The sequence below is a fragment of the Aplidium turbinatum genome, chromosome 12 (assembly GCF_918807975.1).
Source record: "Aplidium turbinatum chromosome 12, kaAplTurb1.1, whole genome shotgun sequence".
Lineage (NCBI taxonomy): Eukaryota > Metazoa > Chordata > Ascidiacea > Aplousobranchia > Polyclinidae > Aplidium > Aplidium turbinatum.
The window spans coordinates 21,203,026-21,347,204 of NC_137483.1; the positions used below are offsets into that span (position 1 = coordinate 21,203,026).

At 36.9% G+C, this 144,179-nt stretch overlaps 3 protein-coding genes, 1 long non-coding RNA gene and 1 other non-coding gene across 6 annotated transcripts; 3 read left to right on the top strand and 2 right to left on the bottom strand.

The window, feature by feature from the left end:
• The first annotated feature begins 9,918 nt into the window (after positions 1 to 9,918).
• On the top strand, positions 9,919 to 10,021 carry LOC145781467 (U6 spliceosomal RNA). Its single transcript, XR_014290759.1, has one exon. It is a non-coding gene; the product is annotated as a U6 spliceosomal RNA (small nuclear RNA).
• Positions 10,022 to 21,315: 11,294 nt separating this feature from the next.
• Positions 21,316 to 44,530, top strand: LOC145780530 (2-Hydroxyacid oxidase 1-like). Of its 2 annotated transcripts, none has more exons than XM_082592156.1 (10): positions 21,316 to 21,667; positions 28,003 to 28,191; positions 28,691 to 28,842; positions 34,575 to 34,690; positions 36,842 to 36,981; positions 37,318 to 37,481; positions 37,869 to 37,960; positions 38,659 to 38,817; positions 39,966 to 40,035; positions 43,940 to 44,530. In XM_082592156.1, exons 2-10 carry the CDS (start codon positions 28,052 to 28,054, stop codon positions 44,014 to 44,016), a joined length of 1,110 nt encoding a protein of 369 aa, XP_082448282.1. In that variant the 5' UTR covers positions 21,316 to 21,667; positions 28,003 to 28,051; the 3' UTR covers positions 44,017 to 44,530. The 2 variants fall into 2 exon arrangements, with proteins under 2 accessions (XP_082448282.1, XP_082448283.1); XM_082592157.1 differs by having other exon boundaries at positions 21,329 to 21,667; positions 28,138 to 28,191.
• A 1,109-nt stretch (positions 44,531 to 45,639) lies between these two features.
• LOC145781417 (uncharacterized) lies at positions 45,640 to 49,234 on the bottom strand. Its single transcript, XR_014290737.1, has 2 exons — positions 49,158 to 49,234; positions 45,640 to 46,464 (listed from the first exon to the last, which is right to left on the bottom strand). It is a non-coding gene; the product is annotated as an uncharacterized LOC145781417 (long non-coding RNA).
• A 1,753-nt stretch (positions 49,235 to 50,987) lies between these two features.
• LOC145780680 (uncharacterized) lies at positions 50,988 to 52,142 on the top strand. Its single transcript, XM_082592300.1, has one exon. The coding sequence runs from the start codon at positions 50,988 to 50,990 to the stop codon at positions 52,140 to 52,142; it is 1,155 nt and encodes a 384-aa protein (XP_082448426.1).
• Positions 52,143 to 57,096: 4,954 nt separating this feature from the next.
• On the bottom strand, positions 57,097 to 95,993 carry LOC145780681 (sushi, von Willebrand factor type A, EGF and pentraxin domain-containing protein 1-like). The gene is made up of 26 exons (XM_082592301.1): positions 95,981 to 95,993; positions 95,327 to 95,469; positions 94,089 to 94,177; positions 93,773 to 93,909; positions 92,308 to 92,358; positions 91,209 to 91,395; positions 90,856 to 91,016; positions 90,479 to 90,602; positions 88,567 to 88,641; positions 87,655 to 87,692; positions 86,582 to 86,741; positions 86,277 to 86,284; positions 84,185 to 84,241; positions 83,717 to 83,857; positions 81,851 to 82,033; positions 81,085 to 81,261; positions 79,254 to 79,469; positions 77,452 to 77,640; positions 74,932 to 75,123; positions 70,588 to 70,794; positions 68,224 to 68,415; positions 63,768 to 63,938; positions 61,222 to 61,410; positions 59,062 to 59,221; positions 58,149 to 58,287; positions 57,097 to 57,267 (listed from the first exon to the last, which is right to left on the bottom strand). The coding sequence occupies exons 1-26, from the start codon at positions 95,991 to 95,993 to the stop codon at positions 57,097 to 57,099; spliced, it is 3,570 nt and encodes a 1,189-aa protein (XP_082448427.1).
• Between the last annotated feature and the right edge of the window lie 48,186 nt (positions 95,994 to 144,179).

Consider the following 144,179-nt stretch of genomic DNA (forward strand, 5'->3'; position numbering starts at 1 on the left):
ATAACCGGACAGCGCCCATGTATCCATCGCGTGACCGTAACACATGTACCCTACGTTTGACTCCTATACCCGGTCTCCCCGCAGGCAGAGCCGGATACAATTTAGGGTCTCCCACGAAGGAGAGAAGCAGTTAGCTACAAGGAAAGTTTAAATTCTCGTAAGAGACGAAGATTAGATGATATTTGGAGAGAGGGCTCAATTAATTGGTGTAAAAAGCAAGGTAGTTGGGAATATATTGTAGCCTATACTTTACCTAAGTTACTGAAGAAATGTAGTCGTTGAGCCAACGAGCAATGACCAGGCGTTGGAGCAGATTCGCCTAGCTTGGTCGGGGGGGGGGGGACTAGCAATCGAAGTGCAGACATGAACAAAATGAAAGCAAAAAAGAAAAAAATGTCTAATAGGTCCTGCATCTCCCCTAGTACAAAAAAATAGTAAAATTGAGTTTTTTGCTTATAAATATTTTTCAAGTAGTCCTAGAATAAAAAGTGTTCTTAGAGCAGATATAAACATGCCACTTCTGCAGCTTGTGATGTAACGTTCATCTTTTTATCTCCAGTGGTTTTCGATATATGACAAATTTTATGAAAATGGGCCATAGAAACGCCCAGCGCGACCGTATGACGTCATTTTTTTCAATTTTTTTTTCACTTTTGTGTTTGTAAAAGTCCACTACAAATTTTCAGAAAGTTAAGGAAAAATCCATGAACCCCACCATTTTTGGCACAGCCTATTGGAGCATTCTAATCACCCTGAGCTTCCTTAAAATCAATCGTTTAGTGTTAAACAAGAGTCAGTATCATATGGTTTTTGTCAGTCAATTGGGTGGTGCGTTGTTTTAGTCAGTTCACCACGGATTCTTTTCTTGGAAGTCACGGTGTTAGTTTAGTAACGGTTATAGCCTAATTCATTTTTTTATATTCTGAATCAGTTTAGTTAATCAATTCGTTCTATTTGTAATCAAGGCATTATTTATCTGCAACGTATTCGATCTTGAAGCTCTTTCTTTTCCTTGCAATAAACTCATACTCGCAGAAAATCTAGGTACCGGTATCATTTTCAAGATCATCCACACTAGTCACTACCAATTAAGCTGGTACGGTACCGGTAGCCTACTCGGAATGTTGCTGTAGCAATTACAGCTAGATACGGGCGAATGTTCAGACAATTCAACGTCCGCTACACATGTCTTATAAGCAATGCCTCTTATTTTCTGGTAAAGTAAGTTACTTTTCAACACAGAATCCCGGAAACTTCTTTGAATTCTTTTCAACCAGCTCTTATTCTTAATATCATTGAATCTTGCACTTAAGGCCCACAAAAGGGGGGGACAACCGGTGCCTTGCACCGGGGCCCGGTGAGTTCAAGGGGCCCGACAAAATGTCTAAATTCACGCGATAAAAAATTGATTTCAACAATTTTGCATAAAATATTGCTTTTATATTAATTCCGTATGTTGAATGGGGCCCCCTTATGGGTAGCCTAGGCTGTACCCTTTTTTAAATTACAAATTTTTCAATTTTTTGAGTTTAGGGGGGCCCGACAAAATGTTTAAATTAGCGTGCTCAGGTCGATTTCGCATAAAATATTGTTTTTTACATGAATATTAGTTTTGTATTTTGAATGGGCCCTTCATGGGTATGCCCTTTTTTAGAACAACAATACTTTCATTTTTTTTTTTGCGTTCAGGGGGCCAATAAAATGTTTAAATTTGCGTGTTAAGGTCAATTTTGCATTAAATTTTTTTAATATTTTGAAGTTGGTATTTCTTATATGAAGTTGGTATTTGTTATATTAAAGGTGGTATTTCTTAATGTCATGAACAATAGCAATGCATTCATCCTAAGTTTGCTGCCAGTGCCGGATTAACCATTAGGCAAAGTAGGCACGTGCCTACAGGCCAGTCAAAAATCCAGGCCACTCTAAAATCAGTAACAATTTAGTCTTGTTTTCATGATAATTATTTTCTAAACTATTAAGTATTTATCTTAATAGTTCTGTTTTTCCAGATGATCTAAAGGTTGCAAAAATCGTTAAAAAAGACAAATTGAAACATGTTGCCACTTCCTTTTTGATGTTTTTAAAAATTTGCATTTCCGTTGTGTAACGCAACGAAAAACGTGGCGTTGTGTGTTGTGTTAAGAAATTAGAACTAACTTTTAATAAGATTCAGAATGATGATCAGATCAGATTGAGTAGCCTATTTGGACGTAGGTAGTGCAAGATTGAGTCTCGAGTGCATTTAGGCTACTGTATAACAGATCCTAACGATTATATTTGTAATTTTCCATAGACTAGTTTTATAGTGCAATTGAAGCTGTGAGTGTGACTTGTAAACCGTTTCTTATCGGACGTTTTATGCTTCTAAGAAAAAAAATGTAAGTTTTTAATTGATTATTGATATGAACTTCCTAGCGTTTTATGTGATCATCGACCAACTGAGGAGTGCTTTACAGAAACGTATCGATGCATCGATACGTTTCTGTAAAGCACTCTTCCATAATGCTGCAGAGGTTTGGAGTTTTGACTAAGTACGACTCCATGTCTGTTAAAGACATCGATGTTGCTGTTGCAGGTCTGGTTGGTGTGTATTCAAAGGACCTGTCTTCCGACTTCCCATCAGAATTTCGTCAGTTTATGTGCTGGTATAAAGACTATAAAGAGCAAAGACGCGATGAAACAGCAGCAACAGGAAGTGCTCAGATGATGTTAAAAATGCTGCACACTACTGGTGTTTATAATGCATTTTCCAAACACTGAAGTAGCACTTAGAATGTAGGCTACTTGTTTCTAATGGCTACGAATTACTCGGGGGAACGCTCGTTTAAACAACTGAAACGAATTGAAGACGTTAAACGATCAACAATGTGTCAACAACGTCTTAGTAGGCCTACTCTGACACTTTTGTGTATTGAAAGCAATCTACTCCGTAAGATTGACCTCCAAAAACTAGTTAACGCGTTTTCAATCGCAAAAACGAGCAAAGGTGTTTTGTTTAGTTAGGCATATGGCCAAGTTTTTGCACGGTACCCTGTGTTATAATTGCAACAATGATTTGACAACACTGATAATTCTAATTTTTTAGTTGGCCACCCTGATATTCGGGCCACTTATAAAATGTGCCTACAGGCCAGCAGACCCTTAATCCGGCACTGTTTGCTGCCCTAGTCTCTGCAGATTTCAAGGTCAGAAATGGTATTGTATGTTAATGTAAAGCTGTAAGCACACATGTGCAATGCTATGTCAGCCATGTCGGATAGTAGGCTATTGCAATTTTTATCTTTGAAATGGCTGGTTTTACCCATAGACATGTGGTTTTACCCACTTGTTGCCATGGTTACAATCAGGTGTTGCCAGAGTTAGGAAGGGTTGGAGTTAGGAAAGGTTAGGGTTTTGATCTTTGCCCAGGACTAAAAAAGAATATCCAAAATACAAGTTTTTGTTTTCAACAGCTATAAACTTTTCCTCAAATTAGGGCAGAATTTCATATCTGACAACGCTATTGAAGCTATATTTACACTATGTAGTGTTTTAGCATTTTATAGCATTTTTATCTTTGTGTATAACTAGTGTGTATCTGTGAATTTAAAGTTATATTTACAATAGTGCATTGTTTGTGAAATAATTGGAGTGTTAATACTTTAACTTAATTTATTCTTTGTAAGAACGCGCACCGCAAATTTTGCTTGTGATTGGTGAGATATCACACGACATGTCGCGCTGGGGGGCCCGGCAGCAACATCTGCACCGGGGCCCAGCAGGGCTCTTGGAGGCCCTGCTTGCACTCATCCATCCCTACTCAGAACATCTTCTATTGGTGTTGTTTTCCGACAAAGAAAAATAAGTCGAATTACGTCGAATTACCATTACCCAGAACTTTTTATAACCACTTCCAGTTTGTCCCCATCCAGAGTGATATGTCTTTCGTTTTCATTCCTTGGACAACGTTTGCTTTTACAGTCTTTCATTCTTATCGACGGATATTCGGACATGATTGGGATTAACACAAAGGCAATACCAAATTAAAGATAGCCTATCAACCAGACAACAGAAGCTATTCTGGATACGTTTGTTGTTATTACAATAGGCTACTATCTCAGACTCCAATAGGCTAAAAAAAGTTACTTTTACCAACAGCTTTAGCCTATTAGGCTATTTGGTTTGGTTTTGAATCTTTATCCTCGAACTGATAAAACATTGATTGGTTATTCCTGGTAGTTTCGCATACTTGTAGAGCAGTGGTTCCCAACCTTTTTGTTGTCACGGACCCCTTTAGACAAATTATTAATTCTGCCGACCCCTACCTAAATTTTGCCTAAAACTCAATTAACATAGCCTACTATTGACTATTGCAAAGAAATTAATTTTCACACGAGTCAGTTCAATCACAGTACTATTGACTATTGTAATAATTATGCTACTCAACTGCTGTACGGTGTCATATTGCATTGCCGCTGTGACTCCTGTGGCTAATATCAGGTTAAACAATTGCTCAAATAAGAAAACGAATGGATTGTTCAAGAAATGTCAGCAGTATTTGAATATTAAGGTAACCCAAAGTGCCATGCCGAAACTTTTTCAACGTAAGAAAATTTAATGAGATGGTTGTTGCCTTTCCTGAACTAAACGACTGAACTGCGGTTGAGTTTTTGACAATGCAACACGCATGTCATCTTCAACGTCCACTGTTCAGGCGATTTCGATGTTGTTTTTATTGTAACAAGAGCTGAGAAACCTGCCTCGCAGAGGTTAAGTGGTTATGAACGGTAACAAAACAATAATCGTTTGCTTTTTGCCGGTCCGCGGTCCGCCCCTCCTTCCCCTCCCCTAGCTACGCCACTGATTGTCGGACATCTTCAGGCATTGTCTTTTTCATTGTCTAGCATTTTCAGGGGTAGTCAGGCATTCTAGATAAAGCTACTTTCAGGCATTGTTGGGCATTTCCTAGCATTGTCTAGAATTTCCAGGCATTGTCGATCATTATTGGTTTTTGACACGTTTGTCAGGCATTGTCGAACATTTTCATGCATTTTTATTCCCAGCTCTGCATGCGCAGCAGAATGATCCCTTTCTATTTTGTGTAGGTTGTAAACGTATTTACGGTATACACAAGCTCAGCAGCGTTTAAATGACCTGGCTATCATAAGTATCGACAATGCCTGACAAACCTGTCAAAACCTGGTAGCCTAATGATCGACAACCCAAGAAAACGTTCGACAGTGCCTAACAAACCTATCTACCACTGAATATTTTGTTTGAGAATTATTAAAATAAAGTTCAACCAGCCTCATGTTTAAAAAGAATATATATTTCGCTACATAATGAGCATCTTCAGTTCTGCAAACAAACAAACAAATTACTGCAATGACTGCTGCATAAAGGGAAAACTATGCTGTAAGCCTCTATAATCAAAATTAAAATGATGAGCAAAATTTCTTTAATATTTACACATTAAGAAAATTGTTTACGTCATGGGATATAAAAACCAATGTTTAAAGTGAAGAATAAAAACCAAGAATGGATTTGGCAAATCTTCTCTCGTCGGTAAATGGCAGTTCACTCTAAGAGCTATCAATAGGTAAAGTAAAGTGGTACCACTTTACTTTACTATTTAATATTTTAATATTTTACCACTGAATATGTTCGACAATGCCTGGCAAACCCGTCAACCACTAATAATGATCAACAATGCCTAGAAATTCTAGACAATGCCTGGAAATTCCCAACAATGCTTGAAAGTAGCTACTCTACAATGCCTGAAAACCCCTGAAAATGCTCGACAATCCCTGAAAATGTTCGACAATGCCTGAAAATGTTCCATAATGACTACCAAACCTGTCAAACACTGATATTGATCGACAATGCCTGGAAATCCTAGATAATGCCTGAAAGTAGCTACTCTACAATGCCTGACAACCCCTGAAAATGCTCGACAATCCCTGAAAATGTTCGACAATGCCTGAAAATGTTCCATAATGACTACCAAACCTGTCAAACACTGATATTGATCGACAATGCCTGGAAATTCCCAACAATGCCTGAAAGTAGCTACTCTACAATGCCTGACAACTCCTGAAAATGCTCGACAACCCCTGAATATAATCGATAATGCCTGAAAATGTTCGACAATGCCTCACCAGCCTGTCAATCACTGATAATGATCGACAATGCCTGGAAATCCTACACAATGCCTAGAAATTCCCAACAATGCCTGAAAGTAGTTAGCCTACTCTACAATACCTGAAACCCCTGAAAATGTTCGACAACCCTTGAAAATGCTCCACAACCCCCCAAAAAGCCGACAATGCCTGACAATGCCCGACAATGCCTACAATGCCAGACAATGGGTATTTAGAGGTAGCCTACCCTCTGTGACTGTGATTTGTTTTCAATCGCCAGAATCTCCATAAAGCAGTCCATGCGGAACGAGAATGTGACGTCATCACAAGCAATCCATACGTCAACTTGAAAACGAAGAAAGTTTTATTTAAACAAAAACCAAAAAAATATATTAAAAATAAAGTTGTTTTGCTGTGCCAAGTTTGAAGTCAATGCACACAGCCATAGCTACGCTGTTAGCCTACAAACATCGTTACGCACCACTGAGTTGCATATCTATATGTAAGATATCTATGGTATAACTAGTGTGTATCTGTGAATTTAAAGTTATATTTACAATAGTGCATTGTTTGTGAAATAATGGAGTGTTAATACTTTAACCTAATTTATTCTTTGTAAGAACGCGCACCGCAAATTTTGCTTGTGATTGGTGAGATATCACACGACATGTCGCGCTGGGGGGCCCGGCAGCAACATCTGCACCAAGGCCCAGCAGGGCTCTTAGAGGCCCTGCTTGCACTCATCCATCCCTACTCAGAACATCTTCTATTGTTGTTGTTTTCCGACAAAGAAAAATAAATTGAAATGAATAGGTAGCAGAACTTTTTAACCACTTCCAGTTTGTCCCCATCCAGAGTGATACTGCCTTTTCATGTCTTTCGTTTTCATTCCTTGGACAACGTTTGCTTTTACAGTCTTTCATTCTTATCGACGGATATTCGGACACGATTGGGATTAACACAAAGGCAATACCAAATTAAAGATAGCCTATCAACCAGACAACAGAAGCTATTCTGGATACGTTTGTTGTTATTACAATAGGCTACTATCTCAGACTCCAATAGGCTAAAAAAAGTTACTTTTACCAACAGCTTTAGCCTATTAGGCTATTTGGTTTGGTTTTGAATCTTTATCCTCGGACTGATAAAACATTGATTGGTTATTCCTGGTAGTTTCGCATACTTGTAGAGCAGTGGTTCCCAACCTTTTTGTTGTCACGGACCCCTTTAGACAAATTATTAATTCTGCCGACCCCTACCTAAATTTTGCCTAAAACTCAATTAACATAGCCTACTATTGACTATTGCAAAGAAATTAATTTTCACACGAGTCAGTTCAATCACAGTACTATTGACTATTGTAATAATTATGCTACTCAACTGCTGTACGGTGTCATATTGCATTGCCGCTGTGACTCCTGTGGCTAATATCAGGTTAAACAATTGCTCAAATAAGAAAACGAATGGATTGTTCAAGAAATGTCAGCAGTATTTGAATATTAAGGTAACCCAAAGTGCCATGCCGAAACTTTTTCAACGTAAGAAAATTTAATGAGATGGTTGTTGCCTTTCCTGAACTAAACGACTGAACTGCGGTTGAGTTTTTGACAATGCAACACGCATGTCATCTTCAACGTCCACTGTTCAGGCGATTTCGATGTTGTTTTTATTGTAACAAGAGCTGAGAAACCTGCCTCGCAGAGGTTAAGTGGTTATGAACGGTAACAAAACAATAATCGTTTGCTTTTTGCCAAGAATGGGTAAGTTTGCAGTTGTGAGCACCAAAATTCTTCCACAATTTTTTGAATGAAACTCAATGCGTAATAAGTAATAACTCTCTTGATCTCAAATCAATTAGATCAGGAGTCACCAACCTTTTTTGCATGTGGGCCACTTTGGCACCAAGCAGAGCTGTGGCGGGCCGCACTAATAAAATTTTTGGTAGGTTGACTCTTATGATAGAGCTTCGGTAGAGAGTTTGTCTTGTTGAACCATAGGCATACGAAGCCGAGCAACGTGATCAAGTTTAACACCTTCAAGTTTTTTACATTTACATAAACATAAAACTACGCAACAAATTAGGTATCAAACGTTTTCGACATCACAAGATGTCCTCTTCAGGAATAATATACATACAAATTAACTACATCTGAAAAAAATACAATGGTTAACTAAATCTATAAACAGAAAAAGACAAAAACTGCACAGTTCCACGAGAATCAAAGGCAACTGCACCAAAGGGTGTTAAACAGATCAGATGATATGGTAGAAAGGCAAGGTGCGAAAAAACTAATTTTAAAATACAGAGAGCAAGAAAGACGAGCCGCAAGCAAACAATTGTCTGTTCAAAAGTGGATTGTGACGTTTTATGTGCAAGGCTTCCAAGATCTTAGTTTGATACTCAGACCTGCCTCTAGACATGATCTCAAACTGCTTGATAGAAACGTTATTTTGGCATTCTGTACATGAAAAAATGTGATCTTTAATTGCGATTTTCTGTACAGAATTCAAATTCAGGTGTTCCCCAGCTCTAGTCGATAAATGTCTTGTTGATATACCTCATACCTTGACTCTTATGCTAGAAAAGAATGCATTTCGTACCCAGTATCCAGCGTTAGCCTACATGTTGTTCATACTTATGTTAGAATACCGCAGCAACAAAATTAATGGAACAACGCTACTGCCAGGCCAAGCTCCTTTTATAACACTTTTGACTTTTTTAACAATGCCTACTAAACGAGGCCACTTGTTTTGCGCACTTATAGCGAGGCGAGCGGTTTCATTAGAATATTCATCGCCAAGCAAGAGTGGTGTTGTCACTTCACTTCACAAAAGATATCTTGCAATTAACAATTTCAGTAAACAAGTAAATGTTTGACACATTGCAATATAGGCAACAATAGTGACCGGCAAACATATCAGCAAAAAATAGGCTCCAATAACAAGGAGAAAGAAACCAGGCACCATGAAACAAGCGCTTGTGGAAATCACTTAAAAATTGTAATTCTATCGTAATTCATGAACAGTGTTCCCTCTAAAAAAGCAATGAGTTGGTTTTTCCTCCTTTTTGTGAGAGTCTATAAAACCGTCTTTTATTATAGACAACTGTCACTTGCGATGCTTGTCAGCGTGGCAAGAATTTGTTGATTAACAACATTTTGCAATACTTGCTTCGGCAGTAGCCTACATGCAGGGTTGGAAGTAACGACTAGTTGTCACTATTCGATAGCGTTATTCGTTGCTTTCTGAATATCGAATGCTTATACCCATTCCTTTCAAAAATAAATATCGAATGCGCGTTATTCACTGCTTTTTTAAGCAAGCAACGAAATCATTATTCGTTTTTCACTAATCGATATTTAGGAGAACTGCTGAATCATTTTTTGTTGTTCACTTACTTTGTCGTCAAAACAAATTTAGCCTACGAGATTTGGTTTTCGGATTACTATCCGACCTAGTCCCCTTCCGGTTTTCGAACTTTAAAGGATTAAGGAAAGTTTTTCGGGAACACAGTTCAGAAAAACCATGCCAGTGAGAGCCGTTAACAATGTTGCAAACCTTGCGGTTTTTCCGCAAGTTTGGAATTGTTTTTTTTTCGAGTTTTGGTACCTATTTTTGAGTTTGCGGGTTGCTTGTTTTTGGGCTTTTTTTGGCCAGTCAATTTTAGTAATTGCTATTCGTTGCTTTTTTTAAATATCGATAGCGGAAAGTCATTGCTTTTTTGGGCACTATCGAATAGTGAAATAGTCATTGCTTTTTGACTAACGACTTCCAACCCTACCTACATGCTTCGGCAGTACTGTGCATGCTTCGGCAATACTAAAATTGGAACGATACAGAGAAGATTAGCATGGTCCCTGCGCAAGGAAGACACGCAGAATCGTGAAGCGTTCCATATTTCTTAAAAATATTAAATATTTTGCCGCCTACGAAGCTAAATATTTTCATAATACAATCAGAAAAAGTCTTTAAATTTATATATAATATTTTGCCAATTTTTTATAAATTGAGTTGGCACACCGATCTATTTTGCCAACAAAAACTTGCATATAGGCTAAGAGAACACTGCTCGTGAAACACAATAACGATGAAACGCACACTAGTGTTTACAATTACATGATATTTGCAAACTTAAAATAAGCAACCCTATGCTCACAGTCACAGACATATTCGAAATTCAAAAACAGACATTTTAATCAACCACTGGGACAGTGTGGCTGGACATCGCATTGGAATAGCTTTAAGCAACCCCTACCAAGAACTATAGCCTAATCTGCTTGGTCGGTCGGTGGAATCGTATGCAAAGCGAAAATATGCTTCCCGGAAAGTATTTTTTGCCTTCGTGCTCTTTAACTCCTCAAGAAAAGTATTTTTGGTTATACTTGTACGCTGATAGGCCTACCTTCCGCGGGCCGCAGCGATACAGCGTGGCGGGCCGCATGCGGCCCGCGGGCCGCCAGTTGGTGACCCCTGAATTAGATCATCTTTACTGAGATCGTCATCGCTAACGTTGTTCAAGTCAAAAAGAAAAGGATTTCGAATCCATGTTTCAACTTTGTTCGGCAGGTGTTCTAAATTAAAATAACGTTGAAATGAAATTTGCAGGGTTTCAAGTGTGCGCAAAATTTTTCTCTCATAGAGATCAAAAGAGTAGGCTACATTCTCTTTCAGTTTCATTCATTAAAATAAGATCTTCTAACATTGGAAAGTTAGCGTAATCACCTATTTCCAATCTGCGTTTCCAAACCGGCAACTTGGCTAAAAACGCTTTCAGTTTTTCAGCTGCATCAATTTTTGTCACACCTGGTTCTTGAATGCCACGATTAACGTTGTTAATATGACCGAAAATATCGGCTAAGTAGGCCATGCCGTATAGAAAATTTTTATTCCCGAGCAATTTTGAGAGGGGACTTCCTTTTGCTTTCAAAAGAGTTGATACCTCATTTTTTAGCTGCTGAAGTCGTTGTAAAACTTCTCTAGATAACCAACGTAGGCTAGCCTACCTCAGAATGATACAAAAGTACTTCGTAATCTGACCCTACTTCTTGACTGAGCGCTTTAAAAGTACAGTGGTTTACAGCTCTGCTTTTGATGAAATTAACGACTTTCACGCAATTCGTCAGAGTTTCTTTGAGACTTGCTGGTAAAATTTTTGCTGCTAAGGCAGGGGTCACCAACCTTTTTTTTCATGCGGGCCACTTTGGCACTTAGGAGAGCTGTGGCGGGCCGCACTAATAAAATTTTAGGTAGGTTGACTCTTATGCTAGAATAGAACGCATTTCGTACCCAGTATCCAGCGTTACATGTTGTTAATATTTATCTTAGAATACCGCTGCAACAAAATTAGTCGAACAACGCTACTGCCAGGCCAAGCTCCTTTTACAACACTTTTGACTTCTTTAACAATGCCTAATAAACAAGGTCACTTGTTTTGCGCACTTATAGCGAGGCGAGCGGTTTCATCAGAATATTCATCGCCAAGCAAGAGTGGTGTTGTCACTTCGCTTCACAAAAGATATCTTGCAATTAACAATTTCAGTAAACAAGGAAATGTTTGACATATCGCAATACAGGCAACAGTAGTGACCGGCAAACATATCAGCAAAAAGTAGGCTCCAATAACAGGGAGAAAGAAACCAGGCACCATGAAACAAACGCTTGTGGAAATTACCGAAAAAACGTTTCTATCGTAATTCATGAACAGTGTTCCCTCTAAAAAAGCAATGAGTTGGTTTTTCATTCTTTTTGTGAGAGTCTATAAAACCGTCTTTCCTTGATTATTAGACAAATGCCACTTGCGGTGCGTATTATAGCATGGGAAGAATTGTCGATTAACAACATTTTGCAGTGCTAAGCTAAATTTTTTCATTTTACCAGAAAAAGTCTTTAAATTTATACATAATATTTTTCAAATTTATTATAAATGGAGTTGGCACACCGATCTATTTTGCCAATAAAAACTTGCATAAAGGAACACTGCTCGTGAAACCCAATAACGTGAAACGCACACTAGTGTTTAGGGGAAGGTGGGGTTAGTTGAGTCATGTTTCAGATTTTTCCTTATAATTTTTTACCTATTGTAGATACACCTATCAAAGTCTAAGTGAAACAAAGGTAACGAAGTATGCTTGCTGCTACCCATTTATTAAAATGCTATCTCACGTTTAATTGTCATTTTTATTACCTTGAACACAGAGCACCGTTTGACTCAACCAACCCCGCATGCAGGGTTAGTTGAGTCAGTGGGTGGGGTTAGTTGAGGCGCAATGGCATTCATGAGATGCATAACTTTTTGGGGCTATTGGGCACCGTCCCCATCTGGCAGACTGGCACCTGTGATCTATACCATCAATGAACGTTTATTGTATCCAGAAGTGGGGAATAACCTAGGCTATACTTTGTACTATGGGCCACAAGAAATATTAAAAATACCAGACGGGCCACATGGCTCCTCCAAATTCGCCCGTTTCCACAAACTTTTTATAAAAAAAGAGTTTTTACAGCAACCAGTCACAAATTTTCTTCGAATTTGCGCGACTTCATGCCATTTCTCTAAAAAAAATTTAAAAAAAGGTCTTCACCGCAACCAGGCCAAATTTCTCTCGATTTCGCCCGACTTCATGTCATTTCTCTAAAAAAAAGGTCTTCATATCGCCCAGACCCAAATTTCACACGTATTATCGAAAGTGACATGAAATCTAATACTTTTCATGCTCCCACAGGCCACATTATATTGCTTTGCGAACCACATTTGGCCCGCCGGCCGTAAGTTCCCTACCCCGAAATTAATCACAAGTGGACATGTAAAAACAGCACTGTTGTCGGTGCACGCCAAATGTGCCCAACTGTTGCATTGGAAACATGTAGAACTACTACTTCCACCATAGGACAGCACGAGTTGCATCAAGTGCAGCAATAACGAATCGAGCAATTCCAAGAGTATTGATGGTGCCGATCATAGTCACCGAATCTCCTCTATCCCTAAAAACAATAGACCCAACTTGTTTCATGCCTTGTTTGTGGTTGAGTATCCCATCTTTACTTTAGAAGCATCAGCTCCAGTTTCATTTATCTTCTTCAAACATCTACGAAACGTTTCTTTGTCCACACCAACTCTTTCTGCTGCCTTTCTTAACGACATACCATCTTGCACTAACTTCAAACCAGCTTCAAAAATCTCCATAAGCCATTGTCCACGACCAGTTTTTTTTTATAATTTTTAAGACTTAATTTGAAAATATTTTAAAGCTAAACAGAAAAGTAATAATCAAATAATAGCTCATTTTGTCCAAGTAACTGAATTAATAATGCGCGTTTAGCAATAAAATTCAGAAGTAAGATTTCAGCAGACTGCAACTTGAGGTAGGGTTAGTTGAGTCACTGCCTCAACTAGTCCCGCAGCTATTGACTCAACCAACCCCAATCCTTCCTCGTGACAATTATTGAAAGTATTATCTATACGTAAAGCTTTATCAGTTTTACACAAATGCACTGTGCATAAGATAGCTATAAACTATATGAAACTTCGACGCTATCTTCGCTTACGCCTATCATAGCTTCAGCATCCTAATCAATTTTGAGCTGAAAATATTTACTTTTTAGTCCAAAAAATGGCATTTTGCTGACTGTATAACCTGTGTAACTTACACAGCTGCTAAAACAAGATGGATGCAGTTACCCATAATGCTTATTATTTCAAGCAATTAGTCTTCACGAAGTCATGCTTGGTTAGTCAGAAAACAATGGTGACTCAACCAACCCACTGACTCAACTAACCCTACCTTCCCCTACAGGACATTTACAAACTTAAAATAAGCAACCCTATGCTCACGGACATTTTCGAATTTCGAAAACAGACGTTTTAATCAACCACTGGGACAGTGTGGCTGGACATCGCATTGGAATAACTTTAAACGACCCCTACCTAAAACTACAATCTGATTGGTCGTTCGGTGGAATCGTATGCAAAGCGAAAATATGCTTCCCGGAAAGTATTTTTTGCCTTCATGCTGTTTAACTCCTCAAGAAAAGTATTTTTGGTTATACTTGTGCGCCAATACCTTCTGCGGGCCGCACATAAAAGCGTGGCGGGCCGCATGCGGCCCGCGAGTTGGTGACCCCTGTGCTAAGGCCTAGGCCTACTGGCCTAACTGTAGCCTACAAGAAGCAATGAGTAACAAACACGTGAGGAGCTTCGTTTTTTACTAAAGCAGCAAATCCGGATTTGTTCCGAGCATAGCTGGTGCTCCATCCGTGCATATAGAACAAAGTTTTTTTTTCCAAAATTCATCAAGGTAATCACGGACCCCAAATGCTTTCCAACGGACCCCCAAGGGGTCCGCGAACCCCAGGTAGGGAACCACTGTTGTAGAGGCTTTTAATTGACGCAGAGCTGGTTACCGAGATGGACAGAGTGAGATTTTCCGATCGTTGAAGTGTTGTTGCCGGGGAATTATTCCATTCACTAAATGCTGCTGAATGGAGAGCAATCCTGAATGCGTTGCTCAAGCGTACACTCCGAGAGTCGAACTTGCGCGCATGATCTTGAGCCGGGCGCGTAGCCTAGCCACTGAGCTAACGAGGCAGACGAAGCTTAGAGCTTAAAAAGAGTTTAGACTGAGAACTATCACGCATGCAAAATGACCAATGAGCAAATTGACCTAGTTGGTTTAATGTTTTGCATCATCTCCCACCATCTCCCACATCATCTTTTAATGTTTTGCATCATCTCCCACCACGTACCGCCGGCACTTGAAGTCACTGCGCAAAAAACTATCTACACGCGTCGCACTTTTGAGGCGATTGGCGGGTTCCGGCTGGGGAGCTGGTGCTAAAACTCTTCGTACAGCTACCCTAGCCCTTGTTCATTCCACCGCTGAGTACTGCGCGCCGGTCTGATGTCGTAGTTCTCACACCCACCAGATTGATACCGCCATCAACGACGCACTGCGTACTGTGACTGGATGCCTGCGTCCGACTCCAACGGACTGCCTACCCATCCTAGCAGGCATCCAACCCGCTGAGCTACGCCGTAAAGGAGCCACGATTTCTCTCGCCCGCCGCGCTTTGGACCCCGACCATCTCCTCCATGCAGCACTCAAGAGACCACCACCTATAAAGCAGCGGCTGAAATCAAGACGCCCCTTTGTACCTGCCGCACAACAACTACTTAAGAACGCAGAAGAACTTGGTTTAAGTGCGGCACACTGGACGAACCATATGTGGAACACGGAGTGGCAAAATCACACCTCCACGCTCCGTGACTTCATACCCGACGCCGATCCCCGTCCACCAGGGATGTCCCTCGCAAGGCTTGCGTGGGTCAGGCTTAACCGCCTGCGAACTGGCGTTGGCCGCTTTCGTTCGGAAATGCACAAGTGGGGCCTGGCTCCTTCATCAGAGTGCGAGTGTGGTGCCACTGAACAGACTGCAGACCATGTCATCCATCACTGCCTAATCCACCGGCCTCCACACGGTGCGCATGGTCTGAGGGTCCTGGACGACGAGACTGCTGAGTGGCTGAAGATTTCCTGCCCTCCAATCTAGCCTGAAAAGATCGCTCATACGCCATCATCATCTCCCACCAAACTGCATAAACAATAAAAATTGCAATTTTTTATAGATGGTGTTGCCATTCGAAACAAATTAATTGCGGTAACATTTCAGGCTAAATTCAACAACACATGTCATTGAACAACTCAAACGTAGTGTTATATTCTGATTAATTGGAAAATACACTTTATATTTATAAATTAGTTAATTTTGTAAGACAGAAAATGTTAAAAAGTGATGATTTATTTTATATGGCAACATTGCATCAAAAATATCTGTAATCACTAAGTGGTCATATTCAAGGGGGTAAATGACGGTCCAGAGGTATAAATTTGAGGTTGTTGGAAATGGCATATCGTGGTCCATGTTTTTAGATCATTAGAGCATGACTATTCGCCAAAACTCCCCCCTAGTTTTGGCAAGAAAATTGAAGAAGAATGCGGATGTTACTCACTAGTACTACCAGGGATTCCCTGCTCACTACATCCGCTACAAGAAGCATAGTTTTGTAAAAGTACACTATTACACAATTAACAAGGAAAAAAAAGAAACATAAGAGGTAAGAAAAAAAGTGTACGTTTTCAAAAATGGAAAATTCTTGCTTAGTCTATGATTATGTCCTAGAATTTCCAGCTAAACCTGGCAACTCTGAAACATTGCAAGGATTGCAATTTGCTAATTTTTGCGACTTTGCTGCAATTGCTGGGTTTGCGATTGCTGCAATAAAACAACTGAAGGGCCTAGCCTAGAGCAAAAACGAGATATGTCAAAAATAGCACTTTTGAGAAAATGAAGGTTAAAGTATATCGTTGTACCCTGCTCTTTTCTTGGCATTATACCAAATTTCATGGTTATGTGTCAGTCCCTAATGGTTGTTGAAGTGCGCCAGCCAGTACAGTTTATTGTTGTTTGAAAACAAGTTGTGTGTCTTTATTTTGCGCAAGAAATGACATACCACCTTTTTGCACAACAATGTATTCACATGAAAGGAGATATGTCACGCTCAAGAACAGGATTTCAAGAACAAAGGAAAGAGACAATCTCTTTCTTGCTTAAGCTGTTTTAAAAAAGTTCGTTTAAGTTGTTTGGATCTTTTACGACCATCCTATTCTTCAAATTTTTCTGCATCACGTTGTACGAGACGCTGGTAAAACCAGTGATGTTGGTGACGTACAAAAGGCATTTGCTTCTGGATATCTGCAAACTTTTTACTGGAAGTTCCATGTGAGTAGTTTTGGTGCAACCTAAGGCAATCAATGTTGAAATCAGCAATTTTTCTTTTATGCTTAATATCCAGAGATTTCCATTCTTCATCTTCAAAATCGTTTTTATAGCAAGTTGTGCTGAATTCCTTGATAAACATCGCATTGACTTTCTGAATGGAGAATTCTTCCTTACAGGTATTCTTGCTCCTTTTAAGTAGGCCCAGGGCTGGATTTCAGCCGAAGCGGTCCGGAGCGCTGCTCCGGAAGCTCGATCAAAAAATTGACTTCTCCGGAACGGCGTTCCGAAAGCTCAAATATTTTATGTCTTATTATGCTTTGCCCTGTTCGGTAAAAGTATATCTATGATTCTTGATGAGTTGACCACGTTAAATCGGGTATTCACTCTGATAATATATCTTCGTACCAGTCTTGACGGAAGCGAAACTGTGAATGTATGATTTGTCTTGTTGAGCTCGCTAGTCTTACGACGAATGGCATCTTTGATTCCCTGAAGAGCTGCCTAAAATCATATGGCATGTCTACAACATTTTTATCTTCTTGTTTGATTGGTGTTGTATGTGATGGCGCGGCTGTGATGATAGGTCGCAAAAATGGTGTAGCAAAATGGCTTCATGATTAATTTCCAGACATTCTGGTGTGGTATTGTGCAACCATAGATTGGAACTATTGGTTCGTCATGCTGTAAAATCAGTCAGTAATTTGAATCGATTTTGATCTTTTATGGACAAACGCTATAGCCTTTACCATGCTTCTCCTAACAATAGCAGGAAATTGGGTGAATGTGCAGCGGCTGTTGAAGTGCAGTTGTTGAAAATCGGAAGGGTAGGCCTACTGGACACACGTTGGGTAGCCTAGAGTTTCTGCGCAGTTAGTGCCGTCTGGAATGATTTCCCAGCACTTGTCAAATTTTTCAAAAAGGGAGCTATTAGCGACTTAAGAGATTCTCGGGAACGTGCAAAATATCAAGGATTCTTGTCGAAGATAACATCCACAGATTTCTTGTTGAACTTGGCTTTGATGTACGAATACTTGCAAGAATTATCCGAAATAGCCTAAACCTTGAACTGTAAAACAGAGCATGTAGGCTACTATTTGAGATACAGATAACAAAATTAATAATCTTGCAAAATTATTTGAAACACGAAGGAACGAACCCGAATGACATTATGGCATTGCTAAGAATGCTGAAGAAAACTTAGAGTTCAAAGGTGTAGAATTACATGTAAACAATTGCAGAAATAGCCCGCTAATCAATCCCCGCATCTTCTCCACTGTAAATCAAAAATTGTAGTTTTAACCACTTCTAGTGGTGGTTTAAAAATTCCACTTCTACTTTTTATTCCCACCCCATAGCCTATTGGCAAAGATGGTCATTTCCACCCTACCAAAGGGTGGTATTTTCCACCCAACAGAGAAGGGTGTATAATCACTTAGGAAATTCCATCCAAGATCGCTTGTTGAATTCAACAGACTTGTCATTTATTAACAGCTGAAAAATACTTGATTCAACTATTCAGTATTTGGCCAGAGGACACAGTAATGACACACGGAGCAAACGAAATCATTGAAGTGGCAAAGAGATTGTGCTTAGATGAACGCGAAGCTGCTGTGAGAGGACTTCGTGAATATACAACTACGAAAAGAAGATCCCAGAGTCTTTAAAATTTGATAACGTCACTATAATCCCTTCCAATTTCATCGAGCGAGTGTGAGCACGGATTTTCACAAATGAACTTCATACTGACATCTGACCGTGCTTTTCTACACACTGTAAACTGTTTCAAGTTTACCGTACTGTTTATACGAATGATCCGTCTTCCACTGAGAAATTTTTAACCAGCGAAGTATGTTGGATCCTGATTACGCTATGGACGTAACCCGGCAATTGAGACCGGAAGTCGCCGGAGGTTTTATGATTTTAAATACGATAAGTGTCTTAAAAATTGTAGGTTATAACTTGAAAAATCAAAAGTGGAAAAAACTAAAAACAATTTTTTTTCTTTTTTTTTTATAGGCTATAACTTGTATTTTTTTGTATTATTGTTTCACTAAAATATGAATATTTGCATTGAACAACACTATACTATCTATAAACCATGATACTTACTTTAGCAACGTTTTAGGTATATACATCAAGTGTGTTGTTTCAAAGTCTTATAAAAACATATTTCTGAATTTCTTCTACAGCACCTAGCGCATTTGGAAAGTAAAAAACTAGCGCTCCGGAAGCTAGTCTTCTGGAAATCCACCACTGAGTAGGCCTATAGTCCAAGTTGTTCAGGCAGTAGTTTAAAGTCATAAAACAGTTTGCCATGTCATAGACACGGAATTTGTTTGGATGTTTTGTGTCCTGCATGGTAGTTCTATAATGCTCTGGCAAGTACATGTGCTAATGTTTTCTTAGCTGCTTCTCAATAAGACCAAAGTCATAGAAGTTTATGTTCTGACCTCCACAGGAATCCGAACAAGCTATTAGCGTGTCACCGTGTACCTCAGCTTCTAACATAAAAGCATAGAAAGATGAGATGATCTCGTTCGACCCTCTGCCTCCTTCATTCTCTACTCAAGAGTGCATGATTTGCTCTTGACAATATCAAACTGAAGATGCTTTAAAAGCGAAATCGATATTTGATTACAAACATGAGGCTGGTACACTGTTTGTTGTGTTGAGCAACAGGACAAGACTAAAGATAAGAGACAGTCAACCGCTTTAAGTGGACAGTTTGCTGGGTGGTTCACTAAAAACAGAAAAGTCTTATTAGTCAAGAGTGCATGAATCCGTTTTCTTCCACATTACTCGAATCATCATTTTTTTGGATCAAATGAACTCCGAAGTTCCTACATCCAAAGTTGTCTCAAATAAAATGCAACAGATGTAGATATTTTTGGGAGAGGCATTGCTTGTTGTAGGTCAAAACTTATAAAAACGATTCCGGGATTGGTTCTTGCTTCCTATCTATCCTTTTTCATTTCTTCTGCTGCATTTTTCTCACGCGCTTTGTGTTGTTCCAGATCTTTTCCATCAAAGCTATCACAGGTGCTGCAGCGTAGGTATGTGATTTTGGAGATCCGAAGCCCAGATTAAATTCTGTATTGAAGTTATGCCTGTAATATCCTTCTTTAACAAACATGTCATCGTTTTCTTTCTTCGGTAACTTATCAAGGTATTCTTGGTACATCCTGGTTTTGTACATCTCTCTGGTACATCTCCCCTACTACAAAAAAATAGTAAAATTGAGTTTTTTGCTTATAAATATTATTCAAGTAGTCCTAGAATAAAAAGTGTTCTTAGAGCAGATATAAACATGCCACTTCTGCAGCTTTTGATGTAACGTTCATCTTTTTATCTCCAGTGGTTTTCGAAATATGACAATTTTTATGAAAATGGGCCTAGAAACGCCCAGCGCGACCGTGTGACATCATTAATTTCAATTTTTTTTTCCACGTTTGTGTTTGTAAAAGTCCACTACAATTTTTCAGAAAGTTAAGGAAAAATCCATGAACCGCGCCGTTTTTTGGCACAGCCTACTGGTTGTGCTCAAATGAGGCGGTAAATATTTTCGAAATGGGTTTTGCAGTCAGTTGGAAATGATGCTATATGATTTTTAACATTATTCACTACTGCTTCTGGGATCCTGTTTGATCTGTGTGCATGCTTTCCTCTTCCATCAGGTTTCGGACTTACAGTTCCCTTTTTTATTTGAGCATTGATAAAATCTATTCTCTTATCGCTAAGCACATAAATTTTAGACAAGGCTCTTTTGCACACGTATGCTTCTTTCATATGGTTATTTTCATTTGTAGCTACTTTCGCCTTGTATCGGAATGACATCGCATGATGCTTTACTTCTCTTTTTTTTATGTCGAGGAAAGAAGTTTTCAATGCATCCAAATAGAATGTGCTGCTGTGCATAATATAATTCTAACTTTTTAAATAAAAGTCTGTGAAAAGTTGATGCCTTGCCTAAGAATCGATCTTTGAGGAGCACTTCAACATACATTTTTTAAGGCAAAGCAGATCTTTACATACTTGCTTCAACTCCCCAACATTGCACCGCCTCTTTTTGATGTTTCTAATCCATGACACTGGGTTTCTTCACTTCTATCAAGAGCCTATAGCCTCACGTGCTAGAAAATGAGCTGCTTGCAACACTTCATTGAACACGAGATAGTGTTTCCAATAAAAAAACAAATCATTTCGAGAATGCTTTGCTTGGATAAGCTAGGGTTTGCATACGTTATATGTTCAATTATTGCAATCTGTTGCTTGCAGTAAGGATATATGTCAGACATATAATCCTTTTTGCGCTGATGTGATAAAAAATTATGTGACATATCCCCTTTTTCCTTCGCCTATCTCCTTCATTTCTCAAGATATACATACGGCCTTTTTGCACAAGACGCGCAGCAGGCTCATGAACTTCCTGATATGCTTAACTCAAATTTGGTAAAAATTAAAATACCTCCCTTTTGCACTAGGCCCTTCAACTGCTTTAGTGCTTTGATTCTGATTGCATTCCACTTTCAATCATTTGCTGTTTAGTCATTTAGTTAGATGCTTGTTGGCTGCATGGCAGAGTGATAACGTTTGTGCGACGTTCGCCCCATTTGCTCAGTGGTTACATGCCAGACTCAAGATAAGCGCCTTTGCTGAGGCTCTCTGGGTGTGCACTTGAGCAATGCATTTCAAGGACTGCTTTCCATTCAATGGCACCTAATTCCCTGGCAAAAACACTTCAACAATCGAAAAACTCCCCTCTGCTAATCTCGGTAAGCCGCTACAAAAATGTGAAACTGCCATGAATAACCTATATGGTATATATATAATATAAACATTAAATAACCTATCAAAAACCAACCAATTGGGTTTGACACAGCTCCAAAGCATGTATTTGTTGTTGTGTTTCGACAAAGGCACTTAATAGCATGTCAAAATAAGGAGAACAGTTGGTTCGAAGGCTATGGTATTATGTCACTTCGGTGTGTCTTGTTGTCGTATTGCAATGTGCTGTACCGTAGGCTATGTTGTGTCAACTTGCAATAAAAAATGATTATTATTATTGTAATTACCTAGCAAATTAGTTATCAGTAAATTCTCCTAATCTTATCCCAAAATACGATACATGTAGGCAGTGGCGCGGGAACTATTTTTCTCTAGGGGGGGCTGAAGCTGCCGTAGTGTTGTCAGCTTCTGGGGGGCTTCGCCCCCCAGACCCCCTTATTTGGGAGAACATTTTAAAGTAGTAGTGGGCATTCGGTCATCTCCTGTGTAAAAAAAACGGCGCCAAAACACACACATTGTAAATTGTAACAAATGAAGAATGAAAACGAACAAATTAGAAAGTGATATGAAAACGACAGTTTGTGAAAATGTGCTCTCACACGCAGGGCCCACAAGAGGGGGGGACAACCGGTGCATTGCACCGGGGCCCGGTGAGTTCAAGGGGGCCCGACAAAATGTCTAAATTCACGCGTTAAAGTTGATTTGAACGATTTTGCATAAAATATTGTTTTTATATTAGTTCCGTATGTTGATTGGGCCCCTTATGGGTATGCCCTTTTTTAAAACTACAGAATTCTTAATGTTTTGAGTTCAGGGGGCCCGACAAAATGTTAAAATTTGCAGGCTCAGGTTGATTTTGCATAATATATTGTTTTTTATGTTAGTTTCGTATTTCGATTGGGCCCCCCTCATGGGTAGCATATGTCCTTTTTCAAAACTACAAAATTTTCAATTTTTTGAGTTCATGGGGCCCGATAAAATGTTTAAATTTGCATGCTCAGGTCGATTTTGCATAAAATAATGTTTTTTTTATATTAGTTTTGTGTTTCATTTGGGCCCCTCATGGGTATGCCCTTTTTCAAAACTACAGAATTTTCAATTTTTTTGAGTTCACAGGGCCCGACAAAATGTTTAAATTTGCGTGCTCAGGTCAATTTTGCATAAATTATTGTTTTTTATATTACCGGTTGTAGTTTCATATTTTAATTGGGCCCCCCTCATGGGTATGCCCATTTTCAAAACTACAGAATTTTCAATTTTCTTAGTTCAGAGGGCCCGACAAAATGTTTAAATTTGCGTGCTCAGGTCGATTTTGCATAAAATATTGTTTTTTATATTACCGGTAGTTTCATATTTCAATTGGGCCCCTCATGGGTATGCCCTTTTTCAAATCTACAAAATTTTCAATTTTTTTAGTTTAAAGGGCTCGACAAAATGTTTAAATTTGCATGCTCAGGTCGATTTTGCATTATATATTGTTTTTTATATTACCGGTAGTTTCATATTTCGATTGGACTTTGGGCCCCCTCATGGGTATGCCCATTTTCAAAACTACAGAATTTTCAACTTTTTTAGTTCAAGGGGCCCGACAAAATGTTAAATTTTGCGTGCTCAGGTCGATAATATATTGTTTTTACTGTATATAGGCCTACATTATATTAGTTTCGTATTTTGATTGATCCCCCTCATGGGTATGCTCTTTTTTATGACTACAGAATTTTCAATTTTTTACTTTCAGGGGGGCCTGAAAAAATGTTTAAATTTGCGTGCTAAGGTCGATTTTGCATGAAATATTATTTTTTATGTTAGTTTCGTATTTCAGTTGGGCCCACCATGGGCATTCTTTTTTAAAAAACTACAGAAAACACATATTGCAGTGTGAATGAATATTTCAGTTTATTTCAATGTTTTAATTTCAGTGTTAGTCTGGGTGTTTTAATGTGAATATTGGGTGTGTACGGTATGTTTTAATAAACAATTGATTGATCAGGTTAGGTTACAGTCATTACACAGAAGGTATTTCATGCATTTTTCTGACATCTTGTCAATTTATGACACAAGCAAGCAGTGACAGTTATGTGTAATCATGTTGAACTGGTACAATTTTAGTTGTATAGGTATAATCTTGTTTAGTGTGATATTTTAAGAGTTCAGAAAATAGTAAAAAGTATTGAAATATTGTTAGAATTGCTTAGCAAGAAGTCGTTATTGTCACTTTTTCAGTACAAAAATGCTCAAGTGTTTTTTTGTTTTGGATATGATACTAATTACATGTACTGAAATCATGGAACTTCTCTAATATAGCCTGAGACAGTTACAGTATTTTTGAGTTTTTAGGACTTGTTGAATGATTTTGCTGTATTGGAATGCAAGCAAGTTTCGTGGAAGCAGTGCTGGAAAATAATTTTGTCCTTGTAGCAGGGCCAAATGTCATAACAGTCTGACAAAATTCGAAAAAAAGTTAAAAGATTAGTGAAAGTGTGATTTTCTGAGTAAAAATCATAGATCTTTACTTCTGTTGAAGTAGGCCTACAGTTTCTTTCAACTACAGACAGAATCAGAAGTGTCCTAATTGCAATGCAACTTCCTTTTTCAGCACTGCAGAAAGGTGTTGATTTTCAAAAATATGCTTAGTATATAAACAAATATTTGTTTTGTTGAAGTTTTCCTTTTCGTTTGTTTTCACTATTTATTTTTTAGCAGTCTTCTCCAGCCAGGCCAATCCAATCTTACTCTTGAATTTCAGGAACAGTGTAAATATTGGCTCAAAACAGCCATTCTGTCGTTATGCAGGGTATTTGTAAATGTATCGATACATAGTATAGTGATAGATGTAGGTAGGTGCATTTACATTGATAGGACTTGAAAATATAAATATATTCAACTTTGGTTTCTACTGACCACTTGCTGTAGAAATGAAGAGAAAGTGACCCTCAATCGTGCGTGAATGCAGTTTCACTCAAACAAGCAAAGAAAACTAAAGGAGTAAAAATAAGAAGCTGCCTATTGATCCTGAAATAAAGTTGGTTTTTCTTAATGTCATGAACAATAGCAATGCATTCATCCAAGTTTAGTCTCCTGGTCTCTGCTGATTTTAAGGTCAGAAATGATATTGTAGGGTATGTTAATGTAAAGCTGTATGCAGTATGCACAGTTGCACACATATGTATGTCAGCCATGCCGGATAGTGTTGCCATTTTTATCTTCAAAGTGGCTATTTTTACCCACTTTTTGCCATTGTTACAATCAGGTGTTGCCAGAGTTAGGATTAAAGTTAGGAAGGGGTAAGGTAAGGGTTAGAGTTAGGAATAAGGTTAGGGTTTTGATCTTTGCAAATGACTAAAAAAAAAATTCCAAAATACAAGTTTTTGTTTTCAACAGCTATAAACTTTTCCTCAAATTAGAGCAGAATTCCTTATCTGGCAACGCTATTGAGGTTATATTTACACTACATAGTGTAACTATAGCCACAGCCTTTTATCTTTGTGTATAACTAGTGTGTATCTGTGAATTTAAAGTCATAAACACCACTACAATACTGCATTCTTTGTGAAATAGTGGAGTGTTAATACTTTAACCTAATGTATTCTTTGTATTATTTTTTAAATAGATCTGGTTTTAAAATAAAAACACTGTGCGGAACACCATGTATGCATTGGCCTTGTGGATTAACACGCACCGCAAATTTTGCTTGTGATTTGTGAGATATCACGCGACATGTCGCGCTGGGGGGCCCGGCAGCAACATCTGCACCGGGGCCCGGCAGGGCTCTTGGAGGCCCTGCTCACACGCTTCCGAAGATAGATTTTCGCTTAGGTGTTTTCTCTAAGAACTGTGTCATGAGTTCTTTGATATCGACATTGTCCAAAATGTTTTGGTGGACATGCATCAACGCAAGATAAGTAGGCTACCATTAGTCTCTTTTGTGTCATTGAGCTTCTCAACCACATTTTCAGACGTCTTAGAGCAGAAAAAGAACGTTGTGATGATGCAGCTGAAACAGAGAGGCAAAGGCAGAGCACGAATTTTCGGGTTTCTTTAAAATGACCTAGTGTTTTAGGGTTTATTTGCGATAATAGCTCAGCAACCTTTTGAACGGAGTTTGTGGTTTTTCCACTTAACATCGCTGAGCAAAGTAAGTTCCGTTTTTAGGCGATGGCATCGGGTAAGCTGATCTCAGTATCAGATCTTTCCTCACCGTTTGCACAGCTCAAAAGGGCCTTCTCTCTGTTGGCTGCTGTGAGCAGATCCACCTGGTCAAATCTTCGATCAAGCTCAGCTTGAACCAAATCAAGGACTTCGATGTATTGCCGTTTCCAAGCTCCTTCTCTCGCAGACGACAAAGTATCCGATTCCTCTGTGTTTCAAAATCTCGCTGGAGTTTTGCTCACTCGGGGATCCTTTGGCGTCTTTAGGTTATTGACAGACGCAAAGACGTTCGCTGTTTCCATAAGCTTGGAAACGGATTCATCTATTCTGAGATTTTGATCCGTTTGCGGAGAATGGGGATTGATTCCAAAGCTGAAGAAGCAAAGATCTTGTTTTGGAGCTGTCTTGCGACGGCTTCTGCAGGCTGAAAAACTTCACCACTGCAGGTAATCGCAAAATAAAGCCGTTTCGTGCGTGCTTGTTTTACCAAGCCGAATATGTTTGCATGTGCGTCTCCTCTCATTGCACTATCTTCTATCATGTCGGTCAGACATGACAAACCAATATCATGCATTATTGTAATATTCAGAAGTACGCATGAAATGTAAATATTGCAGAATGATGTCCAATAAACGATGGACCGCCGTGTTAGTATAGGCAGAGTGGCTAGTACCGCTACTGCGAGGTATAGCTCCCTATGATTGACGACTCTTTATTGCAAATGATGAGCGCAACCACACGTAGCCTAACAGGAACTCGATTCATCGTAGCAATTATTGTTCGAAAAAATTTCTGAAAATATGTTATGTAGGCTAGGCCTACCTTAAATTGTCAGAATTTTCTAGGGGGGGCTGAAGCAATTATTGAAAATTCCAGGGGGGGCTTAATTTGTTCTAGAGGGGGGCTGCAGCCCCTTGAGCACCCCTACTTCCCGCGCCCTTGCATGTAGGCTATATAATATATTTTTTGCCATTTGCAAAATCAAATGGAGCTGGTATACACTATACAAGTCTCCACCTTGATCATAATGCCATGATGTCTAGAATGGAATCGACTAAAAAGATAGAGTGAAGAAAATAAAGAAGGAAGTAGCTGTTTCGTGTTTTGACTATTTTACCTACTGTAAGTTGCTTTATTATAGTTTAACTCTTGACTCCAACCTAAACCCTCACCTCATCCTGCTGAAGGTTGTGATTAGAGAATAGTGAAGTAAAGGGTTTGTAATCACGAACAGATGATGTAATTGACAATGTTGTTTTATAGATGATGTTACGCCGTAGCCTACCCTCCGCACCCCTCTCATAGGCTTTGGTGAGCCAACTATGTCGTCTACGTAAGGCATTAAATGCGACGTTAAGAATGTTAATGTAAACGAGTAAACTAGCCGTTGCAAATTAAAACATTATCGTCAATGCAAGCTGAGTACCTATGCCAGTAACCTATCAGCCAGTGGCATAGCCAAGAGGGGGTTGGGGGTTACAACCCCCCGTTTGGCACGCGTGTGACGTCACGATATTAAGAATGATGCTTTCAGTCTCTATGTCTCTAAAACAAAGTTTGCCTAATTTAAAACGAAACTGCATTAAAAGAGCGAGTCTTGCCAATACCAAACATTCAAATAAAACTCAGCCAGAAATTAGCAACAAAAAACATAGAGACTTAGCTTTATTACCGATAAATGCGCAAGAAAACAGGATCTTATCCTTTTGCTATGCCACCGGACAGCACCATTTTACAGGAATATTTATATCCACATTTTTGTTGAAAATGCTCTCAGAATGCCCCAAATTCACAGTAATTTTTCAAAATTTTCTGGGGGGCCCCCAGACCTCCCATTGCTGGGTGTCGCCTATGGCGAAGACGCCGGCCGTCAAAAAACTCCTTTCTTAGTTTCTGGCTACGCCACTGCTATCGACTATTATTAGCAAATAGGCGTTTTTTATTTTTTTTGTTTCAATTCAAAAGCATTTTCAATGGCCCCCCCTTTGAGAAAATCCTGTGTACGCCACTGCATGCATTAACGTTATAGTATTTATGACCAGGGCGGAGACTTGTACTCCAACTCCATCAAATGTTAGTAAGAAGATGCTATGTTTATTTTTTGGAGCATAGCCTAACGTTTTAAAATCTGAAACTTTTCCAGTTTTCATTAATATTTATATATATACTTCAGGTAAAAGTGTTTGTATAACGCTTCACCTGCTGAGCTTATTACTGAAATAATGACAAATCATGTACCGGTATGTGTTGCTGATGTTAAAGAAATTGCAAAAACAATTGTTCAGCAACCTGCTTGGGATTATTTCAGAAATGGTGCTAATGAAGAACAGACTTTAATTGACAACTGCAAAGCTTTTCAAAGGTACTTTGCTGTAGCTACTGTATTAGAATAAGTTTGTCTAAATTCACGATGTTCTGGGTTGTTTATTGGCTTATTCCACTAAAGTTAGCACACCTTTTACAGTTTAATCATCAACTTAAATTAACATAATCAGCCCGTCTTTATAATACTAATAATGTTATTGCAAGCACAGTACCAGTAGTGCTTTTTGAACTTTCTTGATAAATTGCATAAAAAATGCACAATAATAGAGTGCCGTGTCAGGTGGTTATTTTTTTTACTAAACTGTATACGGTAATATTCATTTGTGATATTATTATGAAGTATGAACTGCAATGTATGAGTTTATAAATTACCTTGCCAGTATTCTCCATATGCTATAATTGCTATACGGTAGGCTCTTTGTGACAAATTTGTACCATCAATATTCAGATTTTATCAGTTCTAGGAACAGTTTTAATGTTAATATTATATATGTTGTATATACATTAATGAAAACATTATTTTTTATGCAATTTAGATACCGGCTCCGTCCCAAAGTTTTGGTTGATGTGTCGAATGTCGATATGTCAACCACTGTTCTTGGTTCTAAAATAGATTTTCCAATATGCATTGCGGCTACTGCTATGAATCGTATGGCTCACCCCCTTGGTGAAGTTGCTGTTGCAAAAGGTGAGATTATAAAAATTTAGCAAGTGGTCCACACTCTACAATCATGAAACTATAAACTAGAAAATAGCTTTATTCTACATAAAAAAAATCAACATTTATTTATATTTTATTACATATCATATAATGGCGATTCTCAACTAGGTGCTGCGGTGCCCTGATGCACCATAAGGTTTTGCCAAGGCACAATGTAATTGTGTAAAAACTGTTGCATTAATGCGTTATTTGGATACACAAGAATGTAAATTAAGTACAATAGGTCACAGGGGTAATTTTTTAGGAACGAGTAATTTACAATGTGCATAGTATGGCATCTAGACAGTTTTGGTAGTAGTTGGACTGGAGATTTAAAAGACATTCAGAAACATTTATAATTTTGCAAAACATTTGCTCTTTGCATTCTTGTAGGCTACTATTCACAACAACGTATGTGAAACTGACCTTTCAGTGGTAGCTGTGATCAACTCCAAATCTATAAGATTTTCATTGCACAAGAAATGTGTAGTTGCGATATCGAACTACAGTTTAATGAAATGTGTTGAAGAGCTCTCATAGTTGGCATTAAATGTTCTTTATTGTGTTAGGAGCTCTATTAATTTTTGTGCATTTGTACATAAAATGTAATACGATATCTTGTTCATGTAAAATATTTACAAATTTTGACTTAACTAGGACACCGTGAGTGATTATGAATTTTCTAAGAGTGCCATCAGCAATAGCAGTTCAGGAACCACTGATATACGGTATATGATCATCATCATCATAATCCATCGTCGGTTTGTTCCCCACTAGTGGGGGTGGCCGAATATGATATATATAATATAATATTAGTAGTTAGGAACTACTGATACCAACCGATCTTTATTTTGGTTACCGTACAAAGAGTAGGGGCGTGGTACCTACCTACTATCCCCGATACCTACCTTGCTTGCTCGACTGTCAAACATATGTATTTTATATCATCGTCAGTCGTTATCTCCGCCTGCGGCAGATCGCGCATCAACATGGCTTATTTGCTTCCAAGAGTGGCGATTTTGAGCCAACTCGCCCAGTGTCTTCAAGTTGAGTCCGGTCCATGATTGAATGTTGTCTTGCCATCGTTTTGGTTGTCTGCCACGTTTTCTTTTTCCTTCTACTTTGCCTTCTGTGCAAACTTTGCTGATTCCGAATTGTGATCTTTTAGTGTGGCCAGGTAATGGCATCAAAAGGTGTTAACAGATCACATGATGTGGTAGAAAGACAAGGTGCGAAAATACAGAGAGCAAGAAAGATGAGCCGCAAGCATACAATTGTCTGTTCAAAGGTGGATTGTTACGTTTTATGAACAAAGCTTCTAAGATCTTGGTTTGGTACTCAGACCTGCCTCTGGACATGATCTCAAATTTCTTGAGAGAAACGTTTTTTTTTTGCATGTACATGTACACGGGAAGAATGTGTACACGAGAAGATGTGATCTTTAATTGCACTTTTCTGTATAAAATTCCAATTGAGGTCTTCTCCAGCTCTAGTCGATAAATGTCTTGTTGACCTACCGATGTATGTCAGGCTTGCATCACCCAAACAGCTGAATTTATTCACGACATTAGAACATAAAGCAAGAGTCGTTGGCGACTTTAGCTGGAAATATCTGCCTACTTTGAACGTTCTTTTGTACTACTGTACTTCTACTATTCTATTGTACTACTTCAAGATCACTATAAGCAGAGATGTACGTATGCGCCGCAAATTCTACGCCGCATACTTGCGGCGTAGACTTTTTGTTTGCGCTAACGCTTGCGACCACATTTTTTTTGGATAGTTTGCGCTTGAGGCTGCGCCGTAAAGTTTTTGCGGTGTTTTAGCGCATAGCGTCAACGCATACTTTTTAATGTCTTAGTTGTTGTTTGCAATTTTTTTGTCAAACTGCGAAATGTTGACGTCTTGCAATTGCTCATTGTTCTAGTGTTGTGTCACAGTGTCGTCTATTGTTCAGTCAGCTGGAGTTTGTTTGTATATCGCACTACTGCAGTGGCCGAGTGGTTAGCGCGTTGGGCTCGCAGTCGAGAGCCTGCATGTTCGACTCCAGCCACCCGCAATTGCTGTTGTTTCTCTGGGCAAGAAACTTTACGATAATTGCCTCTACCCAGTGATCGGTTTCGAGTAATGGGTATTGGGTAGTACCAAATTTAAGTCATCAGTAGGGGTCTGCTACTATTCGGCGAGTCCGATTCGGCGAGTCCGATTCGGCTAATCCGATTCGGCGAGTTCCCTATTCGGCGAGAGCCTTTTTCGGCGAGTGCCCTATTCGGCGAGTTTTTGAAATTTTATTTTTAAAAAGGAGTTGTCGGGTACCGTAGCCTAATTATAATTGCCGTTTTTACATCGTTAAACGTTGAAATCGTGCAGAAAGGAATAGAAATAAAATGTTTGAACTATTAAATTAAAATTCGTTTTGTCAGTTCAGTTGAGTTGTTTTTATTTCTGACCATCATATGAAAAACAATACACGTCAACATAGCAAAGGTAGAAGCGATAAAACGTGAACGTTAAAACGTACTTGAATTCGTCATGTCAGTTCAGTTGTTATTATTTTTGATCATGATATCAAAAACAATTCACGTCCACATAGCAAAGGTGTAGAAAAAGATAGAAGCGCCAAAACGCGAACGTTAAAACGTGCTTGTGACCGAAGTAAGTAATTGAGTTGAAAGAAATTTGGCATGGTCGCAACACCTTCAGAAAAATTTAAGAAATGAAGGAAAATAAAAAAATAAAATGTTACAAAAAAAATCATGTTTAATGTCTATAAGTTAGTACTTTTGAATAGTTAAAATGATTAGTTTGGATCAACAAATGTGTGGCCTACAGCTTGGATTGAAAGGAAATTATCGGGTACCGTAGCCTAGCTATCCCGACCAGCAGAAATTGCCGTTTTTACATCGTTTTAACGTCGCTAAACGTTGAAATCGTATAGAAAAGAGAACTTTGCTGACTAGGATACGTTGACACTGGGAAACATTCGCAGAAGCCCTTCGATTTGTTCCAAGAACCCATTTAGCCTAACAGTTCATTTGTACATTGATTCAACGTCTGAATACATTATCTTAAAAATGCATAATCTTAAAAATGCAACGTATCGACGGGCTTGTCTGAATGCTTCTCAGTTTCAACCGTACGCATCCCAGTCATCAAAGTTCTCTTTTCTACACGATTTCAACGTTTAGCGACGTTAAAACGATAGGCCACACATTTGGTTAGCCTTTTCATTCTGTTACTACAATGTAAAAATGAACTGTTAGGGTAACTGGGTTCTTGGAACAAATTTTTGCTGGTAGGGATAACTAGGCTACGATACCCGATAATTTTCTTTCAATCCAAGCTGTAGGCTACACATTTGTTGATCCAAACTAATCATTTTAACTATTCAAAAGTACTAATTTATAGATATAAACATGATTTTTTTTTGTAACATTTTCTTTTTTTTATTTTCCCTTCACATCTTAAATTTTTCTGAAGGTGTTGCAACCGTGCCAAATTTCTTTCAACTCAATAACTTACTTCGGTCACAAGCACGTTTTAACGTTCGCGTTTTGTCGCTTCTACCTTAAAAACAACTGAACGGACATGGCGAATTCAAGCACGTTTTAGCGTTCGTGTTTTATTGCTTCTACCTTTGCTATGTTGACGTGTATTGTTTTTCATATGATGGTCAGAAATAAAAACAACTCAACTGAACTGACGAATTTTAATTTAATAGTTCAAACATTTTATTTCTATTCTTTCTGCACGTTCAGCGACGTTAAAACGATGTGAAAACAGTTAGGCTATGGTACCCGATAATTCCCTTTCAAAAACAAAATTTCAAAAACTCGCCGAATAGGGCACTCGCCGAAAAAGGCTCTCGCCGAATAGGGAACTCGCCGAATCGGACTAGCCGAATCGGATTAGCCGAATCGGACTCGCCGAAACGGGCCATTCCGATCAGTAGAGTAGACAACCGGAAACAGACATTGCCGTCGGCTGCAACGTGGGTCAGGTGTATGTCGGAAGGCGATGATGATGCATAGCGCTCAAGTCCGCTTTCCCGCAATGCAGGATAAAGATAAACAAACAAACTGCCTTTGACGCTAGAGTCTCACGTGGAAACTGAAGTCTTGCAGAAAAAAAGAAAGAATTAGTTAAAACAACTTAGACCTACTGAGAAATTAGTAAATTACGGGTCAGAACAGGAATGTAATGTAAGCAAGCAAGTAGGTAGGTTGATAATGTCGCTCCATGTAAAATGTAAACAATGACTTGGCTTCGTAGTGTGAAGTATTTTTAGTCAAGCAGTGTTGAAGGCGTTTGTAAGCAATTGTGAGCACTTTAATTTATTTTAGTTAAGTCTTGCATTTTGGGGCAAATCAAAAACTTCTCAGGCAATGAGCAGTGCAGCCTATGTATCTAAACAAACTCAAATATTTGGTCTCCGACCGTGATTGCTTGCATGATGTTGTACTCTGTATGTTATATGTAGTACATTACTTTGCCTTTGCCGGTTATTCTTGCTGTAGGCTATGTAGCGTAGTAATGTGTAGGCCTACATACAGTAGGCTATCAAGCTAAGGTAATTTTTACTTGACAATTTATACATTCTGTTGCGTAAGTATGTAATTATATATGTTTTGTAACTTGATGAGCAATTTAGCAAAACATGCATCCAGGGGCCAATTATGAGAGGCTTTTGAGTAGCGTACTGCTAATAACACTAGTAGGCTAATGCTAACTATCCCTGAATGCTAATAACAAAGAGTTGTGCAGTTCAGAATCTAAACTTGCTTGTTTCTGGCAGTTTTGTCTTCCATTAACCCACTTTTAAAAAAAATCTTATCAGAAAAAAGCATGGCATTAAAAGCAACATCAGTCTTATTCAAATGGAATCATTTTAAAAATAGTGTTTTTTATAATGGATTTTTAGGGAGCGACAATTAGTATATTACTAGGAGCGACAGTTAGTATAATACTAGAATTTTCTTGATAGGCACTCGCGGCATATCAAAGTTGTTAAAAAACTCTGAGGCTGAGAGCCACTGCAACCAGACGAAGGAAGCCAACGACAACGAACCCCGTGGGCTACTCCATGCTCTTTATGAGGACACTGGCGAAGACAGCATAGACGAGGTTGTAAAAGCGTACTTGGAAGAGAGGCCACACAAAGGACCATTAACCGTGGGCGCTTTTCCAACGAAAGATTTCCAAAATACTTTTTTTCGCTGCAACACGCCAATACCTTCCAGTGCTGCGGTTGAAAGAATGTTTTCAATGGGCAAAGACATATTGAAACCAAAACGCAGCAAAATGTCAGATGAACACTTTCAGATGCTTGTGCTTCTTCGTGGAAATTCAAAATAAAACTTGTTTGTTTCGAGTGGTTTATACCTTGTGAATGTTTGGCACCTAGCAAACAAAATGAGTTTGCGCTAGTGTATGCGCTGACGCCGCCAACTTTTTTTACAAGTTGCGTTGACGCATGCGGCGTATAGTTTTTCGAACGTTTGCGCTGACGGCGTCAATATTTTTTGTATGCGCGTACATCACTGACTATAAGTACATATAGCTTTTATATTACTTATCATATATTACGATGTAGGAGTAGGCTATATTACGATTGTCAAGAAAAAGTTTTCATTTTAAGTCCTTATTAGTATTGCCATTAAAAGTGTTGTTGATTTGTGTGAAGAAATACATTCTTTATTGCCGCATGATGCATTTTAAAGCTGCTGCCTCGCAAAACACGGGATTTATGTTCAGCACTTGGGCAACGTCGAGTGTAGAAGAAATTTCAACAGCATCCCCGAATTCTCTTAAATGGCTCCAACTGTATATTTACAAGGTATGGTTATCATATTGAGCTGTGTAGTGTGTATACTGTACATATATGCAATCTTAATCATAATAATAACAATAATGTGTGGTTTCATATAATGCTGATTATATCGTATCTTTTGTAGTCGTAGACATGGGTTGCAGTCGGCGCTTTGGACAGCATTTAAAGGTCGGAATGGCCCGTTTCGGCGAGTCCGATTCGACGAGTTCCCTATTCGGCGATTTTTTGAAAATCCAACGGCGCATTCTGTTTATTTAGAGAATTTTGTATTTTATTCCACAATATCGTTTCTTTTGCATTCCGACAAAGAAAAATAAATTAAAATAAAATTTAGCGAAAAATGTTTGAAACTTTGAACTATTAAATTACAATGTTTGCTCACATAAAATTGACATGTATCCTACGTCATCCACCTTCTTTGCGTCATGTTTATGTCATTCGTCATGTTATTCATTTTTTAAATAAGCTATTTGTTGATTTCATATGATATTTCAAATGTATTTTGCATCAAAACAACCTTTTTCACAAAACGATGCTGTAACTCAAAAAAGTCAAAGAATTTTTGATCTCAACAAAACTTTTAATTGTAATGTTAAGGCAATTACACTGTTTTAACGTCGCCAGACGTTGAAATCGTGTATATACTCTTAAGGGAACTTTTGCTGACCAGGTATAGATTGTACCTGAGAAACATTTACAAAAGCCATTTGATTTGTTCAAAGAACCCAATTAGGCAACAGTTCCTATTTACATTGATTCAATGTCTGAATAGTGAATAATATTCAATCGTTGGATTTGCAGAAGGCGTCGTTGGATTTTCAAAAAATCGCCGAATAGGGAACTCGCCGAATCGGATTTGCCGAATAGTAGCAGACCCTTTAAAGGCGCAGTTGAGTACATTATTACTCTGTCTCTATTCCTTTTCTGAGTAGCAGAAATAAGATCCAGTAGGCCTACCACTTTCAAAAGGTTTTTATTATGATCCGACATGGTATCGAATCCATGTCTACTGATTCAGAGGCAGCGAACTCTTAAACCACTGAGCCACCTAGTCATCCACCATTTATTTCATTGCAATATATTTTTAAAACGTCTTTCGGAAGTTTGTTGTAGATGGCTGTTTTTGCCTCGAAAACCAGATGACACTGCATCAGACACCTTACAGTACTTAGAGCTTTCGCCGCCGTGAAGGCAGCTTCATTAGTATCTATAGTTTTAAATGGATTTTATTGTTTACCAAACGTGATTGTTTTTAGCATTTACTAATTTTAATCGTTTGGTTGCTTTCTCCAATATCTGGAATTCTAATTAAATTTATAATTTGCAATTCTCCCAACATCGAGAGGCCAGAACAGAGGTTTAGAGACCACAATCACTGATTACTCATAACATTCATTGTGGCTTGGATCTTTCCAGAGTTGTGATGCACTTTTGATGAAAGGACTGGTTAGTGTTTATGAATTGAATATGGCCAAATGCAAGTTGGCTAGTTTACGGTTTTACGTCTTTTATTCCCCGTATTGCGAGGGTTCGACCTCAGCAAATTTTGATCCGGCTTGATGGCGGCTTTCCACGTGCTCCTATTTTGAACATTGACCGCCACAAACATCCCCTTTCAAAGGTCGCTTCACACGTTATCGCACAACATCTCCTTTGGTCGTACACGTGGATTACGCCCTTCTACTTTCAGCGACTGAACCTTCGTAGGCCAGGAGTTCTCTTTTCCTCGTTGCACGTGGCCGTACTATGGAGTCTGCTCCAATGTACGGCCTCTTCTACATAGTGGATACCATGCCTTCTCAATTCTTCACTTGATTCTCGGTCCGCCAGTCGCTTTGAGCATATCCACCTCACCATAGCATTGTCATTATGGCTCAAACGCTTAATGTCCTCCGCAGTGACTGGCCACGTCTCATTGGCATAAAGCATTACGCTTCTGACACGCATTTTGTACACTAGTCTTCTAATTGGGAAGAGAATACTGCTGCTCGCGTGAATGGGAAGGAGCTCTCGGAAAGCAGTAAAACAGATTGTATTAACCAAAGATTTAGAAACATATTTCTGCGCTACCATTAGTTGTATCATTACACTTTCTGAAAAGATTTTGAACATAACTTATGTTTACGTATTAACCAAGCATCTGTTCATGTTTTAAAGGACAGAAAAGTAACGAAGGAATTGGTTGCAAGAGCTGAAAGATGCGGTTACAAAGGAATATTTTTAACAGTGGACACTCCTGTGATTGGTCTGAGATATAGAGATGTGCGAAATAATTTTTCTTTACCAGAACACCTCAAGTAATGTGTCGATTGATCTATTTATTCGTTTTGTCCTATATATGTAACAACACATTTTGGCCTGCCTGAAACACTTGTCCAAAGATGACAGTAAACGTTTGACCGAGTCTTGATCATGCGCTTGGGTTTTGATTACAATTGTGCACACAACACCACTTATTAATAAACTATATATTAACTGACTATAAAAATTATAAACCAATTAATAACACATCATCATCCGAATTCGGTTTTATCTCCACTAGTAGGGGTGGCCGATTATTTTCTTACAGCGATATGATGTGGTATGAAGAAGTTGCGTAATTACTGCAACATTTTTTTTACATTTGTGGTCAGGTTGGGTAACTTTGAAGGGGCTGCAAGTCAAGTGCAAGGTGCAAACAATTCGGGCCTTGCTGAATACGTGACTTCGCTTATTGACCCATCGCTGCAATGGTCAGATGTGACTTGGCTTAAATCTATTACGAAGTTACCTATAGTTCTTAAAGGGATTGTTACAGGTGAAATTTATTTTATATATACTGTCCATTAATTTGTTTGTCTTAGAGTTTACACAGACTTTCTGACCTCCTCATTAAACACACATGTGCCTTATATTAGCAACGACGTCTATGAATAGTAGGGAGTTGGTATAGATCGGCATGTGCATCTATGTAGTCTGTTTGTATATCTGCACATGGCGTTGCTCTGTAAACTTGTATGAATAGCGACTGTTTATGCTTTAACTAGTTGAGTGACTGTGCGTGTCAGCTGCATAATGTTCCTTTTGTAATTAAAAACTGTTATGTAAGTTTTATTTTTTGAACGTGTTTCAACGCTTATTTTACATCAGGGCGGTTTTGAATTGATTATTGTTTTGTGGAGTATGTATAAACTTTACGTTTCAGGTGAAATGGCAACACTGGCACTGAATTATGAGGTAGATGGGATTTTAGTGTCAAACCATGGAGCCAGACAGTTGGATGGCGTACCTGCCACCGTAAGTTGTGATGGTGTTTCGGTTCATTGCAATGTTTTTTTCCACAATGTACTGCAAACACCTATATCTGCAAGCAGCATTGACAATAATAATAATGCTTGTTTTTACATAGCGCTATATCCATCGCAGGATGCGTTGCTCCTGAGCGCTTTACAAAGCAGACAGTGTCAATGCAGCTGAGTACATTATTACCCGAATCCATTCCATGACTCAGTAGGAATTAGATTCAGTACCATTTTTAAAAAGTCTTTGGTATGACCCGACGGGGTATCGAACCCATGCCCACCGATTCAGAGGCGGACGCACTAACCACTAAGCCACCGAGATCAGGGGCAATTCAAAGTTATTCTTTTGCTGCAACATTTTATTTTAAACGGTATCTTGTGAATGGAGTGATTCACAGACAGCATGTCAACGAGCGAAAATATACTCTATCAATCTCAGTGACCCGTCTGTGTCACTGGTCTAAAGCTTTTACTGGTATGAGAATCTGCCAGAATTAAGTTTTCTAAAAGGATTTCTCAGTCCGGGAAAAAAGATTCCCACAATTACGAAAGTTTCAAATTAAGCAAATATCATTCATTTACTGTAGCCTACTATTGAAATTGTTTTTCCCTCAATTTCATCGAATTTACGAATACTACCGTATAAGACATTTTTATTTGAAACGAAACTTCCTTATTGCGTTACAATAACAGATCGATGCGCTGCCTGAAGTCGTCAAAGCTGTCCGCGGTCAATGCGAGGTTTACTTAGATGGTGGGGTAAGGACTGGCACTGATGTACTCAAAGCACTTGCGCTTGGGGCAAGAGCCGTATTTGTTGGAAGACCTGTAATATGGGGTTTGGCGTACAAGGTAAATTCAAATTCCCACTTTTTTTAAAATTGTTGTTAGCAAAAACAGAAGCATTTCCAAAACGGGGGCACTCGTATCTCGACCGTCTTTGCGTTGGCGTTGGGCTTTTTGCTTGACCACGTGTCAATGGGAACTATTAATTTGCGGTACAGACCATACACCATATTCAATTACGATGTCTCTTTCTAGTTGCATTACTTAACATCACGTTGAGAAATTCAAACTATATATATTACTCTCTCACTTGTAATTTTTATTTTTTTTTTAAGATTTGATTACAGCAGGTCACATGATGATTTTGTTTTTTTCTTTTAATATTAAGTTTCGTTTTTCTTTATACATTTATTAAAACTTGGTAAAGTTTTTCAAACGTAATCGCAATTTTTGTTAAATTAATTTTCATATTACGATTTCAATTACACAAATTAAATTACAAAACAGTACAGTTTTGCCTTGATTTTGGTAAACCTAATATCCGCCATTTTGCCAAAAATGCCTTTTTTGCATTTTTCTACGTTTAAAGACCATGCATCTCCTGACAAAAATTTGTTCCCCCAATGTAGTATGGTTTTCGAGATAATTGGTGTGTAAAACCTAACATATTCTTATCTGTGCAAAAATAATTTTCTGAAACCTAACATATTCGTCTACTCCAATCACGTAACAGGATATCGTCACGTGACAGGCAAAAATCCAGCGCATTGCAGCAGACTACTTCACCACATTTTACATCTCTTGAGTTGCATAAAGCGGATTTTAAAGGGTTCGATAAAGTAGAATGGCGGATATTAGGTTCTGCCAAATCACGGCAGAGTTGTTCTAAAAAAATTACATTCATTTGCCCTTAATGACTTCTTTTCTGTAGTTTTCTGCTTGTCGAAGATTTATTCTTTTTTCCCGGAGACGCCTTAGATATGTTTCTGTTTGTTGTAATCAGCTTAATTTTTACTCAGTTGCATGGACTCACTAAGAGGAAGTGTACAATAATACGTAGCCTATCAAAATACAATGTAAAAGTCGAGTAGTTTTTTTATTTCCGATGTTGTGCTTTGTGTGTTTTGCGGGTTTCCAGAAATATTTTTATCGTTTTTACTTGTCTTTTACCACTTCGGCACTTTTATAATTTACTTTTGATTGGTGGATTGTAGGGCAAAGAAGGCGTAAGTGAAGTGCTCAACATGATGAAAAAGGAGCTGCAGACGTCCATACAACTTATGGGTAGGCACCAGGCTAGCTATCTTGTTTAAAGCTTAATGTTCATAGACTTAAAAAGCGTGAAATGGATAAAAGTACACAAAAGGTGTACAGTTTGTACACTTCGGTTACCAGCCATAGGTTGTAGCTGATGACAGCAAATGTTTTTTTTAAAACTTCAAGCTTCCAAGTTAAGATAGCTAATCAGCCTTGTTTTGAAGGCTTTTCTGTGATCAGATATGAATGCAGATCACTTTATATAGCATTGTTAAATGCAAGCTTAGCTTCCCTAAACAGTTGATATATACCATTATACCATGTTTGTATACTCCTGATCTGAATAACTGCTGATACTTTTCCTCCTTGAAAGCAATGTGTTTGGGCATACCTGTTTAAGAGTCAAAATGCAAGCCGCCTTATTGGCATTTTTTATATCCGTCTGCTGAGTGTCTGTATCCATCTGTTTTCAATTTTCTGTTGTGGTTGAGTGAAACCTTTTTTGGTCCCGAGAACCTTACCTAGGCAGACGGTGTGCTTGAAGCGATTGACTCATATCAGTATAGGTAGTAGGGTGGGTCGCGAAATGGACTTTTTCACCAAATCGAAAACCTCAAATGGTTATTTGAAAATAGGCCCAAAAAAACACTCCATGCCAAATCTGAGCTCATTTGGTCTAGGAATGGCTTGCGAAAATGCATTTGAAATTTCCCCAAAATTCTGATTTTTCGGGAAAAATGCCATTTACCATTTTTTCTCCAGAACTTGAAAAAAAAAATTCTGTCACACTATATTGATGAAATGCATGCCCTTATACAATTTAGATGTCATTGTACTCCTTTAAAGGCCAATTAAACTAGGATTATGTCTCAAAACTACTTGTTTGAAAATGTGAAAAAAAACGCCAAATATGCATGATAACGAATTCTATTGAAATAACGTGTATTGTATACTGCAGTGTATTATACTGTATACTAGTGAGTATAGGCTAAAAGTAATTGATTAAATGCTTTATTATTGCCGCACACATTTAAAGCATTTTCTCAATTGTTCGAAGTTTTGTACCATTCAAGCTGAATTACATAGAAACATATTATGCAAAAGCATCTATGAAAGCAGTTCGGCTGCAGTCAGTTAATTCATTCATCAATGGTTGCTCCATCATAACTGCCACTTTTGTGCACAAATGAAATGAAATTCTTCTTCGAATCAGATATTGGATGAATGGCTCTTGAATTAAGCTTCGACAGAATTTGGCCTTCCCTAGTGCCTCAAGGTTGGCCTTCACATTACCAACACGACCATGTTCAGTAAGTTCACTAACGTACAACCGGCAAACTCTGGAGGCCAAAGTCAACCATCGAGCATGGTTTAAGGGGCAGATATTGATGCTCTCTAGTCGGGCTGGTACAGATCCATTTCGAATAGCTGCACAAACATCATACAGATACCGTTAATCATCCGATAAATCATAGACAATCTCTTGAGGTAGTTCTCGGATAGGTGGGGCATTCTCGATCGGTTAGAAATTGATATCGATAGGTAGGTATTCAGCAGACTTACAAAGCTGCCCAATAGATCCTTCGAATGACCTATTGACCTATCACCGGAAGTTTCTCCATCAAGATTGATAAAAAGATGCCGGAATGGCAACTCATTCATGTGCAGCATACATATCAACCAGACAAGCCGATGGTCCAAATGCTTTTCTTATAATGCGATAACCCCGCCAATCCGCCATGCATTCCAACGTTAACATTTGTTGAGTCACATCCGATGAACTTCAAACTGGTCAGCCAATTTTTTTCTTTTAGAGCAGCCGATAAGAATTGCTGAGTGTCCTTACTCTGTCCGCTTTGAGGAGTGAAGTGAGTTAGGTACCTGCCACCAGGCTGTTTCACTACAGAATAACGTTCTTCTTTGGCCACGTGCTTGCCGCTGCTTCCTGGTCGTGGAACAAGTGTTTGATCTTTACGGCCATCAAAATACACATCCTGGACCAAAGCCGGGCACACTGCGATGGAATTGCAATCCACATTTTCATTTCTAAGATATTCCTTATCTCTTTGGATTTTACTCTTATCAATTATTTGTGAAGTATCATCTTCCGTAACGATGCCGATATAACTAAGAGAGCGGTACATATCACTGCTGTTGCTCGAATGGACACACCATATCTTTCACTTTCGCGTACAGTATTTTCAAAAATCTTCTTTTGTGAAGCCAATCGAGAACTGATACGTTTTCGACATTGACAGTTCCGGCGTATCAGCAACAACATCCCTAAATGAAGAGGTAACAGAGGAAACAATTGACAACGAGTCATCGGTATCATCAGTATTAGTAGAGTCTTCCTGAATGTCACTGGCAAATGTGCTGCAATGTGCAGCTGCGGATCTAGATCCTTTCTTTGCTTGTTTCCGTATCATACTTGCTCTCTTAGTGCTGCAGTTCCAGTTGGATCGACACTTTGAATTTGAGAACTTGAGCGATCACTATCTCTTAACCGCTGATCCCACACAAAATGCAGATCAATCAATGGTATTTGATTCGCTTTTGTGCACTTGTATTTGATATGAGCTTTCATATCACATCCACAATTGTGTCCTTTGAAGTAAAGTTAGTCCGTTTTTTCTTGGTGAGATGGTTTCTTTTGAGATCTTCATATTCTTTAAGAAGCCTAACCAATTTGGTTTTTATAGTCTTGTCTGGAATTAGTGGAATGTTGGTACAGATTTTGAGGTTAATTGATTTTACATCTGACATTATTTGTGAAAGGACGGCTTCGTCGTCCCCATCCCCCAGGCATCTTTCCCTAAGGAGATTCACTTTCTTCAAAATATCCTTAGATATTGGAAGTTGTGCCTAGGGTAGCTCTCCAGAAGAACCAACGATCGGGCATGCATTTTTTCTGGTTATTTTCAATTTTGACAGCATTGTAATCAGTCTACATTAACACTACCTCTCTCTTACAGTATAATTTTGTGAATGATGCAATATTGCATAATTTAGCAATTTTTTCACATTTTAAAGTAGTTTTTAACATAATCATGAGGTGAATTGTGACCTTGAAAAGGGTATAGTGGTATCTAAAATGTATAAGGAGATGTATTTCACCAATATTGGATCACAGAATAATTGTTTTTAAGTTTTGGATAAAAAAATAATAAATGCCATTTTCGCCCAAAAGTCTATATTTTTGAAAATTTCAAATGCATTTTCGCAAGCTATTTCTGGTCCAAAAAAGCTCAGATTTGGCATGGAGTATTTTTTGGGGCCTATTTTCACATATCCATTTGAGGTTTTCGAATTGGTGAAAAAGTCCAGTGGTACAGTGATCGCTTTCCCTCGTCTTCGAGGATGATGGTTTTTGCTGTAAAAAGCTGAAGATCTGTACAGGTGCATTGCTACTAAAACAGCTTCAATAGTATTTAACGAAATATGTATTTTGTTTTCAAAGTATTTTTGAGAAATTGGCAACATTTTATTTGTAATGCATTGGTACTGTGAATAGTAGTTTCAAAGACCATTCAGAGTTGCTGCTGGACAAAAACATTGCGTTGCACAAAGTAGGAGTGTATTTTATTCAGCTAATTTTCTTTTGTTTAATTTTTGTGTTATTGCTTGTCTTCCTTGGTTAAGTGACATGTCATCTAAAAAGTATTGCTTGTACTTTGGTGGCCTTCTGCATGATATATGAAAGTTTGATGCATGTGATGTTAACAATAATATTGGTCAGCCTGCATAGCCCAGTGGTGAGAGCCCTGGCACGACACTCGAAAGGGCGCCGGTTCGACACCGCTCAAGAGCATGTGGCTTTGTTTTTTCCGTCCACTTAACTAAATCTTTAACCACCGGGCGATTGTGTTAAACACCAAGCTTGGATACGACAAAAAAAAACAATAATATTCCTTTCTGTGTTTTTTTTTAGGTTGCAAGTCCATATTTGAACTTCAAAACGAAAGAAATCTTGTCGTCCGTGAAAGTTACTACAAATCATCACTATAGTATTCTTTGAAGACATTGATAACCATCTGGAGGTCCTTTTAAAATCGCCCTTTTTCGGGAAGTGTTTGGTGTAGCGGTGCAATAAATTTTGTTTTGTGAGATGACATTTAATCTCGTTTTTGAGACTGCAGCATATGTGCTGCGTTGAGCAAAGAAAACTTATCATATTTCAACTGTCGACTTTTGAAAAATGGCTATTGCTTATTTACGACATTTTTTAATGTAGGCCTACATAGATTTTGTCGTAAGTTGTCGATATGCTTGATACTAATTGTTGTATCATGATGCACAGTAATAAAACTCCTTTATTTAATGGAATATTATGCCTATGTGATGATACCGAGGATTGCATCATAAAAGACAAGAAAAAGTTGTAATTTAATCGCTTTATTCAATGGAATATTATGTGAGAAATTTTTATCGTTTTAAAGCTTATATCTCTCTGTCATGTTATTCGTAACGTTTCTATGGTTGTGTACATTTAAAGTGATTTTTAAATATATTCAACATTAAACAACGAAAAGTATGGCAACCGTGGTTATTGAGTGTAATGATTTTGTTCAAGCGATGGAACAAAATCTGAGGCTTTTTTAAAGTACGTTTTTTGTAGCCTACCTTTCAAGCAGAATAACTAGGTTTCCTTATGCTCTGCTTCGTTTTAGCCTACCGGTATATTTTCCGCTGACACTCTTTTCCCAGGCTATCTTTGGAAACGAAGAAAATATCCCAGATGTGGTGTGGCTTCAGAGAAAAAAACTTGTTGGCCACTGTGGATAAGGAAAAAATTGCACCATAAAATTATTTTTATAATGCTACAGGAAAGTTAATTTCTCAAAATGTTTATTTAATTCACTGATGTTTTATTCGGTGAGGGTATAATTGTTTATAGCCTAACATTTAATTAAAAAAGTTTATTCTTTTTTCAACTCGTTGAAGGCATGCCTTGCCTTTACAATGAATAGTCTACGGTACTCCACTGCTCATGACATAATAGTTTAGCCTTCACTTATGCATCTGTTTGACCTAAACTATATGTTTTTGGAAGGCCAAACCGAAAGATTATGATTCTATAATATGTTTCCCACGAGAAAACAGTTGCGGAACACAAGCAAAGATGTCTGTTTCTATTAAAGCCCCGACAGCACAGTTGAATGAGCGTCCAACAAAAGCGACACGACACAACACTGGTTTGACTCTCGGGGTGCACGCTTGAGCAAAGCACGTCAAGAACAACTCTCCATTCTTCAGCATTTTGTGGATAGAATAATTCACTTCACAAAAGCACTTTAAAAAGTTAAAAAACTTCTCTCTTTCGACATCAGTGAGCGAGCCGTAGCCTACTGTTGATCAACCTGCGATTGTGCCAAATTTTAAACTTTTTATCCTCTATCGGTCTCAAGCATCTTATAAGGTTTGCGCTTTGTCGCTTCTACCTTTTTCTTGACCTTTGTTTTGTTTGTCAAGTGTTGGTTTTCGCTGTAATGGCCAAAAGTAGCCTCAAAACTATAACCTTTGCAAGTGGGTTAGGCGAAACTACCAAAAGTCATTTTTTAGAGATTTTCTCAGTCCAAAAGTAGGCTAAAGGTTCTTACAACTACAAACTTTAACATATGACAACACCACTCGGGCTATGGCATCAATATAATTATCAAGTAGGCCTACGATCTTTTCACCATCCAGAATCTGTGCAACTTTACAACGTTAGGCTACTGACTCTTGTTAAGCGCAGAAATGGCGAAAATCGTGCAAAAACTTAACTATAATAATAATCGTTATGGTCTGCTGGCAAATAGGCTACAGTCAGTACATTAACGCTTGTGTATGTATTGGCTACAGTAGTTTAGACAGGTGATTCATAATTTCTTTGTAGTTGGGCGATCTAAAACAGGTGAAAGCCTACTGCTCTGCCCTTTCAAAGCATAGGCTAGCCTACGGCGGGCTATTAGCTCAATAAGCCTGCGGACTTTAGGCTACTCTGTAATTTAAGAGTAATTCTGAATAAACGTTTTGAAAAATATAAGGTAGGTCTACTGCAGCCTACTGGCATATAGGTAAATTTAGTGTTGTTCTCAACATGATCAATGCATGTGTGGCGTTCCAATCAAGTTAAATAGCAGCCTATTAGTCCGGTAGGTGTCGCCACGACTATGACATTGTGGGGAGGAGAATGACAATTGACTTATCCTCACTTCCGTTGGTCGACATTGCCAACATTACACTTGATGAGAAACGCCACATATGCATCCAAGACCTTTCCTTTCTAGCAACAATGAACCACAGGTTTAGTTAAATTTTGTTCGGATTATGGCCCCAAGTCTTCATTTGGAACAATGTTGTCACGAAGGTGGTTCATCAAATTGGTTATTACTTGTGCAGTGCTAAGAGTAAATATATTGCCAAGATATATCCCATTTGTTGATCCTTCCTGGACGATGAAATCACGAGCAACTAAAATGTACAAATTGTTTTATTTCAAACGAAGAAACTTAAAACTTTTTCATCTTGCTAGGGCTATGGACCACCTCAAAAAGTGTCTTCAATTGGTAAATGCTTTCAAAATGAGCACAGAGTGATTCAAAAGTTTTTTAATAGCCTGTAGCTTAGCCTAGACTATAGGTAGTATAGGTAGGCTATAGTTTATAGTCTGTGAGTTTATATAGCCTAATCCAGCGGGAAGCTTCAGCTTACTCTGAAACATTAGTTTAAAGTTTTTTGGTTTGTAAGAAATTATTTATTGACACTTCAAGTGACACTTCAAATATTTACTGACACTTCAAGCAAAGTTTTCAAATATTATAAATAATTATGTTTTAGACAAATATTCTGATTGGTTGGGGTGTCAGAAGCATTCAAAAATTGAAAAAAAAAAACACTTGTAGCCTACGGGGCAAAAAATTAAGATTTTGATGACCCATCTAACATAAATGCATAAAATAATGTTTTTTATTGTTGAATTGTTTGATATAGTTTATATTAAACTGACACAGCAATGTTTAGTTTTCCATTGCATTTACCGTAGAAGTTATGTGGGCTGCTCTGGAAATGGCAAAAATTGCTAAGTTATAGGCTACGCTACCCCCACAAGTCAAAAACAAGGGTGATACTCAAAGTTCAAATGGCCGCCATAGACAAACCCTTAAAGCAGGGCCGGATTAACCATTAGGCTAATAAGGCTGTAGCCTTAGGCCCTGCAAAAATTCGGCCCTCAATTTTTTTAAGGTTAAATTTTTGTAAGGCTGATAGTGATACAGATCCAGTACAGCTACAGTACAGCTTTTTTTTGCAAAACGAATGACTGAGTTGAGTCAATAGGCTACATATGAAGAACCCATTTCCAAAACCATGTATAGGTGCCACTTTTATCGAAATTGAGTTTAGAGCAGGGCTTTTCAACCTGGGAGTGGCGAGCCGTTTTTCGGAAGGTCGCGAGGCGCTCGAAATTCCAGTGTATTGTTTTTAATTCTTTTTTGCCATAAAAGATTAAAAACTGTGTTTTTTTTGCAATCGACCATTTTTCTACTTGAGGTTATTATATCGTTTAAGCTTTCAGACCTTGCAAGGCTTTAACTATCATAGGAAAGCATTCGATATTTTTCACCAAGTTCTTGTACGTTGCTTTATGCAGACTAAAGTTAACCAGTAGGCTAACAACGCTATGGTAAAAAAGCAAAATTATGTAGAATCCTATGCAAAATATAGATTTCTCAGTATCGTTTTCAATGGCATTGAAAAAAAATTAGTGTCGGCTATTTTGTTTGAAAGTTCTTTCAGCAACAGGTGCACGCTTTGACAAACTTGATAGTTAAAAATATGCCAACCATCAACCATCTCACTGAAATTGATTTAAATAAATCCATGAAAGATTGCAATAAATTCAACCGGCGAAAGTGCGAAAACGTAGATTATTCTCATTATTTTTTCTCCTATTATCTAGCTAAGCTTGATAGAAAATGGAAATAACAATCGGAGGAAATGTAATAAAAGCCGTGATAACATCGCAAAAAAGCGTTTTTTTTTTCGGAAGTTTACGTTGGAACAGCAAAACTAAACATAACTGGATGTCGGCATCAATCAAATTTGGTTATATTTTGCACTAAATATGCTTTTGTTAAATACGTTTAAGGGGGGGTCGCGAGACTCCATTGATTGCTTTGAGGGGGTCGCAGTGGAAAAAAAGTTTGAAAACTCCTGGTTTAGAGTGTCAATAGGTAGATTATTACAATAGGTACCTACTATCCATTTCTTTATTTCCAAAATCTTTTTCATCTGCTTCAAATTTGACACTAAAACTTGTGTTTGTTTTCCAAACCAATCACGCGCCATCATTAGCCATTTTTCTGTTATGTTTATGTTATTTTGCAGTAAATAATTTCAATTTTTTTATGTATGTACTTTTATTACTTTTTGTAGCTTGGTTTGCAAAATTAGGCCCTTCTCCAGTAAACAGCCTTAGGCCTACAGTACCCTTAATCCGGCCCTGCCTTTAAGATATTGATCTAATTCTAAACCTTTGGATTCTTTCGTTTGGTAGCCTAGCCCTAAGGCATAGTATGACAACTTTTCAGCAAAATTTAAAAGGTATCATAATTATTTGAGATATCTTCATATTGGCTGTTTTCATGTGAAATGACCATATTTTTCGTACTTTTCCAGCTCGATGTAGACCCGGTCGAGTTCATCCAAATTTTTTAATACTTTATACAATAGATTTTTTCCAGAGGTAGTAGGCCTACAACTTTTATATACTGTCATAAAAAAAAAAAAAATGTTTTCATACGTGAGAGGCTTTGATGCAACCTAATAGTAGGCTAGGCCTATTGCTTCAGTTCATGCACAAGTGGAGAAATCACTAGATTTGCAGATTAAAGAATATTTTTTATATGCTATGGAAGATTTGTTTGATGGAATGAAGTGGGATGGAAGAAAATTTCGAATGAAAGGTGGAAAAAACGTTTTCCATTCCACCCCATACTCTGGTTATTGCTTGTTAATTCTTCTAATAGTCTGACTTAGCCCGTGTGCCAGAATCGCTACTGTATAAACTTAACACAAGCTTAGTATATGCCTTTCTGTAATGTTTTTAACATTTATAGCCTGTATAGCTTAGCTTATCTCAAAGAAGGGTCAGGCCTATTACTTACCATTCAGAGTGGCACTGTCCACCCCTGCGGCGTCAGAGGACACAAAATACACACGGCCACCATTTATTTGCATTGTATTTTGGAAATCCCTTTGAGTTCCTGTCATGAAAATTGCAATTGGGAAACAGAAGTGGCCTAGCCTACTATAGCAAAATTATAAAATTATGCCATTTCTCTTACAAATTACATCAAACCTTAGCGTACATTTCTGAACGTAGCTGCAATAAAGTAACTTATTGAAGGTAGACATGTGATAGCTTATTGTGTGGGCCAGGCCACATAATTGAGCATAATTAAATAAATATTTCAGCAAGGCATAATGTCAACACATCATTTTCGTAACAACAACGATAGGTTCAGAAATGCGAGCATCATGTGATTTGATAAAATAATTTGATAATAGAGAAATAAAACATAGTAACTTTAGCGGGTTTAGCGGGTTTAGCATACTTTATTTCACACAAAATATAACATAATTAAATAAGATAAACTCAAACGTTTTCGACACGTACGTGTGTCCTCATCAGGAATTAAATCTGCAATACATAAAATGAAAAATCGTAAGATAAATTTGACTATGCACTGTAACTGTAACGACACTCTGGACTGAAAGCACAAACTGAACAAATGATACGAGAATGATTGCGAGTAAATTATGCGGTGGGAAACAGATCACGTGAGGTGTAGACTACAGGCATTGGACAAAACAATTAGAACACACACAAAAGGAACGATGAGCCACAGGCGAATAACTGCCGGTTGAGAGATGGATTGTAACGTTTGATTCTTAAGGCTTCCATGATCTTAGTCTGAAAATCAGATCTGCCTCGAGAGATGATTTTAAATTGGTCGATCGAGACATTGTCAGTGCACGTTTCACAAGAGGCGATGTGCTCTTTAATTGCACTTTTAGTTGTTAGGTTTGGGTTTAAGTGCTCCCCGGCCCTTGTCAACAAATGTCTGGTTGACATACCAATGTATGTCTGGTTTGCGTCACGCAAACAACTAAATTTATACACAACATTTGAAGAAAGAGCAAAGGGGTTAGGCGACTTCAATTGAAAATATTGGTGCACTTTAAATGTTTTATACACAGGATGAATGTCACATGAAAATTTCTTTTTTATAAGTTTAGCTAGGTTTTTCGCAAAAATTGTTGAATCTTTTCGTAGGTAGGGTATAAATTTAGTTGTTTGCGTGACGCAAACCAGACATACATTGGTATGTCAACCAGACATTTGTTGACAAGAGCCGGGGAGCACTTAAACCCAAACCTAACAACTAAAAGTGCAATTAAAGAGCACATCGCCTCTTGTGAAACGTGCACTGACAATGTCTCGGTCGACCAATTTAAAATCATCTCTCGAGGCAGATCTGATTTTCAGACTAAGATCATGGAAGCCTTAAGAATCAAACGTAACAATCCATCTCTCAACCGGCAGTTATTCGCCTGTGGCTCATCGTTCCTTTTGTGTGTGTTCTAATTGTTTTGTCCAATGCCTGTAGTCTACACCTCACGTGATCAGTTTCCCACCGCATAATTTACTCGCAATCATTCTCGTATCATTTGTTCAGTTTGTGCTTTCAGTCCAGAGTGGGTCATATAAAAAATCAAGCTAGAGGAAGGTTGTGAGATTTCCTCTAGTAAGCATAGCCGATTTTTTGGTTGCGAGTTGCCCAGAGAAGCAAGTGTTTTGCGCGGTGCAAAACAAGAAGGAAGGTGCAGTTTGAAATACAAATTTGAGCTTTCAATTTTAAATCAACTCAACCAAACTGGAGACAGACGACCCAGAAAACAAGAAAGAGACGCCGTCTCTAAAAAGAAAACGAATGCATTCCGAAGAGGAGTACCAAACGGAATACAACCCAGACGAAAATGGCAACAATACTACTACAGTCATATTGAAATTGAACCAGCCGGGAGAGCAAAAAAAAACATTAAAAATGTACTCGCCGATACTGATCGACCGATGTCTGCAATATCTAATAGGCGAATACAAATCCTGCTCAGCAAGACAAGATGGAGGACTTCAGATAAATGCAAACCCAAGCCAGATAGAGGTTATCCTCAAAACCAAGACACTGACGGATGGAAACACCATCAACATTCCGATCACCGCCTACGCCAAAAGACCACCTGGAGCAAATGGAGTAATATATAATGTTCCTCTCGGCATGGAGGATGGAGATATTCTTGCGGCGCTGAAGGATGCGAACATAAGGTCGGTTAAAAGGTTTAATAAAAGAAATTCTGACTCGTCTGAACTAATTGCATCTACCACTGTATTATTAATCTTCAATAGCAAATCACTACCAGACTCAATAAAAATAGGTTACCAACGTTTTAGAGTCTCGCAATACATTCCAAAACCCTTAAGATGTTACAACTGCAATCGATTTGGACACATAGCAAAATTGTGCAGATCTAAAACCAAATGTCTCCGATGCGGTGAACAACACAGGCATGATGAATGCCCAAGTATAGCAGTAAAATGCTCAAATTGTGGTGGAAATCACGTCGCTATTTCTAAAAACTGCCCCAAGTACTTGAAAGAAAAAGCCATTCAGAAAATGAAAACCACTAAGAACCTAACATACGCTGAAGCCTGCAAGCAGCAAAGAGCTGTAAATACAGAAATGCCAAGTTATGATCTGGACTTCCCTCCTCTTGTAGCAAGCACAACTCAAACAAACCAATTGAATAAAAATCTATCCTCTAACCAAACTAATGACGGTATAAATATAACTCCAGTCACAATGGAAAAACCCGGACCCTCTAAACCAACCAATGTAGGAGACGAGGGCGGCCACTTTATAAATAACCCAATCTTATTTCTTGCCTTTTTAGCAGAAGTGATTACCAAGACAACGTATGCTCAAAGCCAAAATAAAGAAATTGACATTTTTCAAATTATCGCCGATGCAGCAGGTTCTAGAATGGGATTTCTAACAAACTCGGACATGTTAAAATCACTAATAATTTAATGTTCCTCACAATGTGGCAGTGGAACTGTCGGTCAATTTATAGGAAAATCCCGGAATTGAATCAACTAATAGCAAGCTCACAAACCCCACCGGATATCATTTGCTTACAAGAAACACACCTAACTCCTAAATACTCCCCTAATATTATTGGATATCATCTCTACAGAAAAGACAGACCTGCTTACTTGGGAAAAGGAGGTGGTGTCGGAATCTGCACTAAAAGAAATATCTCCTTTACAGAGCTACCCATCCCGGATGCAGACCCACGGCTGGAAATTATTGCAATTAAAATCGAACACCTAACTGTATGCAGTATATATAACCCACCCACCAACGCATTTGCAGGTGACCAAATAAACTGTATTTTCAATAACCATAATAAATTATTAATTTGCGGTGATTTCAATGCCCACCATGTCATGTGGGGGTGCAACAACAATAATAATAGAGGGTATGCTCTACTTGAACTAATTGAAAATCATGATGCAGTAATCCTCAACACCACTGTTCCCACCCACATGTCTTTAAATAAACCGGAAACCCGATGGAACACTCTAGACCTCACTATTGCTTCTACCTCCCTTGGGCACAAATGCATCACCGATGTCACCAATGAATTTTTGGGTAGTGACCACTGCATAGTCGCTACTACAGTCAATGTTTCTTCCCCAGATAATGCAGAGTTTGTACCATCATGGGCATTCCAAAGAGCTGATTGGGCAAAGTATTCCAAATTATGCCAAGAAAATCTAAATTCTTCTGTTGTCTCAAATGATATAAATACATTTAACCAAAACCTCTCCGAAACTATCCAACTCTGCGCGTCTATAGCAATTCCTAAAACCAAATCTTTCAAATTAAATGGCGTTCCATGGTGGAATGACGATTGTAAACGAGCAGTAAGGAACAAAAAAATAGCACTACAACATCTTCATCGTACCAGACACCCAACAGACATCCAAGCCTTTAAACGCCTCCGAGCAATTGCCAGAAAAACCATCATCCAAGCAAAAAAAGAAAGCTGGAACAATTTCTGCTGTTCCCTCGATAGTAAAACAAAGCTTGACAAAGTGTGGAAAATTATTAAAAAATCTTCAGGCATAAAGGAAATCAAAAGAATTCCCACTCTTGCCACTAAAGCAGAAAGTGATACCAACAAAGCCAACATCCTTGCAGATCAATTTCTCTCAGTTAGCAGCTCAACCAACTATTCAAAAACATTCCGTGAAAATTCCAGTCTTTCAATTTCGAACAATCTACAATCAAAACTGGCAACCCATTTCTACAATAAATCTTACAATTCACCCCTGCAAATGAACGAGTTGAAGACAGTCCTAAAAGGTAATAAAAACACTGCCGCAGGAGCGGACGGCATTTATTATCAAATGTTATGTCATCTACCCCCTTGCAGTTTGAATATCCTCCTCGACTTCTTTAACTACGTCTGGTCGACAGGTACACTGCCACTCAAATGGAAACATTCAATCATCATCCCAATTCATAAGCCAAACAAACCAACGGGTATACCCTCCTCCTACAGACCAATTTCTTTAACCAGCACCCTTTGCAAAACTATGGAGAAAATAGTAACCAATCGCTTCAGATGGTATCTAGAACAAAACAATCTACTCCATCTTCAACAGTCTGGATTCAGAAAAAGACGTCAAACGACAGATCATATTATCAGACTCCACGACACCATCCAAAATCCTTATCTTGCGGTGAATCAGTACAAACAGTATTTCTTGACCTTGAGAAAGCTTATGATATGGTCTATCACGACGCAGTCCTCCTAAAACTATATGACTTAGGGATTAAAGGAGCCATGCTATCTTGGATCAAATCTTTCCTGTCAAATCGTACTTTTCAAGTCAAGGTTGTCAAAGCTTTATCTACCACAAGAAAACTAGAAAACGGAATTCCTCAAGGCAGCGTTATTAGTCCATTACTATTCAACGTAGCGATCAACGATTTACCAAACTTAATTACCTCTTCTACAGCACTTTTTGCAGATGACTTCTGTTTTTGGAAAACAGGTGAAGACATCTCAACTCTGTCTAATATAATCAAATCTGACTTTTCAAAAACCAAAGACTGGTGTGATAAATGGGGCTTCAAGATCTCCGCAAACAAATCAGCGGTTGTGCTCTTTACAAACAAACGTAAATATGATCCGTGTACACTCGAAATAAAAAAATCGTTAATCCCCATCAAAAAAGACTACAAATACCTTGGAATCACATTTCAGTCAAATGGAAAGTATAGCATCCATGCTAAACATGTTGCAGAAAAATCCAAATCCAGACTAAATGTTCTTCGTGTACTGAAGGGCACAAACTGGGGAGCAGGAAAATCAGCACTGCTTTGCATCTACAAAGCCATAATACGATCGGTTATTGAATATGGTATGGAAGCATATTTTGCCACAAACAAAACCACACTCCAACCAATTCTGACATTACAAAATGAAGCTCTAAGAATATGCTCCAGAGCAATGAAAAGTACCCCAATTTCAAACCTACAACACTACTGCAATGAATTACCCTTGTCACTTAGATACGAGCAACTTTGTCTAAACTACAAAGCCCACATTCTGACATTTTTACGCCACCCAGCACATGACATCCTCGAGGAAAGTTTGCCAAGAAATTTGATCAACACAAGTAACTACCAACCATTCCATTCCCTCACCGAGACAATAGACACGAATATTACCGTAAACCTCGTCCAAGAACCATCTATCCCACCCTGGAAAGTCTATATACCCACAACTGACTACACCCTTGTAACTGAAACCTCCCAGCTTGACCATCCAAATGCCATCTCTGGAATAGTCGCTGAGCACCTCACAAAAAATTACTCAGAATTTCTCAACATATATACAGACGGATCCAAGACCAACACGAAAACCGGATCTTCCTTTTTTGTAAACCGCCATGGAATAAAACGCTGTTTCACAATTAATAGATCCGCATCTGTGTTCAGTGCCGAACTGTTTGCAATAAAGGCTGCACTTATATGGATAAATGAGACCAAACAAAGTAAGTCGGTCATCATTAGCGACTGCTTAAGTGCACTACGGACGATTTCAAATCCAACTTGGACAAAACACAGCTTAATCAATGACATACTTCTGCTTCACTCCAGCATTATATCAAATACAACAAAAGTAAAGTTTTTATGGGTTCCTAGTCATGTAGGCATTCCTGGAAACGAAACTGCTGATTTCTTAGCAAAACTTGCTTCAGGAGCCATACCAGCAATACCAACATCAGCCATTACCCCTATCTCCGCAAACACAAAACTCAGCCTAAGCGAAGTCAAAAACCTCACCAAAGATCTAGCTCTGCAAAAATGGAATAATCATTATATAAACAGTACCACAGGCCAACTCTACAAATCTATATATCCTGACACCAAAAGTGCAGGAACAAACAAAGTGCCAGACCATCCAACCGTTTTTAGACTCATCACCGGTCACTGCCGCTTAAACCAACACCTCTTCAAGATCGGATGCCACACTTCTGGACTATGCGACACGTGTATGACCCCTGAGACTGTGAATCATTTTCTATTTCATTGCAGTAAATATGCAACTCAAAGGAAGTGTCTTGAACAAAATCTGAGCAAGCATGGAATAAACATATCGGTGAAAAATTTTGCTGAAAATCGTCCAACTACTACACATCTGCTGGCTTTTATAAACTCCTGCAATAAGCTCATTTAAATTATTGTTTTAATCACTGTAATCATCCATGTTATACTGTAGTGCACCCGTGTCGTGTCTGCTCCCAGCCAGAGATCGATCGCTTTTTACATTGATTCAGCGTCTTTGGACATTGAGTCGGTGTGGAAGGCGATTGATTTGCTGGCTGGGCTTTCCTTATTTTGTTTCAGTTTGTAACACCAAGCGTGCAATTCCAAAGAAGTACCTGACTTTCGTGGGCCTAACCTCCTACAAGAATTTCTTTTCCACTAATGATGTGTTTAAACTACTGTATCGTATTATGTTGTGTTGTGTCGTATTGCACCCTTCACTATGCCCTGTTGTGTTCTAACTGTGCTAAATAGCTATTATAATAATGACTGTCGCTAAAAGACCATAGATGTTGTAAAGCGACATAAAACAAACCATAACAATCAATCAGTCCAGAGTGTCGTTACAGTTACAGTGCATAGTCAAATTTATCTTACGATTTTTCATTTTATGTATTGCAGATTTAATTCCTGATGAGGACACACGTACGTGTCGAAAACGTTTGAGTTTATCTTATTTAATTATGTTACATTTTGTGTGAAATAAAGTATGCTAAACCCGCTAAAGTTACTATGTTTTATTTCTCTATGGTTCAACAAAGCAAACTCTCTACCAAAGCTTTATCAATTTACTGTGTAGCCTATCGGTAAAAGTTGGTAAATCGTTTTGAAACTGGGATAAATAGATTTGTTTATTATAGCTACAAACATGAGCCTTAATCAACATCTTTTGAAATATTTTTTGCAGGCTACTTGATGTGTGATATTTGTAGTAACACGATGAAAGGACACATGGTTATGAAAACAGACAAAATTCTTTTTTTGGAGACAACAGTTGCAATGTGTGAGAGACGTAGCCAAGGGGGGAGCAGCTTGGGAGTGCAAGCTCTCTTTCAAAAAATATGTTTTGATACTATTACGACGTTTTGATGACATTGTATCACATGATAAATGACATTTTATAAATGTTTGGCTGCATTCAGTAGTCATATTTTTAAACAAACACTTTATTCAAAATATGCTATTAAAATACATTTCCATAATCAACAGTTGCTTTTGCTCCTAAAATTTCCTGTTTAGCTAAGTCACTGCAGTGTGTCCTTTTTATCCTAAACCAGGAATGACACGACTGCATTTGACAGTGCGTTTCTCTTGACGTCACTTTTACATGCATTAATATTCTCGTAATTGTATTGCTTTATGCTATAAACTTGCCTGCTACATCTCCTGTCATGAAGTTTGTTCTAACAATAATGTAAATAATGGGAATATCAGGATTTCTTCCAACTGAAGTTGCATACCGGTCTTCAGCACAAGACAGTGAATCGGCTATACTAGTTGGAGTGCATTGCAGTCCAGCTAGCGTTATCTGTACAGTACGTCATAATAAAAAAGCTTAGCGGGCTAACTTACACCAACAATCTAAGAGTTATAAAATGCTTAAGTTGTTGTAACCTTTATGGCTGATGAGAGTTTGTTCGCCGTTTTAGATCGTCCACTTTACAAACTAATTTTCAAGACATTAGTATAGTTTGAGTAGAAAATAAAATGTTAGCTTACTGTATTCACCAATTTGACTTGTTACGATATATTTCTATTAACAACAAAGTAGGTGTTTCCGATGCCAAAGAGTTTTTCAATATCTTCTTGTCTTCTGATAAATATTAAAAAACAGCCTGATAAGACTTTCTCAAACCATTGATATTTATCATGATTAAAAATCACATAGTTTGTCTATAAAATGTCCGAAAACGGCCTTAGGAAACAAATTTGTATGGAAATTCTGGATTATGGGTTACCAAAAACATTAATAAAAACTAAATCAAATATAGTAATAACTATATTTGATTTAATTTGCTCTGCTTTGCTTTTTTGCTTAGCATTGAGCACTTTTTTGTAGTATTGATAGTTTTCATTGTTTTTAATAAAATCTAAATATTAAATTACCATTAAGATTATTGACATTTCTAGGTATCCTACTGTAGTTACTATGCAAAGTTACATTTTGCGACAAACAACCACTTTTGTGCAACTTTATTTAACCTTTAAACTGGGAAACTGTAATACAAGCTTTATTTTGCAGGAGTATCGTAAGCCTGCAATCAAACAAAACCAGGAAGGGGTCAACCCTGTCTTTCAAAGACGATAGTTTAAGCAGATAGTTTTATTTATAGAACACAGTTTGAAAAATGACACTAAACTACGTAATTCCGCTATTAATAAGACATCACTCTACTTTGCAACACTTACTCTATCGTTTCTGATTGCTACGTTGTCACCAAATAAAGTTAAGGAATTACACGGAACTTCGAATACTGGATTCAGCGCTGCTAACGTCACGGCAAATCGTGCTCTCGTCGATGCCATGAAATCCCACTCAGTGCTCAACCTAAATAGGTTTTGTCAATTAGCAATAAAAATAGACAGAAGCATTGAGATATACCGACGTTACGGACTCGATAAAACATTATAGCTATGTTTGTGGAACCACTGACCCCCTTTATGATTCAATCTTGTGGACCGCTAAACTTTAAAAATTGGCATTAAAAATGTTTTTACAAAACTCTTTCTGTAGTGCTTGAATTTCAGGCTAATGCCTTTTTCTTGAAAACAAAGCAGCTTATTTGCTGAACCCAAGTCTTGGACTATAGCTCCAAAGGAAATGTTTTACTGTTGTATACGCCATATTATCATATTATCACTTTTAAATCTAATCAGCAATGTGAAATGTGTGCAGAACCGTTGATAGGATAATTTGAACCCCAAACAAGAGGCTTCAAAACAAAAAAATAGAATTCCAAGCAAGATGCTGTGTGTTTTGTTCTCAGGTCCCCTGATCACATTCCGGGCTTTTAAAATGATCCCAGACGACTGACGAGGTCCCACAGTACTTTCTGTCAACGTTCCAGGATGTGAGGCGATTGACCAATGAAACTAAACTACTTGACAAAGATATTGTTGTGAAACCCAGAAACTGAACAAAAACAGAAATACATTAAGCAAAATTGTTTCACTATTTTGGAGGTAAACTCTGGTTCAATCGCACATTGATGGTTAGTATCTTACTTATGCAATTACCTGATTTGTTGCATTAATTTATAAAATTGATTTGAGCATAGCTTTACCTTACCTTTTAAAGAGAACTTTAAACAATCTTGCTTACGTGGTGGCAAACAACTTTTCCGCATTGTACTCAGGAAACAAAGCTCCATTGTTTACAGTCGGCGGTTCTATTGTTCCATCAATTGTACTATCATCGGAAGTGGAGCAAATATCAAAATCTACATCATTTGTAGAATCAAGAAGTACTAGAACATTTAAATCTGGAAAAGTAGATGTTATTTCATTAACAAAATTATCATGTAGTTTTATAGACCTACATTCCAAGATTACCTAGTTGTGTCCAGTGAGGACACACCTCATAGTTTAAGAAAAAAAAAAAAAAAAAGAATGAACAAACTATGTATGAGATTCGTCTTAAAAATTTCATAATTTCACTCTGCACTATAGGGTGTTTTAGTTTTCATCCAGTCAAATTACTTTGCAATGCACGCTTAGTTGACTTATTTAAAAAAAAAAATAGAATGCTCTAATTTCGTAAAATCTAAAAAGGTTTATCAATTCTGAATAAATCAAAGTCGCTGAGTTGTGGCTAAGGCAAGTTCTTTATCACTTAACAAACTACAATGTAATTTCTGAAAGATATGAATTTGTTCGAGAATGTCAACTTGATGCTACTCGCCATTGATAAAAACTAATAGGTGTATGGATGTTTTTAAAATAGGTGTATGGTCGGACATAATATTTGGACCAACGCGACAGTTTTAAAAACATAAAAGGACCACAGAAAAAGATTGTTTTCAAAACGTCGGTGCATAAACCGAAAAAACACTCGTTCGTAATGGGAATGATGTTCAAACCTTTCCTTCATACAAATAGTTTGATACTACAACAAACTTATCCGATTTCTTACGTCTTTTCCACAAATATTATATTCTAGTTTTAACTTCAATACTAATGTAATTCAATGTTGTTGTTAAAGTAAACAAACTGTTTTCATCTTAATTCAATTGTTTTCTTTTTTACAATTGGGCATGACACTCAACTTTCCACCACATTGATTTGCTGACTCCATCGTATTTGATCTTTTCCTAACTGATTCGACGTCTGTGTTTTTGTCGTATCCAGGCTTACACGTGGTGGTTGAAGAGTTAAATTAAGTGGACTTGAAGGCAAGGAAGCCAATCTTTATGTCCACCTTCAGGCATGCCTTTAAGTGTCCTGCCATAGACACAGTCGCATGTTCTTGAGCGGTGTCGAACCGGCGCCCTTTCGAACGTCGTTCCAGGGTTCTCACCACTCGGCTATGCAGCCCACGTCTGTTGATGTTGGGCCATTGTAGAGATGAACAGAGATGAGGAATAGCCTACTAATTTTCACAAAGCATTTATAATTGTCAATAAAATTGAGCGCAATTTAAAAAAAAATTTAAGTTTGTATTTTTTATGTTCATTTCTTCAAAGTGTTTTTGTAGTGTGCCTATTTGCTGCAAAACGGGTAGTTTTTACTTGTTTTAGCTTTTTGATAATGTCAGTTGTGTATCATCAAATATAGGACCTCGGAAATAAAGCTGCTTATCATTTTCAAAATCTCGTGGTATTCTAGCCTGCAGTTATCTTGAGAACGTAAAAAAAGTTATAGTTGTCGTTTGTACACTTTTCTGGACCACTAGTAAAATATACAATTTTTATGACTTTTTTGGGCCGTGGTCATGGCATCAAGTAAAATATAAGGATTAATTTCGTCAGACCGCTCTCATTCTTTTTTGCTCCAATGTGTCAAGTTGGCTTGTGTTATCGCAGTAAACTACTGTAGCCTACCACGAAGAATATAGACGCCGTCCTCTGTTCATCCCCACCATTACCGCGCTCGAGATGTCGTTACACTACTGCAGCTGTATGGGTAGCTCATCTTTAAATAGTGCCACTACAAACTATCAGTAGCTAAAATCATAATTTCAAATCTTTAACTTATATAAAACAGGTTTTACAGTAAAGTTATGTAATTTTCACTCTGTATGGAGCTCCCTGTGCTTGAGAAGTTACTGATCTTTTAATTTTCAATTTTTGAACTTACCTACAGTTTCTATTCTTTGTGGTTCCTTCTCTTGCATCATGTGCCAATCTGGCAGACGTTTAAAGGTACACCCCCTCTTTTTCTTACAATAAATAAAAATTGGCCTACTATATAGTCCTGAATACTATCAAGTATATTTTTTGTTTTTATGAAATATGAACAAAGGTCTACCAAAGTAAAACCGTACCTTGAATGCAAGATGGTAATCGTAAACCGGATAAAGACCAACCAGTTCGTGTGCAAGTATTTTCAGAGCTAGGTGGCCTTAAATTGAAGCCAAAGTTGCAAAAGTAGTTTACACTCATACCGACATTGACACCACTCAAGCCCACTAGTGTCGCGTTGATGTTGTTTATTTGCGGCAACACATCACAAACTGCAAAAGAAAGTTTTGGTTTCAATACAAACAGCGACAAGAAAGCTTTGATTTTGTTGATACTGACTTTATAGTTTCGGGAAAGAGTTTTTATTTTTTGTACCAGTAGTTACCAGCAAGCTAATAATTACGTTTTAAGAAATAGAAATTTATTACATTGTTATAAATATTTTCATATTTCTGATGAGGGCTTAAGTTAAGCCGAAAACGTTCGACTGTTAAAACTATTAGTAAAAGTGTAAAATATACTGTTATATTGCTCACCCTATAACATTGGTGTGCCTTGCCTGTAATACTAGCTTTGGTTTCCATATGAGCGTACGCAAATTTCCAAATTAAATTTAGGTCTACTCTTTTTGAATATTTTTCAGATATCCGCAAATATCTCAATTAAGCCAAATATGACAAAACAAATCAAAAATTTAAGATTTCTAGAAAGTGGAAAGTTATTTGATATCCACTTAAATGAAACTACTGCATCTCATTTTCGGGACGCAACGATTGTAAATCTGTGCGTGCTGTATTGGCAGGAATCGCTTTTATGTTGAAAGTTGGTTGCGCAAATGTTGTGTCATCATTTACAGTTCATCTGCCAACAATTTATACAATGCAATCACAATCCCTTTTGACACAAGTATAGGCCGCTGACAACACCATCACAAAGTAAATGTGTACACTGTACAGTTAGCATGCATCGTATTGTAAATTTATGATTACACTACTGCCTTCGCAATCATAATTTACAATCTGTAGCCTAAACTTAGCATTTGAATAGGATAGCCTACTTCAAATTAGCTATTTTTAAGTTATTTTAATTTTTAAATTGGAATTTATTGATGATTTCCTGAGGAGCTTTTCTTTTGTTGGTTCTGTATTATTGTTTGTCAAAGATATTTACATATTGTTGAGTTACATTTATTCATTTAAGCTATTCAGGCTTCGTTTTCCTATATTTTTTACAAGCTTTAGTATCTCTTGTCGTATCCAGGCTTACACCCGGTGGTTGAAAATATTGATTGAGTTGACTGGAAGGCAAGGAAGCCAATCTTCGTGTCCACCTTCACAGCCATATGTTCTTGAGCGGTGTCGAACCGTAGCCCTTTCAAATGTCGATCCAGGGCTCCCACTCATACAACAACAACGTGTGGTATTTCTCGTGGAGCACAGTATTTATCATTAATATCTATGCTCTTAAATGTTTCTTTTGAAGATCACTTACTAAATTACTTAAGACTACCTAAGATTCTAAATGTCATATAAGACTAATACATCGATCCATCATCCTATGAACGCATCTGTAATAAAACCTAGTTATATTCACGTTTCTAGTTTGGCCTATTTACAAACTCATACAGTATACAAAATACGAAAAAACGCATGACAGACAAAAATAAAGATATTTGTGCAATTTTTCCTGAGAGTCTTGGTTTATTTGAATTTGGCAAACACTTTTGAAAAAATAATTTACTGAAAGTAGCCGACAGTTCCTGCTTAATATAGTTGTTATCATCGTGTGAGAACAATAATAGTCACAAAAATAGAGAACCGAACATTTAACTGACCGGTTGAGTATTATATGCCATACACCTTTCAAGAATCTTATTTAATAATTAGCGTACACAGAAAATGTTTATTGGGGAGTTGAAATAATGCATGAAGTTACGCTTAAAAGAACTATGGTAATCAACTTTTACTCCACGACAGAAACAAATCTTGGCTTATATAAGGTTACAAAATGTAGGTTTGTAATTATGCTTATCATCAGAGGAGCAAGATTGTTCATTAAATCTAATCGACGTTACGCTTTTTGGTTGAGGACCAGACAATTTTTTCCACCCCTTCCACGTTGGGTGTATATGTATTTATTATGATTGTATGGATGGTTTCTGACTATGTGCATGTATATTACACCAGGCTGTCTCGTAAACGACAGTCTTGCAACGGATTACTGTTTCTGCTGCGCAAAGCCGCAAATAATTTAAGAGAGTATAGAACTGTTGAAATATTTAGTTGAATGCTTGCTCTTCTGCTGTGCGGTCGGAAACATTTAGAGCTGTCCCGATTCTGAATCAGTTGAAGATGTAATGATGCTTGAATGCTTACTGGATCGTTGAGGTTGTTGCAGTGTTTCCATAAAATTTTTGTGTTGATAGCAACATTTCTGGGAGCATGTATTGTCACAGTAAAAGGAGTAAATAATTGTCACTATTATCACGGCATGGCATACATGTCTGCGTTACTATGTTGTGTGTCGACGGTCACTCATCTTGAGCGCTATAGATGCTAATATGGTGAAAACGAAGAACTAACCACTCACTACAATAGACTGCAATACATAAAAAAAAGAACAAACTTACCACACATTTGAGGCGGGTCGTTATTTAATCCATCATTGCCACAAGTTGCCATGCCGACAGAATCAGTATTGCAAAAGTACTCAACCATTGTACCGATCGTATAGCCGACCATACCCGTAGCCACAGCTGGAGAAGTTGTGCAATCGAGAATAGCGCACAAGTCGGTGCATCCTGTCAAAACAACAATATGAAAACTTCATCTCGCGTACCTACTGTACTGTAAAAAACATTCATCATCATTAAGTTCCTTCCTCTCGTCGAGGGTTGGAGGCAATGAGAGTGAGATGCCAAGTTTCTCAATGGTAAGATTTTTCTACTGCAGTTTTGTAGTTAAGTCCTGACCAGTCTTCAATATCATTAGTCCAAATTCTTGGTGGTTTGCCCCTATTTCGTTTGCCGTACATTTTTCCTTCTAGTAGTTGTCTTTGAATAGAATTATTGCGAATCCAGTGGCCAAAATATTTCAATTTTCTTGATTTAATTGTTTGTAGAACTTCCATGTTGGTTTGTATTCTGGATAGTACATCTTTGTTTGTGATTTTATCCTTCCATGAAATTTTACGCATTCTTCTATAAATCCACATTTCAAATGCCTCAAGTCGTTTAACCATCTGTGATGACAGTGTCCATGTTTCTGCATTGTAGAGTAGGCTAACGTAGTCCATATATAGCATTTCGCAATTCGTTTCGAGTGTTGATGTTAATTTTGTGTGTTGTTAATGTCTTTTTCATTTTTACGAAGTTGTTTCTTGCTATTTCTATTCGTCTCAATATTTCCGTATCGCATCTGCCATTTTCAGTTATTGTGTGTCCCAGGTAGGTAAAGCTTTTGACTTGCTCGACCAGCATTCAGTCAATAGTAGTATTTAAACTTGGTACAGTTTCTTTTCTTGTAATAATCATCGTTTTCGTCTTGTTTGTGTTGATTTTCATGTTATATTGCTTTCCAATATTGTTCACTTTTTCTATTATTGTTTGGAGAGCTTCTGCTGATTCCGCCAATAAAACAGTATCGTCTGCATGCTGTAGGTTGGATATGTTCAAACCTCCTATGCTGATACCCTCTATTCCATCAATCTGTCTGAAAATCATTTCAGTATACAGGTTAAATAGACATGGAGATAGTATACATCCCTGGCGAACTCCACGTTTTATGTCCATTGCACCAGATAAACCATCTTCCATCTGAATAAATGCCTTTTGCGTCCAATATAGACTAGCTATCAGTCGCAGATCTTTTCCATTTAGACCTATATCAGCCAACCATTGCATCAATTTTTTGTGTTTAACTCGGTCAAAGGCCTTTTCATAGTCTATAGGCCTAAAGCAAGTATAAACATCTTTATTGATTTGGTTGTAACGTTCACACATAGTTCTCATATTGAAAATTCCTTCCCGTATTCCCTTTCCAGGCATAAAACCACTTTGAGTTTCATTAATTTCATTTTCGATGATTTTTCTAATTCTTCTGAGAACGACTCTCAGCAAAATTTTTAGTATATGACTCATTAGACTAAGGGTTCTAAATTCTGCATACTGTGTGGCTTTTGGCTTCTTCGGCAGTTTGACAAGAATGGATTCATTCATTTCTAGTGGTATGTGGCCATTCATGTAGATGTTATTACATAAGTTATAAATATGTTTTAGTCCTTCACAATCCAGAGCTCTTATCATTTCCGTTGTTATTAGATTTATCATATTACATATTTTATCATATTTTCATAATATTTCAATTCCTTCGCACGAACCGTAACTTGTTTCATTCATACGAGACTGAAGATGTGAGGGCTACGGCCTCTCATGAAATCGATTTCTAATAAAGTATTTAGACTGTTGACTGATCCTTTGGTACTTAGACAGTGCAGACTGACCAACTAAGTTAGTAATGGACAAAGGATCGTCGCAGCATAGCCGCTCAGACAGTCAGGCAGATCTCCTCTATCAGTTTACTACAAGGGAACTTCAAAGAAACTGTTTAGCAAGGTTTTAGTTACGAATTAAAACCCAACCGATGAGCAATCATTTCGGGAGCCTATACGGAGCATGTGAGCATATTTAGCAATTTTAAATCTGCGGTAAATTACTAACAATTATTGTCGCTTTTACATTTTTCTAGGCCCTTGCTACGTTTAGCATTATATGCAGTTTTGTTTTTTGGTAATAGTCAGAAATAAACTGAATCTTCTTTTGGCATCGACGACCTCGGATGAATAATTAAACCAGGTATTCCTATGATATGTTATATAAATGATTGTTTTTGCCTTGTCGTTAAATTGTTTCAGATGAGTTTGTCTTTGTTCGCCAGGTGCCCGCTTTCCAAAAACATTACCAGTATAGAGAGATGGTCTAGCTTTGGCTTTCTTATTACATGGCTAAGAAATTTATATTATCAAAGAATTGTTCTATTATATAGCTGATAAATTACAAATACACTAGGAGTTTCGACTTCTTTTTTCGTTGTTATGACCATTGTTTTAGTTTTCTTTTCATTTAGTTCTATGCAAGCCATGGTTCCATGTCAAATATTTTGCTCTTCGTACACACAATATCCAATATGTTCTGCAGTTTTTCTTCTGAGTCAGCTATCAAAACGGTGTCGTTAGCATATCGCATGTGGTTAATGTTGTTTCCTCCGATGCTAATACCCCTTTTATTATCAATATGTATTAAAATTATTTCACTGCATAATGAGAAAAGGGCAGATGATAGCGCACAGACTTGTCTTACTCCTTTTAGAATGGGTGCGTAGTCACTGCAATCTTTATTGATCTTGGTAGCAGTTAATTGTTTGTAATTTAAATTTAGGATAATTCTTAGGTCTTTGTCGTCAATTCCAATTCGGTCGAGCATGCCTAACATTTCATTGTGTTGGACTTTATCAAAAGCTTTTTCATATTCGATGAAGCACAAGCACAGATCTTTTTGCATTTCGATTGATCTTTGAGCGAAGTTTTTCACAATGAAGAGAGCATTCCTTGTTTTTTTTTTATCAGGCATAAACCCATATTGGCATTTGTTTATTTGTGGATATAAGTTGCTTCTAATTCTGTTCATGGTGACTCTCAGCAGTAGTATGAGACATTAGGCTAATTGTACGATATCTTGATCAAGTTTGACACACACAAAGCTTCGAAAACTTTACTAAACGAGCTTTCTATAAATTAGGAGGTTAACTTTTTGTGAGATATAGCCTACTACATGATTTTCCATTCAGGCACGTTTTGAACCGTTCAAGGGTTAGCCACCTTTTCCGTTCATTAACGTGCTGGTAGGTCTATAATCGATTTTTGTAGTAAGTATCTTTTTCGTCCCGCACTCGTTAATGACGAAAAATAAAATGACTCATTGATTGAGTTTAACAACCTTGCTAGGTTAGCCCTGCTGCCAGACATGACAGATCAATCATGTCATTAAACAATGCTTTAACAATTGTTTAACTGTGACGAAACAATAAACCAAATCAACATTCAACAATGCTTAGTTGTGACATAACAATAAACCATAGACCCTACATAACAAAATTTCAATCCGATAGAATCATTGTGTGTGCATAAGAGAAAATAGTAATGAATGAAATAACGCATTTGTTTCCGCCAGTATCAGGAGGGCGGGATTAAATGATCCAACGGGCCGGATTTGGCCGCGGGCAGTAGTTTGCCCATATCTGTTATGGCGCATCATCAGTTTACTTTTTTAACGATACAGCTCTAAAAAAAATGTAGCCTACTTAGCTTAGTTTAATGATTTTTTATTCAATAAACTATCCAGCCACGACAGTAAATAATGTGCTGTTTTTCACAAGCCTTAATTTGAAAAAAATGCAACGTAGGCTCCAATTTAGATTCAAGTTTATCTAATTTGAACGCCTTACAAAGGATCATTGAATAAAATTTTGGAATGCCAAAATAACATTATCAGAAACTCAAAATTCCATTTGTTTCTTCTGAAACAGCAAGACAATGCGGAAGTAAACATTTTTATGGTAAAAATTATTTTTCATCACTTTTGCTATCGACAAGTGTTTGGCAAGCTTAAAGCAAGGCAATTGCATCAGGCAAAGTTTTTAAAACACTTTTTTCTCTGCTGCATGCAATAAACTGTTGTTAGCTTCCTCTAACAAATGCATGTTCGACTCCATGTTCGACTGCATGTTCGACTCCAGCCACCCGCACTTGCTGTTGTTTCTCTGGGCAAGAAACTTTACGATAATTGCCTCTACCCAGTGATCGATTTCGAGTAATGGGTAGTATCAAATTTAAGTCATAAGTAAAGTAGACAACCGGAAATCAGACATTGCAGTCGGCTGCAGCGTGGGTCAGGTGTATGTCGGAAGGCGTACACCGATGCATAGCGCTCAAGTCCGCTTTCCCGCAATGCAGGATAAAGATAAACAAACAAACAAACAAACAAACAATTGCACTTAGCCAACTTAAAAAACGTAAGGTTAACCACTTACTGCACTCAGGTAAATTATTGTTCGCCATAGATATTGACCAAGTCCCATCGATTTGACATATTGTTGGGGTACTGGGTACTGTTTCTCCGGCATTGCATTCGTATGATACTTCTTCATTTATCGTATAAACACGATTGGTGTCACGTATGGGTTCTTGAATAGAGAAATCCAACACGTCGGGCGGACCACAACCTTAAAATTACATAAAAATGCTTCAACATAGAATAAAAATATATTTTTGATTTGAAGCACAAGTTAATTTTTTGATGCAGTTATTTCTTGAAGAGGTGAGGCTACATTTCACAAGCAACATCCCTGTACACTAATCAAAACATTTTTAAAAACTTAAAAATAAACATTATAGCAATGGGTAAGTATAGCAAAACAAAGCCGTCATTTTGAACTCCGGTTTCACAGGTAACAACGGCGTAATATATAATATGTAATTAACCTGACGTTGAATTTAAACTATCATGTTCATTTTTGTTATGTTCATACAACAACAACGTGTGGTATTTCTCGTGGAGCACAGTATTTATCATTAATATCTATGCTCTTAAATGTTTCTTTTGAAGATCACCTACTAAATTACTTAAGACTACCTAAAATTCTAAATGTCATATAAGACTAACACATTGATCCATCATCCGATAAACGTATCTGTTATAAAACCTGGCTATATTCACGTTTCCACTTTGGCCTATTTACAACCTCATACAGTATGCAAAATATGAAAAAACGCATAACAGACAAAAATGAAGATTCAATTTTTTTCAATTTAATTTATTTTTTTTTGTCAGAATGCAAAAGAAATGATATTGTGAAAAAGAAATACAGTAACAAAACTAACAAAAGGAAAAGGTGGCAAAACCTTAATGGTTTAAGACGTGCATGAATGGATCTAATAAAGATTTTTGCGCAATTCTTCCAGAGAGTCTTGGTTTATCTGAATTTGGCAAACACTTTTGAAAAAGTAATTTACTGAAAGTTGCCGACAGTTCCTGCTTTATATAGTTGTTATCAGTGCCGGTCTTTGGGGTGTGCAAGCCGTGCGATCGCACAGGGCCCTCAAATTAGGGGGCCGCAATTTACTCAGAAAATGCAGTAATTTTTGCCATTTCCAATGGAAAAAATTCAATTCGATTCACAAGCAAATACCGGTATTCTTGAAGTCAGTTGCGGCTTTAGGAATTAGCAACAAGAACACATCGAGACTCAGCTCTATTTCCGAAAAATATCAGAGAAAACAAGATCTTATCCTTTTGTTATGCCACCGGACAGCACCATTTTACAGTTAATATTCATACCCAAATTTCTGTTGAACATGCGCTCAGAATACACCAAATTCAAAGTATTTTTTCAAAATTTTTTGGAGAGGCCTTCCAGACCCACTCCGTTGGGTGTCGTCTTTTCGCCCAGCGACCGTCAAACCCCCCTCCCCTTTCAAAATACTTTGCTACGCTACTAAATTGGATCATTGTCATTGGGGCCAGCAAAGCACATTCCGCACAGGCCCCGAAATACCCAAAGACCGGCACTGTCATGCTTGACCAATAACCATGCCAACTCCGTACATGGCCTTATTACCGCTGGGATGAATGATAGTGTATCCATCGAGAATGCTCTTACCAGCTCCTTTCCAACGCATTGAATTATTACCATAATGAAAAAAGCAATACGCTTTTGTTCTTGGAGGAGGTTTTCTAATTATATCCGAGTTTTGCAAGGGTTTTGACATTCCACGTTCTTATTTTGATTCTTTGGTCGGTGAGGGCAACCGCTGAATGCCCATCGAGTGTCGCCTTGTTCCCTATCGGGTAAGACACCTCTTGCATTTGACCCCTGAGATGTCTTCACAGCTGTATAGTGTTCAATCTTTTGTTGTGTATCATCATAGTTTTGTGGAAGAGTAGTAAAGACGGAAGGCTTCCGTTACTTTCCGTCTTGAGGTTTGCAGCTGGTCGGTTGTCCTAGCGCCCCAGAGTCCACCCTCAGAGCCAAGCTTCTAGCTCTACCCGAAAGTTCGTTGTCGTGTAGATAACTCTCCAGATTTCACGCACACAGAAACAAGGGAGACGCTTCTTGCGACAGCCAGTTTAAGTACGAATGAAAAAAAATCTTATATAAATTGGCGTGCTCTATACCATGCAAAGACATTGTTGACAGATTTGTCGCCGAAAACCCGATGGTAGCTTTTCCGCTAATCGTGCCGCTGTACGTGCTGGGAAAACTAACATAGACTTACTTGTGCACGTGTACAACTGTACACGTCGCCTGGTGACATAACTTACTTGTGGCCATGCAATAAAATCAATTACACACATTAAACAAAGCATGTTTCATAATTGCATGTTTCCAACTCACGTCTGGACGTGCATGTTGGAACAGCAAAGATTGGAATGTAATACCAGGCGCCATTTGTACATGTGGCAGTAGGGATTGAAATGGCATCGTTTGGGTTGGTGCACGTGTACGTGACCATGTCTCCTTCAGCGTAGGGGGGAGTGTTAGCATTGTTATCTGTTGGTCCTTGCACGTCAGGAGGAAATGTTGGTGGTGCATTATCACACGCTGAAAATGAAGTAAAGATAAGAAACGTTCTTCCAGTAACTGTTTACAAGGACAAACAATAAGTTGGAATTAAACAAAAGGTTTGTTATTATTATTCCTGCACCCTGATCATTAATTGCCGACAATTTCTGTCTGCCATATTTAATTTCGTCAGACTAATAAAATAATGGCGTAACTCACTTTTTGACGAAATTGAGATATTAGTGTTTTGTAGGTCCCTAAAATGTAACGCATCTGCCACATAATTTTCTAAGACCTACGTTAACGAGAAAGTGGTATTTTCGTAAAAATGTCAAATGGCCTAACTCAAACGCATGGCTTAGGCCAGTTTACAAATATTTTTAATCGCTTGCTGGAAATAAAGCTTTCCTCCAACAGAGCAGATGGTCAGAAGATGACGATCTAAATTGTACAGAAATAGAGCTTCCACTTCATCACAGGTCTAGACCAGGGGTGGGCAAACTACGGCCCGCGGGCCGCATGCGGCCCGCGAGACAATTTTATGCGGCCCGCCGGCACTTGCAGAAACTCTTACTCAACACTTATTGTTTTAATTAAACAGTTACTGGTAACAATAGGTTTTGTCACTTTCCTTTGCTGAAAGAAGCAAACATTTCTGGTGAACTTGCAGCAAAGTATAAAGTTCAGTTGGATACCTTAGCTATCGAATTCGGCAGAAGGTTCCAAGACTTAAAGAACCTGGAGCCGCAGTTTAATATGCTCAGCTCTCCATTCACTACAGAAGTTTATTCGGCTCCTGAGGATTTACAGCTGGAACTGCTGGACTTGCAAGCAAATAATGATTTGAAAAGAGAAATTTAAGTCAGATTCACTGCCTGACTTTTACAAGTCATTGTCTGACAATTTGTTTCCAAACTTAAAAAACTTTGCTGCTAAGTTTTCGACACTGTTTGGATCCACATACATATGCGAACAAGCATTTTCTTGTTTAAAAATAAACAAGTCGAAGAACAGGTCTTTGCTGACAGACACCAACTTGCATGATGTTATGAGGATATCTACCAGTAAACTTGCTCCCAATTTGCAGAAGATTGTGAAAAACTGTGAACAGTTGCACAAGTCTCATTAACTTTTGTGATGATGATTGCATAGCTTTAAACGTAACTGAGTGTGAAATACAAAAATTGTGTTTAATATGAATATGCGTTTATTTACACACCGGGTAAATTTTCCTACTTTGTAATGAGAGTGTGCGGCCCCCCGGCTGCAACATTTTTTCAAATGTGGCCCTCAGTAGAAATAGTTTGCCCACCCCTGGTCTAGACGAATAATTTAGCACAAAATAATCATGTTTTTTTCAATTATATGTACAGTAATCTTGGCCATTTCCAAGTAACTACCCTACTTAAATCAATCTGTTTTCTTTCTATTCCTTTGAGAAGCTTCACTTTCCTAGCACTCTGGTAGTGCGACTTATCAACTCACACTGTGATACAGGTCAGATCTTCTCAATGCCCCGTTTCTCGGAGTCTTCTTGCACCCATGGCAGGTTTTTGTAGAAAGCCATTGTTGGATGCTTAATTAATTCTCAGCTGAATATCACACTTAGCAACCTTATAAGCTCATTGCTGGTTTTTCGCCATCATTCTTGAGTTTCACTGATGGAAGAAGGAGAACATAGGAAAACATAGATCCCAAAACGTTTGAATCGACTTTTATGTGTAGGTAAATGTGCCAAAGTGGGAAAAGAGGAAAATTACGTTTCGGAGAAATTTCTCAAAACTTGCCTACTGTAGATTCCCATTACTGTAGAAAGGTCACAACGTACAGAAAAAAGAAATTCTTGTACCCTGGAACTAGCATAATCCAACTTCATCGGCAATACAAAGAGCTTGCTGAATCATCAGGAATACGATCATTGAGCGCAGCCTATTTTAGTGAAGTATTTCATAATAAGAACTTCTCCGTCTTCATCGTCGGCTCCAGCTCGTGTCCAAGCATTGGTTTGTCTTCAAATTGAATTTGGCTTTGGATGGTATGTCGTATGTGGCTTTGGAGGCCCAGTCTATGATGGAAAAGACGTGGGAAAAAGTCATTGGGAGACGATCATCATAGATCTGCCGCCAATGTGTGAAACCGGGCTGGAGGCTTCCAACTCTACCAAGCCTGCCCCCGTTACCCGTGATATCATTGCCATAGGGCTTTGTTTGGTCCAGGTCCAAATTGAGACAAAGACCATTCGCTTGTATGGTTTTTTATGGTGGTCGTGATTACGCGACGGCTATGCACACACTCTTGGCCAGCTCCATGTCCACTGCAGTCCAATAAGATCGAAACGTGAAGCTTCAGGGAAGCTGGTTGCAACGGGCTGCCGGTGCTCTGTTCATACCACGTAAGGATAAGTGCGACGTGTGTGTTTCATTCAAACACAGTAATATTACCAAGGAACAATACGATGATCATATCAAGTTGAAGAATGAAGTTTGAGATGAGAAGATGAAAACAAAGAGTCCGCTAGCAAATTAAAATCCGTATGGACAATAGATTTACAGGTTGTACTTCTGTGTCCCAAAACTAAGGCAAGCAGTATGTACTATAAAACCAAGCTGCAGGTACACAATTTTACACTATTCAATCTTGAATCAAAAAATGCCTATTGCTCTATTTGGAATGAAACAGAAGGTGATTTACGCAGTGAAGTATTCGCTTTCTTGTAGTTTAATAATTTCGAAAGGGGTAATTTCTGGAAGCCCCGGTCTGAAGGAGATAGTTATGTGGAGTGATGGATGTGGATATCAAAATAGAAACTCTAATGTCTCTAGTGCATACTGTGCCCTTGCATGGAAGCATGGCATCACTATTACTCAGAAGTACTTCGTGGCTGATCACACTCAAATGGAATGAGATATCATGCACAGTACTATCGAGCGAAAATTGGTAAACAACATTTTTACTACGAGAGATTACGAAATTATCATCCAGAATGCCAGGATCAGACCGCATCCCAACAATCTGCAGAGGATGCGACAGTGATTTTATGAAAATCGATGGAGGATGCTTGTTGAATATCAGGCCTGGAAAGAAAGCTGGAGATAACGCGGTTCATGATCTTAGAGGCCTGAATCATGAAAGCAGTGGAAAGGTATTGTACATTTGTACAAGGTCTTATTATGTGAGGATGCACAGTGAGAGGATCTGCCACAGCGGTCACAAACAAACTTAGGTGACACTGCATGTATTCCTATTTTTTCAGGCCATCTTCCAATCAAATTGAGGAAATACAATGATCTCCAATCCATGAAACATGTTATGCCAACAGGGTGCCACTCTTTTTTTGATAATTTGCCTCATCACTGATAATAGTTTATTCAGCTTGTCTTGCCAACTCTGATCTGTTTTTGGGCAAAATATGCAGTCTAGCATGAAATATAACTCCTATCGCTAGATTGGAGTTGCTACTAGGGATTTTCATGTTAATTCTAGTCGTGTTATTACTGTTATTATGTCACCATTAAAAAACTCATATTGATAAACTCAAAATATCAAATGGCCTAAGTCATGTCTGTGCATTCGGAAAATGGCCTAAATGATCCCAGCACATTATGGGATGCAAAATGAAGTAAATCAAAGTATACATGCTCATTGTACTTGTGTCTACATGCTATTTTCGTTTAACTGTACAATAAATATGATAAAAACAACCGTGTAGACAGTTTTTATCGATAATCTCAAAACAAGAAAAAATGAGTTACGCCGTTATTTTATTAGTCTGACGATTTGCTACGCTTTAACAATTGCTTGTGATGTTGAGAAAGATGTAACGTTCTTATTGGCAATGCGCTAGTAATAATTCAATAAATATTTTTTTAAATATGTTTAAAAGATATAAGTAAAAATTAAAAATATTTTAAAAAGGATTTAAGGATTTTTTGGATGCAAGTCATTCATCACTGCCCGATTTACGAACCTCAAAATGGGAATGCCAATCTCACAGCACTTGATAGCAACACAGTTCAATGGCTGCAGTGTCTGGATAAAATAATGTGACTGCTTTTCCTCATACGCAAGAAACACAATAGGTACACGTTACACATTTTTTCCAACTCAACAAACCTAACTCAACAACTCAATATTTTTAAAAAAAATTAAATTAAGACGTAGCCTCGTTAATGTTACTTTGTCTGCAAGTAGGAAGGGCTGCGTTTCCCATAACAATCATCCAGTCACCGGTGATTCCATTACATCTGTTCACCACAGTACTGCTGATTAAGAAGGCTGGTGCGCATGCATATGTAACATCTTGCTCAGGTGAATGGGCAACTTGAAGGGATGGATCGATGTTGGGTATAGTTGGTAAAGAAGGACAATCTTAATAAATAAACAAAATCAGTCAGGTTCGAAAACTGGTATAACTTATTGATAAAGCTTTCACCTACGCACATTTTAGCAATTGTAAAAAAATTCTCATTAAAATCAAATACTATCATTTTTATAGTGTTAGCTTTAAAAGTGTTTTGACTTGTAAGCCTACATGTCATTGTTTCTTAAGAAGTGTTTAAAATATTTTGATAACGACCAAGTAGCATATAAAGCTACATTTTTATTGAATTGTATCAAACCATTTAGGCTACATCACTTTAACAGCACTTAAATATTTTTTGTTCAATCTTGTAGTTCTGAAATAATGTATATCACAGAGTCATGTTGCAAAAATATGTCGCAATATCATACTAACCATTAGTTTTTATTACTCGAAAGCAGGATATTATGAAACGTACTTCTAACTATACCATGGCCACCTAAAGATACGGCCTGATTTGTCACATTTTGCAAAAAATTTTTAGGTTTTTCTAACTTTGGGCGAGCGTTTAAGTAAATTTTTCTAAAAATTAGATTTTTACGCTTTCTTCATTCTTTTCCCCAGATGATACAATAGGTTTTAACATTCTCACATGTTAAAAAACAAAGAAAATTCGACTTCGAAGATTTTAGTCAGTAAGTCAGACTGTTAATTTTCAATAACAGTCTGATTTTGCGTTTTTCAACTTACTTTTTCTCATTTGCTACTGCTTCCCCAAGGCAACAAAAAAGTTTTATGTCATTAGGAAACCGCAAAAAGTAAAAACATCTCAAAAAATGTCAGTCAAGCATAAGCAATAGCTGTAATCAAAATCTGCAAAATGTGACAAATCAGGCCGCATCTCCAGGTGGCCAACTGGCCATGACTATACACATTGAGTTTCGCTTTTAGCAGCATGATCGTTGCTTAGGCTACTTCACAATGTAGATATTAACGACCTGTTCTAGCCTGATGCTACGAGTTCGCTGTGGTAATAGCGGTTTGCACCAGCTTTCGGAACACAGTTCCCTGGTCATGTGCTATGACGATGTTGCAGTTAGTGGGTCGTAGTTTTATGCGGCACTTTTGTTTGGTATGAGGCTGCTGTCTTGAATGCTGTCTGTTGAGTTTCTGTGTTGTCAGTTGTTATTGCTGTGAAATTTTGTTGAATCAGTTGATTAATAGTTGATTCAGTTGATTAATAAGTACATTACAAGTTTACTTCATTCTGAAGATTTATTGGTGGAAAATATGGTGGAAAGTTCATTCCCAACCAACTAAATAAATAAGAAAAAAAAATTTGAAAAAATTCACCGGACATGCTGAAATCTTGGCTGAAAACTTAATCTCCAAAATATTTTTAAATGTTGTGTTTCCTATTTTAATGAGACATCTCTAATTTTGCATTACCTAATGTTGCAGTTGTAGATAGTAATTAGTTTGTTATGGTTGTTGGCTGAGGTGCAGTAGGTATAAACACAATAGTGACAACACAAAGTGTTAAATACAAGATGAAAAGTGTCCAATACAATTTCCTCTATTAAGTGCATGAAGTGTTTACTAAGGTCACGCATAGGTTAACACGGCATATAATGCAGAATAAATCAAATTTAAAAACCATGCTGCTGAGTTTGTGCGCTAAATAAATAAACTACCAAAGCAGAAATTTAAACAATAGATTGATTGCATCAAACTGCTGTAGATGGGATTTCGTCATACTTTATTAGATCGAACCCCGACTGACTTCATTTTCAATGATAACCTTTGACAAAATGTTCCAAATAAGTGGAAAAACGCTGGTCTGGAATCACCCAATTTATTAATCTATGTTGCTTTTATCTGTTAATGAACCTCTGCTGTGTTTGACATGTGTCATTTTTTTGCTGTAATAGTTAAGTAAAAACAAACGAAACTGAGTAGTGTCAAAGGCCGTTTAGTAGACTTGCTGTGTTTTGTGTGCGAGATAACAATGGTGACAAGTTGAGACTTACTGTCGTTTGAATTGGCAATAATCGTCATAATTAGCAAAAACGAATAATTATCAGTGACGATTTTTTCCCCAATCTTTAGCGTTTTGATAATGTGGATACCGACTCTAGGTGGTGTGGACTAAATAGTACGGATGAGATGTGACTGTAATTTATTTTAAACAAGCAATCTCGGTAATTCAACATTATAACCCAATCCATGCAACAGAAGCCTGGATAAAAAGAAAAAAGATAAAGAAGAGCGAAGAGAAAGCAATGCGATGACAGCATTGTAGAACAAACTGAAATATTTTATTTATATGATAGAAAAGTTGATTGATTAAAAATACAGTACATCATATATAACAATTCCAAACCATTGCAACTTACTGCACGCAGGAAAAAGTGGGTTTCCAGAGTTAAGACTCCACTCGCGGTCAGACATACAAGTTGTTTTGTACGACCTAGCTGGTGCTGGTTGAAGTTTTCCATTGCATTGATAAGTAAGTGTTGTCATTTCTGGATAAAGGATGTTTGGAAATGTGTTTCCAAATGGCAATGGCTCTGGAGGTCCACATGCTGTTAAACATAGAACTGCTATTTTAAACTAACTCGTTTCAAGTTTATTTAATTGAAGCAATTTTATTTTTTGTTTACTTAGCTTTTACTGTAAGCATAGGTTTTTGATGCTAAGTGTAGTGTTTTGCACCATCTAAAAATAACAATCTTTCTTTATTTACAACTGTGTTTAAAAATAATTTATTTAAACTCTTTTTGCTTTTAAAAGGTGTACAATAGAGTAGAATAATACTTCATTGTCAAACAGGTAAGTTAAATAAATTAAGCCTAAAGATCAAAATAGCTAAAACTGAAAAGTTCAACACAGTTCAATAAACAGGTTTTTTTTCACAACAATGAAAAAAACATATTGAACTCTTCTAAACTTTAAAAAATTAAATATTTTTAGATAAATTGAAACAATCAAAAAAGCAAATAACTGCAATTGCTCTCACATTGCATGGTTATCTCTCTTTATCTGGGCTGTTGGTAGGCCCATACTTGAATCATGCCACAAGCTTACAGTTATGGACATTCGCACATACAGAAGGCCAAAATAAAAATACATGTAGAGGCTATTTCTAGGAATCTGCAACAACTGCAGTAGCTACGTTTTAAATTGGCACATAATTTAGTGCAGCTTTTCATGACATATTGTGACATTATATAAACAACTCTGTTGTTGAATGTTCGTCGCGGTGCGAAATTTTATAAAACTACCAAGGCAGATAAGGACAATTCCCGTCAAACTTTGCAAGCGATGTATAGCAATCTTTAATGTAGTAGATACATTACATTACCATCATACGTGGCCGCAATATACAGTATAAAGTACAATATACTGTATAAAGTAGTAGTGGTCACGTGGAGCCACTCCAGTTTAATCACATTGGCATTGCCAGTGGGAACCTGAAGCTCAAACGACTGCGACCAAAAAAACCTACAGTGTTTGGTTGGCGTTTAATTTGTTTTAAACGGACTTTTAATAGAATAGGGAAACCAACATGTGTAAGACTATTAGTGATCTTCAGTAAAAAGATTTACGTTTTATTATTGAATTTAAATCAGGGATTCCCAATCTTTTTTACACTGAGGCCCCCTTTGAAAATTTTGAAAAGTCAATGGTCCCCCTATTTTTTCAACATTTTGATAAAATTAAAAAAGTTATTTCAATTAAAAAAAACTTGTTTGTACAGTAACCGGTACTAGTATTTTTATTAAATTTTAATTTATTTCTTTTGTTATATAGTGTTGGAGTGGACTTGGAGATGATAAATTAAAAAAATTATTATTTTTCAAATTTGTCCATTGCCCCCTTGAAAAAGGCTCATAGCCCACTAGGAGGCCATGGCCACCAGGTTAGGAACCCCTGATTTAAATCAATTAATTTGCAAGTCAATCTGTTCTATAACATTGCTATAGAAGCAACAAACGTTTATCGAGTGATATCAAGCAGTTTCTTTCAGACAGTAAAATCCGTCATTTTTACATTGATTTATTGTCTGCAGACGTTCAATGTAAAAATGATGGATTTTGCCATCGTCCCCTGCTTAATAGGTTCACCCGCCTAATAAGAGAATCGTCCGTTCCCGAAATGGGCGTAATTTGCGAGGACTACTGTATCAACAAATCACCTGGCACGCAAACAGGAAGAGGGTTAAGGTTCCAACCTAAAGTCCCAGCACCGTCTGTGACAACACATTGCGTAACAATGTTCTGATCAGGACGAAAAATAAAGGGAAGCGGTATGAGATTACAAGCATAAGTTAGCTGTTGACCAAACGGAAAACTCGTTGCTGAAGATCCAAAATTCCCATTTGAAATTGCTGGTGGAGGTCCACAATTTGAATCTAAAAGCAGAAACGCGTGACTCAGAAAACTCACTTCCAATTATACCACGTGTTACCAATTGTGTGAACCAAGTGCTACTACAGTAGTACCTTTACTCCAAAACGTTTTTGTATTTATCTAATAAAAAAATTGTATGAGTTAATTTTAGACTACCTTCTTCTTCTTTCGAAAGAGAAGTCATTTTTAGGCTACATTTTATCGGGATCAAATATCTGGGCTTTCTTCGAGCAGCCACTTGATGGTGGAGTCTTCTGGCGTTGATAGACCACTGATCTTGGTGGATTAAAATTTAGCAGTGGTGAAGTATACTGTACAATCTGCGGTCTGTTCCTTTGCACCACAGATGCATGCCGCAGATGCTGGTAAGCCTCACCTGTGGATCAAAGATCCGAAGCGACTAATGCCCGTGCCAGGGCGATTCAGCCGTAGTCAAGTCAGCTGACCGTCATGACTAACAACTAGCTTTAGACTTGGAAATAAATGCTGATGCTTGTGTTTATGAACTTTGTCTAAAAGTTGATATACATCTTCCAAGTTACCTTTTGAAAGCATAGATTGTTGAATTAAATGTCAAAAGTTTTGTGATGGCAGGTACTTACATTAATTTAATTGAAAGAAAGAACAAAAAGTGAAAGAATTTAACCGTATTTGCAATTATTCAGTTTGTAACTTTCAGTTACGATGTTTGCTCTAATTGAGAACAAAGTTCATTTGTGATACCTTTTCTGAATCACGCAATATACCATACAATTGCACATTAAAGTATTCGATTTTGAATGAACACTAAAAATATTACTAAAATTTCTATTTTAGGGCTGCCAAAAATATTTGTATTTTTTCAATAAATTCAGTTGCTCCTCTCCAGAAGACCTTTGCCGCAGTTTTTTTTTTTTTAATCTTCAGAAGGTTTTTATCCAAACATTGTAGATGGTTATTTTTGTTATATTATTTTTTTGAATCATACTCTCTAAGATTCAAATGACCAAAACAATGTTCTTATAGTCTAAACCAGGAGTCACCAAACTGTTTTCTCTGAGAGCCGGATCGTTGCGAGATTAACAGCTGCGGGCCGGATGCAAATTGCGAAAAGATATACAACTATTTAGAATCTCCACTGACTTGAAATGAGCACAATAAATAACAGTCAGCGGTAAAATAGCAAAGTTGTGATGAAAATCGAAAAGTTGCTGGAAAAGTTATCCCCTACTGTAATACACTGCAGGGCATCGTGCTCTTGAAAAAAACACTGCATCTTTCCAAATTTGGCCTAGGCTGTCCCCAGTTGTGGTGGCCTAATGATAAAAGAAACATAAGAAGAAACAATATGGAAAAATCATTAGCAGGTTGCGTGTAGCTCAACAGCAACGTCAGTACTTTACAAAAAGTTTGGTAACTTTTTTCCTTAACAGTTGTATAGCGCAGCTGTTATTTTCGCAGCATGTGGCGGGCCGGATGAAATCAGTTTGCGGGCCGGTTCCGGCCCGCGGGCCGTAGTTTGGTGACCCCTGGTCTAAACCATGATCTTAAAATTTAGTTTTCTAAATTGTTTCACTTAATCTTTATGGGATCATTACACTCAAAGATCTGTAATTTTTGGTATCTCCACTAACTTACCAATTCTACAAGATGGAGTTGGAAAAAGCCAGTTTCCATTCACACACTTGTTCACTGCATTGGGCGGGGAAATTGTCGCTGGAGCAGCACACGAATAAACGACAGTATCGCCATCCAGGTACGACACGTTATCTTCAACAAATGACACACCTGATCCTGCCGGCGGGGGAGCACAAGCTGAAAGAAAAAGTCTTGAATTACGGTGCTGCTCAGTGGCGTAGCGTTTTTGTGAGGGTTTATCTTTTCAAAAAATTTTAAGTATATAGTCTGCTTGCACTGAAAAACAAAACAAAAATTAAATAGTGGAGATGACTCGATTGAACTGCACTCAGGCCTTTTTCAGTACAAATGTGCTATAGTTTGCTGGAAAAAGAGAAACACCTAGAAATGGTTACGCTACACCACTGGTACTGATGTCTACACAATATTTAAAGTGTACTGTTTTAAATCTAATTTCCTTTCATAGGTTTTATTAAAAAATTTAAAAAGCAATAAAGGTAAATGAAAACATATAAAATCAAATGTGGCTTTGACTCAATTTCGATTGACTCCCGTCATATTTGATATCATTTTCCTGTTTCAAACGCTATGCAGTTTGTACTTAATCTATCATTCTCAATATTTTCTTTTCCATCCAAGACTTTTGTGTATCGACATGCATATAAGTTCCTTCAAAATTCTTATTAGTTTTGTGGAGTCACAAGCAAAGCCAAAAGCTAAGATAGCCTGTTCAATAAAAAGAGAAGACAACCTCAAGAATACTTACTCCTAGTACACGATGGAGGTGCAGGTATGTAAACTCCAAACTCTGTGCACATTAGAGTTGGAGAACCTACTAATTGATAACTTGCAGGACACACATAAGTTACAGTTTGCCCGCGGAAGAGAGGCCCGTTGGCTGGGGTGAAGGTAGCAACTCCACTCGAATCTGAAGGTGGGTTTCCGCAATCTGCCAGAAAACACAGTTTTAATGAGCAAGTAGATAAAATCCAATATGTGCATTAAGTTTGATGTTATGCATATGCTAAAGATGCGTTTCTCTTCCCATTCTTCAGGCAACGACGTAAAATTCAGCCCTTTTGAGAATTATACCTCGCTGTCAGTCATTGTGATTACAGACGATATCGGTAAATTACATTGTCAATTTGCCAAACTTTTTAATTTTTCTTTTTCGTCGTGTGAGCGTTTGAAGCCAACAGTATCCTTTCACCACCTCAATAAGAACATAAACGTTTAACCGACTTTTTTGCAAATGATGATAATATGTGGTGTGAGTCGAAAATCCGCACGCAATGCACGACATATACGTTATACAATTCACCAGCATCAATAAACTGGATTTGTCTACTTTGATAACATCATTATATAAAGGAAAGCTCTCTAAGTTTTCTACTCTTAATTTGTAGCAATTTAAAGTGGAAACAGCAACCACCACTGCATGCTTTCTTATAGCAAAGAACGTTTTTTATTCTCGCACTTGTATAAGCTGAGGTGAAAATATCAATGAAAAGTTTACTTTGTCGCAAATACTTGCTTTTAATTTGGAGGCGTAGACTTTGCAAGTCTATAAGTGCAATAGCACTAGATTAGACCAGTCTAAGGTATTACAGTAGTCTACTGTAGCCTATGTGTAGTGTATGCTTTTTATATAAAATGTGATGGTACATAGGATGCACATGGGTTGTTTTTTTGTCAAAGTATGAGCAATCCAATAATTGCTTGTATCTGTGATTCTCAAAGTTAGGGCGCCTGCACTAATAGGTCTCTTTGATTTTAGTCAAACGGGGTACTCGTTTTGAATAACGTAGATCTTAGAGTGGGAGGAAATTGTTTGGCTCTGGTGATCGTTGACAAAGAGACAACAGAGTATAGGTTTTGTTTAAATAAAAATAATTTCAACAGTTTATTTTTGTAGCACTGAAGAAATATCACAAGAATGGAGGGAAAGCAAAGAATTCCACCATAAGCCTACCCTCAACATGGTGTAACATGAAAATAAACTATATTTGTACAACTTATCACTTTTGCAACAAGTTTTCAAGATTATTCAGAATCAGAAAATGTGATTTACATTACAATTTTTATTTCATATTCATGTAATCAATTATTATTTTTAGATAAGTCGTTAAAAAGACACAACCAGAAAATGAGCGAGCAAACATGGTACAGAGAACAACTACCACACGCTAATTCTGCAGGGCTGTGAAGTAGGGAGAATTTTGACTAGTCAGGAGTCTGAGTCGTTAAAAAGGGCCGACTCCGACTCCGGCTTGATACAAATTGATTAACAATGAAATTTGTCTTTGCAATCTTTTTTCAAAATATTGTTTATGTTCTCTGCATTGCACTCAAAAAGTTTATCAACAAATAGAAGAGTTTGTTCTTGTTACCTAGTTGTCATGAAAGTCGACGCTTCAGTTTCAGTAACAAGTTAAGTGAAAGTAAATTTAAAAAAAATTGGAAAAAGCAAAAATTAAAAATCTGACATCAGTAAAGCCGTAGTCAAGTCAGAGTCGGCTAGGTGTTGACTGAGAAGTTGGTGTGGTATATACTTCGTCCGACTCCACAACCCATGTAATATTGAATAAATACAGTATGAAAATATCTGATAAATTATCCAACACATTCCAACCTCCACCCTCAAGTACGGGGTCCATAAATTCATCACAGCTTAACCCGGTATACGGAAAAGGGCAAACACATTCAGTTCCCTGAATACGATCGATACAAGTACCACCGTTCGAACAAGTGGTTGCAGTGCAGTCGTTGATATCTGGTTGAAATAATGTGCAAGTTATCGGTAGAAGAGATGTTATAGAAACTTTCACCATGATTTTTATATGATTGAATTTGTTTATATGAAAAAAAAACCTCTACATTGAGGTAAATAAAGATATTTCATGCATAGTGTAATGTTCAAGAATGCAATAACCGGCTACAATAACTTATTATTCTAGTGGTTTAATAGCGGAATAATTTTTTTTTTGTCAAATTTTTTATTGCTTTAGTAGGAATTGAAACAATAAGTATTTACATTTTTTGATACTACGAAATTTAAGTTCCTTATCAAACTGTATAATTTAAGACAAAACAAAGTTACCTGTACATGCAGGTGGATTTTCAAACCCATTCGCACATTCTGTTCTGATGTCTAAAACTATAACAAGAAATAGTTTGATGATGTACTTCAACAAGTAAAATTTACTTTACTTTGTTTTTAACCTAAAATGAAAATATAATTTCAAAAGAGTCTTTTAATCTTTACTTTTTATTTCTTGTTCTTTCCCTTACAGGAATAGGTTTTGGTGCTCAAGCCAGCAAAAATTTTGACATACTATGTGAAACTAAATTTGTTAAAATGCTAAAGATTACCCCTCGAGGCTTATGGCGGCTCTATAATGGTCACAATCGTATGTGAAGGCTGCATGCTCAGATATATGTTGATTTGTTTTCTTTGATTACAAGCTAGCTCATATGCAAGTCAGTTCATATCTATCACGGGTTCTCTTATTTCTTGGTCCAGTCCAATAAATATTCGTTATATGAGCTTCTGGGGCCTACGGTTTATCTTCTTGCCATTTCGACTTGACAATTGAGAATGCTTTCCTGGCTGCACTGAAAGGCTACTTGAGCAGCCAGTATTTGGTTTCATCATCCAAGATACGCAAACCTTAAATGAGATAAAGATGATATAATTGTTAAAAATATAGTCTGTGATCGGTTTCTTAGCACTACATTTTCAAGAAGAGGAAGATTCCACTCCTCATTGGAGCATGGTTAACCCTTTGAAGGTTGGGGGGGGGGCTGTCAATTCAACTTTTTTGTATCAACAGTTGTATCTCTAAAACCACTGAGGCTGCGACTACGAGATTTCTTGACTTTTCCTAAATTTTATTCACCTCTATTAAGCTGAAATTTTGAGCGAATAAAGGTTATAAATTGAGAGATATAAGGCATTTCTCAGCACATCCTCTGAAATATTTCTAATTCTATTGTTCAAAATTTTCCCACCAGCTTGATGAAAGCAATTAATTTGGCCCATGTCTTGTTAATCAAATGATTTAAATTGAGATTATGTAAAAAAAATTTCATCACAACATTGCAATGCATGTTTTTCATTACTCTATCAAAAAATACCAAATAATTCAAACGTCATAAGTCACATCAACATTTCAACGTATATAAGCAGTTCTAAAATTTGCATAGTTTTAATTTTCAGATATGCTCTGCGTGAATAGTTTTACAAAGTGAATCCCAAATTTTGAAACCGTGCCTTAAAAAATAACAGAGATATCACTCCTAAAGCATAAGAAGAATCGACAGCCCCCCCCCAAACTGAGCAAGACTCCAGGAGCCCAACCGCCTAAGGGTTAAGTTGAATTCTCGACGCTCATACAAATATGATTGGGGCACACACACACACGCAGTTTGTTGTATTTGGATGCCATTACGATTGATCTTTTCTGCAGATGTTCAGCGACAGAAACTCACTTTTTCATTTGTAACATAGGTACTAAACTTTTTGTATTATGCGTCCGTCTTACATGAGATAGTTTTGTCCAAGCCTGGTTATAAAACTTCTTTTATGTTTTAAACTAGTTTTATTTATATTAAAATTTGATCATGGCAAAGCTCACGTCAAAACCATCCCAATTCTGATTGGCTGTAAAAACAAGGTTTTACGTGATTATATAAAAATTAATTGTTTCAATTGTTTTAATTTATATTTTTCATAAAGTTTATTTTGACTTAGGATGATGTTAAATAAAAACGTTTTTGATGGTTTCCTGTTGAATACCAGTAAACACGAAATAAAATGACTGTTTGCATGAAACTCCTTTTGGCTTCCGGTGTGAAATTGGTTTATTAGAATAAAGTACAATATTCCATAGTCAATACAAAAGTCTTACTTGTAATTGATGGCGGATAACATCGTCTAAATCGTCTACTCCAACAACACAGTGTTCTTCCGCACGACGCACTGCATTTGCAAAATCATATGCAATTATTTTAACCTATAGTTTTGTTTCTCGGCAGTCGAGTGTAGCAACAATTGCCAGCGATAGACACGTGTTTCGCCTATTAGGCTGGGTTCATCAGTATCGCACCACTAATTCATACCACATAGTTCTCAACCGCTGGTTGCGTGCTTTAGATTTGTTGTCACGAACATTTTAAAAATAATTAATTACACATATACCTGATGCAAGTATGCATATGATATAAAATAAGTACAATAGTTGGCTGTCGTTTGAATTATGGACCATTACACAACAGGGTTGTCAGGAATTAATATTTCTTTAACCTATAGTTTTCATAAATTTTAAAGTTATATAAATTTCTTTGTTTAATTTATTGTACACTGCAGTAATTACAAAAATTTCACGTCATAATATTCGTTGACTACAGCCGCCCTGCATTGGAACGTGTTTGTCAATACACAAACTCATATAATCATCAGCAACATTGGTATCAGTGAAACATAGAATCAACTCGCCTGTCAAAACTTCCACCACCACCACAAGACCTAAAGACATTTCTGTCGTTGCACTGAAAATCAATTCTGCTACCAGGAAATCCATCTTCACCTCCAATTACACTCGTCTCGCCAGGTCCTCCTGTTGGCCTGAAAAACGGCATCCTATCCTCTTCATCCACTACAGATAAAGCATTTGGTTAATAATTTGTAAACGCAGCAGGGACAAAGCAATGAAAAGTTTGAAAAGTGATAAACATGATCTTAAAGAAACTAAGAAAGCACAATCTTTACCAGCTGCTGGATACTGTGGATAGTTTACTTGGTGACGTAGGGAAACTTGATTATTTTTTCTTTGTACGAGAGAACTATATGCCGAAATTGAGATGAGTGGTTAGAATAATTCTAGCGACAGTTAGTTTGTTTTGTTTTTTTTCCACAAAGATAAGAATTCAATTGATTGGGAAAAGCAGCGGTCGCGATTTCTGTGGCATGAATTAGTGATGTGATACTGATGAGCCCAGCCTCATGGGCGAAACATGTGTTCATCGCTGTCAATTCTTGCTACACTCGACTGCAGTGAAACATGGTTTAGATCAGGACAATCAAAAATTTATCGATTATCTTTTCAACTTACAGTACCGTTGTTAGTAAGCAAGAATTTTATTACTGTTTGATATTTCTGATAAATCAATTAGATAAACTTAAAATGTATTTTTTTCTTTTTATGATGCGACCAAAAATAATAAAAGCCAAAAACGTTGAAAGTGCAAGCGGGGTGAGTACCGAATAAACAATAGGATATTTGAATGGTACCCAGCTTTTCTGGAAAAAAGATTCTTTTTTTTTTTCGCTCAAAAGATTCCCGAAAAAAATGTTTGTGAAAGAAAGAACTCAGCCCTTGCAGAGCTTTATATTTCATTCCGGCCTTGTTTTGAGCTGTGGAATTGATAATATTTCTGAAACATATTTAATTTGATGGGTTGAAAAAATGTCCAGATTTTCTGTTGCCTGTGTCTGTGTCTAATACGTTTTTACTTATCATCTATTCAATAAAAGAGATTAAATCGTAGCCTACAACACTATGTACTTACTTGCTTTGTAACAAGCGTTGTTGTTGAAGCAACACTCCCTGAAAATAAAATAACACAAAATAACTGTGCCTTTCCAGTTACACTAGATGTAGTCTATTTGAATTACTAGTGTGTTTTGATAGTTTTAAGACGTACACAAAAGTTTAATAGGGAGGGCATTTGTAATCCAATGCCATAAACAGGCTACTGTACCATGTAAAGTAAACTGTCGGGCTTAGTTGTCTGCCTCATTAGCTCAGTCGTGACGCGCCCGACTAAAGATCAAGCGGCGCTGGTTCGACTCTCGAGGTGTGCGCTTGAGCAACGCATTTCAGGACTGCTCCCCATTCAGCGTCACCTAGTGAATGGAATAACTCCTCGGCAACAACACTTCAACAATCGGAAAACTTCACTCTGTCAATCTCGGTAACCGCCCTGCGTCAAGAGCCTCTACAAGTATGCGAAACTACCAGGAATACCCAATCAATGCTTTGTCAGTCCGAGAATAAAGATTCAAATACCAAACCTATGCTGTAGTTTAAAGGTGGTAAGCATATTTGGCAACATATTGCATATAACACAAATGATTAATGTGTATATTATGCTAAATATAACATTTTATCATAGCCTACTTAAAATATTTTGAACTTTATGAAAGCCATCTTGAAACAATACTGCAAATAGTGTAGCAATTGTTATATTATTCTAAAACTTCTGAAAAATTTGCTTGTCGGTATAACAGTTATGTTTTCCAAACACAAAAGCCAATTTTTATTATTGATAATTCCGGTACCTTAGTTTATTCTTCTTTACATATTGATGGCTAATAACTTTTTTTTTTTTTGTAAAACGCTTTTGCGTGTTTTTTCAATTTTATTTCAACTTTCGTTTCTTGTTGATCATGCTGGTGCATTGTATCTTATATGCACTTACTGCTGCAAACAAGCTTCTCTGGTGATGCCTGGGCCACCGCAACTCCGTCGGGAATATAAAGAAATAGAGCATTGCCTATAAAACATAAACAATTTCCATTTTCTTTATTCTAAGAAATTAAGAAACTTTATTTAGAACAATCTGAGATGCTTTGATTGTGGCCATCAGCAGATCTAGAAAAAAAGTTGTAAAAGCATCATAGGCTAGTATAGTGACGTAGCAATAGAAAAGTAATATCTGAGGTTCAAAAGAGGAAATCTAGATTTTAGAGGATTTCTCATCTGACAACTTTTATAACTTTCTCTTTGATTTGGTTGTTTTGCAAATATATTGTAGTCCAATAGTATTTTCTGTTTCTTAAGATTCATAACTGGTATTCGGCTGTAAGCGCAGTTACCAATGCTAGATTTTTAAGAAACAAAGGAAATAAAAATTGACGTTTAGTTTTAAAATACTTTTTGGATGACAATAGAAATATTTTAATCATAATTTTTGAAACCATTTTGAGTAGCTTTGATGTTGTTAGAGGAAGATACAGTTTGAATTGGGAGTAAGTAGCATCTCCAGCAGACATGTCTACTTTTTTATGTAACAGTTTTAAACAAGTTGCAAGTATTTTTGCTTGCTACTTTTCATAATGATGTAGTAGGCCTTATACAACGAACCCAGACTTCTGCTTGTTTCTTTTATGCTTTTTACGTACCCTTGGATTAATAATTCGGCAGCAGTGGCCGAGTGGTTAGCGCGTTGGGCTCGCAGTCGAGAGCCTGCATGTTCGACTCCAGCCACCCGCACTTGCTGTTGTTTCTCTGGGCAAGAAACTTTACGATAATTGCCTCTACCCAGTGATCGATTTCGAGTAATGGGTAGTACCAAATTTAAGTCATAAGTAGAGTAGACAACCGGAAACAGACATTGCAGTCGGCTGCAGCGTGGGTCAGGTGTACGTCGGAAGGCGTACACCGATGCATAGCGCTCAAGTCCGCTTTCTCGCAATGCAGGATAAAGATATGGAAAACAAAAAAAAATAATATTGCTTGACGTTTCCCTACCATCAGCTCCTATAATACGTATGCAAGACATATCACACTTCACGTCTCTATTACTACTGAAATGGTAAACTGGCAAATACAAATGTCAGAGTGGGAAAGTTTTCTATCGAAAAGTTACATTTTCCGCTTTTTTTTAGGCATGTAGTGTGCCCAATTTATACTCTTTAAATTGGCTGTAAAAAGACGAGTACCTTTCGCAAATGAATAAGTTAACATACATTCAAAGACGACTACGAGCAAAATAATTTACCGAAAACGGAAAAAATTAACGAATTTTTTTTTTAATTAAGGACAGGAGTCACTTGAGCAAGTAGCTCCCTGGGTCCACTGCTGATTGTAATATTCCCACACAGAGTAAATACTTTTTTCTGCTAAAACCATACTAATTATAATTAATTACGGTTAAGACCTATTTTTTTTTCAATGCATTTTTTCAACACAATGCTAACCTGACAAGTGACAATACCCAGGCTAAGTGAGGTTGATACAAGTGCCCTCGGAGCTGTTTAATAAAATTAATCGAAAATAGTTTAATGTTTCTCTAGTCTAAAACAATCTTGACATTTTCATTTGTAGGCCAAAGCTTAGTTCATTTGCAAGCTGAAATCTGGATGAAGCCAATATCAAACCAGTATGAAGTTAGCATGAAATCAGAGTGAAATCACAGAAACCAGCATAAAACTTACAAGGTTTGTAGATTCAAATCAGTGTCTCAAAATTCTAAATATCATTTCCTCGCTAGACGCGAAGTTCAAGGTCAGGCAAGATAATACTGTGAATGTAAGTAAAATAAAAGATTCATTGCATTCAATCACATCGGCTGCTGATGTAATGTTTCCTCTTAGCAAAGCTAAACTTACGGGCACAGTTCCATCGAGCACCTTTCTGATTGTGACGTTTCACAGTTCGGTTCCGAACATTCCCTAGTTCTTCTTCGGTTTCCTCCTCCACAAGTCACAGAGCACTCACTCCAAGAAGTCCATTCTGAGATTTCAAAGTAACAAACTAAAGAATGTAGCGTAACATGCCAAAGTTGCAAAAAGTAATTTATTTTAAAAAGTTCAAAAAATTCAGAATATTCTGGATCAATCCTTGTTGTTCAATAATCGTTCTACGTTTGATCAAAGTTCAACTGCTGCAATATGCAGAAAAACATGTGTTTATGGAGTTTCAAAATAGCTTTCAAATTTTCGATTAATCTTAGAAAGACAGATACTTTTAGAGCATTGCATGCTACCTGTCCTGCGTGGAAATACCAAGGTATTGCATGTGTTGATAGACCCCCGCAATGGCGAGTCACTCCTCGTAAGGGCTTCAAACCGATAAGGCCAACGTGGAGGGGAATCGCCTATTTCCGTGTCTTGAGAGTTGATCATCTCGCACTCGCTTATTTCTGGGCTGCAACAATTAATCCAATTTTTAAATAAAATATTAAGGGCAAGGTTAATTTTTGTTTGGAAGGTTTTATTCAAAATCACTTCCCTAAAAATTAAATTACTTTTTAGAAATTCGCAAGGGAAGTAAGTTAAAAATAAACACCAATTGTTAAGTCACTTTAATTGTATTGAACTCGAAACAGTAAAACAATACCTGCATACTGTGTGAACTTGAATGAATTCGATGACTGATGGAAAGTCCGGATCGTTTCTGTTACCAGGAATATCTACCGCATCGTTAAGACAAGAAGAGTACGAACGGACTTGAGGAGAATTGGGATAAAACGGTTCATCGTCTTCTTCCACGCACAATTCCAGATTTACTAAATCAACACTCTTCTCTAGTATTGTTGCGTTAAGAGGATTTTATATAAACACTTTATGTAAATTAACTTCCAGTAATTTTTACAATGTGATGTTACCAAAAGATTAGCGTATTAAGTTACAATACTTTTATCTTAGCATTATGTTATGATAAATAAATAAAGTAGCTTATTGGGAAACTGCAAATCTTCAAAAGCAAAAAAGTATTTAGTTACTTTTTTCATGATGTATGCCACTTGTTTTCAAAGCACTGCAGGTAATAGGCTAATACAACAAAAAAAACTGTGGTGCTATTTATTTAACTATACTTTACAGTTGATTTTAATTCAGTTGTCGATGTTAAGTCAATGCTATGATTTTGTCGACATTAAATTATAGACTAAGCATACAAACATGTAATATTCTTACTCTGCGATGTAGCTTATCAATAACATGAATTGTTTTTGGGGTGTGAACTATGCTAAACTATCACAGAATTTTTCAAGTGACAATAATCTGCGTTTATTCTGATGTTTCGTCAATCCGACACGACTGACTTGTTCAAGGGGCTAATGGTATTAGTTGATAAAATTTGAAATCTTTTTCATAGTTTCAAATTTACGGGCGATAGTTTTGTTTGGAAGATCAATTTTATTTTACGTGTTTACTTAGTTGATTTACAGCAACATGGTCCTGTATTCTACCATGCTAGACATGTATTCATTACCTGTCCTGATCTAGCTCCCTGAAAAAGTTGCTCATTTCTAATTGACAAAGCGTCAAAATAAACGCAAATAATAACCTGAAACACCTTGAGAAAGTTTACGTTAGTTAACACCAGAAGAACGTCTCATGTTATTAAACTAAATACTTAGTGAACAGCCTCATTCTAATAATATTACTAGCTATGCATTCAATATGTTTCCCGATGCAATTATTTAGCTACTTACCAAAGGGATTATTGGAAAGACCTTGTTGAAATACTTCAGCACTGGAAGTAGCTGGAAAAAATTATTTGGATACGATATAAGAATGAATCACGTCCAACTTTTTCACTTTATATTTTCAGATGATTAGAGAGGCGACTCAGTTCAATGTATTAAGAATTTAAATATATTTATGAAAATAAATTATGTACATACGTTTTATTGTATACTAGCGTGAAGTACTTCTAGACTATGCAGAAGATTTATTTGAATACTTTTAGGAAGTTGTACTGAACTGTGTTACGCTCTCCTTTTTTTTTCAAAAGGTTTTTTTAAAGTTTTGTACTCAGCTGTTGAGGTTTTTCAAAATGACCTTCTACTTATGCAATCAAACCTAAAGCCCTACTTTCTTTGCGCAGATAGAGCTTTGAGCAAGTATTTCAGATGGACAAACAAAACAAAATAACTTTAGTAACTTAGGTGTAACATGTTTTATTACAAAGGAATATAACATGATTAAAAAACTAACTCAAACGTTTTCGACACGAACGTATGTTCTCATCAGGAATTCCAATATACAGTATTTTAGGTAGTAGAGCTAAGTAGGATTTTGTTTATAGTAACACTACGCAAAAGCAAAAAAAGCTAGGTCAATTTTCACCTCTTCCTGACGCAACGTCTTGTGAATACTGATTGATACACTGCATCGTAGATTCAAAAAGAAAGGAAGTGGAAGCCAAATAAGTTCCTAGTCTGTTGATCCAGCATTCAACTGTATCACCACCATTTTCTGGACTGCAATATCAGATTTACTTCATTTTTAAATGACATAAAAGCAACTGTGACCAAATGTACTTCGCTGATTAAATGTTCTCATGGAATAAGAATGTAATAAGAATCGGATAATTGATAGCAAAAGCAACAAATAAGCAGATTTGGACAAAGTTAAACCGGATATATTCCTAATTTCAAGCAAGATAAACTTAAGCAAAACTATCATATTTTGGCCACATATGATAGATTGATTGAATCTTTATTCTTGGACTGGGAAAGCTTCTTGCAGAGCTTAATCCTGATAGTTTCGCATACTTGTACAGGCTTTAAATCACTGACGCAGGCGCGGTCACCGAAATTGACAGAATGAAGTTTCCGATTGTTGAAGTCTTGTTGCTGGGAATTATACCATCCATTCGATGCCGCTGAATGTCCTTAACGTGCGTTGCTCAAGTGCACGCTCCAAGAGTCGAACCAGCGCCGCTTGATCTTGAAACTTCTTTGTTCCAGAACACGCGCTAACCAACTGAGCTATCCTGGATATATTAAGAAGAAAATCACTAGAAAAAGACACCATTCTTGGTTTGATCAGCGGAGGAAGAAGGAAGAGCCGTCCCAAAACGAGATGGTCTGATACAGTGACGAATAACAGTCGGATGGACATGTAAGAGCTAAAGGTGTTTGTGTTGTAGAGGGAGAAGATTTACAAAGTAACCGAGAGTTGAAATCGATTGAACTGATGATGACGATGACGATGACGATGACGATGACGATGACGATGACGATGACGATGACGATGATGATGATGATGATGATGATGGTCGTAGTTGGCCAATCAAAGTTGTTGATTGGCTGCCAAAATAGCCGGTTGTTGTTACCGATAGCAAATCAGCCTAGATCTCTATTTAACAAGTGATCTCTATAGAACTCTAATCCAAAACAGACAATAAATGTTTCAACGTTATGCAATAAGGAAGCAAAAACCTTTTTATAGTTTTCTTGACTTGTGGTTATTATTTTTATTTACATACTTGCAGTTAGAGTCATTGTTTCCTTGGTACCATCTGCTGTCAAGAACAGTAGTATCCACAATGCTATCCCAATCCCAAATATCTCCAATCTGGAAAAAAACAATGCAATAAATGCATGTCTTCCATGTTTCCATAAAGTTTGCTTTTTTGTTTGTCTGCCATGATCAGTGGGGTTGACAGGGGGTGTAGGAGGTACTTTTTGACCAGGAACAGGAATGATTTCAGGGGCCAGTAACCTTTCCAAGGGGCCCATGAACTTCAAAAAAACACCCCGTATTCTCTGGGATGTAGCGCGTATTTCTAACACACTTTGTTGATTTGAGGGCCGGGATTTCATTGCTACCCGGCAAAAATTATCCTCTCAATGGTCTTGTGGATGGGAATACGAAACATTTCACTGCTCTCTCATGACAATTCCGCTAAGTTCAAACAAACACTGCCAAAACTTCAGCTAAGATCAAACATACAAGAAGCACGATGGAAACAATTTGCCCCATCTGATCGGTCTTTGAAAGGATAAACAGTCGATAGATCTGTCACTGCCCCTAACTTTCACCCTTACATAAAAGCATGCAATATCGGAAGTGGCATTATGCAAACAATCCTCCCCTGGTTCAAGGAACAGTAGTAGTCGTAATATCAGCAGTAGTAGGCTAATAGTAGCATACAGTGCTTTGCGTGGCTCTCCAATTTCTGCAGCTCCTGATTTTAAAGCCGGTTTTTAAAAATACAGTTAAGTGTGCTACATTACCCTGTAATAAAACTGTTACAAACACAGTTTCCCTAATGCTTTATTTTGACATCGCATAACAATGAACACAATATTGAAAGACATGAATAACTGACAACAAATTATGAAAACTTTACAAATAATTGTTTACAACACTGGTCAACGCAATATTTGGTGTAACAAAGATAAGGAGGATTTTGATGGTTTTCGGGCGTGAAAAATCTAAAAATGAAGTTCGTTTTCTCGTACCAAATCTGTTTTATCAAATCTGTAGCCATCATACATTAATGTTTGATGGCTGCCAAAACATGTTTGATTCCGGAATACGGAAAGTTGATTTCAAATTGTTGACCTATGTAATCTTTCCATTGTTTGGAAATGTCCTCTATTCAACAAAATTTAAAACTTGACGGCAACATACAATTTATGCCTTAATATAGAAAAAAAAAAAATTCAAATGTAGACTATACAATATGCCTTTTATTGATAGGTGATCATTTTAGCTCACTTCACTGTTCAAACAGTTCGAAAAGTAGCTTCGGAGAACTGTGGTTCTTCTGACATCGATGTCGTCAGGAAGGCTCCTTTTCTTTCTTTTTCTAAATTCGTCTTCATAGTCAACATCCCCTCCATCTTCCGCACTGTGACAGGCTAGAAAAAGTTTGTGGCATGTCAATACTGTGCAATTATTAAAGAACTGGCTTTAAGAACTACGCTACTTAAACCAAAATTTTGAACCATTTAGTTTATGCTAAAACAGTGCAGATTAATGGTGAAAAAAAATTGCTTCTTGTCGAAGTTTAACATAATTTTGCAAACCGGTTAACTTTAAAAATTCCTAAACAAAACTTCGTTCCTAAACTTTTCATCAAATTTTCCTATAATTCAACTGATGATCCACTGGGATGCACGGTGTGACAAACATTTTAAATAAAGTAAACAATATCACACCAAATCAGAAGAATCAATTTATTAAAATATAGAGCTTTTGCCACACAAGTGTGGTCTCTTCAGTATAATCGTACTCATCAGCATAATTCTATTTGAATAAGATTTTACTGAAGAAGCCACATACTATAACAATTGTGGATATTGCACTGGACAATCCGGCATGCAGGAAGTGTTTGCAAGTCGCACACGGGTTGCATGCGGTTTGGCTCACCTTGCTTTAGCATATTGACAGAATCATAGTTTAAATGAAGGGTTTTAGAATAAAATTGCTCTGACGGCCAATAGAAAAGCAGTGAGAGAATAAAAAAAAACATGAACGAAAAAGGAAAACAAAAAAGAAAGCAAACGCATCGACTTGGACCTAAAGAGCAAAAATCGTGTAGCCTACAAAAAACACACAGGAAAAAGCCCAATCGTTAAAAAATTGACAGCTGCAAATACCAAAATTACTGAATTGCGACAATGACACAAGTGAATGGGCAATTTGATTGTGATGCAACAATATGAGTTTCTTCTGCGCAATAAAATAGTGTGACATTGGACTTCGATTATAATTTTATACGTCGTGTAAAGTTTGATTGGCATTTACAGATTTTTGGACCAATTAAGTGAATTTTACCTTTTTAAGTCTATAAAAAATAATATGTAGCACTTGAACAGTTACTGTAATTGTTAATTAGTTGAAGGTTCAAACATCCATCGAATACATTGCGAGCCGCACCAAAACGCTATCGCGTGGTTGAGACTTTTGGTTTAAATAGGCTAATATTTTTCAAAAACATATTTTACTGCCATTTAGAGGCAGCATTACAATCAACCAATTCTAGAAACAAAACTCTCACGCCACAAAATGGGTTATGCTAACTTCTGTTCGAATCGGTAGTAGTTACCAAGATAATAACGCCAATTACATTTTTGCCACTCTTGGCAGTAATTGGCAAAAATAACTACTAATAGCCTATACTGATATTTCTAGAGCTAAACGCCCAATCAAAGCAAAGTTTTTTTGTACTGTAAATTGTGCAGAAAAAAACTTGGGGCGTGTTTCTAAGGTTTTTTTAATAATGCAACTTTAAAACAGCGTCTTAATGTTTTTTTGTTTTTTTTGTAAAATGGGCCACAAAACTGCCCGGTAGGTGGGGTGAACGTTGATGGAACTTTTTCAAATTGCGAATTTATGAACAACATTCGTTACAAAAACAAAAAAAGTTAAGCTATTTTTGCGAAGGTCGAGGTGTACAACACTCTATAATGTTTAGGCTACTGGTAGCAAACAACTCAGAAACTTCGCAAAGTTGGTTGACATAGTTTAGGTCAAAAAATCATCAGTGGCGGCTCGTGGTTATTTTCAATGGTTAGGTTGGGAAAAAGTTTTATTGAAACAGCTTAAAAACCTGCTATCAAAGACTAGCATCATCGTTAGCTGGACTGTGCACTTATGATAATTATGTTATATAGCGTTATATTACATATTGTATATATACGTTGTAATGTTATATAACGGCACTCAGCAATGTCACGATGATATAATCAGACATATCAGGACAAGCCGCCATTGCTCTGTGTATTAGTTGATATTAAATCTCTATACTATGACCCATTGTAATCGCTTTAAACAAGATTCCTTTTGTGAATGTTGCATGACTTGACTATGGTGTGCATTAAGGGTATAAATAAATTTGCTGTATTGTTCATTTCCCACGCTACCATGAGTGGAGATTTTTCTTGTTTTGAAAAAACATATCAATAGTAATGATTAACCAATAAAAAAAGTCTCCCTCCGTATTGAACACGTTTTCACGTATATCCTTTCCTTGTACGATCCTAGTGCATAGTACCTATTACCTAAGTACCTAGTCGTATCTTCCTATAGGCTACCTACATTGAGGTATATTACTGCTTTGCTACTATGTTTGCTGTGAAGGTTAGGAACAACATAAAAGAAAGCTGAACAGATTTATACGACAGGTGCTTGTGCAATATGTCTTAGATGCTGTGCAGTGATGATTATACAAGTATAGAACTTTTTTGATTTGTGTGTCGTAAACTTCATGCGATTTACTAATTTTTGTTGCTGAATTATAATTCTTCACAAAAAAAGTTGCTTTCAGTAATATCTAAACAGTATCACCAGTAAGTTTGAAATAGTTTGAAACGGTAGTTTGAAAACTATCACCGGTAGTTTGAAACTATCAGAACAGTATAAGGATATTGCATTGCCTCTGACCAGATTTTTTTTTAAAGGTTTTGTTTGGGTGACCGCTAAGTAGTTTTAAGAGACCGCAAGTGTTTTATTTAAATACCAAAAAATAGCCATATTTGCTTAAACGAATTATATATTAGGCTACTGTAGTTGCAAGTCCAAATTTTGGGAAACCGCTGGAGAAATTTGGGGGACCGATTCGGTCCCCAAAACACCTTAAAAAAACACTGCCTCTGACAACCATTTCCCTAGAGTGTTTGTTACTTTGAGATTATTTTTATTTAAAACCCATTGCTGCAGCTCTGCAGTCTTTCGTCAAACTTGATCTTTAACCCAATTTGTTCAAAGTTCAGCTGATTCAAGTTATGCAAAGTCCATTCCAGTAGTCTACAGTGCAACCAATTGATAGGAAATCCGATTGAAATACATTTAGCTTGGCCAATACAATGCCCTCGCGATGTTATATATGTTCGCTGATCTACAGTATAATCCAGGGAGTTCCCAATCTGGTTCTGCAACACCCTGGGGTGCCATTTACAATACTCTGGGTTGTCGCGAAGTATTTCTTAAATTAGTTTTTATTTCTCTTCATATGGTTAGCTAAGATCCTTGTTGCTGATAAAAAAGTTTAAGCACAATTATTTTTGTTACATCATTAAGGGCAATGTTTTGTCGTACGCATGCGTAGCCTAACTTATATGATGCTTCGTGGTCACAAATTCTTAGTGTGGACCCTATTTTGTTGTGGCTTTGTGATATCAATGTCTGTGCAAGTTGTACTGATTGTCGATCGTAGTTTAATGGGTGAATGCAGTGTACAGAATGGGTTTTACCATCTTGTCTTCTGAAAGAAGAGCAATATTCACAAATCCCTGGTTAAGTTTTACATTGACCTCGAAAAGAAAACTTTTTTTTGCTTTTTATCAAAATGTTGTTTCAAAGTAGCATTCTATTGGCAAGTAAAACTGACCTGTTACTGTCATTTCGCTGATCAAGGGCACAACCAGCAAACTTGCCTACTTTTCTCCACACTGCATTAAAGCTGAAAGTTAAACAAAGCAGCCATAAATAGCATTTTTTGAAGTGTTTGATATGAAGAGTTTTAAAGTTTATTCCAACAACCTGCTGCATTAATAGTGAAAGATGCCACGGGATGGCACAAAATATTTATTATTGAAATAGCTACTTCGTAAATACGTCATTAACTTTGTAGATAATGCAAGTACGTGTTGTCTAATCCTATTAATTTCTGGCAGTATCACTTTTCTGAATTTTTATTTTAAACGCATAATCCCGGCTTAATGGAAACAAAATGCCAGAAGTACTCACAAATGTACGGCAATTGTTTAATCGCAAAAAAATCGTTAAGAGCTTTGTGGTTTTTATCACCCATTTTCACCAATAACGCTTTCAGACTCACTGAAACCTGAAATGTGAAGTACTGTATGGTAATGTACAACTATGATAGAATATTAAAAACTACTTACCTTGTACCATGAAGTCATGACAAATGGCAATAATGCAAACACTAAGCAATACTTTCATACTATTTAACTCAAAAATTTGTCAATATGTACAGTGTAACTACTCTTATGTTCTATTTTTCATTTATACAAATAAACTACGTTAGTATTATAAGCTTTACAAACATAAGAAAATTGCCTAAAGGCATATAAATACAGTAGGCCGCTCGTGCAATGGTACAATATCATTTAGAACGTTATGAAGTGATGTTTTATTTACATAATCCAAGCGTAATTTGAACTTGAGTTACCGTATCTTACATTTCTAAAAGCAACACTTGAAAAATGTCTGTTTAGTGATGGATTGCGTAACATCTGGACTTATCATCTGGAGTATTGTGTGAAATTTCTTGCACATTACCCGACAAACAGTTCGAAAAGTTTTAAAAAAGTTTTGACGTTGTAAACCAAGGGTCACCAAACTTTCTTCTCTGAGGGCCGGATTGTTGCGAGATTAACAGCTGCGGGCCGGATGCAAATTGTGAAAAGATATACTACTATTTACAGTAGAATCTCCATTGACTTGAATTGAGCACAATAAATAACAAAGTCAGCGGTGGAATAGCAAAGTTGTGATGAAAATCGAAATGTTGCTGGAAAAGTTATCCCCTGCTGTGATAAACTACAGGGCATCGTGCTCTTGAAAAAACACTACATATTTCCAAATTTGGCCAAGGCTGTCCCCATTTGTGGTCGTCGTCGTCGGCTCCAGCTCGTATCCGAGCATTGGTTTTGTCTTCAAATTGAATTTGGTTTTGGATGGTGATGTCGTATGTGGCTTTGGAGGCCCAGTCTATGATGGAAAAGACGTGAGCAAAAGTCACATTGTATGGAGGGTGGGGGACGTGGTAGTTTTAGCTTTTCTTTTCTAGTGTTTCGTTTTTCTTGGGCTTTTTGTATCCTGTTTTTTTCAAAAATTTCCGTGCCTTCCCTAGTTCTTTTTCTCCAAAGTAATCTGTCGCTAGCAAGTAGTTCCCATTTTGGTAACTTTTTTTCTTAACAGTTGTAGTGCAGCTGTTATTTCCGTAGCACGTGGCGGGCCGGATGAAATCATTTCGCGGGCCGGTTCCGGCCGCGGGCCGTAGTTTGGTAACCCCTGTAAACTAATCAATTATGCATAAATGGAAAGGACAGCTACACCTTGATAGCACCGCATTCACAATTGATTAAATTGTTGTTACTTGTTTCGAGCACATAATTTCGAGAGATACTTCAAATTAATTTTAAACTTACTGTAAATACAGAAAACTTAAATGCATTTAGCCAATTTCAATGATTGAATTGTAATTAGTGATAGAATTTTAGATGTAAACTATAAATGAGACAGACAGAATAAAATGAAAAATCGAATTGAAGGAAATGTCTGCATGCAAAGAAGCGGTCATCTCCATTAGTGGAGACAAAAACGAATTTGATGATGATGAGTACAATCAATTTTAATTGTAATTACTACAGCGGACGGCTCAAAACAACGTTACTGGAATTAGAAAAAAAAAACATTTTGTCAAGTTAGTGCACCTTTAGTGCCGTGTACGACTGTTTGTTTTTCATAAATAGTTTGCCTCAAGGCATGTCGCCATGCCTAAGATATGTACATTATTTCAAAAGTGCTGTGTTTTACAAGAAGAAAAATTTGTTCAATCTAATCAGCATAAGTCTAATCAGTTAAACAGATGATGTGGTACGAATCAAGAATTTACGTTGATATCCTGCAACTGAGTATGATCAAAGCAATTAGTTTCTGCGTTATTATAGCTTGAACTATAATCAAATAAAATCAAGCCTTAAAAAGCACAGTTATGTAAAAACTTAAAAGTACGAAAGACATAGCCTACTGGTATTGCTGTCAAAAATAAAATATATGAGTCATTTTTAGTAAAGATTGAACGCATTTTTCTATTGGCATGAGTAAAATGGTGTGAATGGCAAGGATCTACGTTTTATTATAACTTTGTGCTGGAAACAGGTGGCATTTACATATTTCCACGGAAAAAGATTTCTCTAAAAGGAATTAATATCAAGCGTGGAATACTTTGTCTAGCCTATATCTTTTTATGTCTTTTTGTTGATACACAGAAATGATTTCTTTGGCGCATTGATGATATGAAAGCCCTGGATAAAGTTGGAGGTATAAACATAAAAAATTTACGCTGTGCTGATGATACTTTCTTGTTACCTGAATCACAGGATGGTCTTTAATTCAATTGGTAAAGAATATAATTAACGCTAAACAGACCAATCAATGATAAACCCAAGTTTATCAAACATCCCAGTAGCCTACTCCAAATTATGATTAATAAGGAAAACATACAAAAATTAAAGTCTTTTCTATCTTGGACATTTGATAAATTAAAATGGAAGGTATGAACATGAAATTCTAAGGCTGGTAGAAATTGCAAGAACTTTACTTGGGAAAATGAAAAATGTTTCAATCGGTCCTCAATTAAAATTAGCAATTCTTCATAGGACATTAAAATGCTATATTGTTGACCTATTGTTGCAGATTTGTTGGCCCTTTTATGGTCAATAAAATGGTCAACCCTTTTATGCAATTCTGAAACTTGCACAGTGTCGCAGAAAATCATCAAACAAACAAGTAAGCTATACTGTACATCAGATGCTCTGTGCTGTTGACAAAAGTAAAATTTATATCCCTACAAAACTGCTTTAATCTTTGCGTTAAAAGAATGCAAACCAGGCTTTTTCTCAAGCCTTGTAATAAACTTTCCGATTTTAAGGTTTTGCAAAAACCCGAATAGAAGCATTTTCATAGAATTTTAATTTGGTAACTAGATTTTCATGTCTTTACGTGAGATAAAGTTTCATATTGTAACGTCTTTTATGCATTGAAAGATATTTGCTAGTTGAAACAACTATAGAATATTTATATATTTCGTAGCCTACAGTTTTACTGCTTTGTTCGTGGATTGCTATTCTTGGAGAAGCTAATAACGCAAAACAGAACGTGTTATTTCTTTCAATCAGCGACTTCGAAGAAGAAGTATAGCAACTCTGTACTGGCTTGTATATTGTAACATAAGAAATAAATTGGCTTTTTGCTATTGAGGGCAAACCAAACCATGAAAAAATCGGCGATGTGCCTCTCTCTTTGCGTATATTGACGCGCGAAACAATAGCCTAATGAGCTAGCTTACTGCTTGTGTCAGCGTAATGGAATCGATTTCACTCCTTAGAAGCTGACTAGAAACAAAAAAATGTCAACAAAACCTTGAAATTGCAAAAACTACACAACTTTTATTATCAAAGTTTCCACCATCACATCAGCCTTGCAAATTTGAGATAAACTGTGTGCATGGCATTCTGTGTTTCAATTAATTGAAGAAAATATAAGAAATGGGCCATATCTGTCCCTGTGAGAAGCAATGTGTTAAATTAACTTTTATTTTTTCAGAAATTGAAATTATGTATCTTGAAATAGTTTGTTATTTTGCTTTATTCCTAAAACTGCTGGAAACTCCCTAGAAAAAAAGTTTTACGTGCTACATATTTCGGGTAGTGATGCCAAGCAGAAGTAAAAATCTTTTCACTTCTTCGATGAACAGCTATGTTTAAGAAACCTTGTTAAAACTGATCTTATTTGAAGAGTTAGCAATACCACGACGAGTAGACAGGATTATCAATAAACATTTAGCGATTTAGTACTTAATCTGATGCAACCATATTTTCTGTGATTGTTCCTTTTGTCCCAGATAATCAAGATATTTTATGTATCGACTTCAACCAAATTAAAATCAGTTTATTCCACTACAAAGGATACACGATCTGAAATTTAAGCGTACAAATGTACTTGAATTTATATCAAAGCTAACTGAAACGAATCCAAATCTGAAATGCTGAATGGAATTGAACCCTGTATTACTTTTTCAGGCCAGTGGTTGCTTTGTATTTTCAAAAGCCTTGTGGGATTTTCAACATTGGCAAAGCACACTTTGTCGCCTGCACACTTCACAACAGGACAAGCAGCATAGGACGCTCCTGTAAATCAGACTTAAGACGATAAGCACTAGACTAGCTCTTATCTAAATCAAACCTACTGAAAATCAAAGAACTCAGGCACATTTTTTTATATTTTTATAGAAACTCTCAATATCGTGTAATAGATATCTGTTGTACGATTTAAAATCTTTAGCAATCAAATAAAAATATTGTGAACGGTTTAAATCGGATATAATGTCCAATTTTCGTAAAATTAGCTTATACGTGTAAGCAAGCAAAACAATACCAAACTTCTCTACTGAAACAGAATTCTATCATTTTATAATCTTTTTACTTTGCATGTATAGAAAAATCATCACTAAAAACGAAAAAACGGACATGCTAACTTCGAAGTGGTCCATTTGAGCAAACGAATTAGATAGCTGTTTTTTAAATTAACATGTTTCTAACAACAACTGATCAGAGTATGAAACTTAATGCGATTTTCTATTTATTTATTTACAAAAAAAGAAAACTATTCTGAGTGTCCGTTTTGAACCGGGTCTAGGGCTAAACGGATATATTATATGACCGCTTAGTGGTCAAGACCAAACGATTTTTTGTAAACTTGTTAGAATAAATATCCATTAATAGAATGAGTCAGGTTTGGTAGCCAATAAAGTTATTTTAAATAAAACTTAACCCATAAACCCAGCTCTTTCAGCATTCTATTTCAAATAGAATTCTTATTCAGCTTCTTATTCAAATAGAATCAAACTACTGTAACTGTTTATCAAACAGTGTTTAACAAATGCATCTTTGCTGTTTTGGGCAGGGCCCACAAGAGGAGGGGGGGGACAACCGGTGCATTGCACCGGGGTCCGGTGAGTTCAAGGGGGCCCGACAAAATGTCTAAATTCACGCGATAAAAATATTGATTTCAACAATTTTGTATAAAATATTGTTTTTATATTAGTTCCGTATGTCGAATGGGGCCCCCTTATGGGTAGCCTAGGCTATGCCCTTTCTTAAAATTACAGACTTTTCAATTTTTTGAGTTTAGGGGGGCCGATAAAATGTTTAAATTTGCATGTTAAGGTCGATTTTGCATAAAATATTGTTTTTTATATTTTGAAGTTGGTATTTCTTAATGTCATGAACAACAGCAATGCATTCATCCTAAGTTTGCTCCCCTAGTCTCTGCAGATTTCAAGGTCAGAAATGGTATTGTATGTAAATGTAAAGCTGTAAGCAAACATATGCAATGCTATGTCAGCCATGTCGGATAGTATTGCAATTTTTATCTTCGAAATGGCTGATTTTACCCTTTATGGTTTTGATCTTTGCCCAGGACTAAAAAAATTTTCCAACATACAAGTTTTTGTTTTCAACAGCTATAAACTCTTCCTCAAATTAGGGCAGAATTCCATATCTGACAACGCTATTGAGGTTATATTTACACTATGTAGTGTTTTAGCATTTAACAGCATTTTATCTTTGTGTGTTACTAGTGTGTATCTGTGAATTTAAAGTTATTTTTACAATAGTGCATTGTTTGTGAAATAATGGAGTGTTAATATTTTAACCTAATTTATTCTTTGTAAGAATGCGCACTGCAAATTTTGCTTGTGATTGGTGAGATATCACGCGACATGTCGCGCTGGGGGGCCCGGCAGCAACATCTGCACCAGGGCCCGGCATTGCTCTTGGAGGCCCTGGTTTTGGGTCTCCAGAACAATCTAGTTATCTGTTTGAAAACATTTTTTACGCTAAAAAATACTGTTTATTTTAGGCTGTGTTGCAAGTGATATCGATATGACCGTTTTTACCTAATCATCAATTGTCTGGTTTTCCCTAAACACGCTTCCAGATATGTAGAAAGTTCATTTTTTTGAGGATAGAGATCCATTGTCCCCCAATGTTCAAAACTAAATAAGCATTTTCAAAGAACCCGTAAATATCATCACATTTTAGAAGACAACTTTTTATAACAAAATACTGAGAAAGCTATTTCAACCTCTTTTCCATCGAGTGTGGTATGATGGTTTTAGTTTTTTAAAACCAAAAAAGGACAAAAAGATACCATAAAGGAAGTAATACCAATACTACACCATGTTCTTGTAAATCGACAGAATGTTACTTCCGTGGTTTGTAGAGAAAAGTGAATAAAATAACTTTATTTATCAACCACATGGCAAAACAATTTGCAAAAAAATTTATCACAATAGATGTATACAAGTCACACGAATAGAAAAACTCTTGTAACACTATCAATCAATCAAGAATCATTGCGTCATCTAGTTAGTTGGTTCATTTGAACTTAAAGATAGCAAAATCAAAAAAACACGCTCATTTATCCGTGGACTTATCAAAACGTTAACATAACACAACACATTATAACAAAACGCATAAGTTATAAAAACTTGGCAAAAACAAAAAGTAGTAAGAATGTAGGCTGGATCTTAAACGATTTTATGTAAAATTAATTTATGTATGGATTAAGTAATAACGTTGTAGTTTATTGCTGGAATCTTTTTTTAAAGAAGATTTACCAGAAATATCATTCCAACCTTGCACTTTTACACTGGAGCTTTTACAACATTATTTTAGGAAGATGTGTAGGGAAAATGTATTATTTGCTGCTTTGCTGTTTTGAAAATGTCTAAAAAGCATTACTTGGATAACTTAGATACTGAATATATGAAACGGTAACAACAAGCAAAAATGTGACTATGCATTCGAATCAACTGGATCAAACAAACAAAGTAAAATCAAAGTATTGAGCGGAAAAGTTAAATCTGCATATTCTGATAAGGCAAAAATATTTGCAGTGATTATTAATTTACAGTATCTGGAATGCTACATTTATATTAAACCAGTGGTTCCCAACCGGGGGGGAATTCCCCACTAGGGGGAATTTTGCCATTTTCAGGGGGGAATTTGGTTTTAGAATTGTAAACCTTTTAAGCCTAGTAAGTTGACCTAGACTAGAGCGCTAAAGCGGAAATTATTATTAGATTAACTCACGATTATTTAAGCAACTGTGTACCGACATGGATGCAGGCCATCACGTAGGCCTACTTCTGTTTCATGCAAATACTCGATGGCTTTCAAGAGGAAACGTAACCAAGCGAGTGTTTGAGCTTAAATTATTTTTTGACTTTTAAATAAAATTAGAATTTGATTCATTGCTGAATGATGACAGATGGATTAGTTCCTTGCTTGTTTGGTTGATATGTTTGGTCCATTGAATACACTAAACGTATTCAATCAATATACGGTATTCAATCGCCATCTCTGTTTAAAGCAGATTGCGCATCAACATGGGTTATCTGTATCCATGAGCCATTGACATATTGATACCATGTGAATTTACAAACTGTACTGATTCCATGCTGACTCAAGGCAGGTTGGAAGAGAGTGATTGATTTATGTTATTGTCATTAAGAGAGTGTCTTAAGGTAGGCTACTAGAAGGCTCTGGTGGCCTGGTCGCGGGGGGACTACGTTTTGTCTGACTTCTACCTTTCCACCAGCCTGGCTTGGGTGGCCCTTCCAGGAGCAGATGCCAGTACCGCTCAGCATTTAAAGATGCTTTAGAAGCTTTCACCAGCAAGTTTGATAAATGAAAGAGAAAAGTTAGAAGGAACAATTGAACATGTTACCATGTTTGAAGAATTATCATCGGTGCTGATTGTCGACTGCAAAGAACAAGTTCTTCTAGAGTTGGAAAAAGAATTGATTTTGTAACATCTCAAAGCATTAGAACTGGAATTCATTCGATATTATGATGATGAGCTTGATTTAATAAGAAATTCATTCACATTGTTGATGGAAAAACTTCCCGATGAATCGCAGGATGAATTTTTAGAACTCAAAACGGATTCTCGCCCAAGAGACTTATTCAGAGAAAAATCAATCACTGGATTTTGGTCATTAATGTGTAATTCTTATCCCAAAGTGGCAGAGATAGCTATTTGAAGCATCCTTCCGTTTGGTTCCACTTATCTATGCAAATCAGGTTTTTCAACTCTTGCTAATGAAAACAAAGCAGTGAAACAAATTAGACGTGGAGAATGATATTTGTTGTGTTCTTTCCAATACTCTTCCACCCCATTTATGAGTTGTCGAAACAAAAAAATCACAATCTTCACACAAACTGTTGAATGCATTGACTTGTATTCTAAATTTGAATGCATCTTTGCATAAAATACTTTTCAGAAACGTTCTTCAATAATTATTTTAGTATGAAAAGAAATATTAAAGGCTAAAAAGCTTTACTAGTGAAAGTTCAGTTTATCTTCCAATACTTAGATTAAAATATTAATGTAAACAAGTTTTTAACAAACTAAATTTATAGGGGGGGGGGATTTAGATTTGAATGTCGACTAAAAGGGTCCACCGGACAAAAAAGGTTGGGAACCACTGTATTAAACTAACTTTTGGGCAAACTACACACCTTTGGTCAGCTTTAGCATGATAACACGTAGGCTGACAGATTTATCGGAAATAAAATTTTTAATCAACCATGTAACAACAATAAATCATAAAATCAAAGCTCTCTGCCATGAATTTCCTTTATTTAACATCAAATAATTTTATGTGGAATGATAATAGATTTGGATTCTAAACGTTGATAGGAATTTCTTCAATCGTCATCAGAATTAGCGGAAAAACGATTTTGGAGAACGGATAGTTGTCCGAAAATAGATGTGTCAGAAGAGTTTACCTGTGATAAACGGTTAAAAAGGAATGCACCAAACCGCGTTCCTAAAAAAGTAAAACAACTTTGAGTTAACATGGCGTCTAACCAAAAAAAAAAGTTTGAACGAAAAAGAAGTTGATTTTACAAGACATTAGGTTAAGAATAGCTGCATCATCACGATTTTAGACATTGTTCTGGCAGTTCAATAAATATTTTCATTTGTAGTCATTCATGTTGAACACCGTATTTTAAGAATGCGTTGAGCCAGATTTCATCATATATTTGATATCTCAAAAAGTACACGTGACAGGAAAAATCTTATTTCAGATTTCGATTCAGCACATAAAATTTACCCTAAACCGCTCTTTTGGTTGTCAGGTGCAAAATATTTTGTTGAACAATGATATAATTAATGGATTTGAAAAATAATACAAACCTGTAATACCGATCAATATTATGCAACCAGTACGGCTTTCTGAAATAACAATGTCAGTGAATTGGCTTAGCCTACCTGTGGATCGAAAAAATTCCAATGTGTTGCAGATACCAATAGAACGACGAAGTGGAGAACTTCGCTTTGTGAGAGCCAGGTAGCGATATGGCCATGCGGGATAAGTTGAACGTCTGCTTGATGTTAACTTATTGAAGATTGCACAGTCTGCTACTTCCGAGCTAAACAAATACAGGGAATTATCAATAGTAGCCTATTAAAGAAAAAACTAATAAAATTAAGAAATATAGCATAGGCTTATTTTTTTTTGTATGATACAAATAGTTCAAATTTCGAAACAGGTGATGGAAAGCCAACTTACCTGCAAGTGGTATGCAGAGCTATGAAAGTCAGCAACGAGCCGTACTGCAGCTGCTGCCGATCAGAAGGTAATCTTGTGTATTTCGTGTAACAACTCGAGTATCGAGTGAAAGGAGCCCAAAGAACACTTAGGTAAGATTGCGAGATTGATGGAATGCTTAGGCCCGAAGTTGAAGCTGACGCCACTTTAAGAAGCATACAAAGGATGTAAGAGAGTTTATAAAAATACTTTGCAATAAACGAATATGTGGACGAACAATGTTCAATTAGAATTAAGTGCATGAGCTTGTGATGACGAAAGATAATATTTATAACACCATCATGTTGCAAAATACGAGTAGAAGGTTGCACATGGCTCGAATTTATTATGCAGGTTTTCGTTTGACTCTCTAGCAGCTAAGGTCAAAACAAACCGCAATCTCGTGTTAATTATATTTTTCCAAATTAGTTTGAATTCAATAACTGCACTATAAACATGTTTATAATCACTTTCCATAACTAAAAGTGAAAATGTTGATAATTATCTTGTCTTATCTGAGCTTTGGATCCTGGGGTTAAAAAAAATTAGCAAAGCAAGTAAAAATCTTCAAAAATTAAGATAAAGCTCAAATCTCTCATTGAAAAGTTTTTCTCAAGACAGTATACGTTTAAAACATCATAGCCCATGATATATTCTTGGTTTTACAAACTCAAGTAATTTCTGAAATGCCATTTGTATTTAGAGTTGTTACGATATTAATTGATATCGAAGTCTTGCGCTTTGTATTTCTTTTGTTTGATAATACTGCTATTTTCAATTTATCAAATAGGCTACTGGCATTTGCATAACAATCTAACCTCTTAGCGTAATTCATTAAAATCGATTTCGTTATAGTAACAGCATCTTCAGCATATTCAAATAAAATTATCATTATTTGATAAGTATTTTTTGCTGTCCCTTGATTATGTTATATTGTTTGAATAAGTTAACACCTGAACAAAATGCTAAAAATTGAATGAGGCGGTTCACTAGGCATTTAGTTCAATAACATGAGGCGTTCTACTGGTGCAAATTAAGCTGAACTATCACCAGATGTATAAAGTGACTCGTGAAAATTTAAACCCTTTTTTTTTAGTTTCGAAGCTTTGCGCACAGTATTTTTTTGTTATGAAGTTAGTTGGATTTTCATTTTGTATGTTTAGTTGATTTCAGCGTCATGGTCCTGTGTATTGCCATGCTAGACAGGTATTCACTATCTTATTTAGCCCCCTGAAGAAGTCAGTCGTGTCTGATTGACAAAACGTCGAAATAAAAGCAGATTCTCACTTTATACATCTTGTGATAGTTTAGCTTAGTTTGTACCAGTAGAACGCATTATGCTATTTAACCTGAACAAAATATCTACTTCAAACCCTTGGTAGCCTGAAACTTTGGCTGCTGCTGTATAGCCTATCACACTAACAAAATGAAACTTGTTGCTTATTGTTATTGTACAATTTGGGTAGAGAGGTAACTCTTTTAAACCATAAACAGACATAACTCAGCAACAACACTACATTTAACATTATAAAAACAAAAAACAAAAAGCGAACGTTTTCGGCTAGTCATATAGCCCTTTTCAAGCCTATAAGAAAATACATTATTAAAAGAAATGCTAAAGAATCATATAGTATCACAGCAAAAATATGGTCAAAGCTAAACATTTGAGAAACTGCCTCGCTCACACAAAATGATAACTAAAAATTACACAGCACAACGGGTCCTGTATTTCAGAGGTAAAATTAATTGATTGTTCAGACAAGGACTCAGGCAGATTACGCAAGAAAGACAGAAGCACAAGAGATAGTGGCACAAAACAAAGTAAATGCGAGAAACACAAGACGTGATAATTCAATCAAAAAACTGCTAAAAGGTAAGAAGCTCCGCAAGCAAATAATTGCCTGTTGAGCCCTGGGTTTAAAGATTTGATGATCAATGCCTCGTGAATCTTGGCGTCGAATTCGGACAAACACTTACGAACAATTTTGAAAGACTGCAAAGACGGTTTATTGTTAGAGCACGATTGGCAGTTTCTAATATGGTCTTTAATTGCACTGTTTTTATTAAAATTAGCTAAATTCAAATGCTCTCCCACTCTCGTCACCAAATGTGCAATTAAAAACAGTGCAATTAAAGACCATATTAGAAACTGCCAATCGTGCTCTAACAATAAACCGTCTTTGCAGTCTTTCAAAATTGTTCGTAAGTGTTTGTCCGAATTCGACGCCAAGATTCACGAGGCATTGATCATCAAATCTTTAAACCCAGGGCTCAACAGGCAATTATTTGCTTGCGGAGCTTCTTACCTTTTAGCAGTTTTTTGATTGAATTATCACGTCTTGTGTTTCTCGCATTTACTTTGTTTTGTGCCACTATCTCTTGTGCTTCTGTCTTTCTTGCGTAATCTGCCTGAGTCCTTGTCTGAACAATCAATTAATTTTACCTCTGAAATACAGGACCCGTTGTGCTGTGTAATTTTTAGTTATCATTTTGTGTGAGCGAGGCAGTTTCTCAAATGTTTAGCTTTGACCATATTTTTGCTGTGATACTATATGATTCTTTAGCATTTCTTTTAATAATGTATTTTCTTATAGGCTTGAAAAGGGCTATATGACTAGCCGAAAACGTTCGCTTTTTGTTTTTTGTTTTTATAATGTTAAATGTAGTGTTGTTGCTGAGTTATGTCTGTTTATTGTTATTGCGTCTGGTTACTTTATGAAAAACTGATTAATTATTGGAACTGTAATAACAATAGGCTAACTACACAATCTACCATAAGTTCATAACTTTATGAAATGAAAATCACAAAATAACGTTTCTTCTGATTAAGCTGAGACAAAAGTTTCAAGACTGTTCCAGTGTTTTTCAACCTTTTGTGAGCCACGGATCACTTTGTGCATTAAATTAATCTTGTGGAAGACTAAACAAAATCTTATAATGATGTAATAAAATAAACAACAAAATAACAACAACACTTTCGATTGTTTTCAGTGCGATATCTGGACCTGTCTGGATGAGCACAAAGTTGATATTCGGGCAGGAATGGCAGAAAAACAAAAGCGAATTTTTGACAACAGTTGGTTGAGCTGAGACGACAAGAAGTAGGCTTCTTTTGCAATGCAACATTCTATGCTTGGGATCGTCTTCACTCAAAGAAATTAGACTGGATACAAACTTAACATCAATAATTTATAGGAACATACAGTTGTAACATTAAGGTCTTTATGCTTACCGCTTTGGATGCCAGGTAATTGAACACTACTCGAAGTGATACTTTGAGCCGCTGGAACTGAAATAAATCGAGCAATTACAGTATTTTGCTTTTAATAATATGTTTCAAACCTGTTATAGGCTTATAGGCAATTGGCATGCAAGCACATTCCATAACTATTCCAGCAGTTGAAAATAATTTGCATTGGTCTTTACGACAAAGCAAGTTTGTAAGCACACGCTTTTCTATTTGAATAAGTTTCCCAAAATTAACACTTCAAATACCGCACTAAATTTTGATAGGTAAAAAAATTGCTGAAAATTGGTAAAAAGTTGTTACAATTTTGCAAAATTCTTTCAGGCAATTGATTAATCAATATCAGCTAAAATTGAAAGAAGAGTAAAATTGTATTTACATTGCATACCAATAATATATCCTTATGACATCCATTTCAATAGCGATTAAATTAATGAAAATGCAAAGTGAGAATGAAAAGAGGGTGGCCTACTGTACTTAGCATAGTGAACTTTGCTTCATACTTTTTAGTTGCCTACCTTTATCAAAAGCGCTTTTTTATGAGAAAAAACAGATATTTGGAATGAAATCAATTGCCCAAGTCCAATTGCTGACACGCATCGCCAGCTACCAATTCTACTAAGTTTTAGAACAGCTCGGTGGCCGAGTTATGATCGCTTCCGGCTCTAGCGCTGGTAGATCAGGGATCGGTTCCAAGTCGGATCATACCAGAGATTTAACAAGCGATACCGAATGTGTTCTTTCTTGGATTGTTAATCAGTTGCATAACATTGTGGAGAGCTTTCAACGTTAAGATGACATATTATTGAAAAATGAAGCGAGTTGCAGAACGACTGTTGCATAGAGCGACAATAAATAAACCATAACATACTTTTTTTTCAGTTTTGTTCGATGTGAAATGCCGTCTGGAAGGTCTTTATATTGGAGGTTTATGTGAAAAACTACTTTAAATCTCAGTCCAGTGGACTTTATTTGACATGTAAGTAGGCCTAATGTTATTAGCAATAAAAGATGATGTTGTCTAAGTGAAATGTAGTTTACTAAAAAGGAGTAGAGAAATTAAATTTTAATCTCCCTAGCACAGGACGTAGCCTTGCACAAGGGATAAGGAATTAACGATAGTTTGTCTTCATATTTACATTGTTCGGTTAAAAACGCTTCAGCTGTTTGGTTAGAGTTGAGTATGATTAATTGCCAACGACTGTTTTGTGAAAGGGCTTTTGAGAATCTAAAAATACAATATCATCCAACTCCACTCACCATTGTGGTTCAAGCTTTGAATGTAGTATGCGTGCATGCAGGTTGCTATTGGTTGGACTAAAGCTGAGGTGTTGCTTATATATGCGGTTATTCGTGATACCCAGCATACCAGTGAATCGTCTCTAATGGTACAAAATAAAAGACATGAATACATACAAGTAGTGGCTAAATATGAAAAATAGTCAGAAATGGCTGCTAGCTACTCTATGCGTATTGCATACTGTACGGTGTAAACAATTATACAGCAAAAAACATCAAACAATTGATTTGTTTTTCTAAAGTTTGACCTTCTTAACGTAAAAGTAGAATAACTTCAATGCTTGTAGAAGCTTTGTTATAGAATAAAGTCAGAGATGCGACATAAATACGGCACAAACCACTTATAGAAGAAATTGTTACGTCAACGTAAACTTTAATAAAAAATGGTGACAACCTCTGAAAGCCATAGCCTACGTCCAGGCTTTAAAACCGATGACCAATCGTTCGCTCAAAGAAAAAAAACGGTTAAAAATGACCGCTCGAAAACCTACATTTGGTGTTAAATACCCTTTTGCTTTCAATAAAATATAAAATTCAAGACAGATTTTTCAGTGAAAACAGATCCACTAAACTGTAATTTTTCGTACCAAAACGCCCTCGCTATTATAAACCACAGATGGTTGGTTGGTGTTGGATCTTTATCCTCGGACTGACAAAGCCTTTGGTAGGTTATTCCTTGTAGTTTACGCATATTTGTAGAGGTTTTTGACGCCGAACCGGTTACCGATATTGGCAGAGTGAAGTTTCTGATTGTTGAAGTATAGTTGTCTGTGAAATATTCCAATCACTAGTTACCGCAGAATGGAGAGCAGTCCTGAAATGCGTTGCTCAAGGGCACACCCCGAGAACCGAATCAGCACCGCTTGATCTTGAGTCGGGTGAACCACTGAGCTAACGAGGCGGGCAGGTGAATGCGAATGTAGTTTATTACGAAGACAGTCGTGGTCTTAACTGTTTCTTAGTTTTAACGCTCCCCTCGAAAGCAAGATAATAACTTTAATTACAAACCAAAACTTTAATCTTGTTTACTACCAAAATTTAATGTTAATTGGATAGATTTGGTGAAATACAAGATCAACATTGATCATAAAGCCATCGTTATGCCTTAAAAAACACAAGAAGCGCTCAAAACAAGGTAAAGTCTGTCAAATGTTTTGTCGGGAAAGTTTCCTAAACCCATTTCATAAAGTTTTCCTCAACTTTCAATCTGTTCATTTTGTTTATTTCGTTGAAACTTTGGAGCCCGAACAATTATTTTCTACATCTACTGCTGCATTTGAGAAGATTTTGTGTACTATATCGTAGTAGATTGACAGTTGCTATTGTGAGACGGTGAATCAAAATAGTAAATACACATTACCTGCAGTTTACAAAATGGTTTCTTTCAAACCACCAGCTATCAAGTACAGTGTGGTCCACAATGCTCTGCCATTGCCACTGGTTCGGGACCTGGTACAAATACAATGCAATAATTTTAAATTTTAATTTCTTAATCACCTAGTTGTGTCATATGACTAAAAAATATGAAACAATACACAACTGCAACAACTCCACATAAAGAAACAAATGAAATCTTTTTTTGACTTGACTTATCAAATCTGACGTGCTCTATGATTCTGATAGTCTTCTTGGGATTAGCTTGACAAAACTATATCAAACCTTAGCAATAAGTTTGCTGAATGTGCGTTTAGGTATGCGTCTTTGTAGTAATGATAAAGATTCAGATTGATAATGATAAAGATTCAGATAATGATAAAGATTCAATCAATCAATCAATCAATCAATCAATCAATGATAACACCACACTATCACACATGACTAACGCATCATTGCAGCATTCAGGGTGCATTTCAACTGCTGTTAAATATTAGGAAATGGAAATGCAAGTCTGAGTTAAAAGAAATCTACCTCGATGCTAGATAATGTTATTACTTTTGTCAAGGCACTCTGACTAACATTATGCTTAAAAATAAACAAGGAAATAGCTTTTCCTTATTGTTGAACCAAATATCAATTATATCAAGCACAAGTCTGTACACGACACAGAATCAAATCCGACATTTATTTATTGGTAAAATGCATAGGCAGGGGCTTAGGTGCACTCCCATAAATGCATAGGTTACCGACAGAACAAAACGTAAAAGATTTACAAACTGAATAGCGTATTGTTCCTTTTCTACAACCACGTTTGAAAAAACATTTTTCGAGACAATTAATCAAGCAAAGTAGACCTACCACATTTTGACTGCGTATTGCACTATTAAGCTGTTATTATAGTTTAGAATTAAATGTTTTACAATACTTACTAAACTTGATAAACACTTTGTGAAATATTCTCTTAGCAACAGAGTCTGTCCAGGCGTGATCGGTTGGGTTGTTTGACGCCTCCGTCTCCTATGTAATCCCAAGTGACAAGCTAGATACAAAAATAGATGTTTTTTAAAACACCTTTAAAAACAATTTGCAATAGCATGTTCGTAAATACATTTTTCTTAAAATATAAAAATACTTTTCATATTTTTGCGGTATTAGCAAAGAAAATGCAGCAAACAATCTATTTTTTTAATATTGTCTTTCATCCTGATTGTCTTATTGCTTCCTTAGCCCGATATTTGGCTGAACAGTGAAGAAATATGTAGAAGTACTAGTGCAGTAAACAAATGACCCCTTGCCTAAATGTTGAGTTGGACTCTACTGCAGTATTGCTGTTCTAGTGGTTGATACTTTGACATTGAGTTTGTAATTGTAGTTTTGTTATTGTTGTTTCTGCACGGAGTTAAACTGGCGCCGAACAGAACTTTGTAACGATGCAAAACCTTTATTTTAAGATTATTTCGTTCATGAGAGATTTCATTTCAACTTAATAGGCTAAAAGCTTAAAAGCAATAAAGTAGGCCTATAATTGCACCAATAATTTATGCCCTGTAGCTCTATATTATTTTCAGCTAATTAAAATAACAGATATACTCTTAATTATTTTCTCAGTGCTTCATCTTAGCCGCTAATGAATTTTCTTCAAAATCGATTTTGTTCACTTCAACAGGCCATAACCCTTAGAAGGGCCGTAGGCATTTCTCTCTAAATTAGCGCACTGCTCATAATCATGAGTGAAACCAAATGCTATAGTCGAAAGGGAGCCACACTGCAATCGACCGCATGCCTTTAAGTGTCTTGCTAAAGACACAACCACGTGCTCTTGAGCGGTGTCGAACCGGCGCCCTATCAAACGTCGAACCAGAGCTCTCATTACTGGGCTATGCACTATGCAGCCTTCAAAATCGATTAGTGATAATACCCTAAGCATCAATGTTTTTGGACATACACTTTTGATTAATTTAGATTTAAATCAAGTGGTTTTTAGAGTGATACTGCATGTAGCTGCAGGTGATTATGTGAAACTCGACATTTGAATTTATTTTCTGTATTGCAAAAAATAAATTTATCACTCAAAGCTTAAATTTACTTCCTTTAATGGAAATATAAGTAAAATGATTTCACAATGAAATTTCACTTAAAGTTTTATACGCCATTTCTAAAGATAGCGATGTTGAATGAATGTAATTCAACGCAACTGGATAATTAATAGGCTATGATTAAAGAAGAGTAAGCGATTTCTTTAAACCCATAATTATAGTTTGAGAGCATATCTTAATTGAAGAGGGAAGGTGCAGTATTATCAACAAATAAATTGCAGATAATTTTAATTAGCTCGTATAATAAATTAACTTCCCAAAGTCGGTTTCCACGTAAAAAAAATTAGCACCCATTTTCCTGAAAATTTGTGATGCCAAAGTAAAAATAGAAAAGTATGAACAAGGGCATTGCAATATGAAGATATTACAGAAAAGGTGAGTCTCATACTTTAATTCAAGTATCGGGGATGGAGAAGATAAGGTTCTCATTATACTAAGCCTTCGTCACTGACGGGAATAAAGTGTTCAGTTCCTTTCTCTCGGCCGTCTTGCCTTCAGCAACTAAGCCCACGCGATTTATTACACCCTGGTAGAGGTGAGCGGTGTTTTTCAACAACCAGCTTGAGCAGGAATTTGAACCAAAATTGTATGATTGGAAAGTGAACGCTTTTTTCTCTGCGCCGTTTCGCCGCTTAAACTTTTAGGCGCATATGAGCCCAAAAAGTATATTTAGGCAATTTCTATTATTTGACATTGTCCATGTTTACAGACATGAAAATCAAATTATCTATTATACCTGATCTTGAGGAATAATTAAATTGTAATTCCTATGTTTTGTTTGAAACAAATATCGGCCCTTGTCATCAATAGAAAGATTGAATTAAACAAACTGCCGGACAACCAGAGTACAGTAGGCAACGGAATTACTTGACCTGATTTGATAGGTCGTCATAACATTTCTAATGTGCAGTACTTTTCAACGAATGAACATTTAGTTTATATGTGATCACGCAACATGCGATATACAATATGTAATGAATTACTGTACATGGATACGGAATATATAACATTTAGCCTGTAGACACGTTTTATATGACTTTAAATTTACAGCGTTTTTAGCGAATTGCTGTTCTCAAGCAAAATTACTACCAAATGTCAACATTAGCTTATATTTTCAATATAACTTTTACATTTGGATATTGTTTGCAAAAATGTCGAATAGTGATGCAACATCCGAGTGAAGTATATTGCAACTTACTAAACTTCTTCCATGACTTAACTTTACTTTAAATGCTTTTGAAAGGTTTAATATGTTTTTTCTTACCTCAAGTCCAGTATTGAACAATCTGATGTGATTTTTGAGATAACAAATGTCACTAAACTAGATGAAAATTAGGTTCTTAAAACTCTTATGACAGAAACAAATAACTCCTCTTGTTCATCTGGACTGTGGCATATTAAGCATTAGTAGTGTTGGCAGTGAGATAGCGCAACGAATAAGACGTTGGCTTTCCAATTATGCCAACCTGGTTCGACTCCCGGCTTCAGCTGGTTGTTGAAAACACTGCTCACCTCTACCCAGGGTGTAATAAATTGGGTGGGCGTAATTTCTGAAGTAAAGGCGGCCGAGAGAAAGGAACTGACCACCCTACTTTCCTCAGTGCCGAAGGCTTAGTACAATGAGAACCTTATCTTTTCATACCCGACACTTGAACCAAGTATGGGACCCCCTTTAAAAAAGTGTTGGCAGGGAGGTCCAGAGAGTATCTTTGGACCCGGTCCAGGAACCTTTTCAAGGGGCCCAGGAACTTAAAATCATCGCATATTCTTTGGTTATACTGCGTTTTTCTTAGTACTGTCCTGAGGCTGAAAATCGTAATGGTACCAGGCCTAAATTATTCTCTCATCTGCCCTGGAGAGCATTATTTGCTTGTTACGGTTGTCTTTTTCAGGGACTTGGTTTTATTTCAAATACGCGTCATTGGTAATAAATAATAATACCTAGCTATATATATCCTACATACTGTAAACAGTAAGTTGAACGTTGACAGGAGGTTTCAAGGGTATGTTTGTACCAGCTGCCGAAATGACTTTGGCGGCCCGAAATATTTTCGAGTTGCTTTTTGAAAGATTATTTGTTTTGTGTTTTGGTGGATTTCATTCATCAGACCCAGATGGTCTTCTTCACAACACTGCCTGTGGAGACTGCATATTACAGTTGCTCGAAAGTGATGTTGAATTGATCAGAAATAATCAATAATAATAAATGCGAATAGTTAAAGCATTAATACTGTTATTTTGAAAAATAAACAAAGATTTTTTTCTCTCACCATTAAGCCTACGCTCTTTGCAGGATATCGCATTGACTGAGCCAGCGAGTTTTTCAAAATTAAACTTTTCTTACTGGTTCTTTAGAAATACTTGATGATTTAAATTTGAGATAAAATAAAATCCAACACATTCGCCACTAAGTTTTAGTGTCGCACAATCATTGCGGTGAGTAGAAATGTGTAATTTCACAATGTTCATATTTCATGACTTTTCCCTTGTTTTTACATTACAGACACGACCTTTTGATGCGTTCCAAACATATCTTGACCTCTATCAGTTGTTATTAATAGCGCAAAAAATCTCAGAGATAAATTTATGGCTTCATGGCAGAACTTACTCCAGCAATTCTACTGGGTGAACATAAACGATGATGATGATGATTTTGTGCCTGATCTGATGCAAACCTTGGCGATCATGATCTTCCAAAAATAGCGAACAAAAATAAAAAGGTTATTTTCACCAACAGTTACTCCTCTGGTGATATCCACAAGAAACAAAAACTAATCCTCTAGCGCGTGGTTTTACAAACAATGTTTTCCTGTTTATTCATTTTATCGTGGTGCCTGGTACCAGAGCTGCAGCAAGGGATTAAAATGAACTTTAAAATCTAGGTTACTAAACAATCGTCGAGTAAATATAGGAAGATTTAAAGTAAATATCGGCGGCTAAAGGACAACAGCGCTTGGTGCAATTGACGAGTCGAAACATTATTAAAGAAACTTTTTTTTTTCGTCTGCCCCGTTTACACTGTCTCCTGGTGTTGGTTTTTATCGATCTCTCATGGGGTGGCTCGTATACCTCTTGGCATTACTGAAAGTTTACTCTTTAAACACAAAATGTTAACCATGTTGTTTCACTTCGGAATCTTCAACAATAATAGTGGTCTAAGTTACCTCAACAAAATAATTTAGATCAATTGTAGCTTATTTGATTTTCCCCACTATATACGATCATCTTTGCGCGAAACTGATAGATTGATAGGTTTAATTTTAAATTATTAAAACAGTATTGCAATTTTAACTAAAAAATAATTATGAAAGTAAGATTCTCTGACTAGTCAATAAGGTTTCTTTCTTCTGCTATATAATAAACTTCAGCACCTTGTGAAATGTCTTATACATGCTGATTTGTTATTGTACAGTGTATAAAGTGTTTATTTATTAATTTATAACTGGCTTTAATTAAACTCGTTACAAATAACTGTATTAAACTCAGATCTTACCTTCTGGTTGTAAACAGATCCAACTTAATGCCATGCAATAATAAATAAACTTCTTCATGGTAATAAACTTTTCACAGCACTCCAGCTAGATGGCGTATCAAATGAACAGAGGTTTTCGGAAACAAGCAGCTTATACCTGGTTGGGTGTGACGAAGAATAATCGCCACATTTAGACAGTTTGTTGGAGCCCATAGGCGATAATTTTGAAAAGGTTTTAGTTTTTGTCAGCTATTAAAATTAATCATTCTGCAAACTTAAACCGGATAACTTCTTGGAAAAAATTTAAGGTTGAAAAATTGAATAAGATAAGTTGCTATACGATACTGTGATACGAAATAATCATTTGTCTACATTTTTGCAACTTTTTTGTGGATGTAAGGTAGACAATTGTTTAATTGTTATCACGTGCGGTTAAAAACAGCATTGTAGGGCAAGTTTTCGGATGTAAAGCATTTGACACAACCTAAGCTTTTCAAAAGAATCATCTAAAAATGCCTAAAGTAGGCTAATTAAAAACAAACAAGGGCAGAGAAACACAACTTGTTTAGAACAAACTTATCCTTTGCCTTATATTTCAGATGAATAATTTATACTGTATAAGGACTTCTTATTGGAAAGCCTCTTAAGTAGCTGTCATTCCTCAGCCTCGCACACAGTAGCTTCACCATTGCAAACAGCTGCTACAAACAAAGTTATTCATTGCTCTCTCTAAGTGTTTACAAGTGAACTGCTTAACATGCGTAGATGCAGATTCTTCTATTTGTTCAGTACAACTGCGTAGAACTGTTTATAAATTAATATAAAGCTTACATCACAAGATACAAAATATGGAGATTTTGTTCTTTTAACATATTTTTTTGCTTAGACAAATGTTTTTAAGAATACTTTTACACTTTCTTCTCCTTTAAATTCCTTTAAGAATTGTGACCGTGCCAAATCTTTGCATTTTCTTAAATCATTTTGATTTCGAACACGTCGCTTTTACCTTTATGAACACCTCTGATATATTATGGTAAGTAGTATTTAACTTATTTGGTAAACTACAGCACTACAGTCTCAGAGCAGGGTGCTTATCTTTGGTCTTGCATATGGTGACCCTGTATAACCCTGTCTGTAAGTCGATGTAAGCTTACGTAAGGTACAGAAAGCACGACAAATATAGAAATTGAAACTATACTTTGCCAAAATAATAAGCTGCGAGAATAACTCAAAACTGCATTAACAACTAATTGAGGGGTCTGTTTTGTAACTGTAAACATGTTACATTTGCTTCTTTTTACAAACTAAAGAGAAGGCCATTCTGCAATTATTTTCGTTACGTATTTGTATGATTTAAAGTCTGTAGCCAACGTAATTCCTGAATCAGAACAGTCATAAACACAGTGATGACTTTTTTTATGCTTCTATATTTAGTTTTTATTGTTACTATATGTTTACATTCCTTGGTGGTGATGTATAGTTTGTATATACATAAACCTAAGTTCTGAATATTTGTTGAAAATTGTTTATGTTTACAAGCGTATGACCTTCTAGTTTGTTTTGCCTATAGCATCTCTACTGACACCTGGCAAGGTCCATTAGAGACGTACGAAATTAACAAATGTTGAATGTTTTCTGCCAAGTGCACATTTTGAAGTCACGTATCCTTGGCGTTTCAGCTTAATTCAATCTTCATTTGACGCCAATGGGTTCATGAGATAATACTATGTAATTTAATTTGTGTGTATCTGCGTCTAGTTATTGTTGTAAGATGTGTAAACATATTTTGGGCTTCGTTTTTTGCTGCAGCCTTCTACCTAATTTCACTTTTATTCTACTAAGCATTTGTTTTAATGAGTTTTACGAACAATGCGTGTTATTTTTTTCATCCTATAAACGCATTGTCAGCAAAACTGTTGTTACAAGAGCTGATTTTGGTTTTTGTCTGCGTTATCTGCGTTCTTATCTGAAACTGTAACAATAGTTGGTTCAGCTCACCATGATAGATCGTTTGTCCACTGTAAATTATGATAAAAAATTCGAATATTATTTGATTCAGACCATCAACTGGATTGTTTTACCTGAAATTAGCCTATTCCCCACATATGATTTAGGCCTAATGCATATTTAAAATAGAAACATGGTTAAACTGATCTAATTTAACTTTTATGTAAAGAAGATTGTCAACCATTAAAAGTGAATGCTGAATTTGTTTTCTCAGAAACTAGATTGTGTTTCCTCTTATCAGAAAGCTGCTTGTAAATTTTATTTAAACCCACAATCAATCAAGCTGTCCAAAGAGCGCTAGTGACGCGAACTTTGAGAAACGAGTTTTTTTTTCAAGGTCAAGCCACGGCGTAAAAGCGTTTTCGCACATTTTTTTATTTTTAAAATTATAAATTTCAGCTTCTGGTAAATGTGTGCGCAGTTCTGTAATTACAATATGCTGTTTGATCAGATGAGGATGTGACCAATGCTTAATTTCTAACTAGGGCCTAAAAAACGTCCGGTGATCTCTTCAAACGCCACTCATTTAGCTTATGTAGCCAAGTTTCATTTTTCAGATTGAAATAAGTTTTGTCAAGTATGGCCATCATAGTTTTATACCGGAACAACCACTTTTGCAATGTTTCTTAAATAAATTAATATAAATAAGTTTTTTTAAATATTTTTCTATGCAGCAGCATTTGCTCAGCATGGGCTACTTTAGAGACTTAGCCTAAAGTAGCCTAAATCAACTTGGCCATTTTATGAAATATCCAATCATTTTCTGAACAATAAAATCATTTCTCATATTCGTATTCATGGTCGTTGTATCTGCTTGGTACAGAGTTTTCTTTCTTGGAACGGTTTGAAAGGTCAGGGTTTGTGGTATGGTGGGGTGTTAACCATTGTTGGCACAACATTTTGTCAGCATCTTCATTTTGGTTTACAGTGCTCTTTGAAAATTCCACAACATTGGGAGAAAGAGAAAGAAAAGCATTCCTGAATTAAAAATTTCAAACTTGACAGTATGGTTCAGCTGGTCTAACGAAGCATTGATTTATGCTTTATCTAACGCTGCTATTAGCAAAGTGCAATCGTATAGGAACAATTGAAAGTTGTTGTGTGTCTTTTTCCTGCCACTGAATATGATTCTAGACAAAAAAAAAAAAAAAAAAAAAACGACAAATTTTCATCTATGTAAAAATTTTCCAACATTTTGCAAATGCATAGGCTACATCATCATCATTGTGTGCCTTCTCCGATACGAAGATTGGCTGTCAATTGCTTCGTCACGTTCTTCCTCTACTCTTTTTACTTCTCCGATGCTTGACAAGTCACCCCACTGTTTTACATCATCTCTCCAAGTTTGTCTTCTTGTTCCCTTGCACCTCTTTCTTTCAACCATATCTTCAATCACCAATTGATGTAGCTAGATGATTGATTATAATAGCTAGAAAAACACAAAATGCCCGCATCAGGGATCAACAACTGACAAAACAACAGATAATTGTAAACGTTGTAGATGCGTAGGCCTAACAAAATAAAATTACGTATCAAATTTCAAATGTTATTGTTGTACTTCCAAGTAAAAGTAGATGACTTAAAATACTATGCTGGTCTGAAATTTCAGTCTGTGAATGAGCTAAACAAAAAAGAAGAACTAGAAGAAAGAAGGAACCACGAATGGTTTCACCATATTCTGTTTGTACGCTGCATAATAACTATACATCGCTACAGGAGGACATCGGTACTTTATAAAGTAAATCCGGAACCTAAAGTTGATTTTCCAAATAAATTTGCAAAGGTACTCAGTATTTAACTTTAGAAATAACGAATTATTTTAGCGGCACTAGGTAAATTAATTGAATAATTGAATTTCACCGAAAAAGGTTCAAATACCAGCTTTGCTAATGTGTTTTTTCGCAGAAATAGTCTAATAAAATCTACCGCAATGTACGCATTCATCATTGCGTACAATGTAATGTAGTTTTCATGTTGTTTCACGTGAACTCACTCATGAAAGAAACAAACTCAAAACCCTAAATCATTTGATATGTAGCCTACATTGTGCGTGCGAAATTAGGTAGCTCTGTTAAATTCAAAAGCAGCCTAATGCTACATTGTCAGTTCTCAATCTTTCTATCTTGGCGGACCTCTTTTGGAGGTCCTTGAAGCGGTCTATGACCCTTAAAATAATGATCGACATTTAAATTTTTAATATATAACATCTCCTAACCTAACAGAAGCAAATGTTTGGTGAGTTCTAAAGATACGCACTCAGAAGAATTTGTTGAACTCGCGACGCACTTACGACGATTGATTACATGAAGTTATGTTATGAGCTATATGCTGGAAGACATGGTCAAAAATCAATAATCTATATCTAATTTGACGTTTTTCTATATTTATTCTGAAAATTACTTGAATTTTTGCTATCTTTAAGATTATTTTTGAATGTTTCTCATATGTAGCCTAATCAATATTTCGTTGTGATCACAATCATGGTAAAAAGGTGAGTGCTGATGCGTTGCAGTTTAACGTTTGTATTTCTAAGTTAAGCATTGATCAATAAAATCTGCTGTCTCAAAAGAATTAAGTTGAACTACTTTTAACATACCGTACATAGTTTTATATCAAATATTCAGTTACAACTCACCAAAATCTCAGCCTGCTTGGCTTTTTAGATTGGTATTGAGCACTTTTTGTTTTATAAACAGCATTTAAGCTTATTGTAAAAAGATTTTTATACGATTAGTTTTTTAATTAGGAAACCGAACCTTTGTGTATTGTGTAACACCTTCTATAATTTTAAACGACGCACCAGGAGATCGTGTCGCACAGTTTGAAAATCACTGCAATAAGCAAGTAAAGTCCAAAAAATTTTAAATGTCGTATGTTAATCATGCTGCAAAGTTAGACACTTTTATGGACACCCAGTGGTAAACCGATGTTTTAACGCAAAAGTCAAGTTTTGGTTGCAAACGAAAGAATGAGAGAGGTAACAAGAATGGCATGAAGTGAACCTATCAACACTTGTCCATATCCTGCTGTTGTCTTTATAAATAACCAAATGAATCCAGTCGCCTTTAGATCGTTTGATGTCTGTCACAGAGTGTTACACGCAACTGGTAATCATCACGGATTATAGAAAGTACCGTATAAAGCTGCTATTAATGAAAATTGTGCAAAAAAAATCAATTATCCTACGTCTACTGTCTTATATAAAAACTATTTGCAGGTTGCGATTAATAGTTAGTTATAATTGATTACGGATTTACAGGAAATGTTGACACTGACAGCGCTTTTATTATATTTAAAAACACTAACATGATAACAGATATGCTTCCTACTAAATATCCTTTCAATCAGCTTAAGCTTGAATTAGTAAAAGAGGTTGAAATGAGAAATTAAACTACCTAGTACGTGTGGTGGGCTATTTATTTATCCTATTTCAAAAACCGTGTTCTTTTGCGTTGACAAGCAGGGAAAGTATAAGTTCATCCTTTTTTAGCATAAAATCACTTGAGACTGGTTTAACCTGCAGGATTATGTTTGGTTTTATGATTTCAGACCATGGCCTTGAGTTGACGAAACTTCAAGTCGGTAATCAGTTTTGACATTTAAAACAAGAGTTGGATGCAGCTTACAAATACTGTACATAACTAATAATCTCTTTGTGACATAGTTTTGAAGATTACAAGAACTGTGTAACAAAAGGTCGATTTTTTTTTGTGAAAACCTGTTTATATGACATCCGATTATAACTTTATAATTAGGTGGCAACAAGTAATTGAGGAAATTATGAATTTGAAATTCAGGGCAAAAATAATTACTTGTCCTTTTGATTTATACCGCAACCTATTTTATGTATAAGATATGCAAATAAGTTAGATTAAAACTGAAATCCTCAAAGAATAATTAAAAGTCTCTTCCCTTCATTTTTATATCAGTTGCTTCATCTGCTTCTGAAAACTTTTCGAAATGTTGACGTTGTGATAACTCATTTTTTATGTAAAAAAATATATATCACAACAATTGATGACATTGATCAAACAAAGATTTAAGCACCAAATGGCCGCTTGTGTGCTAATGTTAAGAAATACTTCTGACCGCATGAGGTTAACAATTACTTAAATTTACATTATTTTAAATTATGAGTTAGCCTAAATATTTGAGAGGACCTGAAGAGGACATCATGTGATTTCGAAAACCTTCGAACTTTGTTTCAAAGCAGTTTTTTGTTTTGTTTTCTGTAAATGTAATCATAATAAACTGAAATATGTTAAATCTGATTACTCGGCTTCGTATGCCTATGGTTTTACAAGACAAATTCTCTATCAAAGTTCCCATCAAATTGTGTAGTTTAATGGCCAAAGAAATATCGAAATGGAATCTTTTAACAGTTACAGTATTTTGTTCTTGTATTTTGTTCTTGTATTGTAAGACCATAAATCATGCAATCTAATTTTTTTGGAGTTCATAGGCCATTCAATTGTTTTATATATTACCCAAACCATGGCCACCTGGAGATGCGGCCTGATTTGCCACATTTTGCTGATTTTGATTACAGCTACTGCTAGTGCTTGACTGACATTTTTTGAGATGTTTTTACTTTTTGCGGTTTCCTAATGACAAAAAACTTTTTTGTTGCCTTGGGGAAGCAGTAGCAAATGAGAAAAAGGAAGTTGAAAATCGCAAAATCAGACTGTTATTGAAAATTAACAGTCTGATTAAAATCTACAAAATCAAATTTTCTTTGTTTTTCAACATGTGAGGATGTTAAAACCAATTGTGTCATCTGGGGAAAAGAATAAAGAAAGCGTAAAAATCTAATTTTTAGAAAAATTTATTTAAACGTTCGCCCAAAGTTAGAAAAACCTGGAAATTTCTGCAAAATGTGACAAATCAGGCCGTATCTTTAGGTGGCCATGCCCAAACTCATTATTTTAACTAATAGGCTACGGTCAATTCTATTCTAATGTTGTCCATAAAAAGTTTTGCAACATGCTTTTTATAAATTACATAACAATGCAGTCCGCACTTATGTTGAAAGAATTTACTAATTCAAACTACATGAAAACTTTATAAAAGGTTGAGAATTTATGTATTCTCGGATTAAAGTGAACCCGCCCTCCCAAGATGCCGTCAATCTTATATACATTTAAATAAATTCAAGGATTACAGCAGGCTAACTAAAGTTTGTGCTCTTCTTCTAGCATACGAAGTGGTAACGGTCACATTATTTCCTGTAGCAATTGCGTTATCTTGACATCGTAAATACGACAATGATACATAGATGTTGTGGTCTGTGGTTGAGAAATCTGTTCTGTACACGCAGAATATCGTCCTACCATGTCAAGCCTTCTTTGTCATGAAGTTTGCCTCTTATTGCTTATCTCAACGATATGATTTTAAGCGAATACATTTCTACACAACTACCCTGAAAAACTTGCCTACAACAGAAAAGTAGTAGGCCTAGCTGCTCCAAATTCTGCATTGCAAAGTTTCCTGCATTGTTGTGTAGCCAAGTCAAAATTTTGAGGGGGTCAAATATTTTGACTTCAAGCCCTTAACAATAGGTACTTTGTTTGAGACACCGTATATTCAAGCATATTGGGATATGGCGTAAAATACTGAATTGTCTAACTAATTTAGTGCGTAATTTAAAGAATATGTCACTAGCTTTTATCCATACAAAACCCGCTTTCATACAAATACAAAATCGAACAAAATGCGTTTAAAGTTTTCATTTCAAGCGTCCTTGCAAAATCAAAATAGTTAAAAAATATCTTTATGTCGAAAGGTACGAACAAAAGATTTGTACTTAAACCACAAACCATCACAGTCCTAACAATGGAAGTCATTATGTTTCTGTTTTTGTTTTCGTTTGCATAGCTTTTGTTACCCCTTAATGTTTGCATACACACGTTGACCAGTTTCCGTGCTTTTGACCAATTTTTTCCTTCTTTGAGGTGGCCAGTATCTCGGTGGACAACTGCTTTCTCAATCAATTTCTAGAAAACTTGAAATTTTGTATAAAAAAAACAAACTATCCAATTGTGCTCTTTTAGAGGTGTTGTCTTCTGACCAACTGAGCTATGCAAAACCACAAAAGTAATATAACGTTTGATATTCAAATTCGCAGAGTACAAATCTCAACCAAGCTAAAATTGACTGGAAATATGACAAAATACTTTATCAATGACAAAATCATAGTAGTAGCCTAAACCAAAGATGATCTACGATGTACGCAAACATTTTATCAAACAGGTACAATAAAGACCGACGTAATGACTAATCGTCTGCTCGTACATGCTAGAAATATTGCCTAACTATTATTGACAGTTAAAATTTCAAAATTTTGGTAGGGGCCATGGCTGATTTGCCCCCCCCCCCTGGTTACGCCTATGCATTGGTTACCCATGCAGCGTATTGGAATTTGTTGTGAATTTCACCGGTACTGAAATCTGTTTTAGGATAATAATTATGCAGAACGATTTACTCACTCAGTTATTGAATCGACAAATCAAATCATGATTTGTTTCATGAAGTTCTGAACGCGGCGAGGAAGGTTTGTTGTCTTTGTGAAAATCCATTTCACAAAAAGGTCTTATTATGGTAGGCTACGGCTTTAAAATAAACAACGGATCATAAAAAGTGCAATGCCGTTCGTAGATAGGCTAATTTATGAGTCGTTGGTTGGACATAGTTACCTCAGCTAAAAACCGTTTTTATTTCAACTTTATTTTTAGTTAAATTTTAGAGAAGCTCAGATAATACAAAATCAAGGAAGTTTCCAGAAATATTTGATAAAAAAAGGATTTTGAATGGGAAAAAACGTTTAATGGTAGTTTTATCAAATATTTTAGAGAAGCATAGTGTATATTTCATAAATATTTATTTGAATAAATCTGATGTTTCCGTTTGTATAAATATTTTATTCTTTGTTGTTTCAGTTCAGTGCAGTTGCTTTTATTTCTGATCATCCCAGCAAAACAATACACGTCCACATAGCAAGGACTAAAAAAAAATGCTAGGTAATTTTAGAGCAGGAAGCCATAATGCTGACTTGAAAAGAGCCTCGCACCTTTTAAATATCCTTTGCCCCTAACATTACGGTATGTAGGCTATGATATTTATATATTATCATTAAACAACATTAATTTTGAAATAATTTGATACACCTACAAATGTTCAACTTTGTTTCCACCTAACATGCTTAGTGACAACATCAACGAGTTACATTCCAACATTGTTGAAATTAAATCGACTACTGGGTAATTGTAGCTACATATTACATGGGAAATTATATTTCGAAAATATTAGTTACAAGTTATTGTGAAAAAGGGCTTGGCCAGGATAAATTTAGAATCTTAATTAAAAGGTTGTTGCTATGATATGAGATCATTCGATGAACTGGAGGCTTATTTTTAACAGATAATATTACAGATGAAGCTACAAGCCTCACATGAAACTTTTCACAAAACGTTTTCATTTTAGTTTTCTTCACAGACATGTAAAACTGAACGTAACATCAATGGGTTAAACATCTGTATTTTGATGACGCAAAAAAACATACTGAAAGGCCGAAACAGTGTACCACTGTCTGCAGTTAAGGACGCTCTTGGTTTATGCCGATTGAGCACTTTGCTGGAGAAACGTTGCTATTGAACTGTGCTTCGCTCACTGCTTAAAGTTTAAGCACTTTGGCAAGGTTGGCGAGCCTCTTAAGCTTGATTTAGTGTTAATTTGCTTGTTTTGAACTTGTTTTTTAGTTTCACTTGCTGTTCTTCAAAAATAAACTGTGTCAATTTGTATATTAGGCCGTGGAAAGTGGAAACATCTGACTTCTACTGTTTTTTTCAGCAGTTCCAGTTGCAAATTAGAAAGTTTCGCATAGTAGCCTATTTCAGCCAAATCTAAAAAACCTGGCCGTTTTATAATTAATTTGGCAGGAAAACGACGGTTTGGCAGAATTTAGGAAATATGGCATGTTTTCAAAAGTTGTTCTGAAAAGGTGAAAATGATGATCAAAAGGCAATATCCAAACCTGAAATAACACTAATTTATCATGATGATGTTGAGTTGGCAGCACTGTATGGAGAAGGTTTCTGTCAAGATTTCAAGGACTTGCAAGCGAGTTTTTTCAACTTTTTTTACTTTTATGTGAAACTTCGAAGAGTTAAATAAAAATTTCATTGCCATGAGATTGTAACTTTGTTTTTGCAGTAAAAAAGTGAAGATGTGGGACCTATTCAATAGTGCCGTATTTGGATCCTTGCAACAACAACAAAAATCATTTGATTTTAATGTTTCCACGTTTTAATTTCATAAAGATGATGCATTGTACGTTTTCTTTGCGATCAGGCATGCGGTTAAAGAGAAAAACGAAGTTTTCAATTTTGAACGTAAAAAGTAATTTTAGAAGGGTGCATCAGTTAATCTTTGATTAATAGTTTTAGACAGCACGCTGACCAAGCTTTGGTGTTAGTTAATATTGCTTGGCAGTTAGTGTAGGTAGTTGCATAGTTTCTTATCTGACACTATCACAAATAGAACGTTTTTAAGTGAAATGTAAAAATGACTGGTTGTGGGACCAATTCAACAGGAGGATAAACGCAGACTGTTGAATTGGTCCCATCAGAAACCTCTAAATAACACGTTTTGCAGAAAACAAAATAAATATGCCTACATTTAAGAAATCTAACAATTTGAAAGGTACGGTAATTTTTCCAGTGAAGTTATGAATGACGCTGTGATGGACTGCATCAACAAAAAAAGAAGCTTAAGGGATGCAGCAAGGCATTATGGTTTGATTCGCACCGCAATCCGAAACTATGTGCTCAGGACAAAATAAAGCAACTTGGAAAATATTAACCCTTTAAAGGTTGGGGGGGGGGGCTGTCAATTCAACTTTTTTGTATCAACAGTTGTATTTCTAAAACCACTGAGGCTGCGACTACGAGATTTCTTGACTTTTCCTAACTTTTATTTACCTCTATTGAGCTGAAATTTTGAGCGAATAAAGGTTATAAATTGAGAGATATAAGGCATTTCTCAGCACATCCTCTGAAATATTTCATATTCTATTTACATGTTATTTTGCATTATTATATTATTTTGCATGAAAAATATAGATTCAAATTGAGATTATGTAAAATAATTTTAATCACAACATTGCAATGCATGTTCTTCATTACTCTACCAAAAATCAATGTGTAAACTCACGCTACAATTACAGTCATGATGGCGTATGAGCGATCTTTCCAGGCTAGATTGGAGGGCAGGAAATCTTCAGCCACTCAGCAGTCTCGTCGTCCAGGACCCTCAGACCATGCGCACCGTGTGGAGGCCGGTGGGTTAGGCAGTGATGGATGACATGGTCTGCGGTCTGTTCCGTGGCACCACACTCGCATTCTGATGAAGGAGCCAGGCCCAACTTGTGCATGTCCGAACGAAAGCGGCCGACGCCAGTTCGCAGGCGGTTAAGCCTGACCCACGCAAGCCTTGCGAGGGACATCCCGGCGTCGGGTATGAAGTCACGGAGCGTGGAGGTGTGATTTTTCCACTCCGTGTTCCAAATGTAGTTCGTCCAGTGTGCCGCACTTAAACCAAGTTCTTCTGCGTTCTTGAGGAGTTGTTGTGCGGCAGGCACAAAGGGGCGTCTTGATTTCAGCCGCTGCTTTATAGGTGGTGGTCTCTTGAATGTTGCATGGAGGAGATGGTCGGGGTCCAAAGCGCCGCGAGCGAGAGAAATCGTGGCTCTTTTACGGCGTAGCTCAGCGGGTTGGATGCCTGCTAGGATGGGTAGGCAGTCCGTTGGAGTGGGACGAAGGCATCCAGTCACAGTACGCAGTGCGTCGTTGATGGCGGTATCAATCTGGTGGGTGTGAGAACTACGACACCAGACCGGCGCGCAGTACTCAGCGGTGGAATGAACAAGGGCTAGGGTAGCTGTACGAAGAGTTTTAGCACCAGCTCCCCAGCCGGAACCCACCAATCGCTTCAAAAGTGCGACGCGTGTAGATATTTTTTTCGCAGTGATTTCAAGCGACGCGTGTAGATATTTTTTTCGCAGTGATTTTCGCAGTGATTTCAAATTTCAAGTGATTTCAAGTGATTTCAATTTCAAGATTTCAAGTGATTTCAAGTGCAAGATATTTTTTTCGCAGTGATTTCACGGGGGAGCGGTACGTGAGTGACCTGTCCAGGGTTATGCCGAGGTATGTAGGTTCGGCACAGTAGGGCAAGCGTTCCCCATCAATCTTGATGTTTATCTCATGCTGTGCCTCCCGGTTGTTGAGGTGGAAGGCCGCCGACACTGTCTTTGACTTGCTGAGCTGTAGCTTCCATTTCTGGAGGTATGCTGATAGTGTTTGCATGTCTTGGCTGAGGTTCCTCTCCACTGACTGCCAGTTTCCTGCTGAGTGTAGGAGTGCCAGGTCGTCTGCGTAAGCATATTTCCTGGAGATGGTGGGAGGCAAGTCGTGGTTGTATATGTTAAACAGGAAAGAAGTCAAGACTGAGCCCTGTGGGACGCCGTTTTTAAGTCGGCGTAGTCTGCTTCGACGACCGCTACCGGTTGTGAGGGTAAAACTGCGGTTTTGCTCAAGTTCCATCATCATATGGACCATGTGTCTGTCAGGCAGCAGACGGAGTAACTTGCAGGTAAGGCCGCTATGCCATACGGTATCATAGGCAGCCGTGAGATCAACAAACACGGCGCCAGCCTTCTTCTTAGCCGAGAAGCTGTCCTTAATGTCTTGGGTCATAAGTGTGACCTGATCTACGGTTGATCGTCCGTGTTGGAAACCAGCTTGCTCACGGGGGAGCTGCGGATCTATTATTGGTTCGACACGGGCGTAGATGAGTCTCTCAAGGATCTTGAAGGGGATGCAGGACAGTGAGATTGGACGGCAACTCTTCGGGTTCCCTGGGGGTTCTTCGGCTTAGGAACTGCAACCACAAGGGCTCTTCTCCAGATTCTGGGAATTCTCAGGTGGCGCAAACAGCAGGAAAGGAAGTCTTTTAACCAGGACTTTAAGGAGGCAGCAGCATGGAGTATCAACTCCGGGCATAGGTGGTCAGGGCCCCGGGGCTTTACCTGGCTTTATGTGCTGGAGGGCGGCGGAAAATTCTTCCGGGGTGAACTCACCCGAGATGTTGTCCCCGTCTGGGGTTGTTACCCTCCAGAGGTCCATCATTTCTTGCAAGACGGATATATCTGATTCACGGTCTCTCGATTTGTATTTCCCGTTCTCCACAAGTTGTGAGGCGATGGAATTTGCTGAAACGGGACATTGTTGACGAGAGGCACGTGATCTGCCAGTTAGGTTGTTCAGTGTACTCCATGCTATGCGGCTGGAGTGCGTGAAGTCGATTGATTCAACGGCTTCTGTCCAGCGCTCCTTCCTCTTTGAGTCCAGCCTTGCCAGAAGAGCTGTGGCTGAGCTGTTGGTGTCATTGCCCTGAGGGGCGTGGAGGAAGTCGGAGTAGAAGCTTTCGCACTCCTTATCCCAGCACGGTATGTAGGTCTTTCGTCGGCCGCGGGAGATGGATTGTTTTGCCGCTGATGTTATTGCATCACAAAAGTCCTGGTAGGCTTCTTCCACGTTGTTGGTGTGAGGGGATGGGAGATACTGTGTGGCTTCATTGGTGAGGAGGCTATAGTACTCCCAGTTAGCCATTCTGAAGTTCCATCGCTTAACAGGCTCGCTCGGGACAGGCATTATGAGCGTTGGAGCCGTGATAATCGAGGGACCTGGGGAACGTTGGGACCTGGGGAACTTCTCTAGCACACGTCTGTCCGGTTGGCAATTATCGGGGTCATCACTTGCGAAAGCCAGATCGGGTTTGTGCCAGTGTTCCAGCGTCCGGAGAAGAAGCTCGCTGCACCCTTGGGATCGTACAGTAGGGTGAGGTTATTATTGGCTGACCATGAGGCCAGGCTTTCTCCGTCGGTGTTGGTGGTGTTGTAGCCCCAGTCAACGTGGTGGCAATTAAAATCGCCAGCATAGAGGCTGGGTTGGGGGAACACTGGGATGGCTGTTGGTGTTAAGCGTGAAGGTGGTGGCTTATAGACATTGATGATGTGATAGCCTGATATGTCTATGCATAACCACTCTATCTCCGATTGGGCACTGGACTGGTCTATTGGCGTCCAGCTCAGTTGCTCATGGACAAACGTGGCGAGGCCGTGTTTCCTGCTGATGGTTGCGCCTGCGAATGCGATGGTTGCGCCTTTATGAATTACAGTCATAAGTCACCTCAACATTTCAACGTATATGAGCAGTTCTAAAATTCACATAGTTTTAATTTTCGGATATGCTCAACGTGAATAATTTTACAAAGTGAATCTCAAATTTTGAAACTATGCCTTAAAAAATAACAGAGATATCACTCCTAAAGCATAAGAAGAATCGACAGCCCCCCACCCCCCAACCTGAGCAAGACTCCCGGAGCCCAACCTTCTAAGGGTTAACGTTACCAAACTATAAGCATGGTAACAATAAAAGCAGGTACAGTATACTTCCACTATTTTACTGATAGGCCTAGTTAGCGATTGTTACATGATTACTGATCAGGCAGATCCTCTATTTCGATTTAATGAGATGAGTGTGCAAGTGGTTTCTACATGCGGCAGGTAAAGCGTAGTTATACAATTCAGTAGCCTATTTAATCATATTTCAGGTGTTCACGTATGAGGAGGAGACAGCATTTAAAAGAATACATTACAAAATCATCTAAAATGTTCGATGGATTGAACAAGTTAGAAGTCAGGCAACTTGCATATAAGTTTGCTCTGAAAAAAGGCTAAGTTATTCATTCCAATTGATGAAGCTGCTGGTGAGGATTGGCTAAAGGGATATCGAATCAGATACAGGGACATTAATCTGAGACAACCAGAAGCCACCAACAATGCGAGGGCAACTGCCTTTCATAAGCATAACGTCCAATCTTTTTTCCATAAATTTGAATGATGTTTTAACTCTATCTGTAGCAACACGGGGTTTTATAAGGATGCCCCACTCTAGTAGTGAAATATTTCACTGAAGGAATTATGCTAGAAATGTGAAATTTCTTGACTTTTATTTTTTATTCTTTACGAATTTTCTAAACCTTCTCTGATCATTTTTCTGCCTTCCTGCCCTTCACAATAGCATTTCGTCTCAGGTGACCGGACATTTTCATGAAACTGCCTACATTACAGCTAGTGTTAGCCTATAATGTAAAATATTTTGGTTCTATGATTTTCATAGCTCCTTATTAGCGATTAATTAGCATGGGGCTAAGATATCCCGTGACGTAGTTTTTCCGTACAAAAACAGCTCGTACTAAGATAGGGTTAAGTAGAGGTCATCCAATTCCTTCTCAAAATATATTTAATTTGGACAAAACTGGTAGTTCAACTGTCCAAAAGCCCAATCAGGTGTTTGCTCCAGTTGGAACAAAACAGGTAGGAAGAATCACCTCAACTGAGAGAAGTGAAAACGTCACTATGTGTGCATGCATCAATGCAATTGGTAATGCACTACCCTTCGTTTTTTCCTCGTGTGAATTTTATCCAGGATCGAATGATGCGTCAAGCACCATCTGGAAGTAAAGGTTTTAGTAATCCTTCTGAGTGGATGAACAACGATTTATTTACAGAATTTTTAGAACATTTTATTCGCTTTATGAATATTTCAATAGCCAGTCCATGTATCCTAATATTGGCTAACCATCGCAGTCATTTGTCTCTGGAAGTTATAACCTTAGCAGAGAAAAATGGTTTGCACATTCTGACGTTTCCACCTCACTGCAGTCACAGGCTACAACCAGGGCCCACAAGAGGGGGGGACAACCGGTGCATTGCACCGGGGCCCGGTGAGTTCAAGGGGGCCCGACAAAATGTCTAAATTCACGCGTTAAAGTTGATTTGAACGATTTTGCATAAAATATTGTTTTTATATTAGTTCCGTATGTTGATTGGGCCCCTTATGGGTATGCCCTTTTTTAAAACTACAGAATTCTTAATGTTTTGAGTTCAGGGGGCCCGACAAAATGTTAAAATTTGCAGGCTCAGGTTGATTTTGCATAATATATTGTTTTTTATGTTAGTTTCGTATTTCGATTGGGCCCCCCTCATGGGTAGCATATGTCCTTTTTCAAAACTACAAAATTTTCAATTTTTTGAGTTCATGGGGCCCGATAAAATGTTTAAATTTGCATGCTCAGGTCGATTTTGCATAAAATAATGTTTTTTTTATATTAGTTTTGTGTTTCATTTGGGCCCCTCATGGGTATGCCCTTTTTCAAAACTACAGAATTTTCAATTTTTTTGAGTTCACAGGGCCCGACAAAATGTTTAAATTTGCGTGCTCAGGTCAATTTTGCATAAATTATTGTTTTTTATATTACCGGTTGTAGTTTCATATTTTAATTGGGCCCCCCTCATGGGTATGCCCATTTTCAAAACTACAGAATTTTCAATTTTCTTAGTTCAGAGGGCCCGACAAAATGTTTAAATTTGCGTGCTCAGGTCGATTTTGCATAAAATATTGTTTTTTATATTACCGGTAGTTTCATATTTCAATTGGGCCCCTCATGGGTATGCCCTTTTTCAAATCTACAAAATTTTCAATTTTTTTAGTTTAAAGGGCTCGACAAAATGTTTAAATTTGCATGCTCAGGTCGATTTTGCATTATATATTGTTTTTTATATTACCGGTAGTTTCATATTTCGATTGGACTTTGGGCCCCCTCATGGGTATGCCCATTTTCAAAACTACAGAATTTTCAACTTTTTTAGTTCAAGGGGCCCGACAAAATGTTAAATTTTGCGTGCTCAGGTCGATAATATATTGTTTTTACTGTATATAGGCCTACATTATATTAGTTTCGTATTTTGATTGATCCCCCTCATGGGTATGCTCTTTTTTATGACTACAGAATTTTCAATTTTTTACTTTCAGGGGGGCCTGAAAAAATGTTTAAATTTGCGTGCTAAGGTCGATTTTGCATGAAATATTATTTTTTATGTTAGTTTCGTATTTCAGTTGGGCCCACCATGGGCATTCTTTTTTAAAAAACTACAGAAAACACATATTGCAGTGTGAATGAATATTTCAGTTTATTTCAATGTTTTAATTTCAGTGTTAGTCTGGGTGTTTTAATGTGAATATTGGGTGTGTACGGTATGTTTTAATAAACAATTGATTGATCAGGTTAGGTTACAGTCATTACACAGAAGGTATTTCATGCATTTTTCTGACATCTTGTCAATTTATGACACAAGCAAGCAGTGACAGTTATGTGTAATCATGTTGAACTGGTACAATTTTAGTTGTATAGGTATAATCTTGTTTAGTGTGATATTTTAAGAGTTCAGAAAATAGTAAAAAGTATTGAAATATTGTTAGAATTGCTTAGCAAGAAGTCGTTATTGTCACTTTTTCAGTACAAAAATGCTCAAGTGTTTTTTTGTTTTGGATATGATACTAATTACATGTACTGAAATCATGGAACTTCTCTAATATAGCCTGAGACAGTTACAGTATTTTTGAGTTTTTAGGACTTGTTGAATGATTTTGCTGTATTGGAATGCAAGCAAGTTTCGTGGAAGCAGTGCTGGAAAATAATTTTGTCCTTGTAGCAGGGCCAAATGTCATAACAGTCTGACAAAATTCGAAAAAAAGTTAAAAGATTAGTGAAAGTGTGATTTTCTGAGTAAAAATCATAGATCTTTACTTCTGTTGAAGTAGGCCTACAGTTTCTTTCAACTACAGACAGAATCAGAAGTGTCCTAATTGCAATGCAACTTCCTTTTTCAGCACTGCAGAAAGGTGTTGATTTTCAAAAATATGCTTAGTATATAAACAAATATTTGTTTTGTTGAAGTTTTCCTTTTCGTTTGTTTTCACTATTTATTTTTTAGCAGTCTTCTCCAGCCAGGCCAATCCAATCTTACTCTTGAATTTCAGGAACAGTGTAAATATTGGCTCAAAACAGCCATTCTGTCGTTATGCAGGGTATTTGTAAATGTATCGATACATAGTATAGTGATAGATGTAGGTAGGTGCATTTACATTGATAGGACTTGAAAATATAAATATATTCAACTTTGGTTTCTACTGACCACTTGCTGTAGAAATGAAGAGAAAGTGACCCTCAATCGTGCGTGAATGCAGTTTCACTCAAACAAGCAAAGAAAACTAAAGGAGTAAAAATAAGAAGCTGCCTATTGATCCTGAAATAAAGTTGGTTTTTCTTAATGTCATGAACAATAGCAATGCATTCATCCAAGTTTAGTCTCCTGGTCTCTGCTGATTTTAAGGTCAGAAATGATATTGTAGGGTATGTTAATGTAAAGCTGTATGCAGTATGCACAGTTGCACACATATGTATGTCAGCCATGCCGGATAGTGTTGCCATTTTTATCTTCAAAGTGGCTATTTTTACCCACTTTTTGCCATTGTTACAATCAGGTGTTGCCAGAGTTAGGATTAAAGTTAGGAAGGGGTAAGGTAAGGGTTAGAGTTAGGAATAAGGTTAGGGTTTTGATCTTTGCAAATGACTAAAAAAAAAATTCCAAAATACAAGTTTTTGTTTTCAACAGCTATAAACTTTTCCTCAAATTAGAGCAGAATTCCTTATCTGGCAACGCTATTGAGGTTATATTTACACTACATAGTGTAACTATAGCCACAGCCTTTTATCTTTGTGTATAACTAGTGTGTATCTGTGAATTTAAAGTCATAAACACCACTACAATACTGCATTCTTTGTGAAATAGTGGAGTGTTAATACTTTAACCTAATGTATTCTTTGTATTATTTTTTAAATAGATCTGGTTTTAAAATAAAAACACTGTGCGGAACACCATGTATGCATTGGCCTTGTGGATTAACACGCACCGCAAATTTTGCTTGTGATTTGTGAGATATCACGCGACATGTCGCGCTGGGGGGCCCGGCAGCAACATCTGCACCGGGGCCCGGCAGGGCTCTTGGAGGCCCTGGCTACAACCACTGGATGTGTGTGTCTTCGGACCATTCAATAGGTTTTATAGCAGAGCCTGTGATGCTTGGATGACAACATATCCTGGACACTGGACAGCCGCTAACAATTTATTTTGTTGCTGAACTGGCTGTGAAAGCTTTCTCCAAGACTTTTGGTCTGGAAAGCATAGTTTCCTCTTTTATAAAAACAGAAATTTATCTATTCAATCCTGACGTCCTTTCAGAGTAGGCGCGGAGTTTTTTTCTGGGGGGTGGGGCAGACAATTTGAAAATCAATTAAAAAGAAAGGTGTAAAACAGATATTAACAATAATACAGTAGTACGATATTAAAAATGATACTACAGCTATTTTCATCAATTGTGAATGTTTAAAAAATAAATTTTACTTGAATAAAAATTGCTAAGCATGCAAAGTAGCCTACACTTGAAATCTGGTTTAAAACCCTGTATGTAGTGTCCATGACGAATTAGATATTTGCAGGCACATACGGCAATTTACTGAAATTATAATGAAGACTAAAAACTATAAAACAGCCATTCAAAGTTTCAGATTGTTTTAACTGGCGTCATTTGGTTCAGCGTTGGTTTCAGCTGAGTCAGCTCCAACAAATGTTGCGATTAAAATGTATTTGAAGTTGTAGCCTATGAAAAAAAATAGCGGAGTCTGATCGATGGATAATTTCAACCATAATAATAACAAAAAATTATTCCCCCTCCCCCCGGGATAAGTTAAGTCCGCCGTGGGACTAATATCAGCTGCTAGGAAGCATATCGAACCATTTTATGCGGAATCATACTATTTCAACAATTCCTCACAAAATTTAGGGATTGCCCCACATAAATCCGCACCTGTTTCGGAAGATATGTTCTTACCTGCTGCAGTAACCGACAATGCTGTTCCACTACAGGCTGAGCATCCTAGCAGCTTTGCATCTAATGACAACCCACAAGATACAAACCTTTTAACTACAATTTCTCACTATCCAAAGGCAATCTCAAAGCCAGTCCGGCGCAAAAATAAGAAGCAAACGTGTATCGTGATAACGGATTCAGCTGAAATGCTATAACGCTTCCCACATTTGCAAAAGAGTTCTTCAGATAGTGAACAGGAGGAAATGATTCTCGAATCTGATGAAGCAGAACTGTCAGGTAATAGTTAGTGAGAGTGAGCAGGAACGCCCGATCAACATTCCTGAAACGTTGGAAACAAAATCGTTTATAATAGCTCATTATAGTCCCTTGCACCACAAAAAATGTTAAAAATTATATCGTCCAGATTATCGTTGGGCCCGACGATGAAAATGACTATGAAGTCAAGTTCATGAGAAGATCTTCAAAGGTGAAAGATGGGTTTATCTTTCCCGAAATAAAAGAACTTGCTTCAGTTTCGTATGATGACATTGTTCTTGTGTTGCCCCAGCCACAACCAGTTGCTCAAACTGCCAGACAGTCGGGCATTTTCAAGTTCTCATCTGAAGGAACCGATTGTGTGGTTTAACCTGCAAAAACCGTTGGTGCCCTGGCCATTAACTTGTGACATGGTTGCCCAGTGGCGTCGCCAGCTTATCAGGCGAGGGCAAGGTGAAAACGAAATTGGAGGGGCCAAACTTCAATTATAGGATCAAACGCGATAGGCCTATAACCTTTTTCTTTGCTGAAAAAAATCGGTAGGCTATGAGGGCACCCACCACGTTGGGACCCTGAGGATATAACATATTCATGGGCGATGTACGTGCAAACATAGTTTTCTTTTTGCATTTTCTGCAATAACAATGAACATTAATAATCAGATGTTTTGCTCGTAAACGTTAATGTTATTTGTGCTCTGTACAAGTTTCGGGAAATTAGGATGAAAAATAGAGCTTCCAAGCAAATAAATTAAAATTTCTTGAATAGGTCCCACTTTCTTGAATAGGTCCCAATTTCTTGAATAGGTCTTGCTATAGCATTTAAGAAATAGAAACCTTACGGTAAGTATAAAATCAAGTATAAAATCTTGAATAGGTCCCAAATTTCTTGAATAGGTCCCAATTTCTTGAATAGGTCTTGCTATAGCATTTAAGAAATAGAAACCTTACGGTAAGTATAAAATCAAGTACGAACAACATATTTCATGGATTAAACAAGTATCATTAGCGATGAAAGTAGTGATATTCTGTCATTGCTTGGCTTAGCCTAGTTCCATCAAAGATCATGTTGACACCTACAGACATAAGGCCAAAACTCCGGTTGTGAGACAGCAAGCTTTTAATACAATACAAATACCGCAACAGAAATATGTGGTGAGAGATGAAATAAAATCAGCAAAAACTACAAATTGCACTTTGTATGACCTACCCATAGCGGTCTATATACAATGCATAAAAGTTGTCTGCGACCATTTGATCAACATAATTGCTTGGTTGTGTGGAGCCCGAGAACTCTCTCTAACGTCACGCACTTCTGACGCCACGTGCGCTGGAATCCACTTGATTTGTACAAATACCGCGGGCTTTTAGCGCAATCCCACGTCCCGTCTTGCTTAGAAATTTAGAGAATTGAATTTAGGGGATTATAAGCACTAAATTTTTGTAAGAATGCCAAATCGCATTCTGGATAATGCTTCATACACACGTAGATTTGCAGTTATGTTGCATTGTGTGGTTTAACCCTATCTTAATACGAGCTGTTTGCGTACCGTACGCAGAAAGCACGTCACGGGCTATCTTAGCCCTGTGCTAATTAATCGCTAATAACTGGAGCTATGAAAATCACAGAGCCAAAATTTTTTACAAGTTAATAGCCATGTGTATTGTGCGTATAGAAATTAAATTTTTACCCAACAAATTTATTGAAATAAAGTGTTTGAGATGAAAAGACGTCTGAAAGTCGGTTTTTATTCTAATTTCCCAAAAATAGCTTCAAAATTGAAAGTTTTGAATTATAACATATAACAAATTTCACATTGCTAGCATATTTCCTTCTGAAAAATATTTCACTACTAAACTGGGGCGTTCTCATAAAACCCCGTGTCGCTACAGATAGGGTTAACGATTGCAATGTTTACAGTGGCGTTTTCCCAATCAAGACTAAGGCCCGTTTTAAGTAACTACAAACATAATTTTTAACTCATTTTTTTGGTCTTTTTTTCACTCACTCAAGAAGAACTTTTAATTTTTGAAGTCAAGCTGGTAATGTAGGACGACAGAGCATTGTGTTAATTTCTGGTGGTGGGACTGTCAATCCTTCCGTTCGTTTGGTGCTTCTGTTATCTGGATAAAGAAAAACGTGATTTAACATCTGATGGTACATCCAACATGGTTGGGATCGTTTTTTAGATACCAGTTGTCAAAACTGCTGTTTGGCAGTTTTTAAAAAAAATTTTGACAGGAAATTTTCTTAGTCCGACAACCCTGTCCAGTTGTATATCATCAAATTGTTTTGCGGATTAAAGGAGCAGAATTGCGGATGTTAAATATTGTGTGTTTTGCTTCGTTTTTTTTTTGTTCTGTGCATGTTGGGATTTGTGCTGGAACAAGGTTGTTCTCTGTCCACTAAGTTACTACGTCTGGGGCTTGGAGGTTACCCACGACTTTATTTTTTCCTCTTTGTTTCTTTTTTCGTTTGAGAGGGAAATACCGGAAAGACGTTGCCGATTATCCGGCGTGGGCGGCTTAAAACCTACAAGCCCCCTTTGTCTTTCCAACGCAAAATTTCTATAAACATAGTTTGTTGATGCTTGACATCTGCCACATTAACCCTATGTAGCGATTCGGGGTTTTATGAGGACGCCCCACTCTAGTACTGAAATATTTCATAGAAGAAAATATGCTAGAAATGTGAAATTTCTTGACTTTTAGTTTTAATTCTTTGCGAATTTTCTAAGCCTAAACTGGTCATTTTTCTACCTTCCTGCCCTTCACAATAAGCATTTCGTCTCAGGTGGCTAGACATTTTTGTGTAATGCTAGTTACCGTATAGGCTATATATGTTGATGATGATGATGATGGCGTATGAGCGATCTTTCCAGGCTAGATTGGAGGGCAGGAAATCTTCAGCCACTCAGCAGTCTCGTCAGCCAGGAATGTTAATGTTAGTGCAACATAAAGGTTAGTGCAATCACTTTAAAATGTGAAAACACCCAAAAATGCCTTATATTTATCAGCAAAAGTAATTTTTGTTTAGTTTAGCATTACTCTATGTCAGTGGTTCTCAACGGGGCGGTACCCCCCCGCGGAGGGTGATTTTGCAGGGGGCAGTATGATTGCCCCGGCTTAAGCAGGGCGTTTTGTTTATTAGGGGGCATTCTGGTTTAAGCCATCTATCGACCAGCGTAACGATTTCGTCACATCATTGTCTGGATAATCTACTCTACATGCTCGCACGATAGCCAAACAATTTCTCTTACACCATCGTCGTATTTGATTGACCAACCGTTTTGTTTACAAACGCTATGTAGGCGTATTTAAAACTTAAATTCAGTAATTTTTCAGTTTATCACAACATCTGTTGAGTTCCGTTATGACGTAATCACTACTACCAGTATATATTGTTTTCATGCTCGCAAATATATATTTTCTTTTCGTAATCAATTGTTTTTGTTGGGGGCGATAAAATTTCGCCAGTTTATAAAGGGGGCGTTGGGCCAAAAAAGTTTGAGAAACACTGCTCTGTGTTATAATTCAAAAATTTTTCGGGAAATTAAAATAATAACCGACTTTCTGATGTTTTTTTAATCTCAAACTAAAGGTCGCTCAA

Excerpts from the sequence above, each read along its gene's own strand:
- LOC145780680 (XM_082592300.1), top strand. The coding sequence starts at position 50,988 with ATGCATTCCGAAGAGGAGTACCAAACGGAATACAACCCAGACGAAAAT.
- LOC145780530 (XM_082592156.1), top strand. The coding sequence starts at position 28,052 with ATGACAAATCATGTACCGGTATGTGTTGCTGATGTTAAAGAAATTGCA. Across the intron at positions 37,482-37,868 it reads TCTTAAAGGGATTGTTACAG|GTGAAATGGCAACACTGGCA; the intron begins GTGAAATTTATT and ends TTTACGTTTCAG. Across the intron at positions 37,961-38,658 it reads TGGATGGCGTACCTGCCACC|ATCGATGCGCTGCCTGAAGT; the intron begins GTAAGTTGTGAT and ends TTACAATAACAG.
- LOC145780681 (XM_082592301.1), bottom strand. Across the intron at positions 81,262-81,850 it reads ACCTCCATCGTGTACTAGGA|CTTGTGCTCCCCCGCCGGCA; the intron begins GTAAGTATTCTT and ends TTTTTCTTTCAG. Across the intron at positions 70,795-74,931 it reads CCTTCCTACTTGCAGACAAA|CGTGTGATAATGCACCACCA; the intron begins GTAACATTAACG and ends CTTCATTTTCAG.